This window comes from Muntiacus reevesi, chromosome 12 (assembly GCF_963930625.1).
Source record: "Muntiacus reevesi chromosome 12, mMunRee1.1, whole genome shotgun sequence".
Lineage (NCBI taxonomy): Eukaryota > Metazoa > Chordata > Mammalia > Artiodactyla > Cervidae > Muntiacus > Muntiacus reevesi.
Window position 1 is genome coordinate 36,037,985 of NC_089260.1, and position 144,179 is coordinate 36,182,163.

Consider the following 144,179-nt stretch of genomic DNA (forward strand, 5'->3'; position numbering starts at 1 on the left):
TGATGGCTACATCCAGCCCAGACACAGAATAGAAATTTGTCCTTAGAAGTCTTCTGTTCAGGTCAGACTTAAAAATATTTATCTTGTCTGATTTCAGAGGGTGTCCTGGTCTCTAATGATGAAAACTCTGATGGCATTTAGGGATCTTCACAGTTGAACTTTGTCACCCAGTTGGGCTTCCTCGGTGGATCAGCGGTAAAGAATCTGCCTGCAATGCAGGAGACCTGGGTTCAATCCCTGAATCAGGGAGATCCCCTGGAGAAGGGACTGGTGACCCACTCAGTATTCTTGCATGGAGAATTCCATGGACAGAGAAGCCTGGCGAGCTACAGTCCATAGGGTCAAAAAGAGTCGGACACAACTAAAAAAATAAATTTAATGAGAGAACATGGATAGCGTGTTATTAGCCCCCATCCTAACTGGCCCTACATCCTCCCAAGAATGTGACACCCATATTAGGGAGTGATGTGGAGGACTTCTGGGTATAAGAAAGCAACCCCTCATTCCCCAAAAGAGCTCCAGTCAGTGAGGGCTCCTCGTTACCTAAGCCAGTAATTCTCCATCCAGGCACAGCTCAAAATCCCTTGTGCTATGCGGTGTTTAGTCGCTCAGTTGTGTCCTACTCTTTGCGACTCCATGGATTGTAGCCCGGCCAGGCTCCTCTGTCTATGGGGATTCTCCAGGCAAGAATACTGGAGTGGGTTCCCATGCCCTCCTCCAGGATATCTTCCCAACCAAACCCAGGTCTCCTGCATTGCAGGCAGATTCTTTACCCTCTGAGCCACCAGGGAAGCCCCTTGAGGAGCATGTAAAAATATACTTGTGTCCAGACCTCAATCATTTCAATTCAATCAACGGTCTCTGGGAGGTTGGCCCAAGCATCAGTGTCTTTGTTTTCTGTTTTTAACACCCTATGGTCAAGAGTCACCAATGTAAGCAGTCAAAATCTTTCAAGGCACGGGTAGAACCAGCATGATAACTGCACCAATAGTGCATCTAAAAAAACCCAGTGGTCAGGAAAATGCTGGCAGAGTGCCAACTCCCAGGAAGTTCTTGGAACCTGTCCCACCTGCTTGCTCTGGTACCATAACTCTTGCTGAATATTACATCCATGAATGACACTAGCCTATGTGACCCGAGACGATAGTTCTACAGCTGTACCTTAAGCTAATCTGCCTGCCACTGTCTGTGGCTGGATACAAATCCACACGTACATCCTTTCCCTGGGGTTCCAGAGGAAACTATTGAATTAAATGCTATTGGCTTTGTTTTTTTCCCAAATATGAACTTTTCCTTTCTACAGTGTTTTAGCTCTGATGTGCTCTGTATATAATCATATTTTGTCATGTTTGTTCAGTCTGGGATCATTGCTCCATGAAGATCTTTGTTCTACTTTACTGACTCCAAAATGAATCTAACCTGTCTGGACACTTAGCAATTGTCATCACTATCTTACCTTTAAAATCACCAATATTAGTGTTGCTGAGACACAACACTGAGAAAGTATAAACTAAAATCTGTGTAGAACTCATTTAAATTCTCATCTGTTTTCAAGGGAATTCTTAATTGCTTTACCCATTGAAATCTTTTGCCTCATCTTTGTAAAATGTCAACTAATTCTCTTTATAAAGTTCCAGACAGTGAAAACAAGCTTTGAAAATTTAAAAATTATATATAAAATCATATATATTTATATGTAGAAGTATATTATAAATATATATAAGTATACATTGTAAGTATATATATTATAACTATATATAAATATGTTATAGAAATATATATATTACAAATATATAGTCATCTCTAGGCCTTATTTTCTTCATCTTTAAAATAAGGGAGGGGACTTCCCTGGTGGTCCAGGGGTTAAAAATCAGCCTTGCAATGCAGAGGACCCAGGTTCAATTAATCCCTGATTGGGGAACTAAGACCCCACATACCACAGAGCACCTAAGCCCAAATGCCACAATTACTGGCGGTCACCTGCTCCAAGGTCCTCCCAAGCCACAACACAAGCCACAACTAGAGTCCATGAACCACAGCAGAAGATCCTGCATGTCGAAACCAAGACCCCAGGCAGCCAGTAAATAAATATTTTAAATGAGGGAGCTGGACAAGATAAAGTCCCATCTAGTTCTCTGACTTTATGGCTCTTTTCTACAACTTATTTATCCACTGACTGATGAGAACCAATACCAAATAGCACCTATTTGATATTGTTTTTAACAAAACACATTTACTTATGAGATGTGATACATTTTTTTTAATGAGCTTTAAAAAAAGGTGGGGGATTACTTCTTTCTAATAAAATTGAAGAACTTAAAAGTTTCAAGTCCTAGTGATAAAAATAAGTCATGTGACTTTCAGCTAGATGCCAGGGTGACTCTATTTCCACATTTATCACTATTAAAACCGCTACCATTTATCCCAAAAGTGTTTTAATATTGAAGTACTTAAGAATGAATTTTTTTTTTAAGTCTGGGATTCAGTAAAGAGGATGTGAATAACTTGAGTCTAGAAAAAATCGGGGCAGTCTATATGCTGAAAATTTTTAGGTTTGGAGTTTATTTTCTACCAAGTGGTTAAAAGATAAAATGGCTTAAATCTCTGAAAAGTTAAAAAAAAACCAAAACTTAAAACCTTTACCAATGCAAGTTATTTTTAACAAATCTTGATTTACATGTGTGAGCTAATATAGGCATTTTCATCTTCCATGCCCTCCTGAAGTTTGGAAACTGGCTAAAGAAGGTAGGTTTCTTTCAATGCAATGAATTCTAAATCGAAAACCAGACTGCAACTGGACTATCCAGTATTTCACCTCTGAAGAGTAACATATAGTTTTTAACTAAACTCACCTACATTTTCTAATTTAATCTTCCTAAACAGATCTTTGAAAGGAAAGGCAGGTCTTGGCCATCCCATTTTTCAGATGAGAAAATTAATGCAGCTTTTTGTTGTGGTTATTTGTTCTAATCTAGAAGCACAGAATCAGTCACCTGATTTTAAGCTGGATTCTATTAAGACACATTTTCTCCACACCTGTTGTGGTTGTAAACTGCATTGTGCTTGTGTTTAAGAAACAGGTCATCAAACCCCACAGGCTTTCCTACTGCTGGAGAAATAGGTCTCCATCCACACCAAGCCAAACTGGTTATAACCAATACCAACCTGCCTGAAATCTAACTTGCGAAAAGATTCATTGTAAATCTCTCCAAAGGAATTTGGTTCTGAAAGAATGTAAAAAGATAGACATGAGCAGCAGGCTGGGCTTCACTTGGAAGGCAGTCTGTGGCGACTATCTGTATGGAGAGATCAGGAAGAGTCATAAGGCCCCAGGGAGTTTCCAGGGGTGATGACAGGCCATCTCCTCCTCCTCTTCCCACAAAATAGAAGTGGGGATTTCTTCCATTGCTGAACAGTTCTTAGGACTTCCCCAGGCTCCTTAAGAGAAGATACCAAAGTGGGGATCCCCACTCTTGGGGACTCCTGAAGCTTCCTTTAAACTGAGGTTCTTGACCCCAGCTGCATTTGGAAGGCACTGAGAGAGGGAATGATACACTGATCTCTGGGCCCCATTCCAGGTCAATTAAATCAACCTCGCTGGAGGGTGAGGGGTGGATCCCAGATGTAGGTAGTTTTAGAGCCTTCTGGGTGACGTTAATGTTGAAAACAGTGGAGAACCACTGCTTTAGGCTGTCTGCCTGGTCACTGGAAAGGCCTCTTCCATTATTCAGACCAATTGGAAAGTATGAAGATTTGGAATTTGGCATTCTTTTTCTCCCCTGTCCTTCAGTGGCCCTACATCCCTCCTCACGCAACCAGTGATCTTGTGTTCTGTTTAGTTTTGCCTCCCTCCTATAATGCCTCTCCATCACATCAGTTGACAAAAAATGATCAGGAACCCATTCACATTAGAAAGACATAGAAAGTGGATCATCTAAAGTGATTGCTCTCTTAGGGGCACTGACAGAACAAGTAATGAGACTTGTTTATGTGTAGAATAAAGCCCAGGGAATCAAGCTGTAATTCACCAAAGGCAACAGGCTTTGGTGGGGTCCCAATGTCACTCCTCTCGTGCTTAAGAAACGTAGCATCTGTTTGGCCAGAAGAAACCTGCTCCCTTTGTCCTGCTGGTCATAATTCCCTGGGCTTCACTTGACACAGCTGTGTCTTGGTGGGTCCCGGACAGGGGCAGCCTCCTGCAACACCTAAAAGAAGTGGAGAAATAGAAAAAAGCACACATTGACACCCAGAGACTTCTATGTGACATGAAAGCTGATCAGAAAGCAGAATAATTCTGTTCTGACAAGAACCAGTTTTCCTAATCCCCCAAAAGGAATATTATACCCTGAGTAAATCTAGGGGAAATAGAATATAATTCAAGAGTAAGGAAGCAAGAAGATGGAGGATGAGATGGTTGGATGGCATCACCGACTCGACCGGTGGACTTGAGTTTGAGCAAGCTTCAGGAGTTGGTGATGGACAGGGAAGCTTGGCGTGCTGCAGTCCATGGGGTCGCAAAGAGCCGGACACGACTGAGCAGTTGAACTGAACTGAACTGAAGGAAGCAAGCAAATATTTAGCTAAATCCTACTTAACTATACGACAACAGTCAAAACCAAGCTGTGCGTAGCTCGTGCACTCTGAATTGAAGCGGATGGATCAGCGAGAGTGTGAGTCATTTTGTGCTTTCAGGATGTTTCACTGGAGAGTAAGCGCTGCTGCCCAAGCAGTGCAGGTTTAAAGCAATCCGAACGGCAAAAGCCCCTGGGTCATCACAGCCTATTTACATCAAAATCAGTTTTTACTGTGTTTATGTCCTCTGGGAAAGTCACAGTAGAACAAATGAGACTTCTGTGGATATGGTTCAGCAGTTATCAGAAGAAACCCAAAAGTTATCCTTTTGAATGGCTGGTTTAAAATATTTGTTTATTAAATGCAACTAATGTTTGAGCACAGATTGCTTATTAAATATTCAGTTCGAGATTCTAAATGTGACAAGTCAGTTTAATTATAAATGATGTACAAATAATGAGGGGGACCTAACTATGTTGCTAACTTGCCCACAAGCTCTCCGAATCATTTCTGTTAATGTGTTATCAGAGAAGGTGAATGAGAAAGAAACATAGCAAATAAGTAATATTCTGTCCTAAGATCTAGCATGTGACTGATGAATGGTTGTAACAGTCAAGGATGAAAAGAGGACAAATAAGCAATTGCTACAAATACATTAAATTTGCAAGAACTTTTCCAAACCTGACTTTATGAAACAGAAGCAGTACCAGTACCAGCCAAGACATTTTTAGATGGTCCTTTTGTGGTAAAAAATAATTTGAGGTTATACTATTCTTAGTTTGGGAGGAATCTGTTGACATATGGCTCTAACAGATTACAAACACCCCCAAATTTTTGTTAGGAAAACATACTGCCTACTGTGAAATGTGTGGCTTATTACTACTTGGGAAACGCTTGGATAAGAATTTAATAAAAATCATAGCAATACTTTAAACTTCTATTTTATAAATACAACTTACTGCAGCCTGATGGCTAAGTGCACCCTGGAGGCTTCAAATTTACTTTAATAATAATAATGATGATGAGGATGGCATCTAAAATTCATGCAGCCCTATGTATGTGCCCAGGATTGTGTGTATCATATCATTAAATCATCATTCTTTCCATTTTGCCTATGAGGAAAGAGGCTCTGAGAAGTTAAGTGACTTACCCAATCAAGGCCGCTATGCATGGACAGCTGATTTCAGTTCCAGGTCTGTCTAATTTGCACGTCTTTACTCTTAACCACCATACTGTAGTGCCTGCCTATAGAAACTCATCAGCAAAGTAAGATAGCAAAGTCTGGTAATGCTATAAATTGGAAAATATAGACACAGTTATGTCAAATATTCAAATAATTCTCTATCACTTTGGACCATTTGGTAGCATTTTTTTATCTTGTGGGAGATAAAATAAAATAAGCAAAACATACTTTACAAGAGAAATTCTCTGTAACTTTGATGCAAGCAAGAATTTCTTAGGACACAAACAACTCAAATAATAAAAGAAAAAACATAAGTTGGACTTCATAAAAAAATTTAAAATATTGTATCTTCTTTTCAAAAGATACCACTAAGAAAAAGAAAAGCATTCTATATCCTAGGAGGAAATAAATGTAGTGCAAATAGTTGACAAAGGACTTGGGTCCAGAGCCTATAGAGAACAGCTTACAACACAATCAAGAAACAGTAACCCAGTTAAAAACACCAGCAAGTGATTTGAACTGATACTTTACCAGAAGATGTTTGGATGGCTGGTCAGCAAATGAAAAGACACTTAATATTACCAGTCAGAGAGAAATGCAAATTAAAACCACAAGGAGATACCGGTACACACCCACCAGAATAGCTGAGTGTAAAATGACTGAAAATATCAAGTGTCACCAAGAATGTAGAGCAACAAGAACTCATACACTGCTGGTGGGAAGGTAAAATGGTATAATAACTTTGGAAAACAGTTTGACAGTTTCTTATAAAGTTAAATATATACTTATGATATGACCTAGAAACTCTAAGTATTTACCCAAGAAAACTGAAAGCATATCCATGCAAAGTTTTACACACAAATGTTTTATTAGCATTCATTCAACTTTACTCATAAGAGTTTCTACTTGAAAATAATCCAAATGCTCATCAACTAGCGGATCAAGAAACAAGTTGTGGTATATTTCCTAAAATCAGATACTATCCCCAAATAAAAGGGAATGAACCACTGAAACATCCAACAACATGAATGAATCTCAAAAAAGATAAATAAAGTGCTGTATAAAAGACAACAGACACTGGGACCTAATTAAACTTAAAAAGCTTTTGCACAGCAAAGGAAACCATAAACAGGAGGAAAATAAAACCCTCAGAAAGGGAGAAAATACATACAAATGAAGCAACTGACAAGGCATTAATCTCCAAAATATGTGAACAGCTCATGCAGCTTAAGATCAAAAACAAACAACCCAATCAAAAAATGGGCAGAAGACCTAAATAGACACTTCTCCAAAGCAGACATACAGATGGCCAGCAAACACATGAAAAGATGCTCAACATCCCTAATTATTAGAGAAATGCAAATCAAAACTACACCAGTCAGAATGATCATCATCAGAAAATCTACGAACAATAAATGCTGGTGGAGAAAAGGGAACCCTCTCACACAGTTGGTGGGAATGTAAATTGATACAGCCGCTATGAAGAACAGCAGGGATGTTCCTTGAAAAGCTAAAAATAGAATTACCATATGACCCAGCAATCTCATTCCTGGGCATATACCCAGAGAAAACCATAATTCAAAAAGACACATGCACCCCAATGTTCACTGCAGCACTATTTACAATAACCAGGACATGGAAGCAATCTCCATCAACAAAGGAATGGATAAAGACAATATGGTACGTAGAAACAATGGAATATTACTCAGCCACAAAAAGGAACAAAATTGTGCCATTTGCAGAGATGTGGATGGACCTAGAGACTGTCATACAGAGTGAAGTGAGTCAAACGGAAAAATAAATATTGTATTAATATAAAATCGCTTATATGTGGAATCTAGAAGAATGGTACAGATGAACTTATTTGTAAAGCAGAAGTAGAGACACAGATGTAGAACAAATGTATGGATATTAAGGGGGGAAGTGGGGAGTAGGATGCACTGTGAGATTAGGATTGACATATATACACTACATATATAAAGTAGATAACTAATGAGAATTTACTGCATATCACGGGGAGGTCTACTCAGTGCTCAGGGTGGCTTAAGTGGGAAGGAAAATCCAAAACAGAGGATATGTGTCTAGGCATAGCTGGTTCACTTTGCTATGCAGCAGAAACTAATACAACATTGTCAAACGACTATTGTTTAGTCGCCCAGTCCTGTCCAACTCTTTGCGACCCCATGGACTGCAGCACACCAGGCCTCCCTGTTCCTCACCATCTCCCAAAGTTTGCCGAAGTTCATGTCCATTGCATCAGTGATGCCATCCAGCCATCTCATCCACTGATGCCCTCCTCTCCTTCTGCCCTCAATCTTTCCCAGCATCAGGGACTAAAGCAAGTATACATCAATAAATATTAATTTTAAAAAAGACACCAGACATAAGAGAGTACATACAGCAACATTTCCATTTATGTAAAACTCTAGAAAAAGCAAATACATTCTATAGTGATTTGCATGATGCATTTTTCTTCTCTATTGGATATTTTCTATTAGGATAAAACATGTTCTTTCTCTCACTTCCATCCCCGTCATTAAAAAGCACATCAGCGGTTGCCTAGAGCCAGGATTGGAGAGATAAATTTACTGCCAAAAAAAAAAAAAAAAGGCGGGGGCAAAAATAAATCTTTTAACATGATGGAAATACTCTATATCTTGATTGTGGTAGTAGTTACAGGTGTATAAATCTGTCAGACTCATCAAAATGTACACTTCAAATAAGGGGTGCATTGAACTGTATTATATACATATGATGTAAGTAGTCAGGGGAAAAATAACTGATGAAGGATAGGGAATGCATGGGAATGAGGTGTCAGTGTAGTTTTTAAGTAGGGAGAAGCAGGGAGGCCAATTAGGAGGTTATTGCAAAAATCTAGCAGAGATGATGGTGAGAGTTAGACCATGATGGCAACAATGAAGATGGTGTAGACGTTGTCAGATTTGGGTTGATCTTGAAGGTAAAGCCAAGAGGATTCGCTCATGACTTGGGATTGAAGTGTGAGTAAAAGAGGAAATTGAGGATGAGTCCTAAAACTTAAGCCTAAGCGACTCTTATCACTGAAATGGGGGAAACTTCAGAGAGAGATTTTCAGGGTAAAACCAGGAATTTATTTGGAGTTCATGCTAAGTTTGAGATGCATCTTAGACACCCAAGTGGAGATGGATCTAGATGTCAGGGAGAATTCTAGACTGAAAATTTAGCTTTGGAAGTCATTGGCATGTAAAGAGTGTTTAAAGCACAAAACTGGATGAACTCATTAAGAAAGTAGAGAGAAAAGAGTTCAAAGGACTGAGTATATATCACTTCAGTGTCAAGAAGCCAAACAGATGAAGAGGAATCAGCATAGAGACAGAGAAAGAGGGACCAGTGAGCTAGGAGGAAATCCAGGAGGCACATTTTTCCTAGAAGCCCTGAAGGGGAAGGAAGTGTTTTTAAAGACGGCATGAGCAGCTGTGCTAAATGCTGCTGACTGATCAAGTAAGTTGAGGACTGAGAACTGACCATTGGTTTTAGCAGCGTGATCGTCAATGGTACCTTGATAATGGCAGATTTTGATGGAGAAAGAGAGCAAAAACCTCACTGCTGCTGCTGCTAAGTCGCTTCAGTCCTGTCTGAGTCTGTGCATCCCCTTAGACAGCAGCCCACCAGGCTCCCCCGTCCCTGGGATTCTCCAGGCAAGAACACTGGAGTGGGTTGCCATTTCCTTCTCCACTGCATGAAAGTGAAAAGTGAAAGTGAAGTTGCTCAGTCGTGTCTGACTCTTAGCGACCCCATGGACTGCAGCCCACCAGGCTCCTCCGACCATGGGAATTTCCAGGCAAGAGGACTGGAATGGGGTGCCATTGCCTTCTCCGGAAAACCTCACTGGAGAGGGATAAACTGAGAACATGAAGAAAGAGATCAGAGAGAGCAATAGAGAAAACTTTTAAAAGGACTTTTGTTAGGGAGAAGTGAAATAGCAGAGGAGCCACTGGGGGAAAGGGAAGATTATGAAAGGATTGGAGACACATAGAAGAAATAACTGCCTTGATACTGATGGGTATGGTCCAGTAGAAAGGAAAAACTGATGATGTGGGGAAGAAAAAAGATAACGATGTTCTTGAGTAGACAAGAGGGGATGGGAGTGAGTGACAGGTAGACCATACTCTGAGCATCATAAGACAGGAAAGGACCCTTGATTGTGTTGAGTCTCTCGGTGCTCCCAGCTCTCTCTGTCTTCCAGATGTGGACCACTTTTAGATAAAGGAAAACTTCCCCTTGCCCAGCTGAATGTCTGTGGACCATGTTTGCTCTGACCTCTCTCCTCATTGTGACCCTGGCTCCCCACGCCACAAACCCTATTGTCAAGTTTCTGAATGTTGCAAACACTCTTCTCCAATTAATGGGATGTGACTTCTCCTTAAAAATAGCAAATACATTTCTTTTCCGCCTAATTTTGACATTTGCACATTTGATGGATGTTGAATTACTCTCCCAAATAGTTTTTGGCAGGATGAAACCAAGGGAGCTTATTTTAGCGCTCTCTCTTGTTTTTCCTGTGGCATTTTCACTTATGCCAACCCAGCCAAGGAATGAGGCATGGTGCTGAGTGGTTGCTGTGGAACTAGTAGGCTGTGTTCCTGATGCAGGAGGTAGATCAGGGAGCAGTCCTGTGTAGTCCACAAAAACCACTAAGTTAAAAAAAAATATTTTGTAAACAAAGCCACTAAAAAAAACAACAATGGTTACATAAAGGCTCTAACCAGCCAGTTGTATAATCTAAAATGGAGTAAAAGAATTTTGAGCAAAAAAGTCCAAGGTATATACTATAGGATAAAGTCCTAATACGTATGATTAATCAGTTTAACCACTGTAGTGACACCCTGACTGCCAGAAGCATAAATATTTTGAAAGTCTTTGCATTTTTATTATTCTAAGAGTGTGTTTCTAGTTTCCACGTGATAGAATTGGAACACATACTGCTATAATTACTTTCCTATCTCTGGTTACTCTGCATGAGGGAACTGTTATGTGAATTCATTCAAAAACTTTAATGACAGCCTTCTATGTGTTAGGCACTGTGCTAGCCAGTGGGGATTTTAAAATGGTGAAGGCATGCTCCCTGATTTTGAGGATGTTGCTCTCTAGCTGGGGAGACAAACAAGAGAATTGTAATACAATGTAGTAAATGGAACACATTTGAAAGTGATTGACAGGTTATTACAAGAGTACAAAAGCGGAGCCTCAATCCATCTGGGGAGCTGTGGAAGGTGAGGGGCTTCTAGAAATTTCTTAGAAAATGGGAACATCAGAAATCAAGCAGGAGACAAGGGAGGTTCAACCCCACTGCTCCCTAGGTTAAGGTACTGGGCTAGGGGAGACTTGGTAGGTAATGCCGATAGCTGCCAACCTCGAATGTCCAATAAAGATGTCACCTAGGTAACAAGCACTTAGGAAGGCTTCAGCAGGAGAGTGACATGGTCCAATCTTTATTTTAGATGGAATTCTGATGAAGGGATTTTTCAGGGGTTCTCCCAGAAGCAGACCCTGAACCAAAGGTTTACGTTCAAGGGATTTTTTTTTTTTTTTAAGGAAATGATTCCAGAAGAAGCCAATAAGGAAGTAGGAGAAACAGGATGGGGGAAGCTAAGACGTCAAACACAAGAGCAGTTTCAAGTTAAGTCCTAGATTCAGCCTGAAAAGTACACCTTAGTTCATAGCAGCCCTATTTACAGTAGCTGAGACATGGAAGCAACCTAAATGGCTGTCACAGATGTTTGGACAAAGAAGATGAGGTACAATACATATATACTACAAAATATTACTCAACCACACACACACACAAAGAATGAAATAATGCCATTTGCATGGATGGACCTAGAGATTATCATATTAAGTAAGGTAAGCCATACAAAGACAGAAGTAGATTCTCAGACATAGTAAGCAAGCTTATGGTCGTCAAAGGGGAATGGGGCTTGATGGGAAGGATAAACAGGAGTTTGGGAAAAACATATGCACACTACTATATGTAAATGGAGAACGAACAAGGACCTACTGTGTAGCACAGGGAACTCTACTCAATAACCTATAAAAGGGAAAAGAATTTGGAAAAGTGTGTGTGTGTGTCTGTGCGTGCTTAGTTGATCAGTCGTGTCTGACTCTGCGATGCTATGGACTGTAACCTGCCAGGCAGCTCTGTTCATGGGATTCTCCAGGCAAGAATACTGGAAAGGGTTACCATTTCCTCCTCCAGGGGATCTTCCCAACCCAGGGATCGAACCCGAGTCTCCTGATGGAACCCGAGTCTAATTGCAGGTGGATTCTTTCCCCACTGAGTTATCAGAGAATCCCACGGACAGAGGAGCCTGGCGGGCTACTGTCCACAGCATCGCCAAAGGTTCATACATGACTTATTGACTAAACAACAACAACAGAATCACTGTGCTGTATTCCTGAAACTAATACAACATTATAAATCAACTGTACTTCACCAAAAAGAAAACAATTATACCTCTGAATTTGCCCCACCTTTAGGAAAGTAGCTGGAGTTCTGTATTCCCACACCGGTTAGTTGTCCTCTGCTGGCCGTTCTGGGGGAAAAAAGACTCTTGGGCAGTTCCTGTTTTTCCTGTGGGCTGGGCAGTTCCATTGCCAGAGGACAGTCCTCTTTCCATTACAGCCCCAGAAAAGCATGCACAGTCCAGGGGTGGACGAACAGAGCGGGTGAGAGGGATGAAAGCAATTTGAGCAGGACACCAACACATATCCACAGGTGATAAAACTGGAGTCAAATGGGACTTCTTGTTTCTTTTTACTCTTTTTTTCATAAGTCGTTTTTATTTTATATTGGCATATAGTTGCCAATATATATTGACATATTTTGACAATGTTGTATTCATCTCAAGGATACAGCAAAGTGATTCATGTATACATATATCTATTCTTTTCCAGATTCTTTTCCCATCTAGATTACTACAGGATATTGAGTATATCTTGAGTATAGTTCTCTGAGCTATTCATTAGGTCCTTGTTAATAACCTATTTCATATGTGGTAATGCATACATGTGTGGGGATGTACGGGAATGAAATACTAATTTGAAGATGTGAGTCAGATATCAACTTACATTCGTTGATGACAAGCACCTTATTTTTTAAAGCCCTATTGTCCCCACAGTTCCCAGCACAAACTGGAGCACAGGGCAAGTGTTAAATGAATGGTTAGTGCTCATATCTGAATGTCAGGTGTGGCTGAAGAGGCCACATGTATAGCTCCTTCTCCTTCATGGTGACTGGCTTTGGGTCTGGTCAAAGCTCAGTCACTCAGTTGTGTCTGACTCTTTGAGACTCCCATTTGTGTAGGTACTCTTTTACTTGGAAACATTGCTTGTTAGAAAAGTTTGACTCCATTTTAAAAGAATCAGCGTTCTTGATCTCCAGTTACTATGTGCTCTAGTTATCCTTCCCTCATCGCTGATTATCACCTTGTCTTTTATCCCGTTAGTTAGTCCAAGGACAGAAATGTCACCACTCACTCAGAAGTAAAATGGCAGTGATTTAGCAGTGGGGTAGGGGTTAGAGCTATCTATTGAATGTATTCCTGATTGCAAATTGGTACAGTCACTATGGAGAATGGTATGGAGGTTCCTTAAGGAACTAAAAATTGAGCTACCATTTGACCTAGCAATCCTACTCCTGGGCATATATTTGGAAAAACCCATGTTTCAAAAATATACATGTACCCCAGTGTTCATTGCAGCACCATTTACAATAGCCAAGACATGGAAGCAGCCTAAATGTTCATCAACAGATGAATAGAAAGATGTGGTACATAAAATACAATGGAATATTAGTCAACCATTTAAAAAAATGTAATAATGGCATTTGGAGCAACATGGATGAACCTAGAGATTATTATACTAACTGAAGTCAGACAGAGAAAGGCAAATACATGTTAGCACTTTTATGTGAAATCTAAAAAAAAAAAAAGATACAAATGAACATATTTACAAATTCATAGACTTAGAAAACAAACTCATAGTTACCAAAGGGGAAAGGTGGAGGGGGAAGGGATAAACTAGGTGTGTGGAATTAGTATATACACACTACTATACATAAGGGATGGAGTAGGGAATGGCAACCCACTCCAATATTGCCTGGAGAATCCTAATGGACAGAGGAACCTGGCGATCCACAATCCATAGGGTCACAAGAGTTGGACTCAACTGAGCAATTAACACACACACACACACATACATAAGGGAAGCCAGCTGGCTCAGTGATAAAGAATCCACCTAGTGCAGGGGATACTTACCTGACTTGAGATGGGAAGTTAGGAGGGTATTGCCATAGCCAGGTGACAGAGGAGGAAAGTTTGCACCAAGAGTGAAGAGGAGCCAAAGGATTCAGGAAACACATGGCACCTTAAAGAGGCAGAAGAGTTTAAACGTCAGCCAAGAGTCAAGGCAGGTCCTCTGGTGTTCAGCCTGGCTGTCAGGGTGGGTAGAAACATCGTGAAACAGATGAAATACATTTCATCTGAAAAACAGACGAAATGAAACAGCAAGACACAAGAAAAAGGATGAGTATGGGTGTGGGAAGAATGATGATCTCACAGCATCTTATTCTTGCACATTTTGCTATTTTCATAATGAGACCCAACCAACTGTACCCACATAGTCTGCTGTCTTTATTAACGTGACATTACTATTCACTGTCTGCATTAGTAGAACATGATTATTCCAAGAAAAACTCTTGCCCGTGAAAATGAAGTTCCAAATAGCATTATGTGAACTGTAAACTACTCAGCTAGCCCTCAGTAGAGTAAATCACCCCTTTCTGAAGGGGTGCTAGGCTGTTATCCAGTCTGTTTGGCCCTGGTGTTTGTGATATGTGTGTGATGAGATTATGCACTGACATTGAAGGTTATTTTTCTAAACTATGTTAGGGTTTTGAAATAATCTCTGACTTTCAGGATCCTAAGAATATTAACTTATCTCCTTAGTTTTATTGTAACAGGATTTCAGAAGTGACAAGATGTTTGGCTGACATGGTCAGAATAGAGTTGCATTTTCTTTCTTTTTTTTTTGGCTATGCTTAGCATCTTGTGGAATCTCAGGTCCCCAATGAGGGATTGAACATGGGCTCGCTGCAGTGGAAGAACAGTGTCCTAACCACTGAACTGCCAGGGAGTTCCCAAGTCATATTTTCGATAACCAGAACTGTTACATGATTCTGGATCTCATAGTACTGTTGTGTTTACATATTACAGTTCAACGGCAGTATATGGGGTATACAAATATAATAGCTTCAAAAAAAAAAAAAAACCAAAGCTCACACTACTTTTGGTGGGGTTATTATAAAATATATCTTATGATGAGACTGATGTTGAGAAATTGAAATTAGAATACATATTTGAGTATCCAAGGTCCTCGCTTACAATGTTGTCAAAATAAAATGAGAAGACTCTGAAATAGTAAGATGTATGCCATTCAGTTTTTAGGTGCTTGAATGACATTGAAAAAGGTCATATGAATGTGATTTCATCCCTGAAGAACCATTTTAACCCCTTTAAAGGACTGAAAATAATAAAAAAGCGAAGCTAAACTTTACTCCAGTTTCCCAACGGAAAAAAGCATTTCAGTTATATGAAACAAATCAACAAGGCTTGAATACAGGCACTTAAATGTAAGATAAACTAACAAAAATCCAAACCCTCCTCCTGGTTTCTCTAAGAAAACTCGATTACGTCAGGTAGGTGAAGAAATCCAGTAGGGAATAAAAATATTCCAAAAAGCAGTTCCCCCATCCCCACCCCCTAATGCCGCTCCAGGAGGTTCCCTGGGGACAGGGAGAGGGAAGACTTTTCATTCCCTATAACCTTCCCTTCTCCAAAGACATGTACCCAAACCAACAAACCTACAAGTCATAACTATGTTTGTTTGGCCCACGCGGCTTTAAAACAAGCCCTCCAGTCCATTGTGGTAACTCCCTGCTGTCCCTGAGACATCCTTTAATAAATTCCGGAATCTTCCCTCACTCAAGGATGCAGTTCGGGGGCCTTTAGTAGGCAGCCTTGTGACACCTCATTAACAACTTGTTGTAAAGAGGCATCTCTTTGACCTTGATATTTTTCCAGAAAAGTGAATTATTTATTTCCCCCTGTATCCACATATGCTGTGCAGAAGCCACCCATTTATCTGACATGTTTTATTAAGGATACCAGATGTTCCTGCAGTAAGTTTTAGGTATCACAGCCTCTGACAACAGAGGAAAAACAGAGCTTCACATCAATGTATACAGAGAAAATTCATATGTCTCTGTGAACTAAATTTCTTTTCTGAGACCTTGGCAATCAGAGGCTGAGAATTACCCAGTTCTTTCTCCTTACATGTAAATAACATTAATTTATTCACATACCCTCCCTCCCACCCAACCACCCTCTCCCCCCCCCCCACACCGGCTCTCCCTTCACCTACTGCTCCCCCAAACCAGGAGTTATTGAAAGCTATTAAAACTTGCACTTTTACTGTCTATATTTATCTGTTAAGTCAGGCTTTTGGACAATAGTTCACTTTGATTCTCCTGAATCAAGTAGGCCAAGCTAATTAGCCATTAGCATTTATGTGCTGCTAATTACCACCAGTGAGAAGTGCCTGGGAGACGCCAACACACAGCGTTAGAGCAATTTGTTTTGTGGGTTGGAGAGGTGGTTTGATTCCATTTCCCATTATATCCTCGGTACAGACTAGTCCAAGTGGTGTTGGAGATTTGAAGTGACATTTCACTTTCGGCAAAGGAGAGTCTTCCTCCCACTTGGACATTTTCATGCTAAAACAGCCCACTTGTCAAACTCTTCTATTGTGGTGACAGATGTTACAGGATACACAGCTAGGTAGTAAGCTGGCATCTGACATCTTTTAGCTACATGGGCACACATGTCAATATGCCATAAAATGCAGACACTTTCCCATAGAAGCTGGATAAACACTTCTCTCAGAGCCTTTGCTATATCAATTTGGAACAGATGGGTTGCTGTTTTTCTGATGTATTATGACAAGCAGCAGCAACTACTAATCATAGCACTGAGAACTGTTGCTGTCTAATGCTGTTCTTTTTCTGTGTCACCCATTAAGTCACTGTTCTGCTCTTGAACAGAGTTTTAAAAAAAGAAAAAGGAGAAGTAAAGGAAGAAATTGGACTTCCCTGGTGGCTCAAGGCTAAAGAATCCGCCTAGCCAATGCAGAAGATGTGGGTTCGATCCCTGGTCCAGGAAGATCCCCTGGAGAAGGAAATGGCAACCCACCCCATTATTCTTGCGTGGGAAATCCCTTGGACAGAGGAGCCTGGCAGACTACAGTCCATAGGGTTGCAAAAGAGTTGGACATGACTTAGCAACTGAATAACAACAAATGAAGATTACCTGATGGTACTGGGGAGAAGAAGAGAGTGGCTTTGGCCTTTGGACCTAGAGTTTTTCTCTTCTTTTCTCATGCTTCCAAATCTGTGTCTGCACACTGCCGTCTGTACTAAATTCTGAAATTTTCCTAGGCCCCAAGCTTTGAACCCAGGTATCTGGGTAGCGTCTTAAGGGGGCAGGCTGAGGGAGAAGAGCTGATCTAGCCAGTGCCAAATAGGACCTGAAGTCCCCATCAACACAATCCACCTTTAACATCCTTCACTCTTTGCACAGGAGTCAAGGTTGGTCCCTTTTTTGCCTTCACATGTTGCCCTCCACAAATTCACTTAAAACTAATTTGTGTTTACACGAACATCAAGGGGTAAGCAGACTGAGCTCTCTTGGGTGGATCAACCGGCAGCCCCACCCCATGTGACAGTCCCGGGTCATGCATACCATCTAGGCATTCCTGGCACCTCAAATCAAGCATATCAAATCATCAGAGTGTTTCATCAACTGATTGGGTAGCAGAGGGTGATTTCAGGAGCCAGGGCGCCAGAAAAAGGGATCAAAGTTAGCTTAGCATGTCCCCGCGAACTTCCAAAAGCAACACTGCCTTTCCTCTGCACAACGTCCACTTTCATAGCGCTGGGGCCGCCTTCAATCCTGGGCTCGCTGCAAAGTTCAGGGGGATGTCCAGGTTTGTTTGCTTTTGAAAGAGAGTGTAAAATTCCTTCATTTCTTTAGTGACAGTCACACTGCTTACAAGCTGGCTGATAGATACAGAATTCATTGAATGTGAAACGGGCCTCTGTGAGTCCAGAGTAGGGAAGGAAAACCACAGAGTGATTCAGCACCCTGAAGGCTCTCTATTCACAGCTGGGGGAGAGAAAGGAGCCTGCTGCAAATCCAGGAGGGGCCACCTCTTGTCCCATGACCAGGCAGAGGGAAACAAAAACAGCTAAACTGGGAGTTCCGTGACATTTATACTCCTTATTAATATCTATGATGCAAAAATTCCACCTGGAATTTAGAAGCTGTGTCCTGGCAAAAGATGCAAAATTTCAGTGCATTGGTTCAGGGTACGGAATTTGCAGTCAAACATTCATACTCCAGCTGCCTCTGTCACTTTGTTGTATGACCTTGGGAAAATTACTTAAATTTGGTTTCCTCGTCTATAAAAGGAGGATAAAATATCCATCATACAGCGTTGTGAGTGTGTGTATTAGTTGCTTAGTCATGTCCAACTCTTTGTGATCGCCAGGCTCCTCTGTCCATGGAATTTACTAGGCAAGAATACTGGAATAGGTTGCCACGCCCTTCTCCAATTATACAGGAGAGGATAAAATGAAATATTGTATGTAAAATGCTCAGAGTGGTATCTGACACAGAATACATGCTGCACAAATATAAATATTGTTACCATTTAGATCAATAGATCCGAGTATGGGGAAGAGACGGTGAAGGAAGAAAGGAGATTTGTATACGACTGTGGTTCCCTTTAAAGATTTTCCCCTAGATATATTATCTTGAGGGGTCAGTAAATTCAACCTGTCCTAAAAGCACATTTAGAATTCCTTTGCATTCCTATCTACAGGATGAAATCTGACATTTACGTTTACTTTATCAATTTAAATTTGCAGGAACTTTTATCTAAAATTCCTGTGAATTTTACCCAGAAGCAGGCCACATTGTCCCCAGATAATGCTTTAGGATGGCCTCCTGGAAGAAGAAAGACCATCACAGGGATTACTGACAGAGAAGTTAGTTGTCTTTCTCACTTAGTTATCATTTTTTCCTTCAACAAATGGTATAACTCCCTAGGAAAGCAGCCACATACAAATATTAAGTAACATTGGTAAAGCCACGTGTTTAACTAAATATAGAAAAATCCCATTCTCAACTTCTTAAATGTAATAAACTCTAATTTGATTTGACCTTGGTTTCATCTCTGGCTTAAGGAGAATATTTCTGTCTGCTCACCAGAAAGATTTACCTTTAGATTAAAAAGAGTCAGCAATTTTATTGTGATAAATATCCAGTTATACTAAGTAGCACAGACAATTGTCCTACAACAGCTTCCTTAAGTGAGGACAAGGAAATATTTGATAATCATATATAATGTTTTATTTTTGGATCAAAGATTCAAATTTTATCCTGGATACAAAACTTTTTAATTTCAGAAACAAATAAGACTTGAGCAGAAAAGAAAAAAAGAAAAAACACATAAACTTCAGAAGCAACTTAGTTAAAAATCCCTTGTCTTTATTTACAGTTCTTTTAAGATAATTTGCCACTTGTTCACACTTAAAAAACAAGAAGTAGCTTTACTAGTGCTCTCTTTGATCTTAGAATACCTGTTAGTAGCTTTGTCTTTCTCAGTGTCTCCTCTGCTTTCCCAATTTTCTGGTTCCCCATTCTATTTTAAAAGAGTAGGAGAGGTTTTAAAACAAACCAAAACCAAGTAGTACCTCTTGGGAGCAGAGAGCATATTTTATTTTCTAATAAAATCTTTTTCTACCTCACTGCAGGTAGCTGTCAACTTTAATATAATATATGTCTGTGCATTTCTGTAAAGGGTTTGAAGATCACATTGTGAAGATGGAAACTCAGATTCATGTGCTGTAAAGGTGGACAGTGGCCCTGACGGATGTCTGCTAATCCTTCTCCCCGGAACCTGCAAATGTTTCCTTACCTGGTTTAAGGAATTCTGCAGCTATGATCAAATTGAGGGCTTTGAGCTGGATAGATTATTCTGAATGATCCAGACAGACCCACTGTAACCACAAGGGGCCTGAGGAGAAGACAGGATGTCAGAAAGGAGAGGAGGGGCTTCTCTGGTGACTCAGGGTAAAGATTGCCTGCCAACGCAGGAGTCACAGGTTTGATCGCTGGTTTGGGAAGATCCCACATGCCTCAGAGCAACAAAGCCTGGGCACCACAACCACGGAGCCTGCGCTGTAGAGTCTGTGCTCCGCAGGAAGAGAAATCACTGCAGAGAAAAGCCCGTGCGCTGTCAGGAAACTAACCCCCGCTCATCGCAACTAGAGAAAAGCCTGTGCAGCAACGAAGACCCAGCATAGCCAACAATAAATAAATAAATAAAATTTATTTATAATAAAAGAAAAAACCCGAAAGGACCGGCAGCACCACATTCTAGCTTTGAAGACAGGGGAAAGGGCTTCTAGAAGCTGGAATAGGACACTGATTCTGCCCTGGTACCTCCAGAAGGAGTGTGGTCCAGCAGACCCGTGTTAGACTTCTGACCTGCAGGACTGTACCCTAATATACTTGTCGCGTTGAAGCTGTTACATGTGTAGGAATTTGTTATAGGAGCTGTAGCAAATTAATACACGTGTTATATGGGGGAATGTGGATCCCAAGGGAATAAAATATAAAGTTCCTTAATTATGGTTCCCACTTTTGCTGCCACTGTCAGGAGCTAAACAGTGCTGACCTGGTAAGAATCTCCCCAGGTTCCCAGGTCCCATGACGGGAGGTGGTAGGATGCATGTCCTGGACGGGACCCAGTCAGCTGTCCCCCTTCACCCTAGGGCTTCAAGAAGTCAAGCCACGTGTTGCCAAATCCACCCCCAGTGCTCCCTACCCTTTCCTGCCCACTGCCACCCAATCCGGCCATCTTCAGACCACAGGCAATTCTTTAAAAAAAAAAAAAAAATCTTATTTATTTGGCTGCTCCAGGTCTTAGCTGTGGCACACCAGATCTTTAATCTTCCTTGCAGTGTGTAGGATCTTCAGTTGTGGCATAAGAGATCTAGTTCCACTTCCAGGGATGGAACCCAGGCCCCCTGCATTGGGAGCACAGAGTCCTGGCCACTGGAGCACCAGGGAAATCCCAGGCCACAGGCAATTCTGATCGTTAACCTGCCAGGGGGTGGGTATGATAACAGGAGACTGTCCCCCTCTCCTACCCTAGCCAAGCAGTGCTCTGATTCGCTGTCACCCAACTGCACACGGCTTCCGGCCAAGCAGTACTCAGCTAATTGTCCAGCCAACCTGCCCTTGCTCCATGCTCACCTTTGAGAGGGAGAGTGAGGCAGGACAAGAAGTTGAGACCCGCCCTGGGTATTTTCCTTCAGTGGGCCAACAAGCTGGAGATGAGGGTGGCCGGCAAGATGCTGGCAACAGGGGGGGAGGTGCCCAGGCAAGACCAAAGCCCTGCCCATTTAGGGTTCTTAAACAAAGGCACATCCTTGTTTCCACTCTCACCCTGAATTTCTGCTCAAGGAGTAATAAGAAGTGATCTAAAGGACCCAGTTTAGAAAGTCTAGGGGAAAAAGCATAATTCACTTGTGGTTTGGAGTTGCCCCAATCTGCTTCAAATCTGACAAACATAATAACTAATATGGCCTTCATCACTTTAAATATAGAGATGAATTTGATAACTTTTTATAAAGACAAGGTGTTAGGGTGGATATGCCAAATGTTTTCTTCTGTGAACCAATTCATACTGATATCAAACCCTTTTCCCCTTGAATTTAATGATCTAAAATGCCACTCTCCTATTGACCTAAGATCTCTCTTTGTGTTGTTGGGTTGCTGACCTTGGCACTAAAGCTTTCATCCTTTTGTACTATGCAGAGTGACATTATTCTATACTTTAGGACTCTAGATTTTTTTTTAAATTTTTATTTATTTATTTGTCTCCGTCAGGTCTTAGTTGCACCACTTGGGATCTTCATGCGTGCCAGATCTTTCAGTGTGGTGCCGGCCTCTTTAGTTGTGGTGCACAGGCTCCAGAGCTCAGAGGCTTCAGTAGTTGCAGCAAGGGGGCTCAGGATTCCTTAAATTTTATTTTCAGGAACTCAGATTTTTTTTTTCCAATTGGGCAAAGGGAAGATTCCACATATTGAGACAAAACTTGGTTTTAATGAAAGATGGAAGAAGAAAATGGAAAGAGTCCTGATTTTATCATCGGACAACCTCAGTTCTTCTCTGAGTTTGGCAACTTCTTAGATAAACACTGGCCAGACCATTTAACCTTTCTCAGGTTCCATCCCCATCCATAAACTAAAATATTCATAGCACCTATCTCTTGGAATTATTCTAAGGAATAAATGAGGTACTCTATGTGAAATGCTTAACATAATGCCTTAAACACAGGATGTACTCAATAAATACTGTTGCTGCTTATTCACTAAGTCATGTCTGACTCTTTTGCAACCCCATGGACTGCAGCCCACCAAGCTCCTCTGTCCATGGGATTTACCAGGCAAGATACTGGAGTGGATTGCCATTTCTTTCTCCAGGAGATATTTCTGACCCAGGGATCCAACCTGCCTCTCTTGTATTGGCAGTCAGATTCTTTAGCACTGAGCCACCAGGGAAGCCCTAATAATGAACATTAGCAATTCTTTTATTTTATTTTTATCCTTATCATCTTTGTTTGATTTTCTCACTGGGTTGTTTGGAAGCCAAATGAGGTCACTGCCTCTAAGCATTTATTGAGTTGTTGCTATGTGCCAAGGATTACAATGGGTGCAGAATATAAATGTGAGGTCCTTCAAAGAACTTACACAGGAAGGCACTGGTTTGATAAAATAAAGCTCTACAACACTAAAGCAGATATAAAGTACAACTCTATAGCTCTACAGCAATAAGAAATTATTAATAGAACTAACCTCCTATTAATTCATCAAGCATAACTCACTTAACTATAGTAAGCATCTTCCCAGATTACCTCATAAGAAGATCCTATTTAAAAACTGGAAACCTGAAATAAACTATTGCAATATCAGCTATGTGATCTTAAAGAATTATTATGACCTCTCAGTTTTTCTTGAAAATCATTGATTATTTACCTCTATTCTTGTTACGAAGTAATTAAACATTTTTCTTTTTATTTTTTTATTGAAGGATAATTGCTTTACAGAATTTTGTTGTTTTCTGTCAAACCTCAGCATGAATCAATCATGGGCATACAAATATCCGCTTCCTTTTGAACCATCTCCTTAATTTCACACAGTTTCCCCAGCACCATTTACTAAAGAGTCTGTCTTTGCCCCATTGTATATTCTCACCTCCTTTTTCAAAAACAGGGTACCCAGAAGTGCATGGGTTTACTTCTGGGCTTTCTATCTGTTCCATTGGTCTGTATTTCTCCTTTTGTGCCAGTACCATACTGTCTTGATGACTGTAGCTTTGTAGTATAATCTGGAGCCAGGAAGGTTGGTTCCTCCAGCTCCATTCCTCTTTCTCAAGACTGCTTTGGCTAGTCAGAGTCTTTTATGTTTCCATATGAATTGTGAAACTTTTTGTTCTAGTTCTGTGAAAAATGCCATTGGTAATTTGATAGGGATCATATTGAATCGGTAGATTGCATTTGGTAATATCGTCATTTCCACAATATTGATTTTTCCTATCCAGGAACATGGAATATCTCTCCATCTGTTTATGTTATCTTTGATTATTTTTCATCAGTGTCTTATAGTTTTCTGTGGACAGTTCTTTTGCCTCCTTAGGTAAGTTTATTACTAGATATTTAATTCTTTTTGTTGCAATGGTGAATGGGATTGATTCCTTAATTTCTCTTTCTGATTTTTTCATTGTTAGTATAGAGAAATGCAAGTGATTTCTGTGTGTTGATTTTGTATCCTGCAACTTTGCTAAATTCACTAATTAGCTCTAGCAATTCTCTGATACTATCTTTAGGGTTTTCTATAGTATCATGTCATCTACAAACAGTAGGACTTTACTTCTTCTTTTCTGATCTGGATTTCTTTTATTTTTTCTTCTTCTCTGATTGCTGTAGCTAGAACTTCCAGAATTATGTTGAGTAATAGTGGTGAAAGTGGACACCCTTGTCTTGTTCCTGATCTTAGGGGGAATGCTTTCAGTTTCTCACCATTGAGAATAATGTTTGCTATAGGCTTATCATATATGGCCTTTACTATGTTGAGGTAGTTTCCTTCGATGCCCGATTTTTGAAGAGTTTTAATCATAAATAGGTGCTGAATTTTGTCAAAGACTTTTTTTGCATCTATTGATATGGTTTTTATCTTGCAACTTGTTAATGTGGTGTATCACATTGATTGATTTGCATATATTGAAGAATCCTTGCATTCCTGGAATAAACCCAACTTGATCATGGTGTATGAGCTTTTTGATGTGTTGCTGAATTCTGTTTGCTAAAATTTTGTTGAGGATTTTTACTTCTATGTTCATCATTGGTATTAGCTTGTATTTTTCCTTTTCTGTGTTGTCTTTGTCTGGTTTTGGTGTCAGGGTGATGGTGGCCTTGTAGAATGAGTTTGGAAGTGTTCCTTCCTCTGTAATTTTTTGAAAGAGTTTTAGAAGGCTAGGCATTAGCTCTTCTCTAAATATTTGATATAATTCTCCTGTGAAGTCATCTGGTCCTGCACTTTGTTTTTTGGGAGATTTTTGGTCACAGCTTCAATTTCAGTGCTTGTAATTGGGTTGTTCATAATTTCTATTTCTTCCTGGTTCAGTCTTGGAAGATCAAACTTTTCTAAGAATCCTGTCCATTTCTTCCAGGTTATCCATTTTATTGCCATATAGTTGTTCATAATGGTCTCTTATAATTCTTTGTATTTCTGCAATGTCTGTTGTAACTTCTCCTTTTTCATTTCTAATTTTGTTGATTTGATTCTTCTCTCTTTTTTCTTGATGAGTCTGGCTAAAGGTTTGTTAATTTTGTTTATCTTCTCAAAGAACCAGCTTTTAGTTTTAATAATCTTTACTATTATTTCTTTCATTTCTTTTTCAATTATTTCTGTTCAGATCTTTATGATTTTTTTCCTTCTACTAATTTTGGGGGGTTTTTTTTGGTTCTTCTTTTTCCAGTTGTTTTAGGTGTAAAGTTAGGTTGTCTATTCGATGTTTTTCTTGTTTCTTGAGCTAGAATTGTATTGCTATAAACTTCCTTCTTAGAACTGCTTTCACTGCATCCCATACATTTTGAGTTGTCATGTTTTCATTGTCATTTGTTTCCAGAAATTTTTTTATTTCCCTTTTAATTTCTTAAGTAACGTGTTGGTTATTTAGAAATGTGTTGTTTAATCTCCACATGCTTGTGTTTCTTACAGGTTTTTTCTTGTAATTGGTATCTAGTCTCATACTGTTGTGGTCAGAAAAGATGCTTGATATGATTTCAATTTTCTTAAATTTACTGAGGTTTGATTTGTGACCCAAGATGTGGTCTATCCTGGAGAATGTTTCATGTGCACTTGAGAAGAAGGTGTATTCTTCTGCATTTGGATGGAATGTCCTGAAGAGATCAATGTGATCCATCTCATCTAATGTATTGTTTAAGACTTGTGTTTCCTTATTAATTTTCTGTTTTGATGATCTGTCCATTGGTGTAAGTGGGATGTTAAAGTCTTCTACTATCATTGTGTTACTGTCAATTTCTCCTTTTATGTCTGTCAGTGTTTGTCTTATGTATTGAGGTGCTGCTATGTTGGGTGCATAGATATTTACAATTATTATGTCTTCCTCTTGGATTGATCCCTTGATCATTATTTAGTGTCCTTCCTTATCTCTTCTAATCTTCTTTATTTTAAGGTCTATTTTGTCTGATATGAAGATTGCTATCCAGGTTTCTTTTGCTTCCCATTTTCATGGAATATATTTTTCCATCTTCTCACTTTCAGTCTATACATGTCTTTATATCTGAAGTGGGTTTCTTGTAGACCGCATGTATATGGGTCTTGTTTTTATATCCATTCAGCCAGTCTGTGTCTTTTGGTTGGAGCATTTAACCATTTACATTTAAAGTAATTATGATATATATGTTCCTATTGCCATTTTCTTAATTGTTTGGGATTGATTTTGTAGATATTTTTTCTTCTCTTTGATTTCTTGACTATATAAGTCTCTTTAACATTTGTTGTAAAGCTGGTTTGATGGTACTGAATTCTCTTAAATTTTGCTTGTCTGAAAAGCTTTTTATTTCTCCATCAATTTTGAATGAGATCTCTGCCAGATACAGCAATCTTGGTTGCTTTTAAATATATCCTGCCATTCCCTTCTGGCCTGCAGAGTTTCTGCTGAAAGATCGGCTGTGAGGCATATGGGGTTTCCCTTGTATGTTACTTGTTGCTTCTCCCTTGCTGCTTTTAATATTCTTTCTTTGTGTTTAGTCTTTGTTAGTTTGATTAGTATGTATCTTGGAATGTTTTTCCTTGGGTTTATCCTGTATGGGACTCTTTGTGCCTCTTGGACTTCATTGATTACTTCCTTTTCCATATTGGGTAAATTTTCAACTATAATTTCTTCAAAAATTTTCTCATATCCTTTCCTCCTCTCTTCTTCTTCTGGGACCCCTATAATTCGAATGTTGGTGCATTTGATATTATTCCAGAGGTCTCTGAGACTATCCTCAGTACTTTTCCTTCTTTTTACTTTATTCTGCTCTTCAGAAGTTATTCCCACCATTTTATCTTCCAGCTCACTGATTCGTTCTTCTGCTTCAGATATTCTGCTATTGATTCCTTCTAGAGTATTTTTAATTTCAGTAATTGTGTTGTTTGTCTCTGTATATTTATTCTTTAATTCTTTTAGGTCTTCATTAATTGATTTTTACATTTAATCCATTTTGTTTTCAAGGTTTTAATCATTTTTACTATCATTATCCTGAATTCTTTTTCACGTAGTATGCCTACATCTTCCTCATTTGTTTGGACTTCTGTGATTCTAGTTTGTTCTTTCATTTGTGTCAACAAGACTGGGCACTGACTGTGGCTCAGATCATGAAATCTTTATTGCTAAATTCAGACTTAAATTGAAGAAAATAGGGAAAACTACCAGACCATTTAGGTATGACCTAAATCAAATCCCTTACAACAGTGGAAGTGACAAATAAATTCAAGGGATTAGGTCTGATAGACAGAGTGCCTGAAGAACTATGAACAGAGGTTCCTGACATTGTATAGGAGACAGGAATCAAGACCATACCCAAGAAAAAGAAATGCAAAAAGGCAAAACATTGTCTGAGGAGGCCTTACAGATAGCTGAGAAAAGAAGAGAAGCAAAAGGCAAAGGAGAAAAGGAAAGGTATACCCATTTGAATGCAGAGTTCCAAAGGATAACAAGGAGAGATAAGAAAGCCTTCGTCAGTAATCAGTGCAAAGAAATAGAGGAATACAATAGAATAGGAAAGACTAGAGATCTCTTCAAGGAAATTAGAGATACAAAGGGAACGTTTCATGCAAAGATGGGCACAATGAAGGATAGAAATGGTGTGGACCTAACAGAAGCAGAGATATTAAGAAGAGGTAGCAAGAATACCCAGAAGAACTACACAGAAAAGATCTTCATGACCCATATTACCATGATGGTGTGATCACTCACCTAGAGCCAGACATCCTGGAATGTGAAGTCAAGTGGGCCTTAGGAAGCATCACTACGAACAAAACTAGTGGAGGTGATGGAATGCTGGTTGAGCTATTTCAAATCCTAAAAGATGATGCTGTGAGAGTGCTACACTCAATATGCCAGCAAATCTGGAAAATTTAGCAGTGGCCACAGGATTGCAAAAGGTCAGCTTTCATTCCAATCCTCAAAAGAGGCAATGCCAAAGACTGTTCAAACTACCACGCAGTTGCACTCATCTCACACGCTAGCAAAGTAATGCTCAAAATTCTCCAACTCAGGCTTCAACAGTACATGAACTGAGAACTTCCAGATGTTCAAGCTGGATTTAGAAAAGGCAAAGGAACGAGAGATCAAATTGTCAACATCCGTTGGATCATAGAAAAAATAAGAGAGTTCCAGAAAAACATCTATTTCTGCTTTATTGACTATGCCAAACCCTTTGACTGTGTGGATCACAACAAACTATGGAAAATTCTTCAAGAGATGGGAATACCAGGCCACCTGACCTGCCTCCTGAGAAATCTGTATGCATATCAAGAAGCAACAGTTAGAACTGGATGTGTTACAACAGACTGGTTCCAAATTGGGAAAGGAGTACATCAAGGCTGTATACTGTCACCCTGCTTCTTTAACTTATATGCAGAGTACATCATGCAAAATGCTGGGCTGGATGAAGCACATGCTGGAATCAAGATTGCAGGGAGAAATATCAATAATGTCAGATATGCAGATGACATCACCCTTATGACAGAAAGTGTAGAAGAACTGAAGAGACTCTTGATGAAAGTGAAGGAGGAGAGTGAAAGAGTTGGTTTAAAACTCAATATTCAGAAAACTAAGATCATGGTATCTGGTCCCATCACTTCATGGCAAATAGATGGGGAAACAATGGAAATAGTGGAAGACTTTATTTTTGGTGAGTTCAAAAATCACTACAGATGGTGACTGCAGCCATGAAATTAAAAAATATTTGCTCCTTGGAAGAAAAGTTATAACCAACCTAGACAGCATAATAAAAAGGAGAGACATTACTTTGCCAACAAAGGTCTGTCTAGTCAAAACTAAAGTTTTTTGAGTAGTCATGTATGGATGTGAGAGTTGGGCCATAAAGAAAGCTGAGCACTGAAGAACTGATGCTTTTGAACTTCGGTGTTGGAGAAGACTCTTGAGAGTCCTTTGGACTGCGAGGAGATTCAACCAGTCTATCCAAAAGAAAATCAGTCTTAAATATTCATTGGAAGAACTGATGCTGAAGCTGAAACTCCAATGCTTTGGCCACCTGATGCTAGGAACTGACTCACTAGAAAAGACCCTGATGCTGGGAAAGATTGAAGGTGGGAGAATAAGGGGATGACAGAGAATGAGATGGTTGGATGGCATCACTGACTCGATGGACATGAGTTTGAATAAGCTCTAGGAATTGTTGATGAACAGGGAAGCCTGGCGTGCTGCAGTCCATGGGGTTGCAAAGAGTCGGACATGACTGAGCAACTGAACTGACCTGAACTCTATGTCTTTTCTTTATTCTTTTTAACTTATTGTGTTTGAGGTCTCCTTTTCCCAGGCTTCAAGGTTGAATTCTCTCTTTCTTTTGGTTTCTGCCCTCCTAAGGTTGGTCCAGTGGATTATGTAAGCCTTGTATAGGGTGAGATTTTTGCTTGGTTTTTGTTTGTTTGTTTTTCCTCTAATAGGCAAGGCTGAGTGAGGTGGTAATCCTGTCTCCTGATGATTGTGTTTGTATTTTTGTTTTGTTTGTTGTTTAGATGATGTGTCATGCACAGGGTGCTACTGGTAGTTGGATAATGCTGTTTTTGTATTCAACTGGTTTCCTTTGTGTAAGTTCTCACTATTCGATCCTCCCTAGGGTTAGTTCTCTGGTAGTTTAAGATCTTGGAGTCAGTGCTCCCACTGCAAAGGCTCAGGGCTTGATCTCTGGTCAGGAACAAAGTTGCCACAAGTGGTTTGTTATGACATTAAGTGAGATTAAAACAAGTATCCCAAAATGAGAAACCAAAGATGAACCCCAGACAAATAGCAGTTACAAAATCAGGCAAATAATAATTAAAATAATGAAATATACACCTATATATGTACACCCATGAGCAAAGTCAAAACAGTCCAACAACAATGAAGTACAACAGATTGACCTGGCTTACAAAGGAAACCAAAAATTATATCTGCCAGAACAAAACTACCTAAGCACAAACTGGAAAACAAAACTAAAGCAAGGTGCCAACTGGGGAATAAAGCAATGAAAACAAAGTTAACAAATGTGTTGACAGTAAAGGAAAGAAAGAAAAGAAAGAAAGAATAGATATACAAAGTTAAATAGAGGTAGGTGAAGAAGATTTATATACATTGAAGATTAACTGCAAGGGGAAAAGAACAGTAGGAAAGGCAAGCAAAGGGATTAACGTAGAAAAACTCTAATAGGTTTAAGAAAGTTAAAATCATAGAAAAGAGAAAAGAAAACTTTTTTAAAAAAGGAAAAAGACAGAACAAAGGAAAACTCCTCAGAACTGCAAAAGCCCACTGTAGAGGCAGAGGTTTATAACAACAATAAAAAATGTGACTAAGGAAAAGAAAAAAAAGCTCAAAAGTTTAATTAGATTTCATAATGTCAGTAAAATTGACAATTACAACCAGGGTGGGGGGGGTGCAAAAAAAGAAAAAAATCAAAAAGAATCTACAGAACGAGTCAAAAACATAAGAATAATAAATGTTTCTCTTGAGTCACAGCTGTCAGAGTCCTTTCCCTCGCTGGGAGTCACAGTCCACCTCACCTCCCTAGGATGCTCTCCAACACTGTGCTGATCTCTGGACCTGCTGAGGGGTAGATCAGATTCTAGTCTGGTCCTACTCCTGTGTGTTCTTGCCTCCAGTGTCCACAGCTATCAGAACTAGTGCCTTTTCTTTTTTAGGGAGCGCTCAGTGACATGTTATGTATTCCATGGACACAGAGTCTGCCTAGTTGATCGTGTGGATTTAATCTGCAGCTTGCACAGCTGGTGGGGAAGTTTTGAGTCTTCTTTCTTAGCCACACTGCCCCTGGGTTTCAACTGTGGTTTTATTTCCACCTCTGCATGTGAGTCATCCACTGGGGTTTGCTCCTGAGGCTGCCCTGGAGGGCTTGGGTTTGCCCCTGTGAGGGCCAGTGTGGAGGCGGTGCAGCTGCTTGGGCCGCAGGGGTTCTGGCAGCGCCAGGTACTCGGGGGAGGTAGCAGCTAGGGCAGCAGGAAATATAGCGCTCTAGAAGGGGATGGCGACCAGTATTGGCCAATACGCTCCAGTATTCTTGCCTGGAGAATCCCCCTGACAGAGAAGCCTGGCAGGCCACAGTCTACAGGGTCGCCAAGAGTCAGACACTACTGAAGCAACCCTGCATGCATAGACGGAAGACTTCTTTTGCCTGTGGCAGCTCTGCCCCAGTGAGAGTTGAGCATGAAGGTGGTGCAGCTGCTTGGCTTGCGGGGACCCCAGCGGCATCAAGTGTGCAGGGACATGGACTGACTCCACCACAGGAGTTCTGGCCCTGTCAGAGCTTTTTTCCAGCCTCTTGTAGCTGGCCATCAGAAGGCTTCTTTGGCCAGTCTCTCTCCCTAGCTCCACCTGTTCAGGCACTTAGAGGGCTCCCTTGCCTGGGCTCCTACTCTGTAGTTCAGCATGTCAGGCATTAGATGGGTCAGTCTCTCTGTTGTTCAGCTGCCAATGCTGGCGTGTTGAGGGGAGAGTCTATGATGATGGCTCTACCCTCTATGTGCGACTCAGCAGTATCACTTTACTTCCATGGCTTACAGGCTTTCCTCCACAGGCATTTCCCACCACAATCTCCTTTCTCACATCCTCTCGATCTGTCTCTCCAGGGTCAACAGCAGCCCTTGTCCTGGGATTGCTCCACAGTCCCTAAACTCCAGCTCCCAGCCACTACACCTTCCATGGGACCTGCGTCCCCATCCAGGGTATGTATGGCTGCAGCAAGGACTGTCTGATTCGCAGGCTGCCACAGATCTGCTGTTTCACTCACAGCCTTAAATGTGTCTCCTCTGACTCAGACAATTGCCCCTATGTGGGAATCGGACCCCTGCTTCAGTTCCCCCACCGGCTGAGGGCAAGTCCAGTCCTACTAACACTCTTTTTTTCACCCCTAGTTCCTACATCCTACCGAGTTTTGCATGAGTTTATATATTCTTTTCCACTGGTCAGGTACTCCTGACTGCTCTCAGCTGGTGTTCTGCATGGACTTCTGTGTCTGCAGGTGTATTCCTGATGTATCCATGGAGAGAGATGTACTCCACGTCCATCTACTCCTCCGCCGTCTTGTTCCCCTTACAATTTTTGAGTTAAACACAAAACCAGTATTTTCTATTAGGTACCGCAAAAGAATCAGCAGAAATATAAGATATGACAAAGTTATAGCCTATTTAGCAAGATAACATGTAAGCACATTAAACAACTAGACGACTCAGAAAAGTGTATAATTGGTGTCATCTATGTGGAAAGTCAGAAAGAGGAGGTATCAGTGGATAGAAATGTGTTGCTAACCCTTGGTCCGTGGTTCCAAAATTACAGCAAAACATGTAAAACAAGAACCACAATAATTATGGTTGAAGATAGGACACAGAGAATTATTTACCATGCTCATTCTAGAAACCACCTAGCAAATGAATTTGAAAAACTTTACTTGACCTTTGCTCTCCAACCAAGCATTCTTCCTACTTCTCTTTTTTTTTTTTTCATTGACAAATCTTTCTTAGAAAAATAACTTATGGGAATTCCCTGGCAGTCCAGTGGTTCAGACTCAGCATTTTCACTGCTGGAGACTGGAGTTCAATTCCTGGTCAGAGAACTAAGATCCCATAAGTAGCAAGGCACAGCCAAAAAAAAAAAAAAATAACTTAGGCTCATCATACAAAATTCAGAAAACTCAAAAAGTATAAAAACTTAATCGTACAGAGATAAGTACTAGTAACAGTTTGTCTTTTTTCTAGGAATTTCTTTTAATAAGACCACATTTCTAAGTGAGATATCAACTGAAATTACCTTGAACTTTGAGATAATAGGATAAGGTTCTTTCCATATCTCGATGGAGTTGCAATTCATTTTTTAGGATTACTTTAAATTCCCAGGGGTTTACATAATCATTTCTGGCTCCTACTTCTGATTCCTCTGAATTTAATCACAAATTTACCTTCTCAAGCTGTTCTTTTTCTCTGTTCCCCACTAGTCTACAGGTGGAATTCCATCTCTTTCGTTCAGATTTTTTTCCCCTGAAACTGTCATAAAAGACATTTTTTTCTATATTTAGCAAATTTTCTGAATGTCTGGGGAAACAGTAGGGACCTATATTAAATATATGAGACAAAAGTGAATATTAATATCCCTTTTCTAAAATCTTTTGTCACCTCATCAAGAATTTCTTACTGACTACCTCTCTCTGTGGGATCCAGCCTTCTATCCTTAATGGTATTTTGAATTGATTTATCAAGTGACCCCAAGAGTACACTGGAATTTTGACTGGAGTTATAATAGGCACTTACATTCACTTGAGGAAAATTGATATATATAAAATGTTCAACATCTTAGGTCTTACTGCTGATTCAGTCCTTCTTTTTAGTCACCCTGAGTTCCCACTGCAAAGTGGATTGTTTTTTAATCAAGTGATGTGTGTGTGTTAGTCATTGAGTCATATCCAACTCTTTGCGACCCCACTCACTGTAACCCACAGGCTCCTCTTTCCTTGGAATTCTCCAAGCAAGAACGCTGGAGTGGGTTGCCATTTCTTCTCCAAATTAACTGAAGGCCATATATAGTTACTTTGTAGTTAATCACCTTGTGCACTATTGTATTAGCCTTGTTTCCTTTTTTTTTAGTTTAATTTTTTCCCCCCAGTTTGTATCTTGAGGCACTGTGGGTACAAGGTAATATAACTTACAAATAGTGAATATGTTTTGCTGACTTATTTTTGATTGCTATTCCTCTTTCTTTCCCTTGCATTTGTACATTGGATCAGAAGTTTCAAATCAATGTGAATTAACGGCAATAATAATAGGCATCTTTGTCTTGTATCCAAATTTGTAAAAGGCTAGTATTATATACTAGCTGCCTCCAAGAGCTTACCCACATTTACTCAGGGACTCCCTTCGTCAGATGCCTACCTCTACTTTCCAACTAGAAATACACATCTTAAATTCCACTGTACGTGTCCAGTGATCTCTTTAAAGGCTCTAATAACCTTTGGCCTCTTTGCAGTATTTGACACCACTGACAGCTCTTCCTTTCTTCACATTCTCTCCTCCATGGGCATCCATGATATACATCATCATGATTTTATTCTTTTCTCTCTTTCTTCACACACTCATGTGTTTCCTTTTTTTTCTCCTTTTCCCTTCCTTCCCTTCTTTCAACAAACATTTCTTTCCTCTTTTCTCCTTCTCTCAAAAGTCTTTACATTCAGTAACAGCTCTTTCTCACACATATAAATCTCCAGCTTTTTACCTCTCACCTGAATTTGAATCCTGCCTGTAACTCTGTCTGTTCTCTGAACATCCCTACTTCTGTTCTCCACTGGAAATACTCATTGTGTGTCCAAAATTGCACTCTTCAGGACTTTGCTGTTGTTTCCGTGGTTAAGATTCCATGCTTCCTATGCAAGGGGCATGAGTTTGATCACTGGTCAGGGAACTAAGATTGCATATGCCATGGGGCATGACAAAAAACCCCACAAAATTACACTCCTCATTGTTCCTCAAGTCAGCTTCATCTTCTCTCATTTCCCACACATACAACTCCAAGCCTTGGCACATGCTGCTTTCTCTATGTAAAACACCTTCCTCCCTTTTATTTACCCAATTTTTTCTCATCCTAAAATGTCCAGGGTCCTCCTCCCTCCCTCACATGGCCTCCTTTCTGCGTTTCCCTAGCGCTGGCCTGTCCTACTTGTACTGGTCATGGACACCAGTAGGCAAACATACAGCCTGAATTCAAAGCCAGATCTGTTTGATTCCAGAACCAGTGCTTCTAACTACTGGGTCTTGTCCATTGATGTGTTTTAATACTCGACTAAAACAATCTCCTGAAAAGTATAAGTGAATCTCAGTTGAAGAAATGCCTTTGACCAAAAGCTTAGTACAGTAGAGGAAATGGATAAAACCTATGACGTGTGCTTGATTTTGATAAATGGCTTTGCAGGACAATTATATTATTGAAGCTCCAGACACTCTGCTCCACATAAGCTTTCCACAGACTCATAACATTTTACCAGGTAGGAATGGAAGGCAGAATGACTAGTGCTATTTATGGGAACCTGTTCTGGGCAGTCCTGATTCTTTGCTCATGTACCTCCCTCCACGGATCAGCCTGTCCTGGTCCCTTTAACTTGGATAATTCCTCCTCATTGCTTAAGTGTCTTTTAGAAAAGCTTTGATCTTCCCCCCTTGACCCTCCCACAACCACAACTGATTGGCCTAAAATAGAGTTTCTCAACCCTAGCACTATTGACATTTTGTACTGGATGGTTCTTTGTTGCAGGAGGCTGTCCTATACATTGTTGGGATATTCAACAGCAACCCTGGCCTCCATCCACTAGATACCAATAACATTCTCTCCACCCCACTCGTCATGACAAAGTTACACATCTCCAGACATTGCCAAATATCCCTTGAGAGGCAAAACCACCTACAGTTGAGAATCATCAATCTAGAGGTAGGATATGACCCAAGTGAGCTGATTTGAGTTCTATCCTGGGATTTTTTAAATTAGAATTGAAAAAGAGGAACCAGTCCTTTCTGAGTCAGACCCTGAGCTGACATGAGGCTTAGAATTGATGGAGGAGCTGATTCTTGATTTGTGAGGAGAGCTGATCTGCAGTAAATGAGGAAAGCACCTACATGTGGACCAAGAAGAGCAAGGTTCCTGGGTACAATCAAGTGCCTGGGTCTGGTTGGTGCTGAGTCCTTGCCGTGACCCTTCTCAGTGGTTCATTATTCCAGTTGCTTTTCCTTAAGCCAATAAATATTAGCAGTTTCACCTAATCAATTTTTCAGTTGGGTTTATGACTCTTGTCACCATGAACTAACCTTACAACACTCTTCTCCTGCTCATTCAATGGCATGTGCTATATTTGCTCATCTGCATCTGTAACTAGACTATAAGCTCCTTGAGAACAGGAATTTTTCCTTCACTGTTATGTCCTCAGCAGCTAATGTGCAACTTAGCACACAGTAGATGAGCAAGAACTATTTATGGAGTAGATTTAATTAATTAAGGGATGGATGATTGAATGAATGAAGTAAGATGTGTTATGCTCCAGCCTACCCCTTACGTGTTCACTGCTTCACATACTTAAGCACTTCCAGAGGCCTCTTTGGGTAGGAGTCAAATGTGGGCACCCTGCAGAATCCTCCTTTCTGAACACTGTTTAGGAACGGCGGTGTTTAAAAAAATCACAAGGACTGGTTACTGTGGCCTCAAGGGCAATGCATGACTAGATAAATTCCTCTGGCAGGAATGAGATAGGATGGAGCCAAGTCCACTGGGGAAGAATCTGTGATGCAAGAAGCAACACATGACAGGAGACAGTTCTCTGGCAGCGTGGCTCGAGATCTCCCTAGGCAGCCAGGAAAGAATCCCGGTCATTATCAGAATCTAGTGTAACTGTAAAATATGACCTAATTAAGAGGTGTGTCAGCAACAGATGGAGAGTATGTCTTCATGCTTCCCTCAGAGCAATAAAAAAAGTGATGGCAATCACACTCTAACGCAGGGGTGAAAGTAGCAACCACCTCATAAAGTTGTTTTAAATTCATTAATACAGTCTTTGCACTGAGAACTATCCCTGAAAAATAGCAAATGCCTGGCCAGTGACAGCTATTGATATTATTGATTTCTCATTTGGGAAATCTTTTTTCTTCTTTACAGATGAAACCCTCTCCACATAGAGACATGAAGTCTTAGAAAATTATCTTTTTTTCTTAAGCTTTCAATTTACTTAAACGTTATTTTTCAGGTTTTTTTTTTTTTTTAATCTTCATACTTCCAATTATTGCAGTCTAAGGAGTGAAAGGAGTTACTCAAAACTTTTGTTATAAATAAATCTTAAAGAAGTTAATTCATAGAAGTAAAAGATTTTTCAAAAATAAATTATTCCTGGGAATTCCCTGATGGTCTACTTTCCAATGCATGGGACACAGGTTTGATCCATGGTCCAGGGAGAACCCATGTGCCAAGGGGCAACTAAGCTCATGAGCCACAACCACTGAGCCTGTGAGCAGCAACTACATGGCCTACATGCCATGTGCATGCATGTGCAACAGGAGAAGTCCACAATGAGAAGTTTCTGCACTGCAGCGGGAGTATACCTCCACTAGCCCCAACTAGAGCAAGCCTGCAAACAACAATGAAGACCCAGTGCAGTCAAAACTAAAATAAATAATGAATTATCCCTCATCAAATATTTGTTCTATACTACTATGTGTCAGGCACAACACAAGTTCACTGTCATTGTAGAGCTTATGGATTAGCAGCTGAGAAGACATTGAACACTTATGCAAATATAACTAGGACAAGGCTGAGAAAGTGCAAACTGTTACATAAGGGTTTAGAGAGTTCACAAAGCCTTTTCAGGGGATAGAATTTTATGTTAAGACCAAAAGAATAAGGTAACTATGTTAAAGTTATAGTCAGGAGAGGTCTGGAGAATTGTGGGGGATGACAGAAGAAGGAAAGCAGCAGGGAGCCTGAGAATTAAGCTAATGCATTCCAGGCAAAATCCCAAGGTAAGAAGGTGACTTCTCATCACAAAGAACCAAGAGGCCAATTTCTGAAATGGAAAAGACTGAGGAAAAGAAGGACACACAACAATCCTCCACAATGAGGCAGAAGGAAAATCACACAGAGCCTGGGAAGCCTTCATCCTCAAATCAATGGGAAACCATTGAAGAGTAGAAGGGAAAGTGACACAGTCAGATGTGCTTTATGGGAGAGTTAAGAGATTGTCACAGAATCCAGTTGAAAGATGATGCTATCTCAGTCTTGGTGTGATGACAGTGACAATTTAGAAAAGTAAATGGATTAGAGAAGTGTGTAAGAGATAGAATAGAAAGGAATTGGTGATTAATTAATGGGGAGAAGGAGGCATGGTGAGGAAGATATAATTAAAGTATAGATCAAGGAAGACTCCTAAGTTACTGGCTAAAGCAACTGAGTAGATGGTGATGGCCTTTGCTAAGTTAGAGAACACTTGAGAAGATAAAAATTTGGGAGTAGGAAGGTGAGTCCTGTTTTAGAAAACATTAAGATTTACATGCCTATTATGAAACATTCTGTGGCATACCTAGCTGAACACTCGAAAGACAGATATGATGTTCTGGGGAAGATATTTTGCTGGAGAAGTGAATTTGATAGTCACCAGCATGACATGGTAATGGGAGTCTCAAGAGTAAGTGAGACTCCCCAAGGAGAGTTGATAGAGTGACAAGAGTTGAGGAGCTCAGCAAGGAGCCCTTAGGAACTTTGATGTGGAATGAACAGTAGAGGAGAAATAGTCAACAGGCAAGCAGAAGGAACAACCAAGGTAGACAGCAGGATATACCATCACAAAACCAGGGAAAGAGAAGTTGTCACCAAGCGGTTATCAGCTGCATCAAACACCAATAGGAAGTTGAAATTCAAATCTAGATTTAAGATTACAGTGGATTTAGTGGAATGGAAGTCTTTGCTGGTCTTCAGAAGAATGTTCTCAGATAAGTGAAGGCAACATTTTCTCAGGTAGACCAGTTGTTTTTGCAGCAGGCCATGTTTTATTCCTTTAGTGGATGAAAAAGTCAGTGTGGCTGCTAGGACTACAAGAAACCTATTCACCTGAAAAAAAAAAAAAGTTACATAAGTGGAAATAGGAGCATATGGACAATCTATGTGGCATTATAATTTATTTGGCACTACAGCCAAATTCTATACATTTATTATTATACTACTTGTATAATAGTATATACAAATTCCTGTGGATTAAACTTTGGAAATAAAAATAGCGTTCTCGGAGGAAAAGGAAATTTGAAGGCTAACTTGGGAGGTTAGGAGTGAAGAAGAGGACAAAATAGGACCCTAGGAAAAGACTTTGTTGGAACACTTTTGGTGTAAAGGATAGAGAGTCAAAGCAATGGCACATGGGAAGTGCGGACAGCGTGAGGAGTGAAAATATTTAAATGCTGACGAGAAAAAACTGCAGTGAGGGCGAGGTTAGAGCCACAAGGAGAGCAGAAGGCACAGAGAATGAGAAGTTCCAACAGGGAGTAGGATGCTTCAGACTCAGAGAAGAGGTCCAGGGAGAAGGGGAAGGCAGTGTCGCCATGGAGATTCGGAGACAGGAAGTTGGCAGTGGTCCAGCTGGCTCCCTCTAGTTTCTTCATGAGGTTGCAGACAAGGTCACCAGTGAGAATAGGACGGGACAGCAGGTAATCAGGAAGTAAAGAGAGTAGGAAAGGGCTGGAATACATTCCAAAGAGCTTTTTATTTTTATTTTTTCAACAGAGTGGTAACATTTATTAGGAAGGAGGGATTCAATTAGACTTCCACATCACACATAAGAAACATACTGCAACCATTGTTTCTAAAGAGGAAGGAAGGGAGGCAGAGCACCCTGAATCCCAGGAGACAGGCAGCTTCAGCTGGACAAGGAGGGGAGTATGGGCTGAGGGTGGATTAGGCTTCTGCTCACCACTCCCGCAAGGTGAACTTTAGTGACTCCTACACCTCCTGGCCCCACAGAGCCTGCAGCCCAGTAGAAAGCTGTGTTCTCTAGCAAACACTTGCGTTATGGCTGGTGGCAAGGAGGAAAAAGGTCTTTTGCTTTCTTTTGCTGCTCCTCTGGGGTTTTTTTTTTTGTTTGTTTGTTTTTTTTGCCTTTACTGATACGGTTGCTGGAGGGACCGGGAAGGCAGCAGCTGTGGTTGGGCTGACTTCAGATAATTCAAGTGCTAGGGGAGTGGGATCAGAGGGAGTGTGAGGGGGTGCAGCCACTACCAGGAGCTGGTGGGGTGCCCAGTCCAATGCGTTTTCACTCTTAGAGGCTGGAGAAGTGGCAGGGAGTCCAGGGAGCCGTAAGACTGATGTTCTGTACCATCTTGTTGGGTGCCTGCTGGGCGCTGTATTCTGGGTTTGGCTCACTGAAGTTAGGAACCTCAGAATAAACCAAACAGAATTCCCCAATCTTCTGAAGATCACACCCATGGCCAGTGCACAATGGCACACAACCTTTGAACACCAAACAACTTTTAGTGAGCTGGATAGTGTCACCAGGCTGGATCAGGTTGCCCACATCATCCCAGACAGAGATAGTGATGCTGCCAGTTTTGTCTGCCACTTTGCAGGCCCACACTTCATGCCCATTCTTTGTCTTGGTCACTCAGCCTGTCTCCAGCACAATGAAATGAGGTTCAAGTTCTTGAGTTTAGGCTTGATATACTTCACGAAGGTCTGTCTCCATCATCATACTGCCCACAGCACCAGTAAGACTGCTGGACAGTGCTTGCCACTGAGCCGCTTGCAAACCAGAGAGCTTTTTATTAAAGTAAGCGTGGTTTGGTTGGGGAGCTTGTAGTCTTGACTATTCCTACACTTTGCAATGAAGTCATAAATATTTGGGACTCTTGACATGGTTTGCATTATACTCTAGAGATCGAGTAAGAAAATTATATTAGTCTTAGAAAAATGAATGATTGCAATAGAATATAAAAAACATGAGTTACTATTAAGATATCTTTTATTCATTATATATATGATTAAGTTTTAACACTTGGTGCTATATTTTTAATTTTTTAAATTCATTTCTATTGGAATATAGTCGCTTTAAAATGTGTTAGTTTCTGCTGTACGGCAAAGTGAATCAACTATACGTATACATATATTCCCTCTTTGGGGATTAGAGAGTGCTGAAGAGAGCTTCCTCAGCTATACAGGAGGTTCTCATTAGTTATCTGTTTGAAGCTGTATTTTTAAAACTTCACATAAACTTGCCACAGCTTCATGTTGCACAAGTTTTTTTCATCAAAGTGAATTTAAGTGGATTATGCCCTCTCCTTTTGCAAGATTTTTGTTAACTGTTTTGCCATTTTCAACCCCTTCTCATCGCTGCACTGATCTATGTTGTTGTTCAGTGGCTAAATAGCATCTGAGTCTTTGTGACCCGATGGACTGCAGCCTACCAAGCTCCACTGTCCTTGGGGTTTCCCAGGCAAGGAATACTGGAGTGCATTGCCATTTCTTCCTCCAGGGGATCGAATCCTCATCTCTTGAGTCTCCTGCATTGGCAGGCAGATTCTTTACCACTGGACCATTCAGGAAACCCTATATCCTTTCTTTAGGATGTTGATGTTTTCTAAATCTTCCCACCTTCTAAATAAACTGTCCACTATTAAATGGTACCACTCTCTCTTCCCAACCTGCTAGTTTTCCCTTTATTTAACAATAACAAATAATGTGCACTGTCTTAAATTTTTTCAAAGTGCTATCATATACCTGATCTTATTTATTACCATAAAAACACTGTGAATTATATATTGTGCTCATCATTCTGTAGATAAAATTGAGACAACTTGTTCCAAATTGCATGACTACCAAAGAGCAAGGCTGGGATTTAAACCAAAGTCTTCCAATCTTTCAACTGAATACATTTCACTCTGTATTTCCTAAGTGGAATAGCAATACCTTTTTACTTAAGAGTTCCAGTGCTCACTTCAGCAGTACATATACTAAAATTGAAATGATAAAGAATTCTATATTGTAACATAACTATACATAAATTACTTAAAAGTTGGTCTATTTAAATAAAAACAAAAAGTAAGTAATAATAGCAATGGTTTGGCAAAAGACATGAAGATATGCGTAAATGAGACTTCCCCGGTGGCACAGTGACTAGAAATCCACCTGTCAACGCAGGGGACATGGATTCGATCCTAGTGTGGGAAGAACCCACATGTCGCAGAGCAAATAAGCCAGAGCTACTGAAGTCCGTGTGCCTGGAACCTGTGCTCTGCAATGAGAGAAGCCACCACAATGAGAAGACTAATCACTACAACGAGAGAGTAGCCCCCTGCTCACTGCAACTGGAGAAAGTCAAGGCATAGCAACGAAGACAGCCTGCAACCAAAAATAAATAAATATATAAATAAATAAAATTTTAAAAATTTTATAAAAGAGTTGTGCCTCAACTCTGATTTAAAAAAAAAAAAAGGTATGTGTGAATAAACGAAATTTTCTTAGTCTTCATAGTCACTGAAAATGAACAAAAACCGGGGATAATTCTTCTATTTTAAGATGAAGGCTAAGTTAATGAGTGGCTATGACTTTTATCAGAGTAATAACAGAAAGGTGTGCCTTCCCTTAACAAAATTTGATTATTTAAATCTAACTCCCTCTCCTCCAAAAAAATCAAGTAAAGAGGAAATTATATTACAAAATGACCTTTCATTGTGAAGATCTTTAAATAATAATTGTAGGTAATCTTTACACACCTGGGGCTTTCCCTGGACCCTATAGGCATCTCTTATAATCCTTCTACCACCTGTGAGGTAAGTAGGCTTATTAATCTAATTTTTCAGATGAAGAAGTGTAGTAAAATACAAACCATCATATCCTACATAGTATGTGCACATAGTGTCATGGAACAGCAAGTTCCAATTAATGACAATGTATACTAACACTCCGTAAAGATCCTGTTCCCCCCTCCTTTTTTTTCTCTAGAAAAAGAGTCAAGAGAGCCAGCTCTTAACCCTGGTTCTATCACTAGGTGAGTGGTAATCCTTAGACAAATCTCTCAAATTCTAAGCCTTGGTTTCCCACATCTACAAAATAAAAAGTTTGAATTTTGCCATCCCCAATGTCCTCTTTATCTCTAAAACTACTTTTACCCTTCAAATTTTTAATAATATGAATATATATCATGGCAGGAATGCACAGACTGCCTAAGTCAGATGTACGGGTGAGGACCTGCTCAAACTGTTCCCAACCGGTCTGATAGAGCACAAGTACCATGATTCTTATCACTTGTCCTCAAAGAAAGAAACTGGGTTAATTGACCTATTTCCAGTAATAGGACTGGAGGAATTATTAATGCATAGCACTTTAAGTGATAACCCAGAAAATCGACAAACATTTCTGGAGCTACTCTTCCAGCAGGATATTGGGAGGGGACACTGCACACAGAGATTTTCTCGTCCTTAAAAAGCTTATGAAGGAAACTAAGGAAAATATAAGTTGCTGACCCAAGTGTAGACTTGGAAAGGCCCTTTGACCTCGTCTAGTCACAGATTTACAGAAGGTAAAGGCTAAAAAGGACCTTAGAAATGCATCTCCCTCCCAGTACCACCCCCAGATGAGAAGACCAAGGGCCAGAAGAATGAGATCACTGGTCGGCAGAGGCAGTGAGTTCACGAAAGAGCAACAATTAGAGCTCCATTCAAGAGACAGAGTAGGTCCATTTAATCGGAGGGAAGGATATAGGCTAAAGGATAGTTGCCAATTGAGATGGTTATGGAGGACTTTCTGGGTCCTACATGAGAGCTGAGAAGTCAATAAAGGTCCTCGTGGTGGAGAAGGGTTCACTGGACAGTCAAGAAATCATTGTATGAAACACAGTCATTAACAATGAAGTTAGGCCCATCTCTACATATTTGATGTGGAATAATTAGCAAGTACTATTTTAAAAATGAGGGAATTCCCTGGGGCTCCAGTGATTAGGACTCCATACTTCCACTGCCAAGGGCACAAATTTAGTCCGTAGTCTTGGAACCGAGATCCCATATGCCATGTAGCAAAACAAAAACAAACAAACACAAAAACCCCACAGAGATAAGAAAAGAGAAAAAACAAGATATTTAGCTCTGTGTGTGTGTGTGTGTGTGTGTGTGTGTGTGTGTGTGTGTATGTTTGTGTATAAATGCCTAAGATATCTCTGAACAGGTTAAAATCCTGGCTACTATGTTTGCCTAGGGAATTGGATGGTTGAAGTACAGGTGTGGGAGTTGGATACATTTTTCCCTGTATGTCTTTTTGAACATTTGACTTTGGAAATTGACATATATATTACCTTCATAAAAGTCATCATTTTTTAAGAAGACATTTTTCTCTAATCTGGAAAGCTTCTTTTTATAATTAAATTAAATCTGTTTGTGTTATAGATAGTACCCTCTGGTAAAGTAGTCATCGGACTATAGAGAGATAAGATCAAGACTAATATCATAGTGCCTCATTTACATCCAAAAAACGTTAGAGAGGGTGTGACATCCTGACATTAAAAGTCGATTTATTTCCCTTTGTGCTTACTCTTCCAGTAATGACTGCAGCTGTTGAATGGGTGCCAGATACTGTCACATACAACTTGGATGGGAATCTAAACGCAGTCACATCCTCCCACAACTGGCTGAGGACTCAGTGGGTGCTATAAATAGCAGGGACAAACAAATTCAATCCTGCTTTCCAAATGCAATTCATGAGAGCTCGGCAGAAAAGTGAACTTGACAACACATTGGAGTCTTTCTCTAACAAAATTGGGACACAGAAATATCCAGTTTGATCAGACTTTGCCTTTACTAGTTACTAGTTTCTGGAACGCAACTGGACTCAGAGCACATCTAAATCCACTTAACAAGCGCTGTTATAACAGGATTAAATCTACAAAGAGGAAGGTCAGAGAAAGACATTCCCAGCTGAGTTTGTGGTTATGTAGGAACCATCTGCTTCATCTAATAACATTTCAAAGCTTTTGTGTGAATGCATCCTCAGTCTCAGAATTGCATATATTAGCTAGCTTTAGGTTTTCTAGAAAGCAAAAAGGCATCTACCAAGTGGATTGCGTGTAACTCACTCTTTAAACCCTTTTTGGATAGCAGAAGTAGCAACAGTGACCTCCTCGTGTAGAACATCTGCCTAGTGACTTGCCAGTTTGGGAATTTTCCTGGCTTGCTTTGTAGGGTTGTTGTTGTTCAGTCACTCAGTTGTGTCCAACTCTGCGACACCATGGACTGCAGCATGCCAGGCTTCCCTCTCCGTCACTATCTCCTGGTGTATGCTCAAACTCATGTCCATTGAGTCGGTGATGCCATCCAACCATCTCATCCTCTATTACCTACTTCTCCTGCCCTCAATTTTTACCAGCATCAGGATCTTCTCCAAACAATTGACTCTTTGCATCAGGTGGCCAAAATATTGGAACTTCAACTTCAGCAACAGTCCTTTGAATGAATATTCAGGGTTGATTTCCTTTAGGATTGACTGGTTTGATCTCCTTTCTGTCCAAGGGATTCTCAAGAGTCTTCTCCAGCACCACAGTTTGAAAGCATTAATTCTTGGTCACACAGCCTTCTTTATGTTCCAACTCTCACATACATACATGACTGCTGATCTGGACCTTTGTAGGCAAAGTGGTATCTCTGCTTTTTAATACACTGTCTAGGTTTGTCATAGCTTTTCTTCCAGGGAGCAAGCATCTTTTAATTTCAGGGCTGCAGTCACCATCTGCAGTGATTTTATAGGGTTGACCCATGCCAAAGACTCATGCTAACAGGTACAAACTTGCCATAACACAATTTTCCAATGGTTCCATCTTTAGCCTAGTCACTTCAACCACAGTAGTGGTTCAGAATCACCTAAGGAGCTTTGGGAAAATTCAGGGACCTGTATCTTCTCTGTCTCCAAACCTCCTGAGTTGTGAGGATCCCTGAGGAGGTAGGCAATGAAGCAGATGGAGAACTATGATGCGAGGTGCAGGAAGAGACTGGAAGGTGGAGCAGGGGCCACTGGTTCCTGGCCTCTAGGCCACAGTGTGGATTTCGATTTCCCGTCTAAGAGCAAAAGGATATCCAACGAAAACTGTTAAGAGGAAAGACTGCTTAGGTATATGCTTGTTTTTATTTCTTGAAATAATTTTATTTATTTATTCACTTGCCTGCGCTGGGTCTTCACGGCTGCGTGGGCTTTTCTCTAGTTGCGGCAAGCAGGGGCTACTCTCTAGTTGTCCTGCATGGGGCATCTCTTTGCAATGGCTTCTCTTGTTGCAGAGCTCGGGCTCTAGAGTTTGGGCCTCAGTAGTTGTGACACATGGGCTCTGTAGTTGTGGCTTCTAGGATCTAGAGCACAGGCTCAATAGCTGTGGCCCATGGGCTTAGTTGCCCCACAGCATATGGGTTCTTCTCTGACCAGGGATCGAACCTATGTCTCTTGAGCTAACAGGTGACTTCTTTACCACTGAGTCACCAGGGAAGCCTTTGCTCTGTTTTGTTTTTTAATCCTCTTGACTGTAGCATAGGCAGTTAGAAGGGGACAAAAGTGGATCTTGCCCACTTGGAAATATTTGTAATAATCCAGCCAGTCTGACCTAGGAAAGAGGCAGTAGAGAAAAGAAGAGTGGAGAAACTTGGGGGACATATAGGAGATGAAACCAACTGAGCCACATTGGTAATTGACTTGATATAGGACAGAGGGAAATGAGACAAATTGAGAAGAGTTGCCAAATTCCTAGGATTCTGACAAAGGTAGAAATTTGTACTTTTGCCTAATCCCTCTTGGCCTGGTTGATTCACTGCTGCTGGCTGAACTTGACCTGGGGTCTGGATGAAGGCCATTCTTGGCAGTGTTTCATGAACCAGTGGTTCACCACCCTGGGTGCCCACATAACCACTACTCAGACCCCAAAGAATAATGCAGTCACCAAATCTTTTGTGCCTCTTCTTAACTAGAAAATACTATTTACAAGCATTAGAAGGATATTTTATTTAATATTTAGAGACCCAATCACCACGTGATATTTAGAAAAGTTTGTAATATGCAAAAATAAAATTGAAAAGAGCAAGTATTTTTTGATAGAAAATATTTGCTATTGCTTGGAAACATAAAAGCTATTTAGAGATTTACTTTAATTTAGTCATTTTACCTGTATGTATATGTAGGTTTGGATGTATGGAGGTGTGCATCTATGTGTCATGTTCAACTCTTTGTAACCCCATGAACTGAAGCCCCCACCGCCCCCCACCCCCCACGCTCCTCTGTCCATGGGATTCTCCAGACAAGAATACTGGAGTGGGTTGCCATTCCCTCCTCCAGGGACTCTTCCCAACCCAGAAATCAAACCCGTGTCTTCTGGTTCTCCTATATTGGTAGGTGAGTTCTTTACTGCTAGCTCCACCTGGGAAGCCAATAGATATGTGCATAAACACATACCTATATATGTTTAGGATGTCTGTGTGAGATAGTTTTGAGAATCTGACTGAACTTTCATGTTTTTACTTCGTAATCCCTTAAAAGCAACATAATATTACCATGATGTTTGTGGTTAAGGAAGCGATTCCATCTTTACAGAATGTTTGATGTTTACTGTGTAAATCAATCCACAATTGATTCTAGACAGATTGGTACTGGACCTCCACTCTCTTTTTTCTTTTAATTTTTAATTGAAATATGATTGACATACAATATGATATTAGTTCAGGTGTACTACATAGTGATTTCACATTTGCATACATTATTAAATGATGACCATAGTAAGTCTAGTAACCATCTGTCCCTATACAAAATTGTTACAATATATTGGCCATGTTCTTTATACTATATATTACATCCCCATAATTTATTTATGACTGGAGGTTTGTATTTCTAAATCCCCTTCACCTATTTTGTCCCTCCCACTCCCACCTCCCTCCCCTGTTTGTCCCTATATCTATATGTCTATTTTCATTTATTGTTTGTTTGCTTTTTAGATTCTACACATAAGTGAGATCATATGGCATTTGTCTTTTCCCCTCTGACTTATTTCTCTTAGCATAACACCCTCTAGGATCCATCCATGTTGTTGCAAATGGCAAGATTTCATTTATCTTTATGGCTGTGTAATATTCCATTTTATACATGTACCACATCTTCTTTATCCATTCATCTGTCAGTGGACACTTAGGCTGCTTCCATACCTTGGCTATTGTAAATAAATCTGTAATGAACATTGGGGTGCAGTTAGGGACCTCTACTGTCTTGATTCCATGGCTGATAAAAAGGTTTTGAGAGATCTGAACAGCTCAGAGGTGATCATTCTTGGCATTAGAGTGAGGGATACAAATTCCAGAGACTCCCCTCTGAGCTGCTACTTACTCTCACTGGTGTTGGATAAATGCACTTACCCCCTTTCAGTCCAGCCAAGACCTTGAAAAAAATATTTTCTCTATAGAGGAGTCTACCTGAAAGAACTTGAGAGCAAGCTTGTGGAGCCCTCCATCTTACCTCTCCTTGTTGAAACAGCTTCACCAGTAAATTGCTGTTAAATAGGTGGTTTATCTGGTTTTATTGCCCTTAATTTTATTACCTGCCCAATATAATCTTGGCCCAAGCTTCCCCTGCTTAGAGGCATGGTAAAAACTTTATGTCTAGGCAGGCCCCACCCAAGGAAAGATTTTGCTTTCTTGGGTGTGGGCTCCAAGCCAGCCCTGTAGGCTGAGGCACTCTCTAACAGCCTCATTTAGAAGCTCTAAACCATTCTATAACCTTCCTTTCTGGTCTAGGGGGAGGTGGAGATAATTCAGAGAACCAAGATTAAATGAGTAAGCAAAAAGAAAGAGCAACAAGCAGAGATCTTTTTCTACATCCTCAGAGGTGATCAGAATCTCTGTTTGAGATGTGACTTGCTTCAGCATCTAACCACTGAGAAACACTTGTGGTCAAGGGAGACATCTATCATCTAGAGTCTTGGCTGGGGATTGAGGTCTAGCAAAGCCCCTCACAGAAGTGAAGTGAAGCAGTGGGGCTGAGAGCAGTGAGGTGGGAAAGCGGAGGAAGTAAAGTTGAGCTTTCAGTGAAGAAGGGCGAAGTTTCCCCATCTGTTCTCTGGCATTGGGCCCAATCTTGCTATCTTGCCATTTCACGTCTCTGAGGGGATCTCTCTCTCCATCTCTCTCCTTCACTCTCTCTCTCCTTCTTATACTTCTAGGGAACAGGTTTGACCACAGGGACCCCAAGGCCTTTCTCACCACCCACAACACAGCTTAAGCAGTTGTTGGTACTACTTTAACAGCCTAGTCCTTCATTGCCTTTTAATCCTTTCTAGAACATTCTTCCTGATACCTTCTATTTAAATACATGTAATAAAACTTTTTTTTTGGTGCTGTTTTCTTAGGTCAATTCGATTCTACTCCTGTTGCTCTTTTTCAACAACTCATGGAAAATTTGTTTTCTCTTCCTTCTTTACTACCCACACCCCCACCCCCACTCTCTGCTGCCGGTTTGACCACAGCCGGCCACAGGCCAAGAAAGCGTGGGTGGGCAGGTGCCAGTCTCTGACTGCTAGAAGCTACAGGACCTGGGACTGCGGAGTGTGGGGGTGGAAAGAGAAGTAGAGTGCAGCCCGCAGACTTTCTCAAGAAGCTTAAGAGAATTTTTCTTTTAATTTTGTTGAGAATGTTAAGAAATACTCATTCTGTAGATAAACAACAAAGTCCTACTACATAGCACAGGGAACTATATTCAGTACGTCGTAACAACCTATAATGGAAAGAATCTGAAAAAGAATATATGTACAAATGTATACATATATATATATACATACACACACAAAAATGCGTGTGTGTGTATACATACACATTTGTTGTTGCTTTTCAGTCTCCCAGTAGTGTTGAACTCTTTGTGACCCCGTGGACTGCAGCACACCAGGCCTCCCTGTCCCTCACCATCTCCTGAAATTTGCCCAAGTTCATGTCCATTGCATTATTGATGCCATCCAGCTATCTCATCCTCTGACGCCTTCTTCTTCTGCCCTCCATCTTTCCCAGCATCAGAGACTTTTCCAATGAGTTGGCTGTTCGCATCAGATGACCAAAAATACTGGAGCTCAGCTTCGGCATCAGTCCTCCCAACAAGTATTCAGGGCTGATCTTATCCCTTAGGATTGTCTGGTTTGATCTCCTAGCTATCCAAGGGACTTTCAGAATTCTTCTCCAGTACCACATTTCGAAGGCATCAACACACACATATATGTATATTAAAAAACGGAATCAGTTGTATACCAGAAAATAATACAACATTGAACATCAACTATATTTTAATAAAAAAGAAAGAATTCTGAATAAAAACAATATATGCTGCTCTAAGAAAGCTCTCCACTACATACTCAGAAGTGAGAATGCTTAGTGATAACTAGTTAGTAGTACCTGATTCCATTTGCTGTTAATTGTCTAAGAATGTGCATATACAAGCTTTCAAATGCATGAGACTTTTCTGGAAGGAGAGACAAAGCATTGTTCACAGTGATTACCTCTGAGGAATGGGTTGTGTGTGTGTGGAAGGGGAGGTTCTACCTTTTATTGTATACGCTTCTATATTGTTTGAATTTGTTTTTTCCTCAAGAGTATGTATTGTCTTTATAAACAAGTTTTAAGATTTTCAAAGAGAAATATTTATTTTCTGTCCCTTGATGATTCATTGATCCATGGTAATTAGAATCATTAATAGCATACTAAATGGAGGTTGAGACTCAATAACACAGATTGAACAACTAATAATAATATCATTTAAAATACTTGTGATATGCTATAGAAGCAGTCATTTCTTTAAAATTATGATTTAATACTTGTCAAAATCAAATGAAGTAACTATTTTACAATCCTCAATTTATAAATAAGAAAACGAGCTCTGAGAGGTTACATAATATTCTCAAGGTCACACAACTAGTTAGTAAGTGCATGGGAGCTTACCACTTCATAAGGGCAGGATAAACACTTGCCTTGTCTCCAAATCCTAGCAAAGTGCCTGGTATGTGACCAGGGACACAAATATACCTGTTGAATGAATAATATATAAAGCTTATGGCCTAAGTAACTGCAACATTAAATTCCCCTCAAAAGCCATACTTGGGGTTGCCAAAAGGCACTTCATAAGCACATTCACAGGTGCAGGCATGAGTTCTGGGTCAGAGTGGCATTGAAGGAAATGCAAAACCTAAGGTAAGTGCTCACTTCCTACTGCTATACTCCCTGCCTGCTGGCTCCTGCTCTAAAATCTTCATTCTATACTCCTCTCTCAACTACTGAGGTAATAAAAACATTTTTGCCTTTTCTGACATATTTACTACCCTAGCATTTCACTCATTTATTCATTCACTCACTCACTCATCATATATTTAGTGAATACCTACCATTTGCAAGGCATTAAGGATATGGCAATGAAAAAGAGAGATAAGGCCATTTCTGCCTCTAGCAATTATCCTAAAGGAGGAGACAGACAAAAGAAAAATAAAAAATAAACAAGTGAGAAAATATTAGGTAGTCTTAAGTATGTTAAAGGAAAAACATGGTGTCAAAAATCCCAATTATATTATGAAAAAAAATGTAATGTTTATTTTTCTAAATTCCTTTCATTAAAAGTTATTGAAGGGGTTTTCCTGGCAGTTCAGTGGTTAAGATTCTGCACTCCCAATGCAGCCGGTGCAAATTCAATCCCTGGTCAGGGAACTAAGATCCCACATGCTGTGGGGCATGGCCAAACATTTTTTTTTAAGTTATTGGATGCACCACCATGTATAAAATAAATAACTAATAGAACATACTGTATAGCATAGGGCACTCTACTCAATGCTCTGTGGTGACCTAAATGGGAAAGAAACTTTAAAAGACAGGCTATAGGTACATGTACGGCTGATTCACCTTGCTGTACAGTAGAAATGAATACAACATTGTAAAGCAACCATACTCCAATAAAAAAGTTTTTTTTTTTTAAGTCATTGGATGCAAAAGATGAATTTAGGCCCTTCAGTTCAGTTCAATCGCTCAGTCGTGTCCGACCCTTTGCGGCCCCATGAATCACAGCACGCCAGGCCTCTCTGTCCATCACCAACTCCCAGAGTTTACTCAAACTCATGCCCATTGAGTCGGTGATGCCATCCAGCCATCTCATCCTCTGTTGTCCCCTTCTCCTCCTGCCCCCAATCCCTCCCAGCATCAGGGTCTTTTCCAATGAGTCAACTTCTCATGAGGTGGCCAAAGTACTGGAGTTTCAGCTTCAGCATCAGTCCTTCCAATGAACACCCAGGACTGATCTCCTTTAGGATGGACTGGTTGGATCTTCTTGCAGTCCAAGGGACTCTCAGGAGTCTTCTCCAACACCACAGTTCGAAAGCATCAATTTTTCGGCGCTCAGCTTTCTTCACAGTCCAACTCTCACATCCATACATGACCACTGGAAAAACCATAGCCTTGACTAGATGGACCTTTGTTGGCAAAGTAATGTCTCTGCTTTTTAATATGCTATCTAGGTTGGTCATAACTTTCCTTCCAAGGTCCTTACCTTACACCAAAACCAAAAAAATTAGCAAACAGGGATCAGAGACCTAAATGTAAGTATGAAAACTATAAAACTTTTAGAGAAAAAAATGGAAATATATCTTTCTGGGCATGGGCAAAGATTTCCTAGATACAATACCAAAAACACAATACATTAAAGGAGTGAACTTCATCAAAATTTAAAACTTTTGTGCTTTAAAAACACTATTAAGAAAATGGAGAGATAAGTGAGAAAATATTTGTAATCATATACTTGATTAAAAAAACTTGTATCAAGAACTTTTTCTCAAGTGCACATGGAATCTTCTCCAGAATAGATCACATCCTGGGCCATAAATCTGGTCTTGGAAAATTCAAAAAAATTGAAATCATTCCAGTCATCTCTTCTGACCACAGTGCAGTAAGATTAGATCTCAGTTACAGGAAAAAAATTGTTAAAAATTCCAACATATGGAGGCTAAATAACACGCTTCTGAATAACCAACAAATCATAGAAGAAATCAAAAAAGAAATCAAAATATGTATAGAAATGAATGAAAATGAAAACACAACAACCCAAAACCTATGGGACACTGTAAAAGCAGTGCTAAGGGGAAGATTCATAGCATTACAGGCTTACATCAAGAAAGAAGAAAAAAGCCAAATAAATAACTTAACTCTACACCTAAAGCAATTAGAGAAGGAAGAAATGAAGAACCCCGGGGTTAGCAGAAGGAAAGAAATCTTAAAAAATTAGGGCAGAAATAAATGCAAAAGAAACTAAAGAGACCATAGCAAAAATAAACAAAGCTAAAAGCTGGTTTTTTGAAAAAATAAATAAAATTGACAAACCATTAGCAGGACTCATTAAGAAACAAAGAGAGAAGAACCAAATTAACAAAATAAGAAATGAAAAGGGTGAGATCACAACAGACAATACTGAAATACAAAGGATCATAAGAGACTACTACCAGCAGCTCTATGCCAATAAAATGGACAACTTGGATGAAATGGACAAATTCTTAGAAAAGTATAACTTTCCAAAACTGAACCAGGAAGAAATAGAAGATCTTAACAGAACCATCACAAGCAAGGAAATCGAAACTGTAATCAAAAATCTTCCAGCAAACAAAAGCCCAGGACCAGATGGCTTCACAGCTGAATTCTACCAAAAATTTAGAGAAGAGCTAACACCTATCTTACTCAAACTTTTCCAGAAAATTGCAGATGAAGGGAAACTTCCAAACTCATTCTATGAGGCCACCATCACCCTAATTCCAAAACCAGACAAAGATGCCACAAAAAAAGAAAACTACAGGCCAATATCACTGATGAACATAGATGCAAAAATCCTTAACAAAATTCTAGCAAACAGAATCCAACAACATATTAAAAAAATCAGACACCATGACCAAGTGGGCTTTATCCCAGGAATGCAAGGATTCTTTAATATCCGTAAATCAATCAACGTAATACACCACATTAGCAAATTGGAAGATAAAAACCATATGATTATCTCAATAGATGCAGAGAAAGCCTTTGACAAAATTCAACACTCATTTATGATTAAAACTCTCCAGAAAGCAGGAATAGAAGGAACATACCTCAACATAATAAAAGCTATATATGACAAACCCACAGCAAGCATCACCCTCAATGGTGAAAAATTGAAACCATTTCCTCTGAAATCAGGAACAAGACAAGGATGCCCACTCTCACCACTACTATTCAACATAGTGTTGGAAGTTTTGGCCACAGCAATCAGAGCAGAAAAAGACATAAAAGGAATCTAGATAGGAAAAGAAGAAGTGAAACTCTCGCTGTTTGCAGATGACATGATCCTCTACATAGAAAACCCTAAAGACTCTTCCAGAAAATTACTAGAGCTAATCAATGAATATAGTAAAGTTGCAGGATATAAAATTAATACACAGAAATCCCTCACATTCCTATATACTAACAATGAAAAAACAGAAAGAGAAATTAAGGAAACAATACCATTCACCATTGCAACAAAAAGAATAAAATACTTAGGAGTATATCTACCTAAAGAAACAAAAGACTTATACATAGAAAACTATAAAACACTGATGAAAGAAATCAAAGAGGACACAAACAGATGGAGAAACATACCATGTTCATGGAATGGAAGAATCAATATTGTCAAAATGGCTATTCTACCCAAAACAATCTATAGATTCAATGCAATCCCTATCAAGCTACCAACGGTATTTTTCACAGAACTAGAACAAATAATTTCACAATTTGTATGGAAATACAAAAAACCTCGAATAGCCAAAGTAATCTTGAGAAAGAAGAATGGAACTGGAGGAATCAACCTGCCTGACTTCAGACTCCACTACAAAGCCACAGTCATCAAGACAGCATGGTACTGGCACAAAGACAGAAATATAGATCAATGGAACAGAATAGAATGCCCAGAGATAAATCCACGAACCTATGGACACCTTATCTTTGACAAAGGAGGCAAGGATATACAATGGACAAAAGACAATCTCTTTAACAAGTGGTGCTGGGAAAACTGGTCAACCACTTGTAAAAGAAGGAAACTAGAACACTTTCTAACACCATACACAAAAATAAACTCAAAATGGATTAAAGATCTAAATTTAAGACCAGAAACTATAAAACTCCTAGAGGGGAACATAGGCAAAACACTCTCTGACATAAATCACAGCAAGATCTTCTATGACCCACCTCCCAGAATATTGGAAATAAAAGCAAAAATAAACAAATGGGGCCTAATGAAAATTAAAAGCTTTTGCACAACAAAGGAAACTATAAGCAAGGTGAAAAGACAGCCCTCAGATTGGGAGAAAATAATAGCAAATGAGGAAACAGACAAAGGATTAATCTCAAAAATATACAAGCAACTCCTGAAGCTCAATTCCAGAAAAATAAATGACCCAATCAAAAAATGGGCCAAAGAACTAAACAGACATTTCTCCAAAGAAGACATACAGATGGCTAACAAACACATGAAAAGATGCTCAACATCACTCATTATCAGAGAAATGCAAATCAAAACCACAATGAGGTACCATTACACGCCAGTCAGGATGGCTGCTATCCAAAAGTCTACAAGCAATAAATGCTGGAGAGGGTGTGGAGAAAAGGGAACCCTCTTACACTGTTGGTGGGAATGCAAACTAGTACAGCCACTATGGAAAACAGTGTGGAGATTTCTTAAAAAACTGGAAATAGAACTGCCATATGACCCAGCAATACCACTTCTGGGCATACACACTGAGGAATCCAGATCTGAAAGAGACACGTGCACCCCAATGTTCATCGCAGCACTGTTTATAATAGCCAGGACATGGAAGCAACCTAGATGCCCATCAGCAGATGAATGGATAAGGAAGCTGTGGTACATATATACCATGGAATATTACTCAGCCGTTAAAAAGAATTCATTTGAATCAGTTCTAATGAGATGGATGAAACTGGAGCCCATTATACAGAATGAAGTAAGTCAGAAAGATAAAGAACATTACAGTATACTAACACATATATATGGAATTTAGAAAGATGGTAACGATAACCCTATATGCAAAACAGAAAAACTGACACAGAAGTACAGAACAGACTTTTGAACTCTGGGAGAAGGTGAGGGTGGGATGTTTAGAAAGAACAGCATGTATATTATCTATGGTGAAACAGACCACCAGCTGAGGTGGGATGCATGACTCAAGTGCTCGGGCCTGGTGGGCTGGGAAGACTCAGAGGAATCAGGTGGAGAGGGGGGTGGGATGGGGGATCGGGATGGGGAATACATGTAACTCTATGGCTGATTCATATCAATGTATGACAAAACCCACTGAAAAATAAAAAAATTAAAAAAAATTTTTTTTTAATTAACAAAAAAGAGAACTCTTACAGTTCAATAGTAAGACAATCAAATTTTTTAAATGGGCAAAATATTGTGTATATATTTTACTGAAATTTATAAATATACACACATATATATACATAAGTAGCTAATAAGTTCATGAAAAGATGCTTAACATCATTAATTGTTAAAGAAATGCAAACTAAAATCACATGAAATACCACTTAACACCTACTGGAAATGTAATTTAAAAGATGGTTAGTCACACTGAGACACATTTTAACTTCTGAAAATTTAATTATAGACAAGGAGAGAATCTTAAAAGCAGCAAGAGAAAAACAACATTATATACAAGGGTACACCCATAAAGTTATCAACAGATTTTTTAGCAGAAACTTTTCAGGGAAGAAGCAAAGGGTGTGACATATTAAAAAAACTGAAGGAAAAACACTGCCAACCAAGAATACTTCCCCAGCAAAGTTTCCCTTCAGAGTCGAACAAGGAATAAAGAATTTTCCAGAGAAGCAAAAGCTGAAGGAGTTCAGCACTACTAGAGTGACCAAGTGAAAAATATTAGAAGGACTTCTTAAACCTAAACAAAAGGATGCTAATTAGTGACAAGAAAACATGAAAATATAAATCTCACCAGTAAAGGTAAGTATGTGGTTAAACTCAGAATACTCTCCTGCTATATTGCTGTTGGGTAAATCACTTATTAATCCAGATAGAAGGTTAAATAATAAAGAATTTAAAACAGTTAAAATTAAAATAACTTGTTGATGGATATACAAGGTAAAAAGAAATTGTGACATCAAAAACATTAAATGGAAAAGGATAATAAAAATATATAGCTTTAGAATGTGTTCAAAGTTAAGTTGTTATCAACTTCAAATAAACTGTTATAAATATAAGTTATTTTATGGAAGCCTCATAGCAACAGCAAAACAAAATTTTACAGTAGATACACAAAAGATAAATAGGAAGAAATCTAACCGTGAAAGAGAGTGAGTGAAAGTCACTCAGTCGCGTCTGACTCTTTGCAACCCCTTGGGCTATACAGTCCATGGAATTTTCCAGGCCAGAATACTAGAGTGGGTAGCTGTTCACTTCTTCATGGGATCTTCCCAACTCAGGGACTGAGCCCAGGTATCCCGCATTGCAGGCAGATTCTTTACCGTCTGAGTCACCAGGGAAGCCCAAGAAATGTGGAGTGGGTAGCCTATCCCTTCTCCAGCAGTCAGAAGGCAGTCAGAAAACAATAAACAAAATGGCAATAGTAATCTCATATCTGTCAAGTATTGGTTTAAGTGTAAATGAAATAAATTCTACAATCAAAAGACCTAGAGTGACTAAATGGATTAAAAGTAAAATTAAGGGGCTTCCCAAGAATTCACCTGCCAATGCAGGGACATGGGTTCAGTCTCTGTTCTGGGGAGATACCATGTGCCATGGAGCAACTAAGCCTGTGCATCACAACTGCTGAGTCCATGTTCTTCAGGCCACAAGCCACAGCTACTGAGCATGCATGACACAACCGCTGAAGCCCATGCACCTAAAGCCAGTGCGTCTCAACAAGAGAAGCCACTGCAATGAGAAGCCCATGCGTCACAACAGAGAATATACCTGCTCTCCACAACTAGAGAAAGTCATGCACATTAACAATATACCCTACTCCCCACAACTAGAGGAAGCCTGTGCACAGTAACAAAAACCCAGTGCAACCAAAATAAATAAGCAAGTAAATTTTAAAAACACATAAAAACAAAATTAAGGGACTTAATTTTAAGAAACTTCCCTGGTGGTCCAGTGGTTGGGAATCCACCTTCCAATGAAGGGGTCATGTTTTCCATCTGTGGTTGGGAAACTAAGATCCCACCTGTTATGGGGCAATTAAGCCCATACCGTAACTAGAGAGCCCATATGTCATAACTAAATAAATGTTTTAAAAACTTAAGACCCAACTCTGTGTTGCTTACAAGAGGCACATCTACTTTAAGGAACAAACACAGACTGAAAGTGAAGGGATGGAAAAAATAGTACATACAGATGGAAACCAAAAGAAGCAGAGGTAACTATATTTGTGTGTGTATGTGCTCAGTCATGCCCAACTAACTCTTTGCAAAAACCAGATCCCATAGACTGTAACCCGCCCCCCCTATTTCCTCTGTCCATGGGATTTTCCAGGCAAGAATACTGGAGCAAGTTGCCATTTCCTACTTCCTGAAGCAGGGATTGAACTTGAGTCTCTTGCATCTCCTGCATTGGCAGGTGGATTCTTTACCACTGCACCACCTAGGAAGACCCTAGCTATACTTATACCAGGCAAAATAAACTTTAAGCCAAAAACTGTAATGAAAGAGAAAGGTCATTATATAATGAAAAAGGTGTCAATCCAACAAGAAGATATAATATTTGCAAATATTTATGCATCCAACATAGAAGTGGTTTCCCTGCTGGCTCAGATGGTAAAAAAAAAAAAAAAAAAAAAAAAAAAAAGTCTGTATTCAATGCAGGAAACCCAGGTTTGATCCCTAGGTCAGGAAGACCCCCTGGAGAAGGAAATGGAAACCCACTCCAGTATTCTTGCCAGGAAAATCCCGTGGACAGAGAAGCCTGGTGAGCAAATGCTAACAAACCTGAAGAGAGAAAGAGACAGCAACTTAATAACAGTAGGAACTTCAACTACTACTTTTAACAATGAATAGATCATCCAGATAGAAACTTAATAAGGAAACATTGAACTTAAACTACATATCAGGCCTGATGGACTTAATGGACATTTATAGAACACTCCAACCATCAGCAGCAGAATGCATATTCATCTCAAGTGCACAAGGAATAAGTCTTAATAGATTTAAGAAGATTGAAATTATGTCAAATATCTTTTCTTACCATAATGATATGACACTAGAAATCAATTGCAACAAATAAAATGGAAAATTTACAAGCATAGGGGATTAAACTACCTGCTACTGAACAATCAATGGGTCAAAAAGAAATCAAAAGAGAAACAAAAAAATAACCTGAGACAAATGAAAATGGAAATACAGCACAAGAAAATTACGGGATGCAGCAAAAGCAGTTCTAAGAGAGATATTCTCAACAACAAATGTCTACATTAATTAAAGAAACAAAGATCTCAAATAAGCAATCCAATTTTACATCTCAAGAAACCAAAAGAGAGCAAACTAAGCCCAAAGTTAGTAGAAGAAAGGAAATAAATGAAATAGAGAATAACAAGACAGCAGGGAAAAAAATCAATAAAACTAGGTACTGGTTTTGCAAAAATAAACAAAGTAGACAAAACTTTAGCTAAACTTATGATGAAAAAAAGAAAAAACTCAAATAAATTTTTTAAAAAATGGAAAAGGAGACACCACAACTGACACCACATAAATGCAAAGGATCATAATAGACTTCTATGAACAACTGTATACCAACAAATTAGACAACCTAGAAGAAATGGATAAATTCCTAGAAACATACAACCTACCAGGACTGAATCATGAACAGGAAATCTTAAAAAACCAACTACTAGTTATGAGATTGAATCAGTAATCAAAAACTTCCCAGAAAACAAATGTGCAGGAACTGATAGCTTCACTGGTAAGTACTACCAGACACTTCAAGAAGAATTAATACCAATCCTTCTCAAACTCTTACATATAGTTGAAGAGGACAGAAGAGTTCTGAACTCATTTTACAAGACCAGCATTAACTCAATACCAAAACCAGACAAAGGCATTGTGAAAAATTAAAGGCCAATATTCCTGATGAACAGTAACTCAGTGGTAAAGAATCTGCCTGCATTGCAAGAGACAGAATAGACATAGGTTCAATCTCTGGGTCAGGAAGAGTGCCTGGAGAAGGGCATGGCAACCCATTCCAGTATTCTTGCTGGAAAAATCTCAGCAGCAGAGGAGCCTGGCAGGCTATAGGCTACATCCATGGGGTCTCAAAGAGCTGGACATGAATGAAGCGACTGAGCACTGTAGCACTGTCTCTGATGAACATAGATGCAAAAATCCTCAACCAAATATCAGTAAACCAAATCCAACAATTCACTGAAGGACCATAAATGGGTCAAGTGGGCTTTATTGCAGGAATCCAAGGATGGTTTAACATCCACAAATTCACCAACGTGATACACCATGTTAACAAAATGAAGGATTTAAAAATGTGTGACCATCTCAATAGATGCAGAAAAACTTTGACCAAAATTCAACATCAATTCATGATAAAAAAAAAAAAATTCTCAACAAATTGGGTGTACAGGGAAGATACTCCAATATAACAAAGGCCATATGTGACAAGTTCGCATCTAACATCATTCTCAACAGAGAAAATTTGAAAATCTTTCTTCTAAGATCAGGAATAAGACAAAAATCTCTACTTTTACCACTTTTATTCAACATAGCACTGGACGTCCTAGCCAGGACAATTAGATAAGGCATCCAAAAAGAAAGAAAGGCATCCAAATCAGAGAGGGAGAAGTAAAAGTGTCTCTATTTGCAGTTGGTGGCATATTGTATAGAGAAAATCCTAAAGACTCTACTAATAAACACTGTGAGGCCTAATCAGTTCATTTAGTAAAGCTTCAGGATACAAAATCAACATACAAAGGTCAGTTGTGGGGACTTTCCTAATGGTCCAGTGGTTAAGAATCCGCCTGCCGACGCAGGGAATATGGGTTTGCTCCTTGGTCTGGAAGAATCCCACATGCCGTGGAACCACTAAGCCTATGCACCACAATTACTAAGCCCAAGCTCTAGAACCTGTGTTTTGCAACTAGAGAGTAGCCCCCACTCACTACAAGAGAGAGCCTGCAGGGAGCAACAAGGAGCCCATGAGCTTCAACAAAGACCCAGCACAGACAAACATAAATAAAATATAGTTTAAAAAAAAAGATCAGCTGTGTTTCTAAACATGTTGCCAGCTATATGACACAGTTAGTAGTAAAACAACGAAATAAGAAGCCAAGTTGCCCCACCCATGAAGTTCCCCTTTTAGAAAGTCCTGGGTAACCTAGATAACTAACCACTTCAGTGATCCCACTCTTCCCTTCCCATTCCCTAATTCTTGCTCTTAAGTTTAAAATTTGCCAAGAATAAATCCACAAAACCCTAGGCACCCCACCCTCAGACCCTAATAACAGCAGAACTCCAGGATTGCATTCTCTCTCTTGCTCTACTTTCAACCTCACTGAGTGGCCCTTATGTGTGCCATGTAAACCCTGGGCCTGTGAGTAATAAATCTTGGTTTTTCAAAGTTCCCTGATGGTTGTTGTTGAGATGTGTGTTGGAATCATAAGACCCACAAGAGCTGACCCAGCCGCAACATTGGCTCCAGACAGGGAAATGTCTGTGGGCTACCCGTTCCAGTATTCTTGCCTGGAGAATTCCATGGACTGAGGAACCTGGCATCTATAGTCCACGGGGTCACAAAGAATCGGGCACAACTGAGAGACTAATACTTTCACTTCACTTTCATTCATCACAAGTAGATGTGTCCAAAGGAGTACCTCAGGCATCCCTGGCCAATAGCATCACCAACAATGGGCTGAGATGAACACAGAACAACACCATACACAAAAATCAACTAGAAACGGATAAAAGACTTGAGCGTGACTTGAAACCATAAAACTCCTAGAAGAAAACATATGCAGTAAGTTCCTAGACATTGGTCTTAGCAATAATATTTTTGGATCAAAAAGGAAAGGCAAGAAAAGCAAAACCAAAAAACTGGAACTATATTAAACTAAAAAGCTTTAAACAACAAAGAAAATCATCAAAAAAAAAAAAAAATGAAAAGGTAATCCATGGAATGGGAGATAATCTTTGCAAATCATATATCTGTGAGTGGTTAATATCTAAAATATATGAAGAATTCATACAACTCAATAGCAAAAAAGCAAAACAAATCTGAATAAAAAGTAGGCAGAGAAACTGAGTAGACATTTTCCCATAGAAGAGAAACAATGGCCAACAAAAAAATGAAAAGATGTTCAAATCACTAATCACCAAAAAAAATGCAAATCAAAACCACAACCAGATATCATCTCACATACCTGTTAGAATGACTATCATCAAAAAGACAAGAAATCAGTATTGGCAAAGATGTACTGAAAGGAGACTTGTACCCTGTCATGAGAATGCAGATTGTTGCAGCTACTATAGAAAACAGCATGAAAGTTTCTCAAAAAATAAAAAATAGAACTAGCAAATGATTCAGAAATCTCACTCATGGGTGCACATCCAAAGGAAATGAAAACAGGTTATAGATGAGACATCAACACTCTCACATTCACTGCATCTTTATTCACAATTGCCAAGACATGGAAACAGCCTAAGTATTCATCAACAGATGAATGGATAAAGAAAACAACACACATACACACACAAGCACAGGAATATTACTCAGGCATGAGATAGAAGGAAATTCTGCATTTGCAACAAACGGATGGACCCTGAAGGCTAAGTGAAAGGTAATCAAATAGAGAAAGACAAACACTACATGGAATCGCTAATACATAGAATTTTTTCTTTTTAAAGACAAACTCACAGAAAAAGAGTAGAACAGGAGTTGCTAAAGGCCTAGACGGTGAGGAAATAGGGAGAAGTAAGTAAAAGGATCCAAACTTTCACCTATAAGATAAATAAGATCTGATGACCTTATGTAAAATATGATGGCTATAATGATAACACTCTGATATATAATTGAAATTTGCTAAGAGAGTAGAACTTACAAATTTCACACACAAAAAAGAAATACATGAGGTGATGGACGTGCTAATTAACAAGATGGGGGAATCCTTTCACAATGTATTCATATACCAGATCACCATGATATACACTTAAAATCTTCCAGTTTCATGTGTCAATTATACCTCAATAAAGTTGAAACTTAAAATATAAAAATAAAAGACAATAAGTTGGCAAGGATATGAAGATAGGCGTATTCATTGTTGTGCTCTCATATGGTGGTGGTGAGAATGTAAAATTTTACAGCCAGTTTGAAAATCATGGCAGTTTCTTAAAATATTAAGCATCCCATATGATTCAACAATTCTATTCTTTGTTATGTAACCAAGAGAGATAAAAGCATATGATCACATGTTCAAAGCAGCACAATTTCCAACTGCTAAATATTGAAGAAATCTAAGTATCCATGGACAGAGGGATGGAGAAGAAGATGTGGTATATATGTATAACAGAATATCACTCAGCTATAAAAAATGAACTTTTGCTATTTGCAATAACATGGATGGACTTAGAGGGAATTATGCTAAGCAAAATAAGTCAGACAAAGACAACTACTGTATAATATCACTTATACGTGGAATAAAAAAACTAGTGACTAGAACAGAAAGTAAACATACTCACAGATTCAAAGAACAAGCTTGTGGTTACTAATGGGGAGACAGAAGAGTGAAGGGGTAAGATAAGTGTAGAGAATTGTAAGTACAGACTATTATGCATAAAATAAGCTACAAGAATGTATTATACAACACAGAGAATATAGCCAATATTTTTAACAACTATAAACTGAATATAACCTCAAAAAAAAAAAACATATGATTGCATAAAGACTTGGATAGCAATGTTCTCAGCAGCATTATTCATAAAAACCAAAAAGTGGAAATAATCCACATGTCTATAAGCTGGTGAATAGGTAAATAAAATATGATATTGCCATACAATAAAATACAATTCAGTAATAAAAGACTGAAATAGACATGTTTGCAACAACAAGGATGAACTTCAAAAACAATGCAAAGTAAAGAAGCCAATCACAAAAGATCATATACTGTATAATTTCATTTATGTGAAATGTCCAGAATAGTCAGATTTCTAGAAATGGGAAGTAGTTCAGTGGTTGCCTGGGGCCTGGAATAGAAATGGAAATTAACTGCAAATGAGCATGTGAGATCTTAACCTAGGTGATGGCCAGGTTCTAAAACCAAAAGATGGTGATAGTTGAACAACCAAGTAAATTAATAAAAGATAACTGAAGTGTATGTTTAAAACTAGTGAATGTTATAATATGTTAAAAGTCATTAAGAAGAAAGATTTGGGAATTTTGGGGCAAGGTACCACAGCTAGTTCACTCTCTCAAAACATCACTCAAGAGCAAGTGAAAAAAAAAAACAAAACGAGGAAATGAAGACAAAATGTTCAAAGCAAAAATGTATTAGAAAAAAAAAATCTTAATTCATTATAGAATCCTGTCTTAACTTTAGTTTCCTAAGTAAATCACAGTAAGAATGTCAAAATTCAGTTTCTCATTTTCCATTCAATCATTCACTCTCCAGATAAATGAAGAAATCTTCCATTTAGATTTCCAAGTATATCATCCTGAAAGAGAGGGAAGGGATGAGATCCCCATTCAACAAACAGTGTTTGCATTCTGAAGAGTGTTCCTTTCCCCTGCCTGTGATTCCCAGCCTTTGGCCTTTACGGAGGGACCTCTGACCTGCTTTTCTATCACCCTCCCTAACTTACATGAATGGGTTTCACCCTTGGGATTGTCTTTGCTTTATTTGACCCATCTTTCTACACACTGACCCACGCTCTCCCCCTCGTGCATTTGCCCTTTGTTTTCCAGCCCCATTTCCTTTTCTCCTGTGCCTCCCAGCCTCTACTGCTCCTTCCTAGCCCTCCTTTCTGAGAGCAGAAACAAAGATTCTCATCCCTTCTTTCCAGAGTCCTACGTGGTTCTCCTGGCCAGGGAAGGTGCTGGAATGTGACTTCAGCACATTCCAGTCAACCTGAACCCTGGCAGAGAAGAATGAGCCCTTGCACAATTAGGGGGAGTGTTTTACGACCTGTTATTGTTACTGTAACATTGTCAGACTTTTGAAGAAAGAGAGGGTTAATTATTGACAAAGTTGCGATGAAACTTTCCCTAAAATACTTTCACACTTAGTGGGGGGAAAGGAGGCTAGAAACCAAGCATTCAAAGGAATTAAAAATAAAACTGCGTTTCTCCCATTTTAATTTTCATTTCTCTCTAACATTCTCAAATTGAAGGAAAGAAAGACTTTGTGTGAGAGGAAACTATTGGAACTTTTTAAAGGGAGCTAAATTATTTTTACTGTTTTTTCTAGCTACAAATAGCTATATAAATGAATAATAAATTTATTTTAAAGTCTGATAATTTTTTACAGCATGTAGAGAGACTTTCATGAATAATCATAAATTTCCTTCACTTCCAGAGTGCCTGTGTGTAAAGAACATTCCGTAAGAGAGAGGTTCTAATCATTGGTGGTAATTACATGAAATCTGGAGTCATTAGACACTATTAATTGTCTGAAATATAACCAGAAGAAAAATAAACATCAGGGAGGAAATCTAGCATGACTATAATTAGTTAAATTACAATCCCTCTGGTCCATAAGAAAAATCTCAAAGTTGGTATTTCAAAATTGATTTAATTAAATTTTAAGTAACTTTTTTTGTAATGTTTAAGTAGCTTTTTAGTTATTTAACCAGTTAGCAATCTTTGTTCTTTATTTAACCAGATATGAATCCTAAACTCTTTTTACCCAGTGTTTTCTGATACCACTTTTTTTTTTTTTAAATCAAAGGTGTTCATGTTAACATTTAACAGGAATCCACTCAAGTAGAACACTTCGACAGGAGCCAGATGCTCTAGCCATCACACCCAGGTGGAGAACTGCTAAGTCTGACCTGGGGTCCAGGACCTTGGAGCCCTCTCAGCGACTCTGAGTTGTCATCTGCCTCATGAGTCTCTCCATCTCCTCCCATCACCTTGAGCTCCACACACCCAAACCCCAGATCCTCACCTCTTCTTGCCCTGGGTAAATACACCCACCCCCATTTTGGGCGTCCTTTCCAAATTTAAAACAATCTGCATGACCCCACCCTCCTTCTCCTCTACACCATCCCTCCTTCTCCTCTACACCATAACCATCAACTCAAGTCGTATGAGTCTCAGCCCTGAAACATCGCCATCCGTTCCCCTGCCCAGTCTTCCCCTTCATTTCATCTTAACTACAGTTGCATCGTAACTAGTCATCCGGCCCCATCTCTTCAGGCTTCAATCCTCCAGACATACCATTTCACTCCTGGCCTTCAGCTCTCTCTCTCTTTTGCCGGGTGAGCAGGTGAAGCCCTGGCTTGTCAGTCAAGAACTTCCGGGCTCTGAACACACTGTGTTGTTTCAGAGATGCTGCATGAGAATCCACTAGATCACTTTCTGCTCCAATCAGAGCTGACCCCACATGCTGTGCTGAAAGAGCCCCAGTGCGTCCCTATCCGTGTCTCTGCCTTCCCTACTGGACACAGGCTCTGCCGAACAACTCCAAACAGCTTTTAGCTGCTCTGAGCATCTGTTCCCAGGAAGCCTGCCTCAGCAAGAGATGATTTCCTACCTCACTTTTATTCTCTTCATTGTTTTGGTTTTTTTTTTTTTAATTTCAAAGTTATGTTTACCTCAAACTTTAGAAGTATCACTTCTAAAATAAATTTGTCAATAAACATTATGCATTTAGAAAATCTTGAACTGGATCTCCCATTTGATTTTTTAATTGTTTCCACAATTTGTAAAGGTTATAGTCCATTCATAGTTATTATAAAATATTGGCTACTTTCCCTGTGTTGTACAATATATTCTTATAGCTTATTTATTTTACCCCATTTAGAAATTTTTTTAAATTTTTAATTGAAGGATAATTGCTTTACAATGTTGTGTTGGTTTCTTGCGTACAATAATGTGAATCAGCTGTAAGTATACATATATCTCCTCCCTCTTGAGCCTTCCTCTTCCTTCCCCATCCCGCCCTCTAGGTCATCACAGAGCACCAGACTGAGCTCCCTGCATTATACAGCAACTTCCCACTAACTGTCTATTTTACACATAGTAATGTATATAATTCAATGCTACTCTCTCAATTCATCCCACCCTCTCTTTAGAGCTTATTTATTTTATACATATTCGTTTGCACCTCTTAAACCCCTACCTCTATCCTACTCCACCCCTCCCCTTCATTCCTTTAGCACCAACCTTAAACCTCCCAAACATTTACCATGATCTTTCATCTTTATAGTCATACCCCTCCTCCCTAAACAGACAGAAAACTCCAGAAGGGCAGGCAAAATATTATCCTCCTCTTTTGATGTAATAGGCAACTAAATAAAGCAGAACCAACAAGTATGAGTTTGAATCTTGACTCTTGCTACTTATGAGGTGAGTTACCTTGAGGAAGTTACACAACCTCTCTGAGCCGGTTTTCTCTAAAATGGGGATGATAAGTAGCACTATCTTTAGTGAGACATTAAAATCTCACTCTTCTTTAATGAGAATTAAATGATTATAGTGCCTTGAACAGCATATATTCAAAATACAGTCTTCAAAAAGTATTACTTTGTTTTACCATATTTCTTCTCTTTATGTCAGTGTCTATATTATCCCTTATACATAGTAAGTGCTAAACTACAATAAATCGATAGGATTTCAAGATATGTCTGATGTGGATTAGTAGCCTTAACAACAACTTCCTGCTCACACATAAAACTATGAGTCCACCATGTAAAAGGCTGCACTGAGCTCTTGTGGGCTTGCATTCCACTCACTTTGTTGCTGTCCAGTCACTCAGTCGTGTCCAATTCTTTGCAACTCCATGGACTGCAACATGCCAGGCTTCCCTGTCCTTCACCATCTTCCAGAGCTTGCTCAAACTCATGTCCATTGAATCAGTGATGCCATCCAACCATCTCATCCTCTGCCATCCCCTTCTCCTCCTGCCCTCAACCTTCCCCAGCATCAGGGTCTTTTCTAATGACTCGGCTCTTTGTATCAGGTGCCCAAAGTAGTGGAGCTTCAGCCTTAGCATCTGTTCTTCCAATGAATATTCAGGATTGATTTCCTTTAGTATGGGTAATTTGATCTCCTTGCAGTCCAAGGGACTCTCAAGAGTCTTCTTTAGCAATTTGTAATTGCTCTGAGTTTCTGCTTTACGTGGTCTGGGGTGAGGTCCGTTAAAAAAAAAAAAAAAATCTCCTCCAATAATTCTGTTATGTAGCCAAAATGGAGCATTACTGGTCAATCACTCAGTTTTATGACTTGGTGAAAAAACCTGACCAGTTTTGGTTTTGGTTTCATTTAGCTCCTTTTCATCTGTCACCCTCATCCTAACCCACCTCCAGGCACTAACTATCCAGGCCCTATCTGAGCCTCAGCTGGGATCTATGTTGTAAGAGATAAGATAATCAGTGAGAAGCATATATCAAAACCCAGAGTATGTCTATCACTGAACAGCAATGTGTTTCACAGTTATTAATGGTATTTTAATGAGCAGGCTTCATAGCCACTCTCTGCAGCAACTGAAATAACACCAGCCTCTCAGCTGACTGCCTGGGTGGTATATACCAATGTGAGTGTCCCTGTCTCTACACTCACTCAGTTTTCCTTTCAATCAGCCAGGATTTGAATGCAAAGAAGGGAAATTTTTGAAAAGTATCAGTTAAGCTGCTCTTGAACTTCAGAGAACAAAAGAATTACCCATAGTCTTGGATGGTCATGCAGAGGACTCAGAGTAAACATTGGAAATACCAATACTTGAGTTGCAGAGAGCAGTTAGAATGCCAGTTATAAGTGATAGTTGAAATCATGGTGGGGGTGGGGTATGATTCTCCAAAGTGAGTGAGTAAAAAGCAATCAATAAAAGAGATTGCAAAGGATCTACAACAACCAAAGAAGTAGAAGAAATAAAACAGAATGGTGTTCTTGAAGCCACGGAGGGGAATTTCCAAGGCCTTCCCTCCAGAAATTCAGATTCAGTTAATATGAGGTGGGGCCCAGAAATCCACAATTCCCTGAATATTATATATAACCACTTTGAGGCACAAGGGTACATTTCATTTTATAAATAAGTGAAAAAAAAACTCAAAACAAAATGTTTAATAAGAGTTCGTTTGATACCAAATTTCTCTCAAGTATTTCTAATATGGACCTCATCACATGGGAGACAAGATTTTATCTTTTGCTGCCCAAAGACCTAATTAACTCTAGGAGAAACTTGCGTTAATTAAATGAAATTCAAATTGGCCTCAAGAGTAATTTTCTTTGACTGAGTACAAGATTCACAACTTTAGCAAGTCAAAGCACGGATGTGACACATATCATAGTACCAACTACCTTTTCTCTACTAGGAAAAACCTCTGAGATGGGAAATGCCATAGGTGAGGGGGGATCAAGGAGACAGTTTCATTTATTCATTTATTCATGCCTTCATTCAACATATATTTACTCAATATCTATTATGTGTCAGGTACTATTAGACAAGGGATATACTAAAGTGAAAAAAAGTCCCAGCCTCTAATTGTCACTACAATCACAATCACATAGAAAGATATAAACATATCAGATAAACATGTTGTACACCTTAAGTTTATGTTATATGTCAAATATATTTCAATTAAAAATAAAAAGAAGTTTGCATTTCAAAATAAGCCCACCATTTCCTCAGATCTTTATTGAATGCAATCTGGGCGTAGGAGATGGGTAAGATTAGGTGAGATGTTCCCTTTGGAAGTGACAGTAACCAATTATTCAAAAGGCTCTCATTTCCTAGGCACTCTTCTAGGTTCTTTACATACAAAGATTAATAAGGACTGATTCTGACATATAGAGTTGGAAGTACAGAGAGATAACTAAACATTTCATTCTAATACAATGTAAAGATATACACAGAAGGCTTTTGAGGCATGGATTCTTGACACCATCAGACTTGTATTTTAGAAACTCACCTGGAGACAGGACAATTAAGAAGCTATTACAATAGTCTTGGCAGCAGATGATGAAAGTCAGAGTTGAATTGTGACAGTGAAAATAAAATGAGAAGTCAAATTCAAGACTTCCAGAATCAGAAATGGCAAGATATAGAAGAGGAAGGATGTGGGGAAAGAGGGAGGAGGAACTGAAACTCCTAAGACTTAGTTTAGGTGACTGTGTACATGGGAACCCTATCAACCCAGTTAGAGAAGAGTAGAGGAGAGTTCAGTTTGAAGTCTGGGAATGAGGGTAGAAATAATAACCCGTTCCACTTGGCTACCTGGAAAGGTCTGGTTGGAATATTTATGAGCAGTTGGAAATACAGGTCAGGAGTTCGGGAGCAAAGTTGAAGCTGGATATGGAGATAATAATCAATAAGAGATAGTTGAATTTATGGGGGGAAAAATAGATGTCCAAGAGGTGAATAGGGTAAAAAAAAGAAAATGAGAGAAGAAAAGAGGAGAGAGACCAGAGAAGATCTATTGCCAAAAATAGCCAAAGATGTAGAACAGGATGGTATCCTTGGAGCCATGGAAAATGTTTCCAGAGGAAAAATAGGTGATAGATCAAGTATGAAGAAGGCACACCTCTGATAGCTCATCTCTCTACATGCTGATCACTCCTAATTTACATCTATCTAGATCTCTCCTCCAAATTTCAATACATTTATTTATCCATCTGAACAAAATGTCTAAACTATCCTTCTGTGGGCCAACACTATGTTTGGAAAACAGCATTCCACAAGATAGACTGGTACTGCCTTCCAGGAGCTCCCAACACAGACATTTACAGACACATATCAGTGTGATAAAGGCCATGAGAACACAGAGGAGGGCCCCTCTCACCCAACCCAGGAGGGAGGAGTTAAGGAAAACTTCCTGTAGGGAGGGACATTTCAGCTGAGACACAAGGAGGAACAAAGGTGAACCACGGGAAGCAAAGACGAGGGGGGAGGAGGGAGAGAATACAAGTCTGGAAGGGAGAGAAGACCAGTGTTTTCAATGAACTGGAAAAATTTCAATGCAAGAGGAACGGGAATAGAGGAGTCTGGGAAATGTATGGAAGACAGACTGAGGGTTTTGATAGGTATATGTCATTTATAGAATCATAATTAATTATAACCACAAGCACTCACATGGTACTCACTCTGCACACTTATTGCATTTGAAGTGTTAGATTTGTACTAACTACCCTAATGCTGGGAAAGATTGAGGGCAGGAGAAGAAGAGGACAATGGGGAATGAGACGGTTGGATGGCATCACTGAATCAATGGACCTGAGTTTGAGCAAACTCCAGGAGATAGAGAAAGACAGGGAAGCCTGGTGAGCTGCAGTCCATGGGGTCACAAAGAGCTGGACATGACTTAGCAACTGAACATAACAACAATCCTTACAACAATCCTAGGAGGTAAGCAGTCCTAGTCCCCATTGATCTAATAGCAATGAGGGTTCACAGACAAGCTGTGAAGAGAATCAGTAGCAGCTGATGTTCCAGCATGAAACATGCAAGTCATCACCATCATCCTTCTGAGTCCTCACTCCCTCTCTGCGCTGCTCACCTCAGCTCTGGCACCACCAGCCTCCCAGTCACTAACCCTGGGAAGTTCATCTTTGCTACCTGTGTCTAACTACTCACTAAACCTTGTCAACTTTACTTCCGCTTCTATCTGCTCCTCACTCTCACCTCCTGGGTTTCAGGGTTTCCTGGGGTTCACACTACCACAACCCCATTCTCACTGACTTCTGGCTTTATCAAGATGTCTCTTCCTCTTTTAAATCCATTTCTCTCTGAATGCAAACATGACCACATGCGTGTGTGCTCAATTGCTGCAACCCTATGGCCTGTATCCCACCAGGCTCCTCTGCCCATGGGATTCTCCAGGCAAGAATACTGGAGTGGGTAGCCACTTCCTTCTCCAGGGGGGCCCACTCAGGGGTCGAACCTGTGCCTCCTGCATCTCCTGCATTGCAGGCAGATTCCTTACTGCTGAGACACAGGGGAAGCCCAAACACGACCACATAAGGTCCTTACTTTAAAGACACCAAGGCCCTGAGTGTGTTTGAAGCTCTCCATCTTAACTGGGCTCACTTCCAGAACAATGACAAGCCGTCTGGGAGACAGATTAACAGCTAGAGGGTAACCAATACTTAACATATGCTGAGCTCTACCCTCAGCCCTTTACACGAATTCTCTCAGTTCTCACAGTAATCACACATGTCACGGTTGTGGAAACTGAGGCCCAGGTAATTTAAGGAACTTGCCAAAGGACACAGAGTTCCTGGCACTGGGATGGGCACCCTGGCTCCTAGTCTACTCGGGGGAGAAGGGAGAAAAGCAGGCCCAATGAGGTTGGTGAGGAAATAAAATGAAAGAAAGCCTCACAAAGTTCTGAGATGATTGTGCTATGACAGCTGCTACTGTCTCCTCTCACACACTTGTGTATGTGCGTGCTCAGTCGTATCCAACTGTTTTGCGATTCGTGGACTGTAGGCCGTCAGGCTTCTTTGTCCACGGGATGCTCCAGGCAGGAATACTGGATGGGGTTGCCATTTCCTCCTCCAGGGGATCTTCCAGACTCAGCGATTGAACACACATCTCTTGTGTCTCCTGTACTGGCAGGCAGATTCTTTACCACTGCGCCACGTGGGAAACCCACACACTTGGAGAATCACAAGTGTACAAAGTCTGACTGCTCAGCATGGCCCAGCCCCACCTCTCCACATCCTCTCTGTACTCAGCCTGCCATGTGGCTGCTCAGTTTCACTCCCTGTCTCTGGCTCCCTGCCCTCCGCCTGCTTCTACCTTGTAGTAAGGACGCTCTTATTTTTGCTTTCCTCTGGCTCTCAGCCTCTTCTTTCACTCACAGTCCAGCCCAGCATCTAGGACACGATGCACCACTGGAATAAGGTTGTGTATACACCACTGGGCTGTGTCTGCTTTTTCTAACCCACCTTAGATTTCTTTCGGCTATTCAGGTTTATGAGGTTGCATCAGTATTGAAATGGTCCAAATTCATTCCATTCATTCAGCATGTATTTTGTTCTACTATTTGGCAGTCACCATGCTAAGTTCTGAAACAAGTACATGGTAGAGACCATCTCAGAGCATGACCCGTTTCCTGAGTCACACTAAGATCAGATCACGGAGAAACAGCAGATGCCCCCAGCTGGGTCCCACAGCCCCCGAGTGCACACACACTTGGTCTATTTATTTATTTTAATCAAGTGTTCTCTGCTTTTTTTTTGGGGGGGGGGGTGTTGCTGCACTGGGACTTCGTTGCTGTGTGCAGGCCTTCTCTAGTTGTGGTGAGCGGGGGCTACTCCCTAGTTGCAGTGGGTGGATTTCTCACTGTGGTGGCATCTCTTATTGCAGAGCACAGGCTCTAGTACCGTGGGCTTCAGTAGTTGCCTCGTGTGGACTCAGTGGTGTGTCCAGAGCACAGGCTCAACACTCGTGGTGCATGGACTTAGTTGCCCTGTGGAATGTGGGATCCTCCGGGGTCAGGGGGATCCAACCCGAGTCTCCTGCGTTGGCAGGCAGATTCTCTACCACTGAGCCACCAGGGAAGTCTCACACTTGGTTTATTGTGTAACACACAGGATTATAAATATCTGCTTCTATGTCTGTCTTCACCTCTAGACCAAGTTCCCCGAAGTCTGGGACATTTTCTTCCGTCTGTACCCCCAAAGTCTAGTGTGATACCCATGAAACAAAATGAATTTGAGCACTTTTCAGTAATACAGCATTCATAATACTTCAGTTCTACTGTATGTGAATAATGGGCCAACTATGACCCCAAATACTTTCCATATATTGTACCTCATTAAATCCTCCCAAGTGAAATGAGGTAGGAACTATTATCATCTCCATTTTCCAAATGAGGAAACTGAAGCATAGATATGTTAAGTGACCTTTCTGAAGACAGTCTCCAATATGGAACACCATATATTCCTTAGGGTCCATCACTGGTCTTATTTTTAGTCTTAATTTAGCTGTCATCTGAAACTCCCTAATCCTACTGTCCAAGTCTGTGTATCTCTCTGGCATACAGCATGCTTGTTTGGAAAGAAGTTTCCAAGTGTGCTGTCATTAGAATCCCCACCCCCAACAGAGGTCAGGAATAGAAGAGCATAATCCCATTTTGTGCTCACATAGGGGTGTTAAAGGAGACCCATTTGAGAAGACGTGCTCTAGATATACAGTGGAATATTACTCAACTACCGTAAAGAAAGAAATTTTGCCATTTGCAACAACATAGAAGGAACTGAAGGGCATCATGCTTAGTGAAATAAGTTAGAGCAACAAATACTGTTATGTGATCATGATCACTGTTACATGGAATCTAAAAAATAAAACAAATGAATGAATACAAAAAAACTAAATATAAAGGAAATCCACTACTGTAATTACTATGGATGGAGGTATGGGAAAGATTCAAATCAGGTAGTTTATTTAGAAGTGTCCAAATTCCAGCCAAAAAAAAAAATCTTTTGTAATGTGAGCTGTCCCGTTTTTCCTCCCATTTTAAAGGAAAAAAATCTTCCCCACCCCCTCCCATACCCTTCCCCCCAAGACTGGATTTAGATAAGCCTAGAGCCAAAACCACTGGGTAGATTGCAGAACAATTGGCCTTCAGGTGGGGTTTAATGAAAGACTTTGAATTCTTAGGGGTCACCTGAGTGCTGGTTTTGCAGAACCTCCCTCTGTTCTCCCTGGGGGAGTTGCTCATGCGCCCTCTCTCCCCACCCTCGTTTATCTATGTAAAGGTACTTCAGAGACCTGGCTCCCCGCAGATATCCTGGCCTGACCCTCCTGCAGTCTCCACCCCTCCAACCCTACCTCCAGCACCCAACTAGAAGCTCCCGCTGGGCCTGTTACCCTACACTCCAGTCTGAGGACCTGAGCAGAGGCAGGTGATTGCTCCCTCCCTCCTGGAAAACCCAGCTGTCCCTCACTGCAGGCCTGTCTATCTGTGCCTGGTTTTCTTGCAACAAGCAGCAAGCATACCTTCTCCAGTCTTGGACTTTACTTGCTTGTGTTCCCCACTCCCTACCCCAATTTCTCCCTGTCCTCTAAATGCCCTCCACTCTAGGCCACCGAGTACAAAATCTACCTTCCATGACATTTCCATGCCCCTCTTTAAAGATAAGGGCTTCCCTGGTGGCTTAGAGGGTAAAGAATCTACCTGAAAACAGGAGACCTGGGTTTGATCCCTGGGTTGGAAAGATCCCCTGGAGGAGGGCATGGCAACCCATTCCAGTATTCTTGCCAAAGTATTCCTTGGTGGTCCAGTGGTTAAGACTCCATGTTTCCAATGCAGGGGATTTGGGTTTGATCCCTGGTTAGGGAAATAAGATCTCACATGTTGGATGGAGTCAAGAAAAAAATTTTAAACTATTATTTGTAAATTTATAAAACTATTATTTCTTAAAAATTCAATTATTTCCCAAAGGCAATTATCAGTAGCTATTAAGTTTTAACTTGAAACATAATGGCATATATATGTTTGTTTCTGTTTGTTCATTCACCTTGGGTTTCCCAGATAGCTCAGTGGTAAAGAATCTACCTGCGAATGCAGAAGATGCAGGAGGCACAGGTTTGATCCCTGTCGGAAAAATCCCTTGGAGGAGAAAATGGCAACCCAGTTCAATATTCTTGCCTGAAGAATCCCACGGACAGAGAAGCCTGGCAGGCTACAGTCCATGGGGTAGAAGAGTCAGGCACGACTGAACACCCCCACACACACTTCATTCACCTAATATTTTTACTGAGAATCGACCATATGCTTGCCTGGTGTGGTGATAGGCACTGATGAAAGTCATAGAAAGCAGGCTTTTTTCTCAAAGAGCAGAAGTCCTGCAAGGGAGACAGACAAATACAAACATAAAAACTCCCCTTGGGTTTCTTCCTGGGACATGTCTTATTCTGATTCATGTATTCACTCACTCATTCAACAAATGTTCTTGGAGCCCCATGTGCATCAAGCCCCTATTTTAGGCGCTGGGAGACAGTGTGACAAGACTGTGCCCTGTTGGGGGTGACATTCCCATCGTGGAGGAGTCAGACGTGAATATGTGAAGAAGCGAACCTCAGTTCACAGAGGGATGCAGGCTGAGCGGATGCAACACAGCAGGAGCTAGACAGCTTCTGAAGTGATGGTGGACCACTTCCTCGGAAAGAGGAACTGAGGACGGCAAGCGGGGATGACCCTAAAAGATGGGAAACCCTCTCGTGTGAAGATCAGGCTGAAAAAACAGGCTGGAATGAGACCAGAAGGTGGGAATAAATTGGGCGGGCTGGCAGGGCAGAAGTTAGGCCAGTGTGTCTGTAGCCCAGGTCCCAGAAAGGATGGAAAGGGGCATGAAGAGATGGCAGACGGGATGGGTTAGGTCAAGAGGGTCTATCTGGGACCACATGCATGCGTTTGATCCTAGCTACAATGACTTTGGATCCAGGGAGCAACTTCCAGTTCATCATTTTGTAAACAAAATGTAAATCTCACCCTGTACCAGTTCCTGAGTGCTTCATATCTGTCTGCCAATATGATCTTAACAGCAACTCTGTGAGGCCAGCCTTATTGTTGTCCATTTGGGGGAGGAGAAAGTGGCCTAAAGAGAGTCAATGGCCAGCTCAGGGTGACTCGCCTGGTGTCAGGGTTTGCAACGCAGCCTTCTGACTCCAGTCCACACTTTCCAGACCTCAAAGAAGCCCGAAGAACCAGATATTAAACGCTGTCTTTAAATACAGAAGGAAAAAAATATTCCTTCTCAACTTTTTGTCTCCATCAAGAGCTTTCCAATTCTTAGAAACACTTCTTTGCCCCCAGAGCCCCTTAACCTGTTAAAAGTCCTTCACACATTCTTTGGACAGGTTTATCTGCGAGGCTGAGGGGTTCGGAGGCGCTCTTGCCTGAGGCAGGAGCACGTGTTACTCCAGGCGGGCGTGTTTTGTTTTGTTTTAAATACCATCAATTAAATGCTCTTAAGACTGTAAACCCTCCTTTGTCCTCCTCTGGGCTCTGTAGAAATGTTACTTAGTGGCCTGCTATCTCCCTCCTTTGAAATTCCAATGAACCCTGCAGTAATTAATTGGTATTCATGGTTCTCAGGCTCGAGATGGGAGATAGGTGCGCTCCTCTGCTGCAGGCTGGGCTCCTCAAACTTTAATGTGCACACAATCACCCGGGGGTCTCGTTTCAAATGCGGATTCTGACTCAGAAGTTCTGGGGTGGGCCTCGATCGCCCTCCTTACCAACTGGAGGTGAGCACAGGAAGAATCGCCCGCCCAGAGCAGATCACCGGGAGCCAGGGAGGTGATCATTTTCCAGGCTCGGCAACAATCAACCAAAGGCATAATGAAGTACCAGTCTTCCCAGGTGGCTCAGCTGGTGAAGAATCCACCTGCAATGCAGGACACCGGGGTTCGATCCCTCGGTCGTGAAGATCCCTTGGAGAAGGGGACGACAACCCAGTCCAGTATTCTTGCCTGGAGAATTCCATGGACAGGGGAGCCTGGCAGGCTACAGTCCAAGGGGTTGCAAAAAGAGTCGGAGCGACTAACACTTTCACATAAGGAACCACAGAGAGCCTCGCTTGGAACTTTTCTGCTGGAAACCTGGCCCAACATTAAACAATTTCATCATGAACTCTCTGAACACACTGGGAAAGGATAAGATCACGCTAAGGGGGCCTGACGCAGGCTTAGCTTCCACGTGGTTAGAGGACCGTCTCAGAATCTTTAAACCCTCAGGGCAGGAGTAGGGCCTGGTGAGAGCCTCAGAAATTCCTTTCCCAGTAGCAGGAACCTTCAGTGTCCACACATCTAGAGACTCAGGACACTCAGGAGCCCCCATGTGGGTAGGGACACTGCCTCTCCCCCTCGCCCAGCACTGGGGCTGAAGGCAGGGGTGGGGGAGGGAATCAGCCAAACCTCCACCGCTTCCTCCCCACACTCCCGAGGGCCAGCTGTTTGCCCAGGAGTGGCAGCTGGCAGGCAAGACTGCCATCCAGGAATCTCTCAAGATCATCTGACCCCTGGTGTAGGATAGGAGCAGCACCGAATGAGCTAACCGAAAGCTGAATTTAAAGACCGAGTTGAAAATAAAGATGGTCATTTATAAGATGTGAGAATTCATTATGTCTTAAAGTAATCAACTGGAAAAACCTATGACCTAACAAGTAAAATATGACTGTCCCCTGTCTCATCACCTTAACTGTTCTACGGTTATATCTAATAATGTATTTGACTTGAATTCTGCCTTTAATAGTAGTATGTTGAACATTTTAATTTTGCAGTAAGTCCCCTACACACTTACTTAGAAAAGACCCTGATGCTGGGAATGATTGAAGGCAGGATGAGAAGATGACAGAGGACGAGATGGTTGGATGGCATCGCCCACTCAATGGACATGAGTTTGAGCAAACTCTGGGAGATGGTGAAGGACAGAGAAGCCTGGCGTGCTGCAGTTCAGTCGCAAAGAGTCGGACACGACTGAGCAACTGAACAATAACAACAACCCCTACACACGAATGTGCATAAGTCCAGTTTGTTTGTAAATCCAACAAAGTTAATGTAGGTACCCAGCTAACACAGTTATATAGTACTGTACTGTAATAGTCTTATGATATTTGTCACACAAATAATACCTTAAAGTGTTAGACATTCAACCGTGTCTCTTTGCAACCCCTGTAACCTGCCAGGCTCCTCTGTTCATGGAATTTCCTAGGCGAGAACACTGGAGTGGGTTACCATTTCCTCCCCCAGGGGATCTTCCCCACCCAGGAATCAAACCAAGGACTCCTGCATTGCAGGCAGATTCTCTAGCATCTAGGCCACTGGCGAAGCCATAATACCTAAATAACAAACACTAAAAATGAGCATTTTTAATCTTATAGTACAGTACCTTGAACAGTATGGTAATGTCAGATACATCCCCTCTTGCTTCCAGACATCCTGGGCTTGAAATAAAGATACTTTACAGTACTGTAAAGTACACAACAGGACAACCACTTATAGAGGATGCACACACATGACAATGAACTAACTTACATGACTGGACGTGCAAATGCATATCAGCAACTTCACAAGTTCGCAACTTGAAGCTTCCTATGTAGGGGACCTACTGTATAAGCTACAAACTTTAGCAGCAGAGGTTAAGCTCTGGGGTAGACACGTGTTTCTTTGTTGCATTATTCTGTGCACTGGGAGTTGTTTTTTTGGGGGGGAGTTTTTAAAAATAAAACATGAATTCTTATCACTACCTCCCTACCCGCTTCTATAGCCAGTCCATTGTTAACTCGCCATCTATTAATAGAAAACCTTCTTCATTTTCTGCCCCTTCTCCCTCCCAGGCCTTCCCCTCTCACACAGGCCCAGTGTTCTTCACCCTGGTCTACACTGGTGCAATCCTCACTGATTTCACCAAATCTTTCCTTCCCTACCTCAGAAAAACCCTCCTAAAACATACTTTCCATCAAACCATGCCCCAGCTCAGAAGTCTTCAGCAATTCCCTCACTGGCAACCAAACAGAACCGAAATTCTGAAGCCTGGCACTGAAGGTCTCTTTCCAGACCCTCCCGCTTCTGTCGTAAATTACTTAGCCTCTCTGAGCCTCCATTATTCATTTAAAAACCGTGGTTTTTGGTACCAACCTCTCAAACATTGAAATAAGCAAAGGCCCTCTCATCAGACAGCCTAAGATACAGTAAGCGCTCAGAAAACGTGATTTCTACTTTTGACTAAAGAACATACACTCTCCCCAAACCAGATTACTTATTCTTAGATTTACTGAGCTCTTTCCTGAGGTTGTCCATTTGCTGAAATGTATAACTGTGCTCAACATTCTGGGCCCACACCTCCTGCCTGTCCTGGCTTTGTTTCTTGTCCTTTTAGGTTTATTTGTATAATTCTGATGAATGGCCTTCTCCCACTCTAGACTGGAAATTCCTTGAAGGCAGTGGGCAGTGTCACACACACACACACACACACACACACACACACACACAAAAACTTTTCAGCAAATACAAGCCCAGCTGACATATCACATTTTTCCTGGTCTTTTCCATTCTTTCCAACCACCTCAGCTGCTAGTCTCTTTGACACGACTCACAGGGTCTTGTCCATTGGTCATGTGTGAATAAATATTATTCTCTTACAATGGTACCAGATACACTCAGTGTAAAATTTTTTGAATCATAAAGACCAAATGAGAAGGAAGAGAGAAAGAATGAAAGAAAAATAACAAGATAATCAGCGAAGTGATGCTCCCAGCAAAGAACGCAAGTCACCCCCGGAGGAGGGTCTAAATGATGATGAGTGACTACAGATTATAGAGCCAGGAAACTGGGTGGTGGTGGCATCTCTGGGAAGCTGAAGAATTAATATAAAGGCCAATATAAAGTAAGTAAAATCTTAGTCTATCATAAATGCAGTTATAGGGTGCACATTAAGAAAATTCCAGGAGATAGTGAAAGAGAGGGAAGCCTGGTGTGCTGCAGTCCATGGGGTCGCAAAGATTTGGCCATGACTTAGCGACTGAACAGCAACAAAAACTATACTTAGAAGACAATTGAAATATTTTCAGGGGCTACTGTGCCTTGGCATAATTTTTACCTTGAAAGCCTAACCTCTACCATCCCCATAAAATTAAACTCCACTAAATTATAAGCACTTAAATTGGGGTCTTTTATATCTTGGTGTGGTCACATGTCATAAAGACATGGGATAACTTAGAAGTCAGTGTATCTTCCAGTGATAATCAGCCAACACCTCCCTTAAGCAATTCCCTTTGGCTATAAAGCAAAGCTTATTGAATTAGCACACACTTATCAAAAATTGGTACTATTTAGTCTCATTAATGAATTTGAAATTTCAAATACAGACTTGGTGAAATGATTCCATTGTGCTGTAAGTATGCTAGATTTTGCCAAGTGCTGATAACATATCTGGCACAGTTTCAGTACTAAGTGGAATTATGTATTTATTACTTAAATTATGTAAGCTATCCATACTTACTATAAAAAGAAAGGAATAGGTATATACTTAAGAAAAAGAAGAAAGTATATGCACAAGAAGAAGGTATATACTTAAGCAAAAAAAAAAAATACAATTCAACTACCCAAAGATAGAGATTATTAGCATTTTACATTGCAATTGTTCATTTTTTTTTTCAGTATGTGTGTCCTTTTGTGTGTGTGTCTTTTTAATGAATACTTTAAAATTACACTGGTTGTTAAAAAAATGAATCATAGAATGTAAAAATTGAGTGATTGTAGCCTAAGCCCTTCATTTGACAGTTGCAAAAAACTGCAAGATTCTTTCCTAAGGGTAGAACATGGCTGGACTATAATTACACTGACTTTGAAAATATGAGTCCTTTGTGTCCCAGAATATAATTCATGTTCTTGCTTGTTTGCATCTCAGTGATACAGGACTCCAAACACTATGCTCTAGAACCAAAAACTACACAATAGGAAAGAAAAGGTGAAATTCGATTGATGAGGTTTCAAAACAGTCAGAAAATGTCATACAGAGTGAAGTAAGTCAAAAAGAGAAAGACAAATGTTGTATATTAACACAAACATATGGAATCTAGAAAAATGGTATTGATGAACCTATCTGCAGAGCAGGAACAGAAGTAGAGAACAGTCGTGTGGACACAGTGGGGGAAGAAGAGGGGGGATGAATCGAGCGAGGAGCGCTGACATATACCCACGCCCATGTGTAGAATAGACAGCTAGTGGGAAGCTGCTGTAGGGCTCAGTTTGGTGCGTTGTGATGACTTAGAGGGCTGGGATGGGGGGTGGGACGGGGGTTCAAGAGGGAGAGGATCAGTCAGTTCAGTCCCTCATTCGCTCGTTCGTGTCCTACTCTTTGCCACCCTGTGGACTGCAGCACGCCAGGCCTCCCTGTCCATCACCAACTCCCAGAGCTTGTTCAGACTCATGTCCATCGAGTCAGTGATGCCATCCAACCATCTCCTATATGTATATTAATACACATGAGTGATTCACATTGTTGTACAACAGAAACTAACGCAATATTGTAAAGCAATTACATTCCAATAAAAAAAGCTATCAGATTGATGCTGAAGTCACTTTTTTCCATACTAGGAAAGGACTTTTAACTAAGAATCAGAAAAACTGCATTGTGAGTCCCACTCTCGTAATTACTTACAGCCTTGGGACTTGGTAACCTCTCTTCCTATCGCCCTATCTATAGAATAGAAATGATCTCTTTTTCCATTCTTATTTTCATTAAACCAAAAGAAATTCAGAATGTGAAAGCATTTTCTAACTGTGAAATGTCAAGGAAAGTGAGGTGCTGTTGAAAACAAGTGAGAGGAGACCTAAATGCATAGATCACTACTCAAGCAAATCATAAATCTCATCTTCCCTCAGGCTGCAATGCTCTTCTCAACTTGGATTGTTATTGTGAATGTGTGTGTGTGTTTTCATATCACTCCGTACATCTCTCCTTCACACAACTATCACAATGTACTATCATTCTGGGATTCTATTTCTGTCTTGCTCACTAGGTAATAAACCCTTTTTTTTTTTTTTTTTTGATGGTAAACTCTTTAATGATGAGAACTGTCTTACAACCTGAGGCCTGGGGATGTCAATCTCCCTCAGTCCTGCCCAAAACAAGCTGCCTCCAATCCTTCACTCAGGGTTTGCCAACCTGCTCATCACCCTCAAGCCCCACCTCTCTCACAACACCCCTCCCCACCAAGAAGCTTTAGAAGCACCATTAACCTCTTTCATAGATCTCCAGCATCTAAAATGATGCCTTGAGGCTAACACTGTAGACAGTGAAAAGTTGATAGAGGGATGAATGAGTGAGGCTGCTGAATTACTGTCTCTGTCTTTAAGAATGTTCTTTTCCTGTCAGTCAAGGCCTCCTCTATTTAAATCTCTGAAATCTGATCATGGACAATTTTGGTTTGATTATTCAAGAAGGGTCATGGCTTGTAACAACTTGTGAGTTCCTGAAGGAAGAATGTGAGTGAGGGCCAGGGTCAGAATCTGCTCTCAGTTCCTAGGTTAACCTTTCCAGCCTGCTGCCTCTTCTATGTGGCTTCATTATCACAGACATTGTCCTGTATTCAGTGATGCTAGGAATCCACCTCTTTTGACTCTGAAGTCCAAGTTCTGTCTTCTATAGCTCTCAAAAAGATTAGCATTTTCAAAGCGCTTTGTTATCTCCTTCCTCCTTTACAGATTAGGCAAGAGGCTCAGAGAGGTTCAATAATGTGCCGAAGGTCACCCAGCTGATAGGGCTTTCCAAATAAGCTCAGCGGTAAAGAATCTGCCTGCCAGAGCAGGAGACGCTGGTTCTATCCCTGGGTCAGCAAGATCCCCTGGAGGAGGAAATGTCAAGTCACTCCAGTATTCTTGCCTGGAAAATCCCATGGACAGAGAACCTGGTGGGCTACAATCCATGGGGTCGCAAAAGAGTCGGACACAAGTGAGAACATACCCTGCTAGTAAGTGACAGAGAGGACCTGGAAATGAAGATCTCTGATTCCATGTAAATGTTAATTTCTCCATAAAATAGAATGCAATAATGTTGGACAAAGAAATCACCCGATAGATTATTAACTGAATGAAGAAGAAATAGAAGCTAAAAGAAGGAAGGAAGGGCAAACGGAGCACTGGTTCAATATGTGTGTAAAATTTGTTCTATACAGACACTTCTTAGAGATCTAATAATATTAGTTGTTGATAGTATTTATAAGCCCTTGGAGAGAATGCATACATATCTTATATGTATGTTCTTGCAGAGTGTACTAAGGTGTTTTCCACAGATGTTGTTGTTGTTCAATCATTCAGTTGTGTCCAACTCTTTGTGACCCCATGGACTGCAGCATGCCAGGCTTCCCTGTCCATCACCAACTCCCAGAACCTACTCAAACTCATGTCCATTGAGTCAGTGATGTCATCCAACCATCTCATCCTCTGTCGCCCCCTTTTCCTACTGCCTTCGATCTTTTCTGGTATCAGGGTCTTTTCAAAAGCATCAGCTCTTCTCATCAGGTGGCCAAAATATTGAAGATTAAGCATCAGTCCTTCCAATGAATATTCAGGACTGATTTCCTTTAGGTTTGACTGGCTTGATCTTCTTGCTGTCCAAGGGACTCTCAAGAGTCATCTCCAACACCACAGCTCAAAACATCAATTCTTTGGCATTCAGCCTTCCTTATGGTCCAACTCTCACATCCATACATGACTACTGGAAAAACCATAGTTTTTACTATATGACCTTTGTTGGCAAAGTAATGTCTCTGCTTTTTAATATGTTGTCTAGGTTTGTCATAGCTTTTCCATAGTAGGGCTCAGTAAATGTCCATTTGAGCATTACTTGGAGGAGACAAATGGATGAGTTTATTAGGTAACTCCTGCCATGATAAGTAGTTGAGAGTAGACCTTATTAGAGGTTCTGGTGAGCAGTGCAGAGGCTAAAGTGTTAGTCGTTCAGTCGTGTCTGACCCTTTGTGATCCCATAAATGGTATCCTCCCAGGCGCCTCTGTCCATAGGATTTTCCAGGCAAGAATACTAGAGTGGGTGGCCATGCCCTTCTTCAGGGGATCTTCCCGACCCAGAGATCAATCCTGGGTCTCCCTCATTGCAAGCAGACTCCGTACCATCTGAGCCACTAGGGAAGCTCAGAGGCTAAAGAATGGGAATCAACTCTGAAGGCACAGTGCTACATCCTAGGGACCCCATGATCTGGAAGTGCCATAGGTTGGTGGAGTCCAAACTGAGGAAGTCCCCAAGGCCAAGAAGGCAGAGTGGGTAAAGGGGAAAGCCCTCAGGCCTCCAAGGCTAGGGCCTAGCTCCGCTTCTAGGTTAGGTCTCTTTCAACTTATATTTCCTCATCCTGAAAAATGCTTTCTAAGATCCCTTACAGCTCCACTTAATAGAAAAACATTAACTTAAGAATAATACAGACGGTGTGCAATCTACAAATAAAGTCATTTGATGGGTGAGTCAGCAATTTAGCATTTTTGGGAAAGAATACAGGCTCTAGAGAGACTGAGCATGTATCCCAGCTCAGCTACATACAATGTGTGTGAGCAAACTTGGAAAAACTGCATAGTCCCCTCAGGGCCTCCAATTCCTCTTCTATAAATAGGGATACTAATTCCTACTTCATAAGGTTGTTGAGACAATTAAATAACTTTAAAAGTGCCTAGATTAGTGACAACACATATGATAAAAGTGTTAGCTCTTGTTACTAACATTGGAGCCTGTAGACTTTTCATTAGAAAAATACAAGAGTGAGCACCTTGGGCAAGTCAATTTTTAAATACTTGAAAGTCGTGAAAGCCAACTTGGATGTCTGAAGTGTTGACAGAGAGCAGGAGAAAGACAGGAAGAGACAGAAGAGAAAACCAAATGCCTGACCTTTCCCATTGCCATAGATGGTGACCAGGATAAGGAAATGTTTATCAGAGATGCAAGAGTAAATATGAACGGATAGCTCTTTAAACTGCGTTTCATAACGCTAGCAAGCGACTTCCCTGGTAGTTCGGTGGATGAGAACCCACCTGCCAGTGCAGGGGACGCGGATTCAGTCCCTGGTCCAGGAAGACTCCATGTGCTGCAGAGCAACCAAGCCTGTGTGCCCCACCCACTGAGCCCGTGTACGCTGACTACTGAAGCCCACGTACCTAGAGCTTGGGCTCCGCAACAAGAGAAGCAACCGCAATGAGAGGCCCGAACACCCAACAAAGGGTAGCCACTGCTCACAGCAAGAAGAGAAAGCCTCTCCCCATAAAAAAAAGAAAAAAAAAAAAAAAAAAAAGAGAAAGCCCACACACAGCAACAAAGACCCAGTGCAGTCAAAAATTAATTAATTTTTTAAAAACAAAGTTCTATTTTTAAAAAAAGCTTGCAAGAAAAGGAACTTTCATTTGAAACAGTATACAGCTTCCATTAAAAAGATCTACACTATATGGTTAATTAATTTTCAACAAGGTGCCAAGATAGATAATTCAATAGAGAAAAGATTGTCAATAACAGGTAATGGATAGTCCATATGGAAACAAATTCACCTTGACCCTCACTTTACAACATACAAAGATTAACTCAAAATGGATCATAGACCTAAATGTAATAATTTAAACTAATCAAACTTTCAGAAGAAAACAGGAGAAAATCATTTTGACATTAGATTAGGCAAAGACTACCTAAGAAGGACAACATAACACAAACTATAACCTTTAAAGATGACAAATGGGTATCATCAAGCTTAAGAATTAATATGCTTAAAGATAAACCACAAGACTGGATATATGTTACAAAACTTATATCTGGCCTAAATTTTAAAGAATACTTACAACTTATTATTAAGTTGTAAGTATTCTAACAATAAGATGAACAACACAATTCAAAAAACAGGCAAAACAATTTATAAATACTTCACAAAAAAAGATATACGAGTAACAGATAGATACATTTTTTAAATGATCAACATCTAGTCTTCAGAGAAAAACAATTAAGACCATACTGAAATATTTTAGGGCTATATTATTAAATACATAAAACTTTAGAACTGTCAAAAAGATTTATACAGTGACATCATTCTTTAAATTTGATTTGTTATATACCAAATGTTGTGGATATATTTTTAGAATAATATTTCTTAGCGTTTCTTGAACACATTTCCTCTAAATATATACAAATATATTTTGAATATATATGCTATATATAATCTTGTTTGTGTTTTTAAAATTAGTTTTAACTAATAAGTTTTTAGTGAAAATATCAATGAGATGTATACCTACCCACAAATATTTGAAAATTAAAGAAACTGGCAATAGCAAATATTAACAAGAATGTAAAGCCATTGTAACTCTAGCCATGTTGGAAAATAGTATGGTAGTACCTTATAAAGTTAAATATACATTTAGTGTGTGACCAAGAAATCTGCCTACAATGAGGGAAACCCAGGTTTGATCCGGGGCCTAGAGAATTCCATGGACAGGAGCCAGGTGTCCATAAACAAGACAATGGATAAACAAACTGTGGTATAGTCATAAAACATTATGCATCAACTAAAAAGGAATAAACTACAGCCACATAACAATGTGAGTGCATCTCTAAAACATTATACCGATTGAAAAAAACTTTTAAAAAATAAATAAATATATAAAAAATAAAATTAAAAAAAAGAAAAAAGAATAACACAGAAGAGTACATACCACACGATTCTATTTTCATGAAGCTCTAGAATAGGCAAATTTAACCAAAGGTGGAAACATTTGAAATTTTGATTGCTTCTGCAGGAATGGGGAAGAAGAAAAAAGCTTCAGGAGACTGAGTTCAAAAATTATATGAAGACATTCCCTGTTCCTCTCTTTCTTTAACTTACACTTAAAAGGCTTAGTTTCCCATTTAGTTTCTTTAAGCAGCTCTTTTTCCTTGTCTCAGCAGATTTTACCTCCTGTACTGGTATTTTGGTCTCAGGAAGTTGACAGTTTGATGAATAAGATGAAGAATCTGTCAGAGAGACACAATGTAGAATAATACATCTTGCTACTCTTCCAAATGTGTCCAGGGGTCAGAGATCCTACTGGTCACTTTTGAGAAAGTTGTAATTAACAGATCTATAGCTAACATCAACAGACAGACCTCAAAAAAGATTGTAAAAACTAGGACAAAATGCATGCCATATAATGTGTGTGTGTGTGTGTGTGTGTGTGTGTGCGCGCGCGCGCACGCGAGCACACACATGCACGCTTAGTCATTCAGTCGTGTCTGACTGCTTGCAACCTCATGGACTGTAGCCCACCAAGCTCATCTGTCCATGGAATTCTCCAATCCTGAATATCTGAGTGGGCTACCACTTCATACTCCAGGAGATCTTCCTGACCCAGGGATTGAACCCTCGTTTCTTGCATCTCCTGCATTGGTGGGCATATTCTATACCACTTCACCACTTGGGAGGCCATGCCATATAATACTATTTATGCAAAATTTAAAAGCATACATACAATGCTATATCTTGATTGTAGAATCAAAATGTAAACATATGAAAAGTGAAAGTCGCTCAATCGTGTCTGACTCTTTGTGACCCCATGAACTGTAGCCCACCAGACTCCTCTGTTCATGGGATTTTCCAGGCAAGAATACTGGAATAGTTTGCCATTCCCTCCTTCAGGGGATCTTTCCTGACACAGGGATTGAACCCAGGTCTCCCGCATTGCAGAGTAGATTCTTTACCATCTGAGTCACCAGAGACAGAAAGTATATGCACTAACTTCATGGTGCTGGTTGAGTCTATCCAGAGAGGGCTAGGGAATAGTTATAAAGGGATCATCAGTTACATCTAAATCTATTTAATATCTAGGACTTCCCTGGTGGATCAGATGGTAAAGAATTTGCCTACAGTGTAGGAGACCTGGGTTCTACCCCTGGGTCAGAAAGATTCCATTGACAAAGGAAGGGCTACCGACTTCAGTATTCTTGCCTGAAGAATTTCATGGACAGGGGAGCCTGGCAAGCTATATAGTCCATGCGGTCGCAAAGAGGAAGGCACGATTCAGCAACCACGTCACATGCACGCATTTAATATCTATCCATATTAAAATTGCTGAAAACTGTTGTTTGGATTGGGGTGGATGCTTTGTAACATTACTGTCTGTACTCGTCTGTGTGTCTGACACTTTTCATAGTCAAACACAACAAGATTGAGACAGACAGCCTTGTGGGCTGGACAACCCTGGTACTGGTAGCATCTCTCCCAGTATCTGACTGCCTTGAAGCATTCAAAAAAAGAAAAAAGCTATGCCTCACCAAGAATAATTTTTTTTTAATTACTTGTTTATTTATTTGGTTGCACTGGGTCTTAGTTGCAGCACTCAGGATCTTCAGTTGCTGTGTTTGAACTCTTTATTCGTAGCATGCAGGATCTAGTTCCCTGACCAGAGACTGAGCTCCCGCCCCCTGCATTGGGAGTGCAGAGGCTTAGCCACTGGACCACCAGGGAAATACGACTAACAGTCTTCTTAGTAGCATCTTAGAAAAGGAATGTCTCCTTTCCCTCTTAGCAAGTGCTCTCAAGAAAAATCTATTGATAGCTACAGCTTCCCTTTTCTGAATATCAACTTCTATCAACCTATAATTCCCAAGAAACGGAGCTCAAGTCCAAAACAGATCAAGTCAAACCAGTCTTGTCTGAACCACATAAGGGGAATTTCATCATAAATAAAGGTCCCTTTAAACCTAGAATTTCTTTTTTTTTTTTTTTTCAGTTTTATTTATTTATTTATTTCACTTTACAATATAGTATTGGTTTGCCATACATTGACATGAATCCACCATGGGTGTACATGTGTTCCCCATCCTGAACCCCCTCCTACCTCCCTCCTCATCCCATCCCTCTGGGTCATCCCAGTGCACCAGCCCCGAGCACCCTGTCTCATGCATCGAACCTGGACTGGACATTCGTTTCACATGTGATAATTTACATGTTTCAGTGCCATTCTCCCATATCATCCAGCCCTCACCCTCTCCCACAGAGTCCAAAAGACTGTTCTATACATCTGTGTCTCTTTTGCTGTCTCGCATACATGGTTATTGTTACTATCTTTCTAAATTCCATATACATGTGTTAGTATACTGTATTGGTGTTTTTCTTTCTGGCTTACTTCACTCTGTATAATAGGCTCCAGTTTCATCCACCTCATTAGAAATGATTCAAATGTATTCTTTTTAATGGCTGAGTAATATTCCATTGTGTATATGTACCACAGCTTTCTTATCAATTCGTCTGTCGATGGACATCTAGGTTGCTTCCATGTTCTAGCTATTATAAACAGTACTGTGATGAACATTGGGGTACACGTGTCTCTCTCAATTCTGTAAACGTGGAATTTCTATGGTTATCTTTTTTCCCCAGAACATTTTTTAAGTTGTGAGATGCTTTTCTCCTCAACCACCAATAGAACAAACCATCAGTTATACCTGCAGGTTCAAATTTTTGTTTTTGTTTTTTAATAATGTAGTTAGCAACTTGGCCACTGGATGCTATTCTTGTTGTAAGCAAAAGAGTGATCAAAAATAATCCATTTATCTGGAAGCAGCATCTAAAAATCTCAAAGGAGTTGTTAACTATCAGTAGGTGAGAGGATTGCTTTATCTGGGACACTGAGATGATCGGAGACAGCACAATGTACTATTACCATAAAAAATTTAAAAATTAAAAAACAGAAATTAAGCTCCAAGACCAGCATTAAGTTTCCAATCAATGGACTACCAATGTTAGGGCACCCTTGGTGGCTCAGACAGTAAAGAATCTGCCTGCAATGCACAAGACCTGGGTTCGATCCCTGAGTTGGGAAGATCCCCTGGAGAAGGAAATGGCAACCCACTCCAGAATTCTTGCCTGGAGGATTCCATATTAGCATTCACTGATGGCGGTTCAGATTAAATGAGTGTCCACATTAAATGTATGACTTAGGTAGTCACCTAAATCTATTTCTATTTTCCCCAGAACACATATCACATTTCACTATATCTTTTGATTCGCATATTGGTTTTGCTGACTGTGTCTACCCACTCCAGAATATAGCTGATGCCTGAGAGCAGACATCTCCGTCTGTGCTGTTCACTGCCTGTGACATAGCTAGCGTTTAGTAACTAGTTGTGGACTGAATGAATTTCTTCATTTCATAATCCCTATCTGCCAAATAAGGCTTCCCTGGTAGCTCAGTTGGTAAAGAATCCACCTGCAATGCAGGAGACCTGGTTTGATTCCTGGATTGGGAAGACCCACTGGAGAAGGGATAGGCTACCCACTCCAGTGTTCTTGGGCTTCCCTGGTGGTTCAGATGGTAAAGAATCTGCCTGCAATGCCAAATGATGATCTTAACAATAAAACAAATAAGGCTACTCTTTTATTGAGGCCTGACTACATGCCAGATGGTAGGCTAAGCGCTTTACATACACTTCATTTACTGGTTTGACAGTCTCCTGTGACCCAGGTACATGTTTCACCTTGTGAATAAGAGGAAACCCAGACTTAGGATAAGTGAACTGCCTCAGGCCATACAATGAAAAAGAAGCAGAGCAGGGATTTGAATTCCAGTCTGTGAAATGCCATATTAGGCTCCTAAACCCTGTCTCACATGCCAACATAGTAGGAGATGTAGACTTACGTGTCCAACACCGGGGAAAAACTGATTTCTCTCAGCTCCAATTAGAACTGGTAACTTTGCAGTGTCTAGTAATGCTCTTGCCCTTTACCAGCTCACTTCCATTATTACATGTGACATACTCATAGAAAAACTGGTGTTTCCTCACATATTCAGACTTGTCCTCACCCCTACCACATGGCACATGACTTTGTCACAAGGTCACTCTGGTTAATAATGATGTTACTTTGTCAAGCACATTCACTTAAAAAAATTTTTTTATTTTTATTTATTCGGCTGCACGGAGTCTTTCAAATGGGATCTTAACTTGCTTGCAGCATACAAACACTTAGTTGTGGCATGTGGGATCTAGTTCCCTGACCAGGGATCAAACCTGGGATCCCTTCACTGGGAGCTCGGAGTCTTAGCCTCTGAAACATCAGAGAAGATCCCACATTCATTCCTGAAGTCAAGAGACAATCATGAGGTTCTTAGAAGTGTGGTGTAGGGGGAAAAGCTTGAGCTTTGGAATTGTACAGTCCTGGGCTCGAACGTTCTTTCTGTATTTGCCACCAGTGTGACATTTGAAAGCTGTTTGATCCTTCTTGGGGAAAACCAAAACCTCCTTGGGTTTTTCACTAGTAAAGTGGAAATACTGACACCTACCTCTTGAAGTTGTTGAGATGTTAAAGAAGATTCTGGGATTAAATATTAAGGCTTTTTCTCTTTCACATGGAGACACAGGAACAAACTAGTTCCTTCCTCCTCCAAGTTAGAAAAAAAAAAAAGAAGGAGGGACGAAAAGAGTCGGACACGACTAGGCAACTGAACAACTAGAGTGGAGACATAGCAACGTGTCTCATCTTGTTTGAGTCCTGTTTCAGGGAGAATGAGGTACAAGGCAAGGAGAAAGGAACTGAGGTGTTTCTCTTTAAGACCCCTCTACTCTGGACATGTGAACTTCCATTGTGAGTGATAGAGAGGGGCTAAGAAGTGAGGAGAGGGGATGTCTTGATGGTCTAGCAGTTAAGACTCCATACTTCCAATGCCAGAGACACAGGTTCCATCCCTGGTCTGGAAACTCAGATTCCACATGCTATTTGGCTCAGCCACGAAAAAAAGAAGCACAATCTCTCCCTTTCCCTTCACCCACCAACCCAAAAAAGAAAGGAAGGTTTGTTGATGAAAAAAAAAAGAAGTGAGGAGAGGACCAAGGAAGGGGAAAACTCAGGGAGATTTGTCCAGATTTGCAGTTGCCATAAAACAAGCAGAATGGTTTCTCTTTTTCTCACTGATTTGTAGGTCTCTTTACATATTCTAAAGAATAATTCTTTTATCTGTTAAAAGTATGCATCTAAACACCTCTTTTCAATCTGTGACTGTCTTTTTTTTTAATTTATTTATTTTTAATTGAAGGATAATTGCTTTATACTGTTGTGTTTGCCATACATCAACATGAATCCACCATGGTTATACATATGTCCCCTCCCTTTTGAACCTCCCTCCCACCTCCCACCCTGTTATGGCTGTCTTTTTAATCTTTTTATTGGTGTTATTTTTTTTAGTGGTATGAGTATTTATTGCTTTAAAAGTTTAAAAAGGCAAATAAAGCATTTTAAAAATAAAGAATTTAGCATTTTAAAAAACTAAGGTAAATGCACATTTAACTGGCACACAAGTGTTAGGCTATTAGTTATAGTTACTCTTTTCTATATTTTGTGATATTTTATAAAACAAAAATAAAAACAAACACCAAGGAAAATTTTGACCCTTATTCCTCTCACCTTACGCCCTAAACAAGATAAACACACAAACCTCTTTCTTTTCCTGATCTTAAACATACTTTATGGAAGGTTATTGAACCCAGGACAAGAAACTGCATCTAAAAATGACTTGGAATTCTGGGGACATTCTTGGCTAAGACACCCAATCATAGGAACAGCCCCAGGCCAAATTGTGAAAGAGCTACGTGTCTCTGGGCGCCTCCATTCCTGAACCCCCACCCTGTCCTTTCAACATCTTCTCCTCCCCCAGGCACCTGGTAGTCTCCTTGGATTCCCAAAGTCACCTCTCCCAGCCCTGGTCACATAGAGTCACACAAAAGTAAAACACCAACTAAATGTGAATTCAACCCCAGAAGCGTTTCCACGTTGAAAGTCTTTAGAGAAGGACAAAGACAGACGGATGAAAACAGTCAGAATTCCTCAGTGTGGTTTCTCAAAAGCAGGCACAAAATGACCCGGAAGCTCCCAGCACTTCCACACCCACTACTGGCGGAGGGCAGAGCCGCCATCTTGTTATCCGTCAGAGCCCAGGGGCCACCAGCCCACAGGGCTTCCCTTGTCTTGTCTTGTCTGTGCCGGGCTCTGTGGGGGACCTGGGGTGGGGGGTTGTCTGTGAAGAGAACACCAAAATCCCTCTCCTCAGGGGGCATTCAGTCTGTGTTTGTGATGGGGAGGGGAGAGCGGTAAGGGTCTTGAGAAGGTCTCCAAATAAAGCGAGTCAACTTACGTTATATTATCTTTGACAATTAGTACCTTGGAGAAGAACCAAGCAAGAAAGGGGACCAGCAGAGCAGGGACTGATGCACTTTGACCGGGTAAGGTCGGGGTGTCATTCGAGCAAAGACTTGAAGAAGAAGGTGAAGGGTGAGCCAGGAGGCTCTGTAAGGAAAAGAAGGCAGCAAGTAGGTGAACCGCCCCACCTCCCAGCTCTCCAACATTCCCTGTCCTTCAAGACTGAACCTCTCAAGTTCTAAGACATCATGCGACGTTTTGCTTCACTAGTTTGTATACACTGTTCCCTTTGCCTGAGATCCACCGCCTATCTTTTCTGCCTGGCCAATTCTTACTTGTCCTTCCTGACCCAGATCAGATGCCACCTCCCCCATGAAACCTTCTTCAGTGCCTCTAGACAGAGGTACTTTCAAAACACTGCATTCACTTCTTACTAGAAACCCATGCTCCTTTTCTGGGGGCGTGTTTCACAGTATTCTCACAACAAGGGGTGAGCTATTACTACCATCATTGCTGTTAGACCTACAAGAAAACAGGTTCTAACAGGTTGAGTAACTGGTCCTGGGTCATCAGCTAGATTTGGAAGGCTGGACGTTAAAGTCAACAACCTGTGCTGCAAAACAAGGCCCTTCCTGAAAAACCTAGGAGCCTCATCAAGCACTGGGTAAAGTGTATTTGTTTCAGAATGTTCTATTTCTTGATCAACTTGAGGACAGACCCCATTTTTGTTTGGATGGAGGAGAGGTTGTCTGGAGAGTATCAGGTAAATATTTGTTCAATGAATAAAGGGATGAATTAATCACCAACAGTGCAGGCACTCATGTGGAATTTATTTTTGAGCAGGAGCCTTCCTGTGCTACCGAAATCATACCTCAGGGGTGACTACTCAGTCCCCTGACCTCACAAGAATCAGGTAATGCTAAGGGAAGGGATGTTTCGGCATTTGGCTACACTCTTTCCACTTTGGGCACCCTTAAGTAAGTCGGGCGGGGATCAGGTCAGCACATGGAGCCACAGAGCATACAGGTGGCAGGACAACAGGACCTGAGGCCAGAGGCCACTAAGCAGCTAGACCTGGGGACTAAGCCTCTCTCGCCCCTGCATCTTACTTGTCTCGGTGTTTCTCTCCTAAACACACAAGTAAACTTCAGAACCCAGATCTCCAAGCAGAACAGGAAGAGAGTGCATTTTCCCCAGACTTTCTGAAAAGGTGGAGAGTGTAGTTTTCCATTGACTGGACCCAAACTTCCCCAATGGCTCAACGGGTAAAGAATCTGTCTGCAACACTGGAAATACAGGAGATGCAGTTTTGATCCTTGGGTCAGGAAGACCCCCCAGAGAAGGAAATTGCGACTCACTCCAGTATTCTTGCCCAGGAAATCCTATGGAAAGAGGAGCCTGGTAGGCTACAGTCCAAAGGGTCGCAAAACAGGGTAATAAATGAGATGCTGTGTTCAAACTCTTGTAGAAGAGAAAAGGAAGGGAATAAGGTCTAAGAGTGAGCAAGAAAGAGGGAAGAGCAGGTCTTGAAGGTGACTTTCTAATAGATGCTTAATCTCTGTTCCAGGTAGGCACCTGTGAAATATTTACTAAGTAAATTAGCTGGATCTATGGGAGGGAAACTTTATTTTGCTTCCAGCAGTTGGAGATGGTGTTTTTCTTCCAAATCAGGATGAGGAAACATTTATGTCACTCTTTTCAGTTTCTAAAGGGCTTTCCACATGCAGCGTCTCAATATGAAACTGGGGGTGGCTAATTGTTGCTTCTCCACCTCCTTCGTTCACTCATCTGCAACCGTATTCATACAACACCCAGGACATGCCAGGTATGTGCAATGAGCTCAGATACCTAGAAGCCACGGCCTGTCTAACAAGAGCCCCAGACCCTAAGGGATACCACACAAGTGACTGTGGAGATAGTCAGAGGAGCCAAGAGAGTTGTCTATCAGGCCCTCACATCAGCCCAAAACAGGGGAGAAAGTCTCCAAAGATGAGTCCTATGTGAGCAAAGTCTAAGAAATCTGTTCAGTGTTTTTCTTTTGACTGAATTATCTTATTGTTTAAATGTGAAAGCAATGCCCTTTGTTCTAAGGGAGATGGAAGAGCTGAGATACAAGCCCTGAAGTATTCTACTTCCCTAAAGCCCCAGCACCCCCTCCTGGGTAGATGAGCTCTGGATGAGCTCTCAGCTCCACGTGGAGGCAAGGGGCAAAGGGGAAACCCCACCCCTACCCGCTCTTTATAGCCTAGAACACCAAAATCCAAACTCTACTCTTATTTAATTCTGTTAAACATGTAAAACACTGGCAGAGGCAATGCATGACCCCAGGTGCCTCTTTGCAAAACACAGAGAGGGACATATGTATAGGGAATGCGTGAGTGTATGCTAAGTCACTTCAGTCGTATACGACTCTGTGCAACCCCATGGACTGTAGCCCACCAGGCTCCTCTGTGCATGGGATTCTCCAGGTGAGAATACTGGAGTGGGTTGCCATGCCCTCCTCCAGGGGATCTTCCCAACCCAGGGATCAAACCCAGATCTACTGCATTGCAGGCGGATTCTTTACCATCTGTGCCACCAGGGAAGCCCATACATTTGTGTGTGTACATATATATATGTATGTCTGTATAGATGAACATCTCCTCTAAGGTTGGTTCCAGCTCTAGCTTTTCTTTTACAACTCACAGCTGTATCAACCATTTTCATCTCAGGTGCTTTTCATGGTATGTTATCTTGAGAACTGAGGGTTTGTGATCGGAGAACAAGGAGTCAGAGTGGGAAGGGGAAGAGTCTGGGAGGCTGAGAATGAGTGAGTACTTTGGTGAGGTGGGTGGGGCGGGGAAAAGGTTTGAAAAGGGGAGGGCTGCTCCCACCCTATCCCTCCCTCTGTGGAGGTCATTTTCTTTTCTCTCCTGGTGTCCCTTGCCATTCCTCCACTAGAAATGATGTTGAATACCAGCATCACCAAGGTGTCTGTCTCATGCTTTGGCCCCAGTAGGAGTCACAGTCTTAAATTTTCAGGCCTATTGTGGGTCGGGCACTGAGTACCTTCTAATACACTTGGAGAGTGTTTTGAAGCAGATGCCTTCAGACCACACTGTAAAGAATAAATACATAGAGGGACTTCCCTGGTGGCCCAGAAGTAGAAAATCCACCTTGCAATGAAGAGAAGGAAACTAAGATCACACAGGCCACAGAGCAACTAAGCCCACATACGCTGGAGGCCATGTGCCACAACTAGAGTCCATATGCCGCATCGAAAAGATCCCTCATGCAGGAGCGAATACCCGAGGCAGCCCAAATAAAGAAAGAAAGATAGAATGAATAGGTGGAGTAAAAGCAACGAAAGTTTGTGTGGAATCTCACAACTGACCGAGAGCTATATGACTTCATTATCCCTTCCGCACAGCCCTTTGGGCTGGGCAGTCACCACATCTCAAAGATGAGGAATAAGGCCATGTAGAGTCAGAAGGCAAACCCAAGGCCACATGTCTGGTTATCACTGGGTGTAAACAGTGGGATGCATACACTAAGGAAGAAGTTGCAGAGAGAGTTCAGAACCCACTCCATTTCTGGCCAGTGGGCCAGCAGGGTAAACCATACCACTCAATTCCAACATGCCAAAGGAGAAAGGACCACCTCAAATGTACCATATAGTGACACCTAGCATCTCCATCTCTGCAGCTTCCTTCTTCCTAAGATTTGAAAACTAGAGGATATGAAGAAAAGGGAACACTCCTACCCAGTGCTGGGAATATAAATCGGTGCAGCCACGACGGAAGTTCCTTAAAAACTAAAAATAGAGTTACCATATGATAGAGCCATCCCACTCCTAGGCATATATCCAGAAAAGAGAAAAACTCTAATTCAAAAAGATGTTCACAGCAGCACTGTTTACAGTAGCTAAGACATGGAAGCAACACAAGGGTCTTTCCACTGACAGAAAAATGGATAAAGAAGATGTGGCACATGCATAAACAGCAGAATATTACTCAGTCAAAGGGGAGAGGGCTAGGGAGGGATAAGTTAGGAGTTTGGGATTAATAGATACACACTACTATATATAAAATAGATAAACAACAAAGACCTACTGTAAAGCACAGGGAACTATATTCAATATCTTATAATAACCTATAATGGAAAAGAATCTGAAAAAGTAAAGAGATAAATATATATGTATAACTGAATCATTTTGCTGTATACCTGAAACTAACATAACATTGTAATTCAACTATACTTTAATAAAATTTAAAAAAAGATTTGAAAACCAAGTAAGGAAAATCTACTAAAGAAAATCAATTCTTTGATCATGATCCCCTCCCCACCCTTTATTCTGCTTAGAACCAGCTGTGTAAGAAATAAACCTCTTCTGGGGCAATTAAAACTTGCAGTTTTTGCCAGTTCAACAAACAGTTACTTTACTTTTCCACCCCGTTCCACGTGGAGGGTGGGTTATGACTCAGCAGACACTGGGGGTGTCCACAGTAGAGCACCGAGGGGTGGCCAGGGGTTAATTTGAGGTTCCGAGGCTCCTCCACCCGGAGCAGCGGACCAAGGCTTCAGCTGTGACCTTGTGTCCTTTCCCAGCTCCAAAGGCACTTCCACTCAGACCTCAGGCTTGGACAGAATCCTAGCGATAAAAATATAACAATTAAAAATAGAAAAACAAATATAAATACTACTGCTCATAGAAACATGAGCACATTATATAGAGCCTCTATCATAATTTCTCACTCAAAGAATTTTTGGTATTAACATCCTTTCAAGTTGACGGCAAGGTGAATTCAAAGTGAATCCCCAGAGCCTAGGGAGGCACTTGCTGCTCAGTAAGTATTTATTGACTGTTTGACTCTCCCAACCTGCACCCAGACACACCTCAGGCAACGACGACAGGGAGATGGAGCAAGCCCTCGAGTCTGCTGCGGAGGGCTAAGGGCTTCTCTGGTACGTGCAAGGGAGGGTTTTAAAGTTTAATGAAGACTGCTGCAGTGTGGGTTAGATCAGACCCACAGCAATACATCCTGTTGGACTGAAACATCAAAGAATAAGGTGGTGCCGGGGCGCTCTCCTGAAAGCAGGCTCCCTGAGAGCAGGCAACACCATCTAGTTTACCCCTTGTCAATCAGAAAGTAGACTGGCCCTGGAAGAAGTCACTTAAGCCCTCCTCGCCTCAGTTCCACATCTGTGAAATACGAAAAGGAGATGCCCGTGTCAATGGCTGTTTAAAGGCTTGTGTGTGTGCTTAGTTGTGTCTCACTCTTTGCGACCCCATGGACTGTAGCCAGTCTGGCTCCTCTGTCCCTGGGATTTTTCAGGAAAGAATACTGTAGTGGGTTGCCATGCCCTCCTCAGGGGATCTTCCTGACCCAGAGGTCAAATTGGGATCTCGTATATCTCCCGCATTGGCAGGTGGATCCTTTACCATTGAGCAGCTTAGATCAGGGGCTAAGCTGATCCCAGGTGGCACCAGTAGTAAGAAACCCACCTGCCAATGCAACAAATAGAAGAGTTCAGTCCCTGGGTCGGGAAGATCCCCTGGAGGAGGGCATGGCAACCCACTCCAGTATTCTTGCCTGGAGAATCCCAAGAACAGAAGAGCCTGGCAGGCTACATGCAGCCCATGGGGTCACAAACAGTCAGACACCATGGAGGAGGTTTAGCATGCACACACGCACAGCTTGGATCAGACAATGTGTGTGAAGGTCTCTGAGGAGATTGACAACCCCTGGGGAAGTACCGGTATTCTCTTTGTCTGCCCAGCATTATTTAGAGGGACTTTGTAACCACATGTGAGACAGAATACAGGAAATCTCATTTAAAATGGAATCAGAAGGCTAGAATGGAGAGCCTTTAGGCACTGTCACTTCAGGTCATTTACAAACAGAAACGAGTCAGTTACAGACCCCAACAGGAAGCGTCCTCCATGCCCAGCAACAAGCCCAGCCTGTGGAAAACTCCTGCCATCACACACTCTTGCCTTCCTCCAATGGACTTGCATTCAAAGCAACTCTTCCCAACTTCGTCCCTTTTCTTGAGCAGCTTGTTTGCTTGTTTGCCGTTGGGCTCACCTATGTTTTCGCCATAACTTCATTGTCCGAATTGCAATTCCTCTGCTATTCTCAAATCAACCCATGATGCTGGTAAAATAACTGGCTGTTTTATTTTTTATAACAATACACTCACTGGAAGAATAACTAAAGGACGGTGAATTGCTCTTTGTAGATTCCGGGTGGGCAGAACACTGGGAGAATATCTCAGGGCAGTAGACTAGGAGTGAGCCAGTGAAAGTCGCTCAGTCGTGTCCGACTCCTAGTAGACTAGGAGGAGGTGCTCAAACGAGTGGATAGAGGGGTGTCATAAGTGTCACAGGCACCATCGGGGTGCCTTAGGGAGTGGTGGTGGTGGTGGTTTAGTCGCTAAGTCATGTCCGACTCTTGCAAGAGTACTGGAAGCCAAAGGAGAGAATCCAAGTGTCTCGAAGTGTCCCATGAGCCTCTGTGAATACAGTCACCAAGTGAAGGGGAGTTTCAGTGAAACTTTAGGGGACAAGGGGTGGCTTGGCATATTACACACAGGAAAGAATCTAAGTTGAAGGCATTTAAAAAAGCACAAAATACACTGAACATAGCATCCATTCAGCATTACCTGTGAGCTGACGACCACACGGAACTCAACAATTCTGTTCACTCAGAGACCTTATCCAGGAAGGAACTTTGACCTGCTCTGTGGTACCTGATCCAGTCCCTCTGATGGTGACTCTTAGCCTAGGACGTGGGAAGACACTTCCTAAAAAGCCACCCAGTTCTCAACCCAAGCTCGGGCTTTTCCAGAACACAATCACAGGATGAAGCCCAAGCTTCGTTTCAGAAAGCCCCTTCTTTCTCTATGTGTCCTCATCGGTGAAGCCCTCTCACCAATGTGTGTCGTTTCTGGGTGGCAAGGGAATGAAGACAGGTGGAGACCACTCTTCTGAGGCCTCCAAGCTCTACTCAGACCCTCTGGGGGAGTCCTTCTCCGTTTATTCCGTTCCAGGCCCTGCTCTACACCAGAGCCAGTGCCGCTTTGAGAAAAGAGGCAGCCAAGAACTCTTTTCTCTTTCTCTATTTTTCTTTCTTTTTTAATTGGGAAAGTTTGAGCACATGTGCAACCTAAGAGAAAGAGGCCAGCAAAACAGAAGAGATGTTATTTATAATTGCCATATTTCATCAAACCCAATATGCTCTCAATTTAAAAATGAATGGACCATTTTGTATATCACCATTCTTGCTTGCCAAATTATGACATCCCATCCTGATTTCAGAGATTTTTTAATGGGGGAAAATATGTAATATATCTAATATAAAGAGGTACTGTCATGTTCATTGGAAAGTTAAGCAAAGCAGTAGTTAGTATATGTTTAACAAACCCTTATTTAATATTACTGTGTTCCAGGCACTGTTTTTAGAACTCATAAATAATAATAATTCATTTACTCCTTGGAACAACTCTGTGAGGTAATTACTATTGTAATCCCCATTTTACAGATCAGAAAACTGAGGCTCTGAGAGGTTTAGAAATTATCCCAAAGTCATTAAGTAATGGATGCATGCTACAAATCCCAGTCATTGCCCTCAGAGCCTTTCTTCTTTCATTAATCCATCCAACTTTGGTTCACAGTAAAATTCTGGTGACTAAATGAATGAGTGAATGAATGAATTAAAGATTAACGAAAACTGAACTTCAAGCCCAGAACTTAGCATGAATGTCTCTTAGTCCCCTACTTCTCTTAGGTAAAGGCCAACATGGCTTCCTTAAGTTCAAGGTCAGAGAACTTTAGTTAAGTACGAAAGGAACTGAGAAGACAAGAACAGGGAGAGTGAGATGTGGTGTGCAGAAAAGAAACAAAAGTTGCAGAATAATCAGCGTGACTATTTTGTAGTTGTGACTCTGCAGCTATCAGTAACGTGGTCTGGACTGTGAAGGGCAGTGTTCTGGGAGAGAGCGCCACCTACTGAATGACCATCACCACAACCGGGGAATTTCCTCCAAGACCGCTAAGACAATCGGAGAGGGGACAAAAGCAGCTTGAGAAATGGACCTACAATGAGAAAGTCAGTTTACCAACAAATACTCTTGAATCTAAAGCTAAATTCTTCTCCAGGCCATGCAGATGGTAATAGCTCAGAGAGTCTTCTACGGAAGAAGTTAAAGAATCCAGAAAAGATCCGCCTGGCCTGAACAGGCAGGACTCTGCTGAATTCCATGGCCTGTGGTCTAGTGCATCTCCATGTTATACAGGGAGACAATGAACGCGAAGGTAAACCCGTGTTCTTAAAGAAGAAAAAACTAGCAGTTATTGAGTCTACTTTGCGCTTTCCCAGTGTATTCATTTCACGTTCATTCGTTCAGTAAATATTTGCTGAGCAGTTACTATGCGCCGAGCTCTGCCCCCAGACAATGGCAAAACAGCCCTGAACAAAGGCAGTGGTTCCCCTTGGGAGGCGGAGGAGAAGCGATGGACAGAAAATAAACAAGTACTCCGGTAATTTCAGGCAGTGAGAATCACGGTCAAGGAAATAAAACCAGAAACTTGGACGTGGGGTGGCAGGGGGGAAGAGTGATCACATCATTTAAAACTACCAATCAAAAAAAAAAATAAAATAAAATAAAATAAAATAAAACTACCAATCAAACCGAGAGAGTAGCATTGACATATATATATACACCACCCTGCGTGCTGGCGGGAAGCTGCTGTCTAAGCACCAGGAGCTCAGCCTGGTGCTCTGTGATGACCTGAGGGTGAGATGCGGGGGTAGGAGCGAGGCTCAAGAGGGAGGGGAAATATATATATATGTAATTATGACTGATTCTCTCTACTGTACAGCAGAAACCACCACAACTTGGAAAGCAATTAACCTCCAATTAAAAATAAATTAAAAATAACTACCAATCATCCTGTGAGATAATATTATCACTCCAAATACAATATATAGTATATACAATATATATTTTATATTTATGAATATTTTTGTATTTTTATGTAAATTTTTAATATGTCTATATATACTCACTCCCACTCTACAAGCTCTGAGAGGTAAAGTATTTAACCTGAGGCCCACTGAATTCACTTGTCAGGAAGGGAAGGGAGGGAGCAATCAAGCTGGCTAGGATTTAATTTTCTGCCTTCCTGAACCCAAAGCCTATCTCTCTTCACTCCTGAGGCTGCCCAGGAAAAGAGGAAGATGGACAATCAGCGCAGGAGTCCTAACTGGCATGTTCTGTCAGTCAACATCTCGATTTCACTGTAAGAGTTGTTTACAATACCCAAGTGTCTCAAGCGGGGCACACACGTGGTATGCATGTGGGTTCTCAGAATCTGATGGTCCTTGATCTCTCCCAGTACCCTTAAGAGAGAAAAAGCAAGCAAAGATCCTTCAGTTCTTGCTGTGGGAGGAAGTGTATTTATCCATGAGGCTTATACTGCTCTTACAGTAATACATCCAAGACATTTTTAAAGCTTTTTTTATTATAGGAATCTCATCACTTTAGAGGATGTGTGGACTTCCTTGTACTTTCACAGTAAACCATCATTTCCAAGAAAATGGGAAGAGAAGCCAGGGAGAGAGTTCTGCGGTCTGCGTCTGGCCGAGTCATCTGAAGGACAGGGAGCGCTGGACCACCTCCTAGAGGAAGAAGCTGCTCTTTGTGCCTGAGGTCGGAAGGATGTTGCCATCCCCTCGGAATGTCCATGGCAGGCTCCTCACATTGTCAGAGCCCCTCTCGGCCAACTTGTTGCTTCCTCACTCCCCTCGGAAGCCGGAAAGGACATGTGTTTCCTCACACCCACTGCTCTTCTCCAAGGGCCAGGCGCGGGTTCGTGGGCTGCCAGTGAGCGCAGCAGCTGAAGCCACCACATATTACGTCGTAAAGAATTTACGGTAGTTTCCAACCAGCAAAGATGACTGTGCATCCTACAACTGGGCTTCATCAGAAAGGAGCTGCTCCTCTTGACAAGCCCAGCTGCCAGCTGACTTTAACACCTAGCTCTTCTCGGGCTCACAGATGCCAAGGAGGAACTGCATTATTAACACGCGGACGACAATGACCACTGCAGACGCGGCCACAGCCTCTGTCCTCCCAGCCTCCCTCTTGTTATCCCTACCGGCTGCTTTCCTTCCCCAAAGCCTGATGCTGTTTAATGCACTGTTATTGAATTTGAAAATGGCTACAAGCCTTTTGAAAAAAAATAGCCCATTAGGAAAAATAAAATAACCAGAGCAGACTCTAAAGTGATTTTGAAAAATGACATGGGCTGATAATGCCAACACTTCACTCTACCAGTCTTGCCTACCTCCTTCAGGGTTATATGCTTGCATCCTGCAGTTATCCTTGAGGAAAGTGGTCCGTAAAATGTTACTGAGGTAAAACTGATTACAGCCTGATCTCACAAGGGGCTCCCCTGATAAGATCTTTTCTGTGTAAAGTTTGGTGAGTTGTGCTTTTGTACAGTTCACCCCCCCGCCCCCGTCTCACTATATGAATCCTCAACCCCAGGATTGAGAGTCTCCTCCTGTTTTTAAGTAATTTCTTTATCACTGGGTTTTGCATTAGATACCGTAAGCAGTCCAGGATGTTCAAGAGCACAACCTCTGGGAAATGGCACTTTCCCCTCTCTCATAAGGTCCTTCAGCTATCTTCACACTTATCTGTTTCCAAATGACTGTAGCTTTTATTTTCTCTCTCATGTTATCATCATGGGTCTTTTAATGTTGATCTGTTAGGAACTTGCAAGCTCATGCTCAGCCTCTCATTCGTGTCTGACTCTTTGCAACCCTATGGACTGTAACCCACCAGGCTACTCTGTCCACTGGATTTTTCAGGTTAGAATACTGGAGTGGGTTGCCATTTCCTCCTCCAGGAGATCTTCCCCACCCAGGGATCAAACCACACAGGGATGTCCTGCATCTTCTGCCTTGAAGGCAGATTTTTCACTGCTAAGCCATCAGAGAAACCCCTCTTAGGAACTTAGTACCTTGCTATCTCAGTACTCTGAGCTGCAGACATTTATTGCTAATGTCATGGACGATGTTTCTTCTAAGATGTTTCATTCATTCAGCCCAGGGTTTTTGGAGAACCAGCGGCATTAACCAGCAGTGGTTCAGAAACCTGGGGTAAGTAGGAGTAAGCAGGCCAGGTGAACAAGACCGGGGAAAGAACAGTTTCAGGAAGTCCTGGAGGCACGCCCAGATTGAAAACGCTGTTTTGCATTTTGAACAGAGGGAGTAGTTTAAGGAAGGGTTTGGAGGCTTGGCAAGTCTGGAGCATTGTAAGCATTGTAATTCAGTAAGGCCGGGGTGGGAGGAACACTGAGGGACAGAAAGAAGAGAGGCGAGGGGACCCGGAGCATAGATAAACCTGCTTTAATATACCCACAGGCCAACAAAATGCCCCATGCCTTTGTGCATGAGTGCTAAGTCGCATCCCACCCTTTATGATCCCAGGCTCCTCTTGTCCATGAGATTTTTCAGGCAAGAATACTGGAGTGGGTTGTCATTCCTTTTTCCAGGGGATCTTTCCAACCCAGATATACTCTTTACCACTAAGCCAGTTGGGAAGTCCATGCTTTGATTACTAGCCAAAAGTTTGATCAAATGCCTTGAATTTTAGATAGACACACACACTCACCCTTCTTTACTTTTGGGAGGGGGGATTTTTAAAGTTTTTTCAACGTCAGGGAAGCCTGAAGAAGCTCTTTAATCCTGAGGAAAATTGATATATTATAAGCACAAAACAGAAATCAGTGTTCACAAATCTAAAAAGAAATTATACAAATGAACCTACTTACAAAACAGAGACTCACAGACTTAGAAAACAAGCTCATGGTTGCAGGGGGGAAGGGATAGTTAAGAACTTTGGGAAGGTCATGTACACACCGCTGTACTTAAAATGGATGACCAACAAAAACCTATTGTGTAGTACATGGAACTCTGCTCAACGTTATGTGGCAGCCTGGATGGGAAGGGAGTCTGGGGGAAAAGGGATACATGTATATGTATGCTGAGTTGCTTTGCCATTCACCTGAAACTACTACAACATAGTTAATCAGCTATACCCCAACACGAAATGGTTTTGGTGTTAAAAATATAAAGCAAAACAAGCAAAAAAATTTACTTTAATGTCTTGACATACAAAAATTTATGTGTAATTAATGTATGCAACTTGATAAGCTTGGGGACAAATACAGTCTTTCCATCACCTCCAAAAGTTCCTCTGCCCTCTTATTTATCTGTCTATCTATCTTTGGGGACAAGGAGGAATCTCTTTTTAATTTTTTTACAAAACAACTTTTTATTGAAGTATAGATTATTTATTATTATTAGCTTTACTTAAAAAAAAATAAAATTTGACCATGTTGGTGGCTTTTAGGATCTTAGTTCTCAGAGTATCGATCCAGCCTGGGTCCTGACAGTCAAAGCACTAAGTCCTAATCACTGAACTACCATGAAATTCTCCAGTTTTCTTTTTATCCTTTTGATTTAAAACTACTATGCCCCCCCCCCAAAAAATAAATAAATAAAAATAAAAAAATAGAAAAATAAATAAAAATACTATGCCCTGTCATTAGTAGGACTGTGATTGTGGCACATGAGATTTGTTATAATTGGTTCCCCTTCTACAGCCTCCATATATTCATGTATTTGCTAACTGTTCAGTTAAACACTTTGCTTACAAGCTCCTTTTCAAAATCATCTTTCCATCCTAAATAGTGGGATATGTAAAGCATAGGAATATATCCATATTAATTTGAGTTGAGGTTTAGAGTCATTCCATAAATCTATGTGCTAGATTTGGGGAAATTATGAGAAAATTGAAAAATTACATGTGCAATGGTATAGACCTTTAATTAGCTGTTAATTAGAGAAAACAAAATACCCTAGTCTGTAAAGATTGTTCATTGCTTAAATCCCCAGTGTGAAAGGCTGCAGTTTACACGCCAGCCCCTTGCACAGCAGTGGGTGTGAATAATTCTCCCCTCGCTGATGCCCGTGGCTCTCCATCTGTCGATACATTACTGTCTGAATTTCAACAGCGAAGGCATATTTTTAAAGTCTTGTCTTCCTTTTTGCATTTTACTCTGATTTCCTACCGAAGCAATGTTAATTTCAGCTCAGGCAAACAGTGGTCCCAGCTCGTTAGGAATGAGGACACTTCTACAGGTCCTTTTTCTGACCATCATAAATTATGAGGTGACACTAACAGAAGTGAAGTCAGACCTGTATGACCTAAGAGAGCCAGGGAGAGAATCAAATGGTTTTTAAATGGAATGAAATGCTGGCATCTTGGTTTCCAGGCTTTGAGAGTCAAAAACACAGTGAAAATAATTTAGATCACACACATACATCACTTTCTCTTCAATGAGAGTATCTAATAATAACCAACATTTTGGTGGAAATTCAGAGATATGCAAGTCCAACAAAGAGTTTGGGGTACTGATTTGCAAATAAAGATGAGAGGTACCAAATCTAAAGATGTAGATAGCAATTTAAGTGAAGGAGGAACTGAAAGAAATATAATTTGAAAACCTCTGGGTTCTAGAAGAGTGTTTTTTTAAACAAGGACATAGAAAATTTTAGCAAGCACACATACATACACACAACAGAAAATGAAAAAAGAAATCTCCAACTGAAGAAGGGACAATCTCTTAAGGAAAAGATAATCATGAAATAATAGTGTTTTTTTGTACATCCATATTAAAATCTAAAGCCCAGTCAGGTGTTTTAAGATTTATTGGAAAGGATGTACAGATATAAAACAATTCTATATACAAAGAATTGGCATTTAATGGACATGGCAGTCTCCCTCTTAGATCTCCTGTCTGTCCAAATCTGTCCAGTTCCTGTCGCCCAATTACACCCCCTGGCCTTACTGACAAACCTGAGCCTTGGAAGGAATTCTGGCACCCTGTGAAGAGTTGCTGTTTAATATTGATTTTTAATGCCAGGTTTGTTACGCCCCCCCACACCCGTTTGTGTTTTGCTTTATTTTTCTCTGTCCTTAGCTGAAGCTTCCTTTGACTGAACATGGACGCGTCTTTAAGGCTCACTCCCACCTAGAAATCTTGATGGAAGAAAACGGGAAGTGACCCAGAAAGCATCTGATAACAGAGCTCACTACTGTAGGTCTCTACAAAGAGTGATGCTGGAGAATCTCCGTGTTACCTGGCTGCAGAGCGCGATGGAGCAGGTGGAACGTGCCGGTGGAGAACCCAGGGCTCCAGCGGCTTCCGCGGCCAGCACTTCCGCCGAGTGCCGCGCGGGGGCGCTGCGGGGCCACCGCGTCTCCCTACATTTCACGCTGAGCCTGAAACCTAGAAACGCCTACGGGGTATTAAGCCTGGGAGGGGGCGAGGACTGGAAGCTGGAGGCCAGATACTGAGAACCACGATCTTGTTTGCTGAATGGAGACTTGGATACAGGTCAGGTTAATCTTTAAACACCAGGACACTTACAGATTTGATGCTGGGTGTTAGGGAGGTCGGAGAAGGAGACTTACTAGAGGCAGTGACCACGCCCTCCTTGGAGAGCAAACTTCCTCCTCCCAGGAAAACAAAGCCCTGCAATCTGGGGACATTTTCCCAAGGCAGCTTGCTGATCATCTGCCGTTTCTTGAGCTTGTCCCAGGAGGGGCTCACTCCCACCCCTGCCCCACCCCACGCTACCCCACCCCCAAGCAGCTTATGAAAAGAATTCCTTCCAATACCCCGAAGACGCTTTCTGAAAGCAGTTCTGGCAAATATGGTTTCCATTTTCTCTTTACATCCGCAGGGATTTTAGTATCCCGCGCAGTAACCAAGCTCCGGGGAAAATAAAGAAGGCCTGTGATCTCAGGGCTGCCTCTTAGGACTAGTGGACTGTACACTGCTCCCTCCCGCCGCCCCTTCCTGTCTTGGGCTTTGCAGAGCCCGGGGGTGGAGGAGCCTGTTAATTTGAAGTCTGCCCCTCTAGTGGATTTAAAGTGTCAGGCTATGTCCTGGTTCAGTCCAGAGTAGTCTCAATGTATACTCTTCCTTGAAGATCGTGTTTCTGTTTTTGCTGAAGGATTCTGAGAGGCACAGAAGTATCTGGTAGCATGGCATAGGCTGAGCTCCTGAAGAGCTGATGCTTTCGAACTGTGGTGCTGGAAAAGATTCTTGAGAGTCCCCTGGACTGCAGGGAGATCAAACCAGTCAATCCTAGAGGAAATCAACCCTGAAGATGCATTGGAAGGACTGGTGCTGAAGCTGCAATACTTTGGCCACCTGATGCAAATCAAAGACCGACTCACTGGAAAAGACCCTGATGCTGGGAAAGATTGAAGGTGGGAGGAGAAGGGGACCACAGAGGAGGAGAAGGGGACCACAGAGGATGAGATGGTTGGATGCCATCACCAACTCAATGGACAAAAGTTTGAGCAAACTCCGGGAGACAGTGAAGGACAGGGAAGTCTGGCCTACTGCAGTTCTTGGGGTCGCAGAGTCAGAATCAACTGAGTGACTGAACAAGAACAACAATGTATTGTCACAAGACTACAAATCAGATGCGTAGATAAAACACTAAGAGGCATGGGCGAGCACAGAAAGAAGCAACCTCTGTGGGCAGGAGGCTCAACGAAGATCTCTCGAAGGACAGGGGAACTTGTTGGGACTCCAAGGGGTGAGGAAGGTTTGAGTGGCTGGCGTGAATTATGTGGGGCTAAGAACCAGGCAACCTGTCAATCAGTATCTATCCAGGGCTCATTTTGGAGAAGGAACACATTCTAGGGAGTGTCCCTAGTGCTCTGAAGATAGTAAGCTGACCACACTGTTAGATATTGAGGGCTCGTAGGAGAAATAGTTGGAGAGGTTAAGGCCAGTTTGCTGAGTCCTTTGAAGACAAAACAAAAAAAGTTTAAAATTGACTCTGTGGGCCAGAGTTTCCCACAAGTACGGGTCACACTGGTGTGAGTCGATGAGTTAGAAGTGAGTGGAGGTAATGACCCACTTCAGGGAGGCTGGATGGGACTGAGGCCTGGACTTCCCAGACCAGGGAGCTTCTTTCTACTCGGCAGCTTCCTTTGTGTACCCCCGTGTCCGTGAAAATATTATCCTAGTCTGTATTTGCCATGACTTGGAAATGTCTGGCTGTCACTGCTCTATAGACTTGAGTTGCTAAAGACACTGGGACATGTGCGTGATATTTTGAGTTGTAATTTTATTTTCCTCCCCAACTAGATTATAAACCCCTCCAGGAGAGGAACTCTGTCGTTTCTCTCCGCTTGTTCCCATTTTGCCACATAGGGAGTAAACGCTCAAGAGGCACATGATAGTTTGAGTAATTGAATATTATGGCTTTAAATAACTAAACCTCACAAATCATCTAAGACTGCTCTGCTTGCTTCTGAGAAGGCTTAGAAATCATAAAATTCTGAGTGGGAGTAACTCTAAGACATGAGTCAGAAAACTGTACTTCAAAGGAATGTGAAAACATTTCTGCTGGTGGTCACGTTTAGAGCTGTCAAGAAAAAAAGATCAGAGAGTCTCAAACGGTGAATAGTATAAAGAAATAATTCTCTCAGTTAAGACCTGGGCTTTTGATCTTGAAGAATCAAGGATGGCTCATTTGCATATTAGAAACCTTCTGAGCATAAGTCTAGTAGCATTCTATTTACCAGTCATCAGAATAACAATATTTTCCTCCTTAAATCTTTCTTTACTCTTAGGTGGGGTGGGTCATGAAGTTTCACTTAAAGGGAAAGGGACATAAACTGCTTGGTTGTCCCTCAAGATGCTAAGCATACAATTACGCTGCATGCGTGTGTATTAAGTCACTTCAGTCGTGTCCGACTCTTTGCAACCCTATGACTGTAGCCCACCAGACTCCTCTGTCCACGGGATTCTCCAGGCATGAATACTGGAGTGGATAGCTATGCCCTCCAGGGGATCTTCCCGACCCAGGGATCGAACCTGTGTCATTTACCGCTTGTGCCACCTGGGCAACCCCTAGAATTACCGTATGACCCAGTAATTCCATTCCTAGGTATCTACCCAGGAGAAATGAAAATATATGTCCACACAAAAACTGTTAATTGCATAGAGGCATTATCATAACCCAAGAGTGTAAACAGCTCAAATGTCCAGGAACTGGCAAATGGACAGGTAAAATACACTATTTCCATGCAATGAAATATAATTTAGCAATTAAAAGGAATTACTTACTGATCCATACTACGACTTGAAATCACATTAGTGACACAGTCATCCGACCGTGAATTGTCATTTCTATGAAAAGAAAGTGAAAGTGAAGTTGCTCAGTCATATCCGACTCTTTGCCACCCCATGGACTACAGCCTACCAGACTCCTCCATCCATGGGATTTTCCAGGCAGGAAACTGGAATGGGTTGCCATTTCCTTCTCCAGGAGATCTTCCCAACCTAGGGATTGAACCCCGGTCTTCCCGCATTGTAGTCAGACGCTTTATGGTCTGAGCCACCAGGGAAGTCTCTAATTTCTATGAAATGACTAGTCAAATTTATAGACAGCAAGTAGATTGATGATTGCTTAGAGCTGAAGACAGGTGAGGGAAATGAGAGTGATTGCTAATAGGGGTATGGAACTCCTTTCTGAGATGGTAAAAATGTTCTAAAATTAGATTATGGTGATAGTTGCACAATTCTGTGAATATACTAAAAAGCATTAAAAAAAAATAAGGTGATGATTGAAAAAAAGAAGAAGTAATCACAGTGAAAGGAGCCCTGCTCAGCTTGGTGGGCAAGGGGCCTTAACCCGAGGACTTGTTTTCCCAGGTTTCTCCAAAGGAGAATCAAAGGGTGGAATAAGGGGCACGTGGAAAGGGCTGACAGAGCAACTGAGGTTAAGGAAGAGGAAGATGAAAGGTGATGGTGAGGTTAGTGTGGAAAAAAGGTCAGCAGAGCAAGTTAGTGCTCTTGAGGGGAAGAAAGGGCAACAAACCATAACCAGCTTTTTTCTCCTCTCAGGGGATCCTGGTAGGTTTCACATGGAGGTTATCCAGCAGCCCATCCAGAGAGTCGCTCTTCCCTGCATGGTCAGCTGCTCCACGGCCCGCCCTCTTTCCTTTAAAGGCAGGTGCGATCTACCCTCCAGGGGCAGGTGAATCCAGTCGTCTGAATTTTGATTTGTATCAATAGTTCTAGGGATTGGAATTGGGGGCACAAACTTGTTCCTGAACAGTAGAGGGCGCTGTGAGCACGTAAGGTTTGGGTTAGAGGCGGCGTTGCTCCAGCGCACAGGAAGCAGGAAGCATTTGGGTTAGAGTCTGCCTTGCACTAGACTAACGGCAATCAGACTAGAAAAACGTTCTTTGGTTTTTGGAACACAACTGCCACATTCTTAAAATACTGATTTGGCATACATGCCACTGTATTACAGTAAAACCAAACCCCTACAGCACTGTTAGTTCTGAGAAGAATGATTTACTTAAACAGTCTGGACATTTCTTTCATCCAATAAACATTTATTGAATGCCTCCTATTCACAAGGTATTGAGTATTTTGACACAGCCTAAAACCATAAATTCAGAGAAGGTACCGAGTGCTGCTCAGTGCTGCTGATGGATTTAAAAAATGAAAACCATGTTATCTGTATGTACATTCATCACAGGAACTCAGAAGGCAGTAGAATTCTATTCAAAGGATAGAGAAGGAGGGGAAATTGTTGGCTTTTTAATCTAGTTTCCCTGCCAACTCTACTGTGTGAAATTGTAATAATGGTTAAATTTATTTCGTGCACACACACACACACAAAATTTATTTAGTGCAGACTGTGTGCCAGGCACTGTACTAAATGCTTTATAGCCTTGATGTGAGAGCGTGGTCTGTGAACCAGCAGCATTGCCAGAAACTTGTTAAACATGCAGAATCTCAGGGGCACCCCAGACCTACCGACTCAGAAACTGCGTTTTAGAGAGATTTATATACACGTTAAAGTCTCAGAGGCACATAGTATTATATATCTTTGTATATATATCTTTGTGTATATATATATATCTCATAGTATATATCTTTGTATTTTCTCATTTAATCTCCATCATGACTTTGGATTCATACTCAGTCATGTCTGACTCTTTGCGACCTCATGGACTGTAGCCCACCAGGCTCCTTTCTCCATGGGATTCTCCAGGCAAGAATACTGGGTGGGTTGCCATTTTGTTCTCCAGGGGATCTTCCTGACCCAAGGATTGAACCTGCATCTCCTGAGTCTCCTACATTGGCAGGCGGGTTCTTTACGACTGAGCCACCTGAGAAGCATAGAGAAAGATTATTATCTCCATTTTAAAATGGGAAACTGACAGAAAGAGAAGTGAAGTAATTTGCCCAGTGCAAAGTTGGGATTGTTTAACTCGGGCAAAATAGCTCCCAGGCTCGTACTCTTAATCACATTGCCAAACTTTTCTTAATCTTCTGTCCCTCAAATGCATAAAGCGGGCATAATAAACATGTCTACTTATTATCATATTGGTTAAGTAATCACTGTTAGCAAATCTATTTGAGATCCTTGAAGTAAAAGTACTTTTTATGGTTATACAAAGTAAAGGCTTCCCAGATGGCTCATCCGTAAAGACTCCTCCTGCCAATGCAGGAGACACAAGCGACTAAGGTTTGATCCCTGGATCAGGAGGATCTCTTGGAGGAGGAAATGGCAACCCATTCCAGTATTCTTCGCTGAGAAATCCCATGGACAGAGGAGCCTAGCAGACTACAGTCTATGAGATCACAAAAGAGTCAGACATGACTTAGCAACTAAACAACAGCAATATAAAGTAAAACCTAAGAACTCTTTTCTTGGGAGTACTTTGTACCACAGGAACCATTTATAACAATGTGTTTTATGTCTGCCCTCCCTGCCTTTAACACACTAGGCATGCACCTACCCCAGGGCCTATGCACTTGCCGCACTTTATTTGCATGCCTAGCTCTCTCACTTCCTCAAATCTTTGTTTAAATAGTACATTCTCTAGAAGCCTTCCTTGACTGTTCTACTTGAACAGGGGACTGTTCTACTGTCCCTCTTTTAAGGTGATTCAGAAAGAAAAGAAGACTTTGCAAAAACTGAAGCGAAAGAGAAGTTTTCTAAGCAAAGAAGGCCAGACAGAAAGAAGTCAACAGATTAAAGAAGAAAAAGACCCGTACACCTCCCATCTTCCTTTGGCTTAGGGCACTGAAACTCTGAAAGCAGGCCATGTACCTTCAGAAGCGTTCTCCCAGGAAAAATAAACTTGTCCACCGGGCCACAGTCAGGCTTTCTCTGATTTCTGAGGAGGTCATAGAGAAATGGAGAGCAGCAACCCACCTGCTCACTCTGCTTGTCAAGGGTAGATCCAACAGGCTGTGAAGAACTCTGCTACTCCGATACGGCCAAGGTCAACACTGAGCAGGGAAGAAGATATCTTAGACTACACCTACCATGATGTTCTAAGTGTTGCCAGCAAAACTGGGGTCATCCAGATGGAACCCAGCACTTTCATTTTAAATGTATTAAGGTTTCCTGTGATCCAAGGGAAAAAAATGATAGCTGTGCCCTATCCCACACCTACACACACTGTTTATTCCCCTCCTCTGTTTTGTTTTTCTCAACAAGCACTTTGTATAACCTATTTTTTTTCACTAAATGCAAATTCCCATAAGGACAGAGAGTTTTGTTTAGTTCATTAATTGTGCATCCCTCCCCACCCCCAGCTCTTAGAAAAATATTATAAAAGGTGCTTTATAATATTTTGGGGGCTTCCCAGGTTGCACTAGTGGTAAAGAACCAGCCTATCAATGCAGGAGACATAAGAAACATGAATTCAATGCCTGGATCAGGAATATCCCCTGGAGAAGGGCATGGCAACCCACTCCAGCATTCTTGCCTGGATTATCCCATAGATAGAGGAGCCTGGCAGTCTACAGTCTATCGGGTCACAAAGAGATGGGCACGACTGAACTGACTTAGCATGCATGCATGTGTAATATTTTTGAATGAATGAATAAGTGACAAGTTCCTACCTGATTACAAACTTTTCAAGAAGCTGGATGATACTTTACTCAGTTTTATATCTCAAAATTCTAGCAGTGTTATTAGTAAAATAAATATTGAAATGAAATTGTTGCCTTGAGGATGTAGTTATAGAAGTTTAAATTGGACATTTATACTATCAGAATCCCTTTTCCTGTTGTTTGGAACAGGTCAGATAAAAAATATGGATATTGTACCACAATTCATAAGAGAAGTCCACTCAGCTGTAATAATGATATGTTGTGAACTTCATTACTATAGTTTTGAGAAGTTCATACCTGACAGGCAGTTTTTATTTGATAGATAAAAATCTTAGTATCTTGTAAATATATCACTTTTTACTTAATGCTGTTGAGTTACTTCAACAAGTTTCTCTGTATGTCAAAGTTGTAAAAACTATTATTTGATGTAGCAGTTGCCAAGGTAACCATCTTAATGAGCAATTAAGCATGCAAAGTCAATGGAACTCATCCATGTATAAAATTTCAACTCCAATGGTTCAGAAACAGACACATAATTATTTCATGTTTTAAAATGAAATTAAAATTTTAGTCATGTAGAGAGGTCAAAGACATCAAGCCTCACTTTTCATTAAAGTGTCTCTTTTGCATTTTAGGTGTTGTTGGAGTTTTCAGAGTGTTTTTATAATAGTCTTCTCTTCACCCCCTAAGTTTCAAACTAGTAAAGAGTGAGAAATCAAAGTCTGGCAGATTGAGATAAAATTATCCATCCGATGATTGGTAAAACTGAATTGAGGATAATAGCTTGAAACTTTGGCCACACTCCAGTCTGTTGCAAGTCTAGATCATAGAATGATTTATCTGGAGGAGATTCTGTAAACTCACTTACTCAGATACTCCTTTGAGGGTGCTGGTATGCTAGAGCACCAGTAGTGGAAGAGAGGACCAGACCTAGAAGGCAAGGTAAGCCTGAAATGTACTAGGTTTACCAGATGGAAGTGGGAGAAGAGTGGACCAGAGCATAACCATTCTATGACCATTTGGAAAAATTAAAAACTGAGCCATGTGAGGTCAGGTCTTCTCCACAATTCAAAAGGAAGTCCCCCCATTATCATCTGAGGAAGATCAAGTGGAGGACAAAGCAACAAACAAATGCTCTCCTCCCATTGCAGTTTTTAAAACGTGAACTTATTAAAGTGGGATGTCTGTTAGTATACTATATATACAGAACAATGGACAACTCATTAATGTGTTTAATAAGTTTTACAAAATAAACACATCTGTGTAGCCAGCACCAAGATTTTAGAAAGAAAAGGACAGTACCCAAGACCTCAGGAGTCTTTCTCATGCAAACTGGTCTGCAAGCAACTTAATTGCACAATAAATCAAAGCTCAAAACTGCTTAAAGGATTAAAACAAAATCCAGCATACAATAAAACAAAATCCAGCATACAATAACACAAAATCATAATGTCTACAAACCAATAAAAAATCATCATTCATGAAATTAAGCAAGAGATATGACACATAGCCAGTACATAAATCAATGAAAAGAGACTCAGAAATGACAGAAAGATGGAATTATCAGGTAAACCTTAAAAAAGTTTTTCTTATGTGTTCAAAAATATAAAGGAAGGCATTAACAACATGATAAAAGAAAAGAAAAATATTTTGAAAATGAATTTGTAGACATGAAAAATATAACACATGATTTGAACAGTGTATTAGATGGAATGTCAGAAGATTAAGCATTGAAGAAAAAATAGGTGATATTAAATATATAACAATAGAAATCATCCAAAATGAAATAGTGAAAGAGAAACTGAAAAACAAAAATAAGAAAACAGAGCCTCAGGGATTTGTGAGGCATTATCAAACTGCCTAACAAACATGTAACTGAAGTTTCAGGAAGTTGAGAAAAAAGGGGGAAAGGATATTATTTGAAGATATAATTGCTGAAAATTTCTAAATGTAATAAAACTGTTTTCTTTCTATTTCATCTATTTCTGCTCTGAAAGAAAATAATTGCAAAGATCAATGAAACGAAAAGCTGGTTCTTTGAAAAGATAAGCAAAATTGATAACCCTTTAGCCAGACTCATCAGGAAGAAAAGAAAGAGGACTCAAATCAATAAAATTAGAAATGAAAAAGGAGAAGTTACAGCTGACCCCACAGAAATACCAAGGATCATAAGAGACCGCTATGAGCAGCCATATGCCAATAAACTGGACAACCTGGAAGAAATGGACAAATTCTTAGAAGGGTACAGTCTCCCTAGTGTGAGCCAGGAAGAAATAGAAAATATGAAAAGACCAATCATAAGCACTGAAGTTGAACTGTGACAACCCACAGATTGGGAGAAAATATTTACAAATGATGTGACTGATAAGGAATTAGTCTTCAAAATTTACAAGCAGTTCATGACACTTAACAGCATCAAAACAAACAACCCACTCAAAAAATGGGCAGAAGACCTAAAAAACACATTTCCCCAAAGAAGACATAGAGATGACCAATAGGAACATGAAAGATACTCAGCATCACCAATTACAAGAGAAATGTAAACCAAAACTACAATGAAATCCCACCTCACCACCAGCCAGAGTGGCTATCATCAAAAAATCCACAGACAGTAAATTTTAGAGAGGATGTGAAGAGAAGGGAGCCCTCCTACACCATTTGGTGGTAATGTAAACTGGTATAGCCACTATGGAGAACAGTATAGAGTTTCCTTAAAAAACTAAAAATAGAGCTACCATAAGAGCCTGAAGGGCTTCCCTGGCAGCTCAGCGGTAAAGAATTTGCCTGCAATGCAGGAGCCTCAGGAGACACAAGGTTTGATCCCTGGGTTGGGAAGATCCCCTGGAGGAGGGCATGGCAACCCACTCCAGTATTCTTGCCTGGAGAGTCGCATGGACAGAGGAGCCTGGCGGGCCACTGCCCAGAGGGTCAAAAGAGTAGGCCACAACTGAAGCAACTTAGCATGCACGCACACACGACACACGCGCCTGCAGACCCCTCCTGGGCACGTATCTGGAGAAGAACATGGTCCAAAAGGATACAGCACCCCAGTGTTCACTGCAGCGCGGTTTACAATGGCCAAGACATGGAAGCAACCTAGATGTCTGTGGACAAAGGGATGGATAAAGATGTGGTGCATATATACGATGGAATATTACTCAGCCACTAGAAGAATGAAATAATGCCATGTACGACAACATGGCTGGACCTAGAGAGTGGCATACTGAGCGAAGTAAGTCAGACAGAGAACGAGAAATATGGTATGACATCCCTTATGTGTGGACTCTAAAAGGAAAAGATACAAATGAAATTATCTACAAAACAGAAAGGGAGTCACAGACTTAGAAAATAAACTTATGGTTGCTGGGGGGAAGGGACAGTTAGGGACTTGGGAAGGCCATGTACACACTGCTATGTTTAAAATGGATAAACGGCAAGGACCTACCGCAGAGCGCATGGAACTCTGCTCAACGTCATGTGGCAGCCTGGATGGGAGGGGGCTTTGGGGAAAATGGATACATGTATGTGTATGGCTCAGTCCCTTCAAGGTTCACCTGAAACCAGCACAGTGTTTTTCATCAGCTATATCTCAATGCAAAATAAAAAGTTAAAAAAAAAAAAAAAAAAAGAAGGTGCAGTCAAATGCCAAAAAAAGAGCAAGAGAGAAATATTTGTAACACAACACATAGGCATTTATAGTAAAATCTCACAAAATTTAATTTTTATGTAGTTAAATATGCTTAGTTTATCCCTTATGACTTTGGGCTTTCTTGTCTTCTTTAAGGAAGAATCTATCATCCTAAGTTTATATATATTCTCCTAACACTTCTACACTGTTGGTGAATGTAAGTTGGTGCAGCTACTATGGAAAAATGTATGGCGGTTCCTCAGAAAGCTAAAGATATAATTACCATATATATGATCTATCAGTCTCACTCCCGGGCATGTGTCCAGGCAAAACTCTAATTCAAAACGATACATGCTGGGACTTCGCTGGTGGTCCAGTGGTAAAAATTCCACTCTTCCACCCCAGAAGGTACAGGTTTGATCCCTGGTTGGGAAACTAATATCCCATATGCCTGCTGCTTGTGGCAAAGTTAAATTTTTAAAAAAAAAATTTAATTTTTTTAGAAAGGCAGGTTTGAATAGACGCTCCACCAAAGGCAAAATGTGGATCACAAGTAAGTCAACAAACATACAAAAAGATGTTTAGCATAGCTAGTATTTGCATGTTTGGGAAATGCAAATTAAAACTAGTGAAATGACACTGCACAAGCACTAGGATAACTAAAAAGTCAACGATACGAAGTTCTGTGGAGGACGTGGAGCAGCTGGAACCGTCATGCTTTGTAAATAGCGCAGACACACTGGGAAACACTGGCAGTTTCTAATAAAGTCCAACATACACAACCCAACAACCTTGCTCTTATGTATTCGTCCAGGAGAAATGAAAAGTCTTCACAAAGATATATTCAAGAATGTTAGTAGTTTTTTTTTTATAATGGCCCCAAACTTTAAATAATCAAAATGTTCATCAACAGATAAATTTTAAAAATGGTGTAGAATATTCATTCACATTTTCTAAAGAAACTAAGAGAGGAATATGTTTGTATACAGCTATATGTATGTGTGTGTGTGTTTGTGTGCATATATCAAAGGGTTGGTAAATGGGCAAGAAAGAGTAAATAGGTGGACATATTTACCCACCTACTAACTCCTTCCCATATTCTTCATTCTTTTCTTCCTGTAGGTGGAGTTTATGTACAATGTCAATTCCCTTCGGCCCAAAGAACTTTCAGCATTATTTTTCAGTGTGAATCTGCTGACTGTGAAGTCTATCAGTTTGGGTTTATCTGTAAATGTATGCATTTGCAGTTCTTTTTTCTTAACAGCTTCATTGAGATATAATTTACATACTACACAATTCACCCATTTAAAGTGTACAACTTAGTGGCTTTTAGAATAATCACAGAGTTGTACACCATAGTAACAATAGATTCTAGAGTGATTTCATTACTCCCAAAGAAATCTTGCACCTGCTAGCCAGGACCCCAATACTGCCATTCCCTCTAGCCCTAAGGTAACTACTAACCTACTTTCAGTCTCTATAGATTTGTCTGTTCTGGTTATTTCTTGTAAATGGAAGTATACCATATGTAGTGTGTTTCTTCAGAGTACCCCAGTTCTGGTACCAACAACAGTTGCAGCCTGGGCTCCTGGGAAGCAGATGCTGAGATGAAGATTAGCACACAGATGTTTATTAGACAGCGGACTTGGGACCCCCCTGCTCCTGGGAGGGCAGCGAAGGAAACCGACCTGGGCTGAGGGAGGAGTGGACTGTGGCGCCATCACCCCAAAAGCATCAGTCAACCACGTGGGGCACTCGGACACTGGAATGGCCCCTTCCGTTTCTGGAGTTGGGCTGAGGGGAGGTCAGGCCTGTATACACCTGTGCGCACCAGTCACTGGAGTATGGACTGCCAAGGGAAGTGGTGTGACAATTCCTACATGGGGCTGACAGCTGAGAGCAAGTCAACCAGTCTGGGTAACTCCCAGCGACTGAGAATGAAGTCCTTCGATGCAGAAGAGCCATCTGGGTGGTTTATGACAGCATCCACCACACGGGCTGCGTTAGGAATAGTCCTAGAGGAAAGAGTGGTTGTCAGGGTAGAGCTCTCTTTCATGAAGTACTTTTCCTTGGGGGCAAATATGCTTTTGGCGATGTCTTGAGTAGGGCAAGAAGAGGCCAAGAGCCTAGTTGAGGACTTAAGTAAGCAACTCAAATCCTGGAAGGGTGTCTGGACGCAGTCACTGAGACTGTGCTGCTGCTGCTGCTAAGTCGCTTCAGTCGTGTCCGACTCTGTGCGACCCCATTGACGGCAGCCCACCAGGCTCCCGCGTCCCCGGGATTCTCCAGGCAAGAACACTGGAGTGGGTTGCCATTTCCTTCTCCAATGCATGAAAGTGAAAAGTGAAAGTGAAGTCACTCAGTCGTGTCCGACTCCTAGCGACCCCATGGACTGCAGCCTACCAGGCTCCTCCGTCCATGGGATTGTCCAGGCAAGAGGACTGGAGTGGGGTGCCATTGCCTTCTCCATAGACAATGCTAACCCTTCGCAAATGTCCCCTGTGAAGAGATATTGCTCTGGTTATATGCTGAAGCCCGGTAAAACATTTTCATTGTGGGCTGCCATGACTACTTCACATTCAGAGTAAGGCAACTGACCAGTGAAGAGTGGTTATTTATAGCTAATAAGTTTAAAAGGACAGTGGCAAAACGTGGCCAACTGAAAATCAGGGGTAGGGGATGAGGGGTGAAGAATACATTCCCTTTTCTTCCATACAGTTCTTTAAAAGCTAAAATAATTTGTCTCCCTTCCATTCAATGTTTTCTTCCAAGTATTTCCCTGTTCTCTTTTTTCCAGCTTGCTTCTTGGTGTTATTTTTTTTTTCTTTCACTCCTAACTTTTCATTTCTTTCATTTTTCTTCTTCTTTCTTATTTTTACTGTCTTTTCCCCTTTCCTTTCTGACCTCTTTCAACCTCCTTCCTGGAAGTTATTTTCATTTCCCCACTTGTAATTCATTTTTATACCAGTTTTATTGAGATATAATTCACATACTATGCAATTCACACATTTAAAATGCATATTTCAATGGTTTTTTTACTATATTCATGAAGTTGTACAACTGTCTCCTCAACCAATTTTAGAATATTTTTATAATTCCTCCCCAAACCCTCCGACCTTGAGCCATTGCTCTCTGATCTGCCTATTTCTCTTAGCCCCAGGCTAATAGATTTGCATATTATGGATATTTTATGTAGATAGAATCATATAATATGGGGTCTTTTGTGACTGGCTTCTTTCACTTAGCACTTAGTATAATGTCCTCAAGGCTCATTCATGTTGTGGTATTTATCAGAGCTTCTTTTTATGGGCAAATAATATCTTATTATATGGATATACCAATTTTATTTATCCATTATCAGTTAACTGATATTTCTGCTGTTTCTTGGCTATTAGGAGTAATGCTGTTATGAAGATTCATGCACAAGTATTTGTATGATTGTATTTTTCATATCTCTTAGAGTGGGATTGTCGGATCACATGATAGCTCTATGTTAAACTTTTTTGGAGGAACTGCCACGATGATTTGCAAAGTGTCTCAACAACTCTGACATCCCTACAGTATATGAAGGCATTGATTTCTCCACATCCTCACCAACCCTTATCTGTCTTTTTGCTTATAGCCATCCTAGTGGGTGTGAAATGATATATCATTATGGTTTTCATTTGCAGTTCCCAGGTACTAATGACAGCGAGAATCTTTTCATGTGTTTATTCGGTTCAGTTCAGTCACTCAGTCATGTCCAACACTTTGCAACCCCATGGACTGCAGCACACCAGGCTTCCCTGTCCTTCACCAACTCCCAGAACCTACTCAAACTCATGTCCATCGAGTCAGTAATGCCATCCAACCATCTCATCCTCTGTAGTCCCCTTCTCCTCCTGCCTTCTATCTTTCCCAGCATCAGAGTCTTTTCAAATGAGTCACTTCTTCACATCAAGTGGCCAAAGTACTGGAGTTTCAGCTTCAGCATCAGTCCTTCCAATGAATATTCAGAACTGATTTCCTTTAGGATGAACTGGTTGGATCTCTTTGCTGTTCAAGGGACTCTCAAGAGTCTTCTCCAACACCACAGTTCAAAAGCATCAATTCTTCGGTGCTCAACTTTCTTTATAGTCCAACTCTCACATCCATACATGACTACTGGAAAATCCATAGCTTTGACTAGACAGACTTTTGTTGGCAAAGTAATGTCTCTGCTTTTTAATATGCTGTCTAGGTTGGTCATAACTTTTCTCCCAAGGAGCAAGTGTCTTTTAATTTCATGGCTTCAGTCACCATCTGCAGTGATTTTGGAGCCCCCCCAAAATAAAGTCTCTCACTGTTTCCATTGTTTCCCCATCTATTTGCCATGAAGTTATGGGATCTGATGCCATGATCTTAGTTTTCTAAATGCTGAGTTTTAAGCCAACTTTTCACTCTCCTCTTTCACTTTCATCAAGAGGCTCATGTGCTTATTAGTCATTTTCATATCTTTTATGAGGAAATGTATTTCCAGTTACTTTCACCAGTTTTCAACTAGGTTGTTTTTTTGTTATAGAGTTACAAGAAATTTTGAAATGTATGTATTCTAGTACAAATTCCTTATCAGAAATACAATTTGTGAAAATCTTCTCACATTTTGTGTTTCGTCTTTTCACTTTCTTGATAGTGTCTTTTGAAGCACAAAAATGCTTAGTTTTTAAGAAGTCATAATTATTATTTTTTCTTTTGTTGCTTGCTTTTGGTGTCATATGAGGAACCATTGCCAAATTCAAGATATTTTTCTTCTAAGTGTTAACGATTTTAGCTCTTGTATTTAGCTCTTTGATCTATTTTTAATGAATTTTTGTACACAATGTTTAACTTCATTCTTTTGCATGTGGATATCTTCTTGTGTTAACTCCATTCATTGAAAATATTACAGAAAAGAACTGAGTCCATGCTTCATCTGTTTCTTTTACTCTAACGTTTGCTTTCCATTGCTCTTTCTCACTAAAATGATGCTGTCCGTACATAATGGCCTGCTTCCCTCTGCCTGAATATTAAACCAAAGTGCTTTTGTTCAGGACCCTGTCCACCTGTGGATGGTTATAGAAAGGAAGAAATGAACACATCCCTCCCTAAGGATAGCTATTCCAGGAGATATTTGCAAGATTAATGGCCTTTTTACTTTATTTCCTCACCACATGCCTTGTGTTCTATAAAAGAACCTGGCATCCAGACCTTGATAAGATGGTTATTTTGAAATATTAGTCTGCCATCTTCTTGGTCTGCCGTCTTTCCAAATAGAGTCATACTGCTTGCCTAAATGCCTCATCTCTGATTCATGTGGCAAGCAGAGTGAGCTTGGACTCTGTAACAAAAAGATTATTTGCCCGTGAATAGTCTTAGTACATTTGTCAAAAAATCAATTCATGGGTTTATTTCTAGACTCTCGATTGTGTTCCTTTGAACAGTCTGTTTATCCCTATGTTACTATCACACTGTCTTAATTACCATTGCTTTGTAGTAAGTTTTGAAATTAGTAAGTGTGGGTTGTCGAACTTTGTTCTTCTTTTTCAGGATTGTTTCACAATTCATTTTAATTTGAAATATGTTTTTCATCTTCTGAATACCAGGAAATATGCGAAGGGAACAAGAGTAGAATGCTCAGCCAGGAGAGAGATTCATGTGAAGAAAAATTAACAGTGTATGATGGAGGAAATTCCCTGGTGGTCCAGTGGTTAGGATTCAATGTTTTCACTGCTGGGTCCTGGGTTCAATTCCTGGGCAGGAAGTTAAGATCTTCCGTTACTTGCTGTGTGGCCAAAAAACAAAATAATGTTTGATGGAGATTATATTGTGGTAGAACAATTATAGATAAAGTACTTATAAAAACATGACAAGGAGTGTTAGCCAATCTGGTAATTGTGAAAGACTGACTGAGGAGTTAAGGTTCAGACTGAGAGCTGGGAAAGGAATAAGAGATAATCAGAAGAAGAGAAAATACACTGCATTCTAAGTCATTGCAAGAAATAGCTTTTGTAAATCCTGGGGTTGAGGCACAGTGATAAAAAAAAACAAACGCTTTCAGAATAGCTTTAGTAGAAAGTGCAAGAAGAGAGTGGTAAAATTTGAACCAGAAGAAAAAGGCCTGATTTTTATCTCAAGGATGAGGAGGAGTCAGTGTGGACTTTGAATGAATGATGGGAGCCTCAGGGACATGATCATTTTACATGCACAAGAATCCCTCTGGCTGTAGAGGAGACAATGGAAAACCAGTATGGGGGCTTTTTAAATGAAAGATGCTGTGACCCAGAGTATGATGGTGGCAAAAAAAATAGGTGGAAAGACTTCGAGAAACTTTCAACGCAGAGTCTAATAGGACTTGGTGATTCCTTAGATATGAGGGATAAAAGAAAGCCAGGAATCAAAGATAGCTCCTAATTTCTTACAATATCTGATTTGTCTATATTTTGAGTATATTGCAGATATTGAATAAAGGTGAGCCAATTAAAAAAATTAAATTAAAAGGAGACTGTTTTATTTCTCAAAAATCTCCCAACAAACAAAATTAAGTTAAGTTATCTATAACTTGTGTATCTTCCCAGGTGGAACAGAGGTTAAAGAATCTGCTTGTTAATACAGGAGAAGTGGTTTCGAACCCTGGGTTGGAAAGCTCCCCTGGAGGAAGAAATGGCAACCTACTCCAGTATTCTTGCCTGAAAAATCCTACAGACAGAGGAGCCTGGTGGACTTCAGTCCATGAGATTGCAAAGAGTCAGACACGACTGAGCGACAGAGCGCACACTGTCTATATGTGTGAGCTCCGAGTATTCTGTTTTGTTGTTGTTCTTTTGAGACCACTCTGAGCGATCCTTTTTTCTTTTTTAAGCAACCAGGAAATATGAAAACCAAGTGAGAAAGTGTGACTGTAGGAGTTCATGGTACCAGGAGGTGCGCCTGAAGATAAAAGGACTTCTCTTCATCTATTGTCATCTCTCATCAGGACTGCTCCCCAAGGGTCTCCCAGCTTCTTGCCTTGTCTTTTCCAATCATACCCTCTGCCATTGCAGTGCAACCAGAATGATTTCTTACCAAGACATCTCAGCTTCTCACCTCCTTTGCATAAAACTTTTCAGTGGCTTCCTGTTGCTGCGAGGACAAAGTTCAGACATTCGACACAGGTTTCAGGTTTCTGCATAATCTGGCTTTTGTCTGCCCGGCTGGCCTCTGACCACTTCCTCCCTTACTGTCTGTGCTCCAGACACCCTGAACTGGCCCCTTTCATTTCTTCAACATGCTGTGCCCTCTATCTTACCTCTTGGCTCTCTTTTATACCATCTTTCTTTGCCTGCTTCTATGCCTACTTATCTTCCAGATCTTGCCTTAAACATCACTTCCTTTGGAAAACCCTCCTGATCTGGAATCGAAGTCTCCAGCTTCAAATGCCCAGGTCAGGGGACCTGCTGGGACTCAACTCTCTTTTGGTCCGTGTTGGTCCAGGAGATTTTGATAAAATCTGGTAAAATCTCTTTTAGACTCTGATAAAGGCTTCCTAGGTGGCCTTACTGGTAAAGAACCAACCTGCCAATGCAAGAGATGTAAAAAATGCAGGTTCGATGCCTGGAATAGGAAGATCCCTTGGAATAGCGAATGGCAACCTGCTCCAGTACTCTTACCTTGGAAACCTCATGGACAGAGAAGCCTGGCAGACTATAGTCTATGGGGCTGCAAAGAGTTGGACATGACTGAGCCTGCCTGTGTGTGCATGCGCGCCCATATGCATACACACACACACACACACACACATACACAAAAAGACTGTTTTCTTTGAGAACCCCATGAGGACATTGATTTTTCTCAACCACTGGGTGATAATGAGCTGGTGATGCTCTACAGATACCAGTAAGTACCTGCTCTACCATGACTTTGCTAAGAGATAGTCTGAAGATAGAGTTATGTCCCTCTGTGAAGGCTGAGGAGATAAATAGGGGATCAAATCTTACAAGGTTCAACCCACATCCAATCCCCAGAGCTCTACCCAATATTTTTAGCTTGGGCAATTACTAAAGCAGTTGTATCCAAACCTCCCTGTAAACAGCAAAAACAAAGCCTTCTTTGTAAACCATTCCTCCAATCCCTTGCATTGACTAATGCGACTTTCTGACATTTCTTTTACCATCAACTCCTTGCAAAACAGACTCCAAGAAAGATAAATGAGGAAACTTGCTACATGACATTGTTATTTATAAATATGTTAAAAGTGAAGCAACTGCTTCTTAAAAAGAATAAAAATTCAGACAACAGAGAACAAGAAGAGTTGAACTCTAATGCTTCTCTCTGGGCGTAATCACCCACCCGGCCAGTTATCTATCTGTCCAGGCTACTCTTACTTCAAGGTAGTGTTATAATAAAAAGAGACCCATCTTTCTGGTTAATTTATTTATTTGCATCACGTGGGATCTTTCATTGCAGCACGTGGACTCTCTCGCCTGGTCTCTTTCTCTATCTGGCTGCCTCCTGTCTCGGGTGCAGCACGAGGGATCTTTGCTTGTGGTGCAAAGACCCTTATTGTGGATCACGGGCTCAGGAGCTGCAGCCCAGTTGCACCGAAGCATGTGGAGAAACTTCTTTCCCCTCTCTCTTGGAAATGTGATTAGTCCTGGGGAAGGGAAGCAGGCAGCTGCAGAGTGCCACAAACCCCCGCTGTTCCCCATCGATGGGGCGATTTCTGCACTGTGTTTGGTGGGGGGCGGGGGGAGGCAGCGGGAGGGTGCAGGATGGGGGGGCGAGACCTGGTGAATCCACAGCCAGTCCAGAAGCTTGTAGTGTGTGAATGAGATCTGGGGTCCCTCTGGTTCTGGGACAGCAGTGCTCACAAGGTTTTAGGCTCACAGGCAATCTTCACACCATCCTTCTTGCCCACCTCTTGTAAGTCAGGGGGCCATGTGGGCAGCAGCGGGCCTCTGCACTGTCATCCCCCATGTCCACCAGGGCCACCTCCCACACAGCTTAAGGGAGCAGCTGGGTGTTACAGCGTGGCATTGGCCTGGTGCAGAGTGAGGTCTCCTTTCTGGTTCTCCAGGAGCTGCCTGCAGAGAAAGAGGCCTAGACTGGGCGCTACAGCTGGGTCTCCTTGGTCACCACCTCCTCCTTCCAGCTCTGGCCCTGCCTAGCCAGCGGCTCATGGGTGGCCTGGCAGACCCTGGACCAGGAAAGGGGACAGTCATGTGGGGCGGCAGGGGAGCGGCAGAGCTCACAGCAGCGTGGAGGATTCCACCAAGGTTGACCTGGACGAAGGGGACCACTAGGGTCTGCAGAGGAGTTAGCATAAATACCATCAGCAGCAACCAGAGCAGGACAGACCACATCCCCCTAAACAGCTGGTTTCGAAGTGGTACCAATAACCTGGCTGCTAAGCTTCTGTGGCACCTCCTTTGCCAGTCTCTGAGGTTTATTGCCACCTGCTTCCTGACCAAACCCAGGCTGCTTCCTCAACATCCACCTCTGTGTCATCACTGCCTTCTGTCTGGTGGTTTAACATCGGCAGTTGGCATAAAATCCAACTGGAACCCACAGGTTTTACCAAAAGTCTTTTTTTTTTTTTTTCCAGCCGTGCTGTGTGGCTTGTGGGATTTTAATTCCCCAACCAGGGACTGAATTGGAGTCCTAACCACTGGACCGCCAGAGAAGTCCCCCACAAGAGATTTTTTTTAACATAATTGCCAAATCATGTGACTTTTCAATATGTAACACGTTTAAAGCAAATCTAACCCGTCCTCCTCACTGTGAAATTTGTGGCTCTGAAGAGACTTAACCCTTGAGTTTGCTGACTCTCCTCGGAGGTGATTCTTTGGAGAGAGACTGGCTAACTGCCCTGGGAATTTGCTTTCATAGGAGGCCAAGGGAGCAGGTGCCTGAGCAGCTGGGAGAGAGTGTCTTGTTTACAATGTAAACCTGGTGTGGTTCACACTCCTGCAGGCCCAGATTCTGGCCAAACGGTGCAAAGATGAGTCATCACAAAGGAATACAGGAAAACAAAGGGGGAATGTAGCAGTATGAAAGAGGGGAAAGAAACAGATAAAACCAGTAAGAGCTAAAATGAGACCTGCAAGAGACAAAGAAAAACAATAGGTTAGATGATTAGAGCTAATATTTCCAACTTTAGGAATTAAAAAATGAAATACTTTGGAAGGCAATTTTTCAACATTTGATGAATTTTATTTATTTATTTACTCACTTTGTTTAAAGCAACTTTATTAGGTGAAACTCTTTTCTATACAATATATTATATATTAAAGGAAATATCCAATACAAGGACATCTAATTCTAAAGGAACTCAATTCCAGTATTTTTTAAAGCATTTAATATATTTTGACAGTAATTCAATCTAACATATCAATAAATTACATACGTACATTTTCCTACCTCAGAAGTGGTTTGTTTCACAGGCTAAATTTCTTAGGGGAAAAAAAAAACACAAATGATAAACAGATACTTAAAAAATATTTTTAGAGAATCTCCATATCAATTAACATGTTTTTACTGCAGGTACTTATAAAGTGCTTAACCTAATAAAATAAAAGTGAAAGTGTTAGTCGTTCAGTCATGTCCAACTCTTTGCAACCCCATGGATGTAGCCAGCCAGGCTCCTCTGTCCATGGAATTCTCCAGGCAAGAATACTGGAGTGGGTTGCCATTCAGTAGAAAATAATTAAGAAGTAAAATGGCAGAAATTAAAAAAGAGATGTCTTAAAGAAGGAAATAGGTAAATATTTTAGAAACATACCATAGTAGCTTTTATCGAACATGTGACAAAATTTGGTGTGCCCTAGTGACTAAGATGGTAAAGAATCTGCCTGGAATGCAGGAGACCTGGGTTTGATCCCTGGGTTAGAAAGATCCCCTGGAGAAGGGAATGGCAACCCACTCCAATATTCTTATCTGGGACATCCCATGGACAGAGGAGCCTGGCGGGCTACAGTCCATGGGGTCACAAAAAGTCAGACGGGACTTAGAGACTAGCCAACAGCAAAGTCGCATAAACATATGAAGATAAATGTACGAGGATATCCAAAGTGGTATATATATTTTAAAATGAAAACTGTGACACAACCTAAATTCCTTCAACAAATATTCAGGAAGCACCCATTAGAGTCCCTCACTAAGCCTAACATCTTCATCTGTGCCTCCCAACTCATTCCTTCCCACATTTTCAAAAACACGGCTTGTGCTGCCAACCCTTCATCAATCATCACCATTTTTCTCCTCTCAACTATAACTTTCCCATTAGTGTAAAGCATGATGTCATTATCATCATTTCAAAAACAAACAAAACACAAACAATGCTCCTCCTCGACTTGGTTCATTTTCAATTGATCCATCTTTTGCTGAGCTTAGAGGAAATTCTTTGAATGTCTTTTCTCTCCCAGATGTTTCTATTTCTGCACCTTCCATTTTCTAGAAACCCAACCCAAGTTTCTATCCCTATTTCTCTCTGACCCTCATCAAGGTCCCCACTGACCGCTGTCTTGCCAAATCCTACAGCAATTCTTGGTCGTCATCTTACTTTCTCTGTCAAAGCTGTCTGACCGAGTAGGCCTTTATAAAACATATTACTGTCATTTGTGATGACTGCTTCTTCTTCAGCACTTTCCTGTTCTTTCTCATGTTTCACGGTTGAAAACTCCATGGTTTTGGGCCCTGATCTCTTCTGCAATGGTATTCTCTTCCAAAATGACCTCATCCATCCCCATGGTTTTAAATAGCATCCATGAGTAGATGACTTTTTTTTTTTGGTCAACTGGCAAGCATGTGGGATCTTAGTTCCCCGACCAGGGATAGAACCAGAAACCCCGGCAGAGGAAGCATGGGATCTTAACCACTGGACTGCCAGTGGATTCCCTGTTGATGACTTTTCAGTCAATATCTCCAAGTCCAACCATCATCTCACCTCCCCTTGGTGAACTCAAACACCTAACTACCATCTCTACTTTGACATTTAATAGATCATTCAATCTTAACATTTCCATATCACGGTTCTTCACTTTTTCCACCTCTTGTTTCAAAACCAGAGCTTCCCCAGTCTCTCCCATGTCAGCTGATGTAGCCAGCAATCACCCAAATTATGACTCCTGCCAAAAGCCTAGAGTCATTCTTGATATTTGTCTCCCTCACCATCACCCTTCTCCTCCATTCAGTCCATCATCATATCCCATCAACTCTGCATCCAATATATACCCTGGGTCTGACCACACCTCACTATATTCCTAGAACCTCACTGGGTTATAACTTTTCTCGGAAATGAACTCCTACCTGGTCACTCTGCTTTTGTTCTTGCCCCCTGAACAGTCCACCAGCTACTTAGCAGCCAGACAGATCTTGTGAAATCCTAGAAAAATTCATATCACGTCTGTGCTTCAATCTTTAATGGTTTTCTGTGGCTCTGAGAATAAATTGCAAACCTCTTCCCAGGACCCTAGTGATCTCTCACACCAGCTACCATTGTCCCTTTCTGCTTGCTCCATCCCAAATCCACTGGTCTCTGGGTTCAAACCAAGCTTGCTCCCATTCCTGGAACTCAGCCCCAGCCTGGAAAGCCCTTCTCCAGATCATCATGTAGTCTGACCTTATTATTCAGTTATCTTCTCTAGTTTATCTTCTTGAGATTTCCTCATGACCAATCAAGAATAAAACTTCACTTGTTATCTCTACCCCCTTACTAGATATGCTATAACTTGCCACTTATTTATTTGTTTGCTCTCTTTATTCCCCTTCTACTCATCTACATCGATATTAGGGACATCATCTATTTCACTGCTGCCTCTTAGCACCTACAACAAAACCTGCCACATAATAGGTGTTAGTATTTTTTGAAGGAATGAATGAATGCTGGAAATCTTCTTAAGATGTATATTTAACTGAAAGAAAAAGCAAGCTTCAAAATGATATGTACAACACTACTGCATTTAAGATAGATAACCAACAAGGGCCTACTATATAGCACCAGGAACTCTGCTCAATACTCTATAAAAACCTGAATGGGAAAAGAATTTGAAAAAGAATAGATACATGTATATGTACAACTGAATCACTTTGCTGTACACTGAAACTAATGCAAAATTACTGAACAACAATACTTCAATGTAAGATAAAAACTAAAAAAACAGCATGCAAGTCAAGCCCCATTAATATTAATATGACAAATATCTTAGTATACACTTATAAAATGTTTTATATATAATATTTGAATGAATGCATAGGAAATTTTTCAAAATATGTTTATATTGACATATAACTAACGTGTAACATTGTGCAAGTTTAAGGTATATAATTTGTCGATTTGATACTTTTATGTATTACAATATGATTACCACAATAACTTTGTTTTTTTATTCATCTGTTTTTTAAAAAATTCATCTTATTTATTTATTTATTTTTGGCTGCACTGGGTCTTCATTGCTGTATGTGGGCTTTCTCTAGTTCCGTTGAATGGGGGCTACTCTCTTGTTGCAGTGCACAGGCTGATCTTTGTGGTGGCTTCTCCTGTTGCGAAGCACAGGCTGTAGGGCATGTGGGTTCAGTAGTTGTGCTACACAGGTTAGTTTCCCTGCAGTATGTGGAATCTTCCTGGACCAGGGATCAAACCTGCGTCCTCTGCATTGGCAGGCAGCGTCTTAACCACTGGACCACCAAGGAAGTCTACCACCACAACTTTAGCTTGCAACTCTGCCACATCACATCACTTCTTTTTTGTGATGAGAACATTTAAGGTCTAGTCTCTTAGCAACTTTGAAGTTATATACACAGTATCATTGGCTATAATCACAAGGCTGGGCATTAGATCTCCAAAACTTATTCATCTTTTAATTGCAAGTTTATACACTTTGACCAGCCTCTCTGCAATTCCTCTACCCTCGGTTCCTATTAACTACCATTCTACTCTACAAGTTTCCACAAGTTCAACTTTTTTGGATTCTCATGTATAAATAATACTGTGTTTGTCTTCCTCTCTGACTTAGTTCACTTAACATAATACCCTCAAATTCTGCCCATGTTGTTGCAAATATCAAGATTTGCTTCTTTCTTGTGGCTGAATAATATTCCCCCTTGGTGGGGTGAGAGGTGGGAGGGAGGTTTAAGAGGGAGGGAACATATGTATACCTATGGCTAATCATATTGATGGATGGCAAAAACCAACAAAACATTGCAAAGCAATTATCCTTCCATTAAAAATAAATACATTAAAAATATCCCTCCTTTCTCTCTACATATAGAGGAATATATATACATACATATATATATGTGTGTATGTGTGTGTGTATATATATATATATATATATATATATATATATATATATATCACAGTTTCTTTATTCATTCTTCCATTGAGGGACATTTAGGTTGTTTCTGTGTCTTGGCTATTGTGAATAATCCTGCAATAAATGTGGGAGTGCAAATTTTATTTTATTTTTTTTTGCTGCACTGCATGGCTTGCAGGATCTCGGTTCCCTGGCCAAGGATTAAATCCAGCCATGGCAGTAAAAGGCTGCAATCTTAACCACTAAGCCACCAGGGAGCTTCCAGATATCTTTTTGATATCCTGTTTTATTTCCCAAGTTATTATTAACTGAGAAAAAGGGAAACTTTAAAAATGGTGTATAAAGTCAAGTGCCATTTCTCTTACTACTAATATCAATAAAATATCTATATATATGTATATATACACTCAAATCTTATTGAATATACCAATTATTAACAATGATTATCCTTTCTGAGGGGATTTGGTGACATTTGCTTTCTACATCATATATTTCAGTAAAATTTTAACTTTTATATTAACCACAAATTTTTTAATCTGAAAAAATGTATATTAAAAGTAAAATCAAATAAAGTACAAGCATTTAGAATGAAAATGATGCTGGAAGCTAATTAGATAAAATATTAAAATGTGGAAGCTTGATATAAAATTACAATCATATAATTTTATATGACTAGATGAAATTAAAATGTATGGGCAGGGGCTTCTCTGGTGACTCAGTAGTTTAAAAAAAAGCCCACTTGCCAATGCAGAAGAAACCAGTTCAATCCGTAATCCGGGAAGATCCCACAGAGCAACTAGGCCTGTATGTCACAACTACTGAGCCTGTGCTCTAGAGCCTGGGACCCACAACTACTGAGCCCTAGCACCGCAGATACTGAAGCCTGTGTACCCTAGAGATCATGCTCTGCAACAAGAGAAATCACTGCAATTAGAAGCCAGTGCACCACAACTAGAGACTAGCCTCAGCTTGCCACAATGAAGACCCAGCACAGCGATAAATAAATAAATATATATACACATATATATATTTAAAGTAAAATGCATGGGTAAAAAGTTTCTCTAAAATGCACGTCTCCACACAGAAAGCAAAGAAGAACTAAAGAGCCTCTTGATAAAAATGAAAGAGGAGAGTGAAAAAGTTGGCTTAAAACTCAACATTCAGAAAACTAAGATCATGGCATCAGGGCCCATCACTTCATGGCAAATAGATGGGGAAACAATGGAAACAGTGAGAGACTTTATTTTGGGGGGCTCTAAAATCACTGCAGATGGTGACTGCAGCCATGAAATTAAAAGACACTTGCTCCTTGGGAGAAAAGTTACGACCAACCTAGACAGCATATTAGAAAGCAGAGACATTACTTTGCCAACAAAGGTCCATCTAGTCAAAACTGGATTTTCCAGTAGTCATGGATGGATGTGAGAGTTGGACTATGAAGAGTTGAGCACCGAAGAATTGATGCTTTTGAACTGTGGTGTTGGAGAAGACTCTTGAGAGTCCCTTGGATAGCAAAGAGATCCAACCAGATCATCCTAAAGGAAATCAGTCCTGAATATTTATTGGAAGGACTGATACTAAAGCTGAAACTCCAACACTTTGGCCACCTGATGTGAAGAACTGACTCATTTGAAAAGCCCCTGATGCTGGGGAAGATTGAAGGTGGGAGGAGAAGGGGAGGACAGGGGATGAGATGGTTGGTGTCATCACCGACTTGATGGACATGAGTTTGAGTAAGCTCTGGGAGTTGGTGATGGACAGGGAGGCCTGGCATGCTGCAATTCATGGTGTCACAAAGAGTCGGACATGACTAGCAACTGAACTGAACTGAACCACACTGAAAACAGACCTAAGAACATGGGAAGAGGGGAGGAGGGAGAGGGTGGGATATATGGAGAGAGTAACATGGAAACATACATTACCATATGTAAAATAGAGAACCAATGGGAATTTACTATATGATTCAGGGAACTCAAACAGGGGCTCTGTGACAACCTAGAAAGGTGGATGGGGAGGGGGCGTGGGTGTACCTATGGCTGATTCTTGTTGATGTAAGACTGAAAACCACAAAGTTCTGTAAAGCAAATATAGTTCAATTAAAAAAAAATAAAGTGGCAAAACAAACAAACAAACATTGCATGTCTCCACTCTGCTCTCTGCTTGGTGCCTGTGTGGTATGGAGTCAATGAGCTATTCTCAAGTCGTCTGTCACTCTGGTTGAGTTCAGCCAGGGAGGAATCCAGTAAGAAAAAATGATGGAAGAGGAAAGCAAGCAAAGTCGGGTTGTTATCCCCCTTCCTCCCTCCCTGAGAGGTCTCATCGAGTTGTGTGTGTTCCTCAGACGGGAAGTCCCCGTTTTCCCAGGGCCACTAACTGTACAGAGTCCTCTTCTCCATGATCCTGGCAATTGTTCCCTCCCCTTACCCCCTTCCCACAGTGAGCCCCAGCTCCTAAATTCACACCTTTGAAAATAAACCCTCTTCAATTACCTGAGGAGCACCGAAGAATTTATGCTTTCGAACTGTGGTGCTGGAGAAGATGCTTGAGAATTCCTTGGATAGCAAGGAGATCCAACCAGTCAATCCTAAAGGAAATCAACCTTGAATGTTCATTGGAAGGACTAGCGCTAAAGCTGAAGCTCCAATACTTTGGCCACCTTGTGTGAAGAGCCGACTCATTGGGAAAGATCCTGATGCTGGGAAAGATTGAGGACAGGAGGAAAAGTGGGCAACAGAAGATGAAATGGTTGGATGGCATCACACCTCAATGGACATGAGTTTGAGCAAGCTCCAGGAGATGGTGAAGGACAGAGAAGCCTGGCGTGCTGCAGTCCATGGGATTGCAAAGAGTCAGACGTGACTGAGTGACTGAACAACAATAATAAGTTTCCTATTAGGACTCTGACAGACAACTTTTGGATAAAAATATGGATGTTCCTAAATTGTTCTTCCTGTTTTCCCATGATCCAGAAATGATTTAGAAAAACAAGACTCCTTGTGAAGCTGCATATCTGTTATTAAAGCCTTCCTTCTCCAGCTCAGGGTTTGGCAAACTTTTTTCATAAAGATCAGACAGTAAATATTTTAAACTTTTTTTTTTTATTGAAGTATAGTCAACTTACAGTGTCATATTAGTTTCAGGTGTAGAACACAGTGATTCAGTTATACATACATATGTATCAATTACTTTTCATATTCTTTCCCCTTATAGGTTATTACAAAATATTGAGTATAGTTCTCTGTATTATATAGGGGCTGTATATTGTCACCCTGCTTACTTAAATAATATGCAGAGTACATCATTCAAAATGCCAGGCTGGATGAAGCACAAGCTGAAATCAAGATTGCCAGGAGAAATATCAATAACCTCATATACACAGATGACACCACCCTTATGGCAGAAAGCGAAGAACTAAAGAGCCCCTTGATGAAAGTGAAAGAGGAGAGTGAAAACGGTGGCTTAAAACTCAGCATTCAGAAAACTAAGATCATGGCATCCAGTCCGATCACTTCATGGCAAATAGATGGGGAAACAATGGAAACAGTGACAGACTATTCTTTTGGGCTCCAAAATCACTGCAGTTGGTGACTGCAGCCATGAAATTAAAAGACACTTTCTCCTTGGGAGAAAAGCTATGACCAACCTAGGCAGCATATTGAAAAACAGAGACATTACTTTGCCAACAAAGGTCCGTCTAGTCAAAGCTATGGTTTTTCCAATAGTTCTGTATGGATGTAAGAGTTGGACTATAAAGAAAGCTGAGCTCTGAGGAATTGATGTATTTGAACTGTGGTGTTGGAGAAGACTCTTGAGAGTCCCTTGGACTGCAAGGAGGTCCAACGAGATCATCCTAAAGGAAATCAGTCTTGAATATTCATTGGAAGCACTGACTCCTTTGAAAAGACCCTGATGCTGGGTAAGATTGAAGGCAGGAGGAGAAGGAGTTGACAGAGGATGAGATGGTTGTATGGCGTCCCTGACAAGATGGACATGGGTTTGAGTAGGCTCCGGAAGTTGGTGATGGATAGGGAAGCCTTGCGTGCTGCAGCCCATGGGGTTGCTAAAAGTCGGAAATGACTGAGCAACTGAACTGAATTGAATTGATTGTTGACTATTTTATATATTTCATATATAGTCACATGTATATGTTAATTCCATCCTTCTAATTTACCCCTTCCCACCCCCTTTCCCTTTGGTAACTGTAAATTTGTTTTCTATGTCTGTGGGTCTATTTTTTCAATATTTTTTAAATTTATTTGGATGTGCTGGGTGTTAGCTGTGGCACATGGGATCTTCGATCTTCATTGCAGCATGGGAGATCTTAGTTGCTGCATGCGAATGCTTAGTTGTGCCTGTGGGATCTAGTTCCTAGACCAGGGATCGAACCTGGGTCCCTTGCATTGGGAATACAAAGTCTTAGCCGCTGAACCATCAGGGAAATCTCCCTATTTCTGCTTTTTAAGTAAGTTCATTTGTATGCTTTTTCAGATTCCACATATAAGTGATACCTTTTGATTTAGTATTGTAGACTTCAAGAGTGCTGTCATCTCTGTTTTGGCTACCTTACTCTGCCAGAGTAGCACCAAAGTGGCCACATGCAAGAGGTACATGAATGGCTTGCTGCAGACATTCAAGGAAGTCTCTTAAACATTATCATCCTGTAACATGTTTGCTGTGGTGTTTTGTTAGGTACTCTTCATAAAGTCTTAGGAACACAATATTTGTAACCTCCGTTTTACAGATTAGGAAAAAAAATCATTGAATTAATAGCTTGTCATAAGCCTCATAGGGCTTCACAGGTGGCACTAGCAGTAAAGAAATTGCCTGTCGATGCAGAAGACGTAAGAGGCACAGGTTCAACCCCTGGATCAGGAAAATTCCCTGGAGGAGGGCGTGGCAACCCACTCCAGTATTCTTGCCTGGAGAATCCCATGGACAGAGGAGCCTGGTGGGCTCCGTGGGGTCGCACAGAGTAGGACACGACTAAAGCGACTTAGCACGCACAAGTCTCATAATTATGTGGGGTAGCAGCAATAATCCTCTGATACCAAATTCTTTGCTCCCATTACTACACAGAGTATCTTTGAGCAAGGTATTGTGAAGGCAGTATTATTCTAAAGAATGATCGATTAATGAGTGAGATATTTGAGGTTACAGGGTTTGAGGGTTTGTTGGAAATCATAGTCTATTGGTAGCTCAGTTCTAGACAGATGTAACACTGAGGGATTGTGTATGTTATGACAGTAAGAGTCTAGAAAAGAAATGAGTGTGTAGAGGGAAAAGTGTGACATTTTGGTTGTCTCTGTAAATAGGTTCTTCAGATATCACACAGCTGATATCTGAGGTGCTAAATTCAGGCTGCCCTATCTCTAAATTAGTTATTTTATTGTTAAGCAGTTCTAGTTATTGTTAACTGATTATTAATAGAATTGAGCTTTCTTACAACTGAAAGCATGCTAATAGACAGAAGCCAGAGCTTCCTGCTGTTTATTGATCTAGAAACCAAAAAAGAATATTTAGCAACACCAAAGCTATTGGATCTATAATACCAATTTGCTTATTGTCTCCTGATCCTCCTTTCTGCAATGCTCTAAGCTTTCCAGAAATAGGTCAAAGTGTTTATTTTGCATATTCAGGAACACTTATTAAGTATATTGATGACCCAGAAATACACTTGAGTACATAGGTTGTTTGAAAACTATTCATAAAGTAGGGTGAAAGCAGGTTATATAAAATCATGCATTTTATCATTACACTGTTTTTAAAATTCACGATTATTGTTTAAATGGTAATTTGTTACTTATAAAATGAATTTGTGAAGGTGATGATTGACAAGATTTTTAATTTGTTCGCAGACAAAACAATGGCCATCCTGCTGTGAGAATACTGTTAACTGTTGCTATTCCAATAAGAAAAAAGGGAGGCACTTTGGGGAAAAAGAAATTCCAAATGTTTTTAATGCTTTGTCTGGTCTCTGAAGTTCCTTTTGTTCTGTTGGAATGCCCAAGTCAATGAATTCAGTATTGATTTATTTCAAGGGCCCTGAGGCTTCAAGCTTTGAGAGAGAATGAAAAGAACGAAAGAACGATTTTTCATAGGCTGTATTAAGCCTCCAGGCATAGAAAATGTACAAGTGAAAAGCACATCAGAGACATCTTTGCTCCTTGCTAAAGCCTGTGGAAAATCACTTATCCAGGGTGGAAAGGTATAGTACTGATTACAGAGAAGAGTTATAATTGAACCAGGATTTCTTAATTCATCCAAAGCAAAGATTGCAATACGTGACTGTTATCGGTGCTCCAGCATCACCTGCCCTCATATCACAAGCTCACTTACTTCCAGTGGTGCAGGTCCTGGCTTGCACGCACTGGGCATCCTGTAAATAGTTCCTGACTGGCTGGCTGGCTGCATGAATTAATAGGAGACTGCAAAATTCATCTAACTGTTAATATCTTTTTGATACAATTTTTGCTCCAACACTGCCCACTTGGGCACATTAAATATATTCATTCTCTGTTTTCAATTACAAAAAAAATCCGTAGGGTAATAAAAAGTAATGAGGTCCAAGAGTGTTTTGTTACTAGTGTCATTTAACGCTTTACTTAATATAATACATCACCTCTCCATAAAGAACAGCATTGGCAATAGCTGATAAAAACAGTAACATTTACTGACTTCTTGCTCTGTGTCAGACAACGAGCTGTATTCTTCACATGAAACTAAAAAATTCACCCTCACAACTTTCTAGGTAAAAGTAGTAGTATTTTTCTTGTTTTACAGGTGAGAAAACTGTGTAAACTATGTTGGTCCCAGGACTATATGAAGTGCATGTGTTTATTTGCACAGAAGGAAAATAAGGACATTAATGATCCCTTTACAAAGAGATTCTTTTTTTTTTTCATACCATGTGACTTGTGGGATCTTAGTTCCCCACCCAGGGGTTGAACCTGCGCCCTTAGCAGTGAAAGCACAGCGTCTTAACCATTGGACCACCAGAGTATTCCCACAAAGAGATTTTTTGAGTGACAGAATTCCCTCTAGTCTTTTAATGTAACAGATACTCCTCATTCATTCAAAAACCTTTCACTTATAATAATTCAACTTGCATGCTTTTCAGTTATAACAACTCTTCAAGAACATACTTTTATACTTGAAAACGGAACTCCAAGTTATTGCCCAATTGATGATGTTTTTATATTTGAAAGAGAGACAATTGCTTGAACAAAAATAAAGTACTACTCCATGTATGTTTAAACCATAACTAGAAAAAAATAGCTATAAATATGTGTATTTGAGATTTTCATTATGGAAATTAAATGCATACCTATCACACAGCTTCAAAAATTAACAAAACTTTCTAAGGTACAAATATGTCTTTGAAATATTGGTAATAAAGGTGTTGATCATATAGTTTATTACCCAAACTAGAACATATTTGGCAGTAAAATGAGGTGTTATTAATAACTCCACCAGGATAATAGGCAGAAACCCAGATGTACTGGGGAAACCATGGCATGTGATCAACTGAGAACAAATTCGTTTCTATAACATTTAAAGTGTTTAATAACATACTGCTATCTAAGAATAAACAGAACAAATAGTTCTGATGTGAAAGAAAACACACACATCTCTTGTTGAATGGTTTTCTATATTCGTTGTTGCCATGGACTGAATGTGTCCTCCAAAAATTCATAAGTTGAAGTTGCTCCACCCCTCCATGGTATTTGGAAATGAGTCTTTGGGAAGTCATTAGGTCATGAGGATAGAGCTTTCTTCATGAGTTTAGTGACCTTATAAGAAGAGACCAAAAGAGCTCCCCTCCACCCCTCTCTCTCTCTCTTTCTCTCTGCTATATGAGAGAGAAGACAGCCATCTATGATTCAGGAAGCAGGCTCGCAGGTGAGACCAAATGAGCCAGCACACTGATCTTGGGCTTCCCTCCTCTCCAGAACTGTGAGAAATAAATGTATGTGGTATTCTGTTACGACAGCCTGAAGAGACCAACACAATCATGCTGAATAGGATTTATCTTTGCTGTTGTTGAATACTTGCTAAGTCGTGTCCAACTCTTTTGTAACCCCACGGACTGTATAGCCCACCAGGCCCCTCTGTCCATGGGATTTTCCAGGCAAGAATATTGGAGTGGTTGCCATTTCCTTCAGGGGATCTTCTGACAGGGATAGAACCCATACTTTCTGTATTGCAGTTGGATTCTTCACTGCTGAGTCACTGAGGATTTGTATGGGTTTTTACTCTTCCATGGCAGAATTAAATAAAACATATTCATTTCTAAGAGCACATATTTGGCAATAAATCTATTACTATAATTTATAGAGAATGTAGTAATTCTAGCTCTAGCCCAGCAGTTGAAGTGCATGAGAGGAGACAAACCTACATGTGTGACAGCTGCCTGCCACCTGCGAGCCAAATGTGTCCCTTAGCCTCTCAGAGGCCCCTTGTCCTCCTTCATCCCATAAAAGGGAGATAATAATAGCATTTGTTTCATAGGGCTGTTGTGAGGACAAATGGATAATTCAGGCAAAGTATATAGCCTGTCGCCCGACACACGTGAACGCTCAGTGACAGGGACCCTTCCTTTCCTTCGTTCTTCTCCTTTCCTCCTCCTTCTCTCTCATCCCCACTCAAGCTCCTCTAGGGCCTCAGCAGCAGCAGCAGCCTGTGTGGTGACTTCACGAGGGGTGAGGTGGAGGCGCGGGAGCTGCACCCCAGGGTCAAGACACTTACCTGAGACACTTCCCAGTTACTGTTTCCTCAGAGCGACTTCAGAGCAGCCTCACTGGAGGGTTTAAAGCCCAAACCCTGTTTACAATCAAAGACTGATGAGGCCTGAATGTATCACTTAAAAGTAAAACTGGGATATTATTCACCTCAGAAAGTTGGTACCAAGAGAGGTACTTTGGCCCATAGTAGGCCTCAAAACTCATACCGTATGAGTTTACTTCTAGAAAACTTTCTGAGGAGACAAAATGAACGGAGAAGAGTCACAGGGAAGGTTCTTAATCTGTCCCAGAGAAGGAGCCAAGCCCTCCGTGCCCCTCGCCAGCCCTTGGAAGATTTCTCCCAACAGCTAACGTATTTGTGAGTCAGCTCAGAGGACCAAGACAATGTTTAGATTGTAAAGCTCTCGCTCCTGACCAGAGGTCAACAAATGTAAAGGCAAAAGAAAAAAAAAATTTTAAACTCTCCTGCAGGAAATTCCCTGGTGGTCCAACGGTTAGGACTCTGTGCTTCCACTGAAGGAGGCACAGGTTCAATCCCTGGTCACGGAACTAAGAACCCACAAGCAGTGTGGTATGGCCAAGAACAAAAACAGAAGTGAAAAAACAGAAACAAAAAAAAATCTTCTGTGAAAATTTTATTCATTATTGAAGTTTCATAGCTTATGATTTTTGTCTGTAAAAACAACTTCATGGAGAAGGAGATGGCAACCTTCTCCAGGATTCTTGCCATGAACAGAGGAGCCTGGCAGGCTACAGTTCATGGGGTCACAAAGAGTTGGACATGAATGAGTGACTAAACAACAACAAAGTGGGTGAGAAAGAGTTGGCTTACAAAGGTCCAAGTCCTCATTCTGTTTACAAAAGGGGGTCTTGGGTACAGCTGGTTAAGAGGCAGTAAAAAGCACTAAAGATTTTAGTCAGAAAAATTACCTGAAGAAAAAGAAGAATCTGACCCCCAACCCAAAGCGGGAAGGGTATTAAACAGAATTATTTAACCTGGTTGGTGTTATAATGAATGGTGATTTAAATTAGTCAGCCATAATGGTGTTTATTTATAACATAACCCTTGAATGCTATTTGATAAGCCAGGATTCAGACTGCAAGCCAACCAGTCTGTTGGCTATTTAAAATGTTTTTATGGGGACTTTTGTGTAGAAGCTGAGCAGCAAGGTGTGTGTGATTAATTGGGCTGATTTGGGACGGGATCTGTCTTGACTCTCTGAGTCATATTATAAGGATCCAGGAAGGCCTTGGGGACCAGTTGTCTGTCCCATTGGACTGTACGTAACTGCTTAAAGAATGGTGAAATAAACTTTGAAACTCCTACCAAAACAAAACAAAAAAAGCTTCTTAGAATACTTCATGAATATTTCATTTGGGAGCGGTGACACATGTGAGGAAAATGGTAGCATTTTGTTCTTCACTCATGTGAGTGGGACTGAAGAGAAGAATGCTCTACAAGCCGTAAGTGCGCTGCTGCAAGTTGCCTGTACTGACATAAATAAAGATAAATCTTCTCAAAGGAAATTAAATGGAGCTGATGGGCCATTAGCTAGTGCTCCTGGCACAGTTCATCCTCCTCATATAGAGAAGAGACTGAAAAACATTTAAGATCTGGCAAGATACAGGAGGTCATCATCCAAAGTAAAACTGTTTATATCATTTCTCTATGTTTCAATAGGCAATATTTTACTACTGAACTCTATGAAGAGTTGAGCAAAAATTTTCCCAGACATAAATATCTTAATTGAATTGCACATATAAAATTGCAGTGTGGGATGGAGATAAACAGCAGGCTCATGGTGGAGTTGAATTGGGGCATTGATTCTTTTCAAAACCACAAATGGACCAACTGGAGAAGCAAAGCCACAGTGAAGCTTCACAGAGACAGTGAAGCTTCAAATTTGACCAGATGAACAAATAATGACCACATTATTTGTACTAAATACGGATGGAGAACTTACTGTTTTTCACATGTGGCTTTCTGTGACCCCTCTCACCCCCGAGGTAGGGTACTTCTTCAAAGCCACTCAATGTAGTGCTGCCAGGGTAAACGGGGCAGCCTGCTGACATTGACAGGCACCCACGGGACTTCTGGGAGCTCCGTTTCCCTCCCTGGTCCGAGGTTCAGTTTCCTGTCTCCATGAGTGACACATGGTTTCAGAGCCCAAGGTCAAAGGCACATTTCACCCACACCTGCATATATGTCATGCACTTCCAGATTTGGACATGCAATCTGAATGGTCCAGAAACTGGCCTAGGAGCTGTGATTCGAGTTGTTCTCCAAAGACCAAAGGCTACTCAGCCAGCTCAGTACCCGGCCAGCAGCCCCAGCAAGACAGAGTGCTTTTCTTCCTCTCTCCCTCTCTCCTTCCTCTCCCTTTCTCTCTTCTTTCCTTTCTGCTCTCCTTCCCAAACTACTCTCATCCTAACATTAGGAGCCAGAGACCTGCCTACGAGATATCAGTAGCTTTCATCAGCAGTGACAAATAGGTGTCTATCAGGGCTTCCCAGCTGGCGCTAGTCATGAAGACTCCGCCTGCAGGAGACAAAGGTTCAATCCCTGGGTCAGGAAGATCCCCTGGAGGAGGGCATGGCAACCCTCTCCTGTATTCTTGCCTAGAGAATTCCATGGACAGAGGAGCCCTCACACACCTCTGGAATAACAGTTTCAGGACCTCAGCACCTAAGTGTCTCATTCTAGTTCCTTCTGAATTTAAAAAAGAAAGAAAGAAAGAAAGAAAGAAAAGTGCTTGAAAGAGGAGTGAAATTGTGATCCCTTTATCCTCACTGATAGAAGGTGGTGGTTATTGCTCTCTGCGTTTCCTGCTACTCCTTTCCACACACAGCCCCCTCTCTCTAATTCCTTCTTGCTTTTCTCTTTCTTCTTCTGCAATTAGTCCCTTCTCCTGAGGCCCCACAGTTGCTGAAACCTCAAATTCCTGTGTTTGCTTTTTTTTCCCCTCCAGGATTCCTCCCCTCAGCATGTAAATAGGGCTTCCCAGGTGACTCAGTGGTAAAGAATCCGCCTTCCAAGCAGGAGATGATCCCTGGGACGATCCCCTGGAGAAGGAAAGGAAATGGCAACCCACTCCAGTATTCTTGCCTGGAGAAATCCATGGATAGAGAAACCTGGCAGGCTACAATCCATGGGGTCACAAGAGTCAGACACGACTTACCGACTAAACAACAACATATAAATAGCATCAACATTTTCACCAGAAAGAATGCACTTTAAAATGTGACAAAAGCAAGCAATGAAAACAGTTAATGTTAACAAACTCATTATTAGGAAACATGGTTATATGTTCCTCTAAACTACAGTCATAGTGAAGTATTTTCAGCAATTTCTAGTGAGGAAAACTTGAGTTATTTTCTTGAGCAAATATATGTTATATCTATGGCAGTCATCATTGCTTGAACTCCTACAAGTAGGGTCA

At 40.9% G+C, this 144,179-nt stretch overlaps 1 non-coding gene and 1 pseudogene across 1 annotated transcript; both read right to left on the reverse strand.

Annotated features, from left to right (window-relative positions):
• Positions 1–39,295: 39,295 nt before the first annotated feature.
• LOC136144721 (SOSS complex subunit B1-like) lies at positions 39,296–107,710 on the reverse strand (annotated as a pseudogene).
• A 28,653-nt stretch (positions 107,711–136,363) lies between these two features.
• TRNAG-CCC (transfer RNA glycine (anticodon CCC)) lies at positions 136,364–136,436 on the reverse strand. Its single transcript has one exon. It is a non-coding gene; the product is annotated as a tRNA-Gly (tRNA).
• Between the last annotated feature and the right edge of the window lie 7,743 nt (positions 136,437–144,179).